The sequence below is a fragment of the Podarcis vaucheri genome, assembly GCF_965113315.1.
Source record: "Podarcis vaucheri genome assembly, chromosome: 6".
In the NCBI taxonomy this organism is placed as follows: Eukaryota; Metazoa; Chordata; class Lepidosauria; order Squamata; family Lacertidae; genus Podarcis; species Podarcis vaucheri.
This window is the reverse complement of record NC_138764.1, coordinates 104328496-104470063: the sequence shown is the minus strand read 5'-3', so window position 1 is coordinate 104470063 and position 141568 is coordinate 104328496. Positions and strand designations below refer to the sequence as shown.

At 48.5% G+C, this 141568-nt stretch overlaps 4 protein-coding genes and 1 long non-coding RNA gene across 7 annotated transcripts in view; 4 read left to right on the top strand and 1 right to left on the bottom strand.

Annotated features, from left to right (window-relative positions):
- DUSP15 (dual specificity phosphatase 15) overlaps window positions 1-20567 on the top strand; it is a 23701-nt gene extending 3134 nt beyond the window's left edge. Inside the window, exons 2-8 of the mRNA XM_082226530.1 lie at window positions 3236-3269; window positions 6409-6491; window positions 10999-11048; window positions 12883-12957; window positions 15034-15208; window positions 18020-18673; window positions 19130-20567. Coding sequence (XP_082082656.1) covers window positions 3236-3269; window positions 6409-6491; window positions 10999-11048; window positions 12883-12957; window positions 15034-15208; window positions 18020-18235 — 633 coding nt within the window. The 3' untranslated portion in view covers window positions 18236-18673; window positions 19130-20567. The remainder of the gene's footprint in view (window positions 1-3235; window positions 3270-6408; window positions 6492-10998; window positions 11049-12882; window positions 12958-15033; window positions 15209-18019; window positions 18674-19129) is intronic.
- An 8342-nt stretch (window positions 20568-28909) lies between these two features.
- Window positions 28910-53394, top strand: LOC309534101 (interferon regulatory factor 4-like). Its single transcript, XM_082226085.1, has 8 exons — window positions 28910-29786; window positions 30090-30279; window positions 33319-33410; window positions 39587-39701; window positions 42144-42260; window positions 48524-48919; window positions 50248-50366; window positions 52460-53394. Exons 1-8 carry the CDS (start codon window positions 29154-29156, stop codon window positions 52595-52597), a joined length of 1800 nt encoding a protein of 599 aa, XP_082082211.1. The 5' UTR covers window positions 28910-29153; the 3' UTR covers window positions 52598-53394.
- Window positions 53395-59495: 6101 nt separating this feature from the next.
- Window positions 59496-61818, top strand: FOXS1 (forkhead box S1). The gene has a single exon (XM_082226248.1). It carries the CDS (start codon window positions 60165-60167, stop codon window positions 61536-61538), a length of 1374 nt encoding a protein of 457 aa, XP_082082374.1. The 5' UTR covers window positions 59496-60164; the 3' UTR covers window positions 61539-61818.
- An 18957-nt stretch (window positions 61819-80775) lies between these two features.
- LOC309534435 lies at window positions 80776-82153 on the top strand. The gene is made up of 2 exons (XR_014220722.1): window positions 80776-80899; window positions 81714-82153. It is a non-coding gene; the product is annotated as an uncharacterized lncRNA (long non-coding RNA).
- An 11484-nt stretch (window positions 82154-93637) lies between these two features.
- MYLK2 (myosin light chain kinase 2) lies at window positions 93638-132193 on the bottom strand. Of its 3 annotated transcripts, none has more exons than XM_082226082.1 (12): window positions 132072-132193; window positions 123530-123920; window positions 118295-118665; window positions 111454-111559; window positions 108818-108911; window positions 107612-107721; window positions 105928-106069; window positions 104584-104654; window positions 103844-103972; window positions 101905-102057; window positions 98564-98696; window positions 93638-95016 (listed from the first exon to the last, which is right to left on the bottom strand). In XM_082226082.1, the coding sequence occupies exons 2-12, from the start codon at window positions 123823-123825 to the stop codon at window positions 94936-94938; spliced, it is 1686 nt and encodes a 561-aa protein (XP_082082208.1). In that variant the 5' UTR covers window positions 123826-123920; window positions 132072-132193; the 3' UTR covers window positions 93638-94935. The 3 variants fall into 3 exon arrangements, with proteins under 3 accessions (XP_082082208.1, XP_082082209.1, XP_082082207.1); XM_082226083.1 differs by having other exon boundaries at window positions 132068-132177; XM_082226081.1 differs by lacking the exon at window positions 132072-132193 and adding an exon at window positions 131912-132061.
- Window positions 132194-141568: the final 9375 nt, after the last annotated feature.

Genomic DNA, 141568 nt, shown 5'->3' with positions numbered 1-141568 from the left:
TAAGAACAGCTTCTTCTCCAGAGCGATCTCGGCCCTGAATGGGAAGCCCGGACTTTGAAAGTCATCTAATCTCCCTTGCTGTATTATACTGTATTGTTTAATTAGTGTTTTTATGGAGCAGTCAAGTAATTTCGTTGTCCCCGAGAGGAGGCAATGACAATAAAGATATTATTATTATTATTATTATTATTATTATTATTATTATTATTATTATCTCTGTCTTGAGAATGCGACAGAATTCTGCCTCCGTTGCAGAACTAAACTAGTTCAACGGATATGTCTTCCTGCTCTCCAGGAAGCTGACATCCCACAAGGAGCCTTAGTGGGGTGATTCCACAGTCCTTCCTCCCAGGATTCATTGAGAACGGGTATAATAATAATAATAATAATAATAATAATAATAATAATAAATTTATTATTTATACACCGCCCATCTGGCTATGTTTCCCCAGCCACTCTGGGCGGCTTCCAACAGAATATTAAAATACAATAACCTCTTAAGCATTAAAAGCTTCCCTAAGCAGGGCTGCCTTCAGATATCTTCTAAAAGTCTGGTAGTTATTCTTCTCTTTGACATCTGGTGGGAGGGCGTTCCACAGGGCGGGCGCCACCACTGAGAAGGCCCCTTGCCTGGTTCCCTGTAGCTTTGCTTCTCGCAAGGAGGGAACCGCCAGAAGGCCCTCGGCGCTGGACTCAGTGTCCGGGCAGAACAATGGGGGTGGAGACGCTCCTTCAGGTATACTGGACCGAGGCCATTTAGGGCTTTAAAGCTCAGCACCAACACTTTGAATTGTGCTCGGAAACGTACTGGGAGCCAGTGTAGGTCTTTCAAGACATGTGTTATATGGTCTCGGCGGCCACTCCCAGTTACGAGTCTATCTGCCGCATTCTGGATTTGTTGTAGTTTCTGGGTCACCTTCAAAGGTAGCCCCACGTAGAGCGCATTGCAGTGGTCCAAGCGGGAGATAACTAGAGCATGCACCACTCTGGTGAGACAGTCTGTGGGCAGGTATGAAACCAATATAGCTTTGAGGTTTCCCTATTCATTTCCCCTTAATGCCATTATTGGCCAAGAGGAATAGATGGTGTTATAGATGACTCTTTTCTTCAAAGAGGTGCTGGAGCTTACAGAATAGGGGGCACATGGTGCCTATTTTGTATGCTGTAGTGCAGGGGTGGGAAACCATTTCTGTAAGCTAGATCCTATCCTCCTGGACCTGATTTGAATGGTGGGTGAGGCTGCTCCTTTACCAACCACCTGGTGTCACAATGTCAAGCTACTTTGTGCTTTGACGTCCCAAAATTGGGACGTCGAAGGGCCGCCCACAGCTTGCAAAGGATCCTGCAGTGTGCTTCGGCGTTCGCTGCCCATCACTGGTGGTCTTGGTCTGTGGTCAGTGGTGATGGAGGTAGCAACTGTGGCAGGTTTGCAAAGGGGCATTGGCCAAACCCAGCCAACACAAGGAAATCAGAATTATTCCAGCGGAGCTGATAGGAGGCTCCTGATTTCTCAGATCTTTCATCCCCCCCCCCACCTCCTAAGAGCTTGCCAGTCCCTGCAGCTTTCCTCAAATCTCAGTTCAGCACTTTGGCAGCATAGCAAACAGAGATGCATATCTGTCAACCGTCCCTTATTTGGCGAGAAACTCCCTTATCCCCGCTGCTGTCCCTTATTGATGATGTCCCTTAAATTTCCCGGGTTTCAAAGGAAGCAGCTCCTCTCCCTCCCTCCCTGCCGGCCAGGGAGGAGGGAGGTGCCAACTGTGTTGCTTGGCTGTGTTGCTCACCCAATAAGGAGTCTAAGAACGACTGGGAGGTGGCGCTTGCATGCCTTGTGCTGATCAAATCGGCCGCGTTGCCTGGGGACTCGCCTTTGCTCAGCGCTTCCCAGTGGAGAGGTGACGGTGGTTTTCCTTGCTGTATCCCCTTTGCTGGGTTGCTGCGCTGTGGGAACCACCGCTTGAGGCTTCGTTTGGCTGCTGGCTGGGCTTTCTGCCTTTGGCTGGGAGGGGCTCAGAAGTTGAACATACCTGTGCTATGAAAATCCCTTCTTTTGGCTGCTGTTCCCTTACTTCTGAGGCTGCTGGTCCCTTATTTTCAAATCTGTAAGTTGACAGCTATGCAGAGATGTGTGAAACCAACAGCCCTGGAGAGATCAGGTTCCTTTGAACCACAGAGAAAGGAAAAGGAAGAGTCATGTGTACTTGTGTTTCAGGGCACTCACACACTGAATGAAGCCCCACAGAGCCTGAATGTTGTCAGAGTTGCCACATCCAGCGCATCCCAGGCACTGAAATTTCAGGGCTCAAATCTGAGACTTAAGGGCGGGTTCTGGCAATGTCACAGGGGTGGCCCCTGGAGACGGAAGTTAATTGGGACAGGGGAGGGGAGGAACGCAGGACACCCCCCCCCCCAGTGTCTATCCTATATTTTGCAGCCAGCTCCTGCTAGGCTAAAGCTTCAAAGTTGCATGCAAAGTTAATAAGTTTCTTTTCAAATTAAAAGCACACTTGCTGACACGGATGTTCAAGTCCTTCACCAGCCACCTGGAGAGGGCCAGGCTAACCTGAACTTCAGGTCGGACCCGAAGGTCTGGCAACCCTAGTCAGAATTCAGAGAAACCTCCAACTGCCTGGGGAAAGCCTCTGTACCATGAAAAGAAATAAAAAGAATATGAAGAAGAAGAAGTTGTTCTGTGTTTGCACCGCTTCACTTTGCCTATGGGCACTGTAATTTACCCATCACAGAGCTACAGTTCCCAGCACCCTTAACAAACTATCGCCCCAGGAGTCCATAGGGGAAGTCATGTGCTTTAAATGTTTATGGTACAAGAGATGAGTCTTCCTATGTTTTGGCTCATCTTACTCCCCCCCTTTTTCCCCTCCTTCTCCCCCCCTTTTTCCTTTTCCTTTCCTTTTGCCCCCATCCTTCTTCTTCTTTCCTTCTTCTTTTTTCCTTTCCCATAATGGCTTATGTTTTATGCCATGTACTTTGATATTTTGTGTAGTTTTTTTTAGCTTTTTTCATTATTATTATTATTACTATTAAGGAATTTTCTTTTGTCATTTTGGTTGTCTATATTTATGTGTATTTGTTTAAAGCAAAATAAAAATATTTAAATTAATAAATGTTTATGGCGCGCACTCAGAGCCCTTCCCTTGCAAGCAGAAACTCCTGCCAGAAATCCTTCAGAGCTGCTGCAACTGACAGCGACTTTCCTTTTTGTGTCCAACAGATTCTCCCTGGGCTTTTCCTCGGCAACTTCATAGGTGAGTCGTCTGAGAAATGGGCGTGCTGCAGATCCTGGGAGGAATAATAGAGGCCTGTGTTTCTTTTGGATTCTGCTGTGAACCTTGGCGGGGATCCTGTGCCTGTCTTGGCCTAATCAATGCCTGGCAGGCCCAAAGAGGCCAGCTGCGGCTTTCCCTGTGGCTGCATTTTCAGGGCGGGGAAGACTTCGCCATTTGCATCTCTGCCTGGCCTTTGAAACATGCTGGGGCAGCAGGGAGAGAAGCAAATACTTATTCTGGATTGGTGTTTTCTTTAGCGTGTCAGCAGGAAAAACTGCTGAGTAAAATGTTAGACAGATAATAGAATCATGGAATTTTAGAGTTGGGAGGGACCCTGTGGGTCATCTAGTCCAACCCCCGGCAATGTAGTCGTGTCCAACTCTTCATGACCCCCTGGACCAGAGCATGCCAGGCACTCCTGTCTTCCACTGCCTCCGGCAGTTTGGTCAGACTCATGCTGGTAGCTTCGAGAACACTGTCTAACCATCTCGTCCTCTGTTGTCCCCTTCTCCTTGCGCCCTCCATCTTTCCCAACATCAGGGTCTTTTCCAGGGAGTCTTCTCTTCTCATGAGGTGGCCAAAGTATTGGAGTCTCAGCTTCAGGATCTGTCCTTCCAGTGAGCACTCAGGGCTGATTTCCTTAAGAATGGATAGGTTTGATCTTCTTGCAGTCCATGGGACTCTCAACTGTCTCCTCCAGCACCAGAATTCAAAAGCATCAATTCTTCGGCGATCAGACTTCTTTATGGTCCAGCTTTCACTTCCATACCTCACTGCTGGGAAAACCATAGCTTTTACTATACGGACCTTTGTCGCGGCAAGGTGATGTCTCTGCTTTTTAAGATGCTGTCTAGGTTTGTCGTTGCTTTTCTCGCAAGAAGCAGGCGTCTTTTAATTTCGTGGCTGCTGTCACCATCTGCAGTGATCATGGAGCCCAAGAAAGTAAAATCTCTCACTGCCTCCATTTCCTCCCCTTCTATTTGCCAGGAGGTGATGGGACCAGTTGCCATGATCTTCATTTTGGTTCTCTTAAATAAGGCTATGTTTAAAACTTGTCGTTGAGGCTTTTATACCTTTTTTGTCAACTCAAGGAAGCGTTTCAGCCCTGCTCTTGAGTTCGTTTGATATCACTTAAAATCATTTAAGGTTTATAATTTCCTTATTTCCTTTTGAGGAAACTGATTAGTTCAGTTAAACGAGTTTTGTAGCCGGCATCTCATTAAGTCTTTGTTTAATTCTAGGTTAACTTTTCCTTAAATTTTTTGGTTTTTGTTATTTACGTAATTGAATTCTGTAGTCGATTACTTCTCGTTTCGCAATTTGTTAGTCAGTTTTGCCAGTTCTGCATAGTTCATCAATTTCTCTAGCCACTGTTCTTTTGTTGGGATTTCCTCATTCTTCCATCCTTGTGCTATCAAGACTCTTGCCGCCATTGTCGCATACATAAATAAATTCTTTATTTTCCTTGGCAGGTCTTTTCCTACAATCCCTAACAAAAATGCTTCTGTTTTTTTTTACAAATGTTAATTTAAACATTTTCTTCAACTCATTATATATCATTTCCCTTTTTTTTATTATTTCTCTACATTCCCACCACATATGGTAAAAGGTCCTGTCTTTTTCTTTACACTTCCAGCATACGTTTGATCCGGTTTTATACATTCTTGCAATCTGTACTGGTGTTATATACCATCTATACATCACTTTCATATAATTTTCTTTCAGAAGAGAACAGTTTGTAAATTTTAAATCTATTCTCCATATATTATGTCCTATATCTTGTGCCCATTTGATCATGATCATTTGATCATTTCACCTCCTCAACTTTTGTTTCCCATTCTAGCAGAATACTATATGCACCTTTCAGAATCTCCTTGCTTGTCCTTTGAATCCATTGCTTCAGGTCCTGCCCTTTAGAGCAGCAGAAAAACAAGCTTTCTCCATCTTCCATGCAACAGCCTTCCAGATATCTGAAGATGTCTATCATATCAGCTCTCGGTCTTCAGATGGCCAACCGTCATGGATGCTTTAGATGAGATTCCTGTGTTGCGGGGGTTAGACTACAGGATTCTTGGGGTCCCTTCCAATTCTATGATTCTGTCATTCTACTCTGCAGGCTAAACATACCCAGCTTCCTCAGCCGTTCCTGCTAAGGCTTGTCTTCCTTCATCATCTTGGTCACCCTCCGCTGCCCACCTTCCAGCTTTTCAATATCCCCATTGTCTCATGTTAGGGCTTATCCACACTTATGTCTCACTCTTTCTAGCAGATGCCTGCGCTTTTTAGTGCTCCGTGTCCAAGCTTTTGCCTGAAATTTCCCCACAAAACCCGCTCTTTAAAGCTGCATCGGAGCAAACGTCAGTTCAGGTTTTCCACGGACTTTAGTTTGCACCAATTGGGCTTTAAAGAGCAGGTTTTTGTGGGGAAAGTTCCGGAGCAAAAAAAAAAAGTGTGTTCAGACCATGCCTGGAAAGAGCGGAGGAAAGCAAAGTTTGGATAAGCCCTTAAATACAGTGCTATTTTTCTAGAAAAAGAGGTGCTGGACTTCACTGTGAATATCTCCCTTGTTCTCTTAGAATGGCAATGGTGTCCACTTGAGAGGCCTGCCTAAACATAACTGCATGTTTAATGCTCTGAGATTATTTCTGGCAAAAGCAATAGATGGCCATTGTTCAGAGGAGGTGTGGGGATATTTGGACTTCTACTTGGAAGGGACCCTGAGGGTCATCTAGTCTAACCCACTGCAATTCAGGAATCTTTTGCCCAACGTGGGGCTCAAACCCACGACCCTGAGATGAAGAATCTCATGCTCTACAGACTGTGCTATCCCTCAGGTGTTGCTGGACTGCAGCTCACATCGTCCCTGAGCATGAACGGGTTTAGAGGTTGCAATGAATGTTCTCCTTGTTTCAGGACCCAAGAATTTGTTAGACTGAGCATTTGTCCTTTTGCTGTTGTCTGGCAGTGAAGCGAGGGCACATGATTTCAGCATGCGATTCTGCATATTCTGGTTTACCAGGCGATCAGCAGTTTGTGCATTCACATCCCTAAGTTGCTTGGGTAATAAATAAGGGCGACTGAAACAATCGCACTGTGTTCCTCCTCCTCTTTCTCCTAGATGCCAAAGACTTCGACCAGCTGAGCAGGCACAATATCACCCACATCGTCTCCATCCATGAATCTGCACAGCCATATATTCCGGTATGAGTGAGTTGGGTTTTTATTGGAGGCAGGGAGGGGGTTTCAGTGCGCTACTCTGAGGCAATGCGAGGCAGTGGCCTCCGACAGTGGATTTTGGACATCACTGGGGGTGGTAAAGCAGCAGGCAGATCTAATCCTTGGGTCCTAATCCGCTGGAAATTCCGCCTCCTTTGGGAGCTATATAAAGGTAAAGGGACCCCTGACCATTAGGTCCAGTCGTGTCCGACTCTGGGGTTGCAGCGCTCATCTCGCTTTACTGGCCGAGGGAGCTGGCGTACAGCTTCCGGGTCATGTGGCCAGCAGGACTAAGCCACTTCTGGCAAAACCAGAACAGCGCACGGAAACGCCGTTTACCTTCCCGCCAGAGCGGTACCTGTTTATCTACTTGCACTTTGATGTGCTTTCAAACTGCTAGGTTGGCAGGAGCAGGGACCGAGCAACAGGAGCTCACCCCGTCGTGGGGATTCGAACCGCCGACCTTCTGATCGGCAAGTCAGTTTAACCCACAGCGCCACCCGCATCCCATGGGAGCTGTATGGGAGCACACTATTGAGATCAAACAGGGACGTTCCCTGTACTCTTTTTGGCACCTGCTAAAAACATTCTTATTTAGACAAGCCTAAAGTTTAGAATTTGGGGTGCGGGTGGTCTAAACCACAGAGCCTAGGGCTTGTGGATCAGAAGGTTGGCAGTTCAAATCCCCGCGACGGGTTCAGCTCCCGTTGTTCGGTCCCTGCTCCTGCCAACCTAGCAGTTCAAAAGCACGTCAAAGTGCAAGTAGATAAATAAGTACCGCTCTGGCGGGAAGGTAAACGGTGTTTCCGTGCACTGCTCTGGTTCGCCAGAAGCGGCTTAGTCATGCTGGCCACATGACCCAGAAGCTGTATGCCAGCTCCCTTGGCCAATAAAGCGAGATGAGCCTCAGAAGGTGATCTCAGGGTCCGGGTCGGGTCATATGGAAAGAGGCAGTCCTTGGGATATCGCGGTCCTGGGCCGTTTAAGGCTTTATAGGTCAAAACCAGCACTTTGAGTTGGGCCCAGAAAGCAACTGGAAACCTGGCTGCCGAACCCACATATAATGCACTGCAGTAATCTAACCTAAAGGTTATAGATACACTCTCTCACACACATGTAAATGTTTTTTTAAAAAAACAAGGTTAAACATATATATTAAAGGTAAAGGTAAAGGTACCCCTGCCCGAATGGGCCAGTCTTGACAGACTCTGGGGTTTGTGCGCCCATCTCACATCTATAGGCCGGGGGCCAGCGCTGTCCGAAGACACTTCCGGGTCACGTGGCCAGTGTGACAAAGCTGCATCTGGCGAGCCAGCGCAGCACACGGAACGCCGTTTACCTTCCCGCTGGTAAGCGGTACCTATTTATCTAGTTGCACCCGGGGGTGCTTTCAAACTGCTAGGTTGGCAGGCGCTGGGACCGAGCAGCGGGAGCGCACCCCGCCGCGGGGATTCGAACCGCCGACCTTTCGATCGGCAAGCCCTAGGCGCTGAGGCTTTTACCCACAGCGCCACCCGCGTCCCAAAACATATATATTAGTCCCCTTTATTTACAAATAAAGGGACCCTGTGCTTCCTAGAATATTTGAGTGTTTGGCCATGGCAAAATAAGAGGTAATCAAGTGACAATGGACATGTCTGCACATAACAATAAGTCCAGCCACAAAAATTTGCTGGCTCCTTTCTGGAGAGTAGAGCACAGTGACTTTTGCTCCTCTCTGGTCCTTTTAGCTAAGAGTGGCATGACAGCCAGGCCAAGGTTCGGCTCGGCGTGTTGTCCAAACAGGAGGTGTGCTTAAACTCCTTCCTCAGTCAGTCGGTAGTCAACCTGTGAGGATCCAGGGAGAGGCACCATCTTTCCGCCTATGTTTCGCTTCCAGAGATGAAACTTGAGACCCTGTTTGATGCTCCTACTTCAAACCCTGGAATGGAAGCAATGCGTTCATCTCCCAGAGGCCTCTTGGGCTTTTCGTGCGCGACACCAAGCCTTTCTGATCTGCTGCAGCAAAAGCGGTTGAACAGATACATAGCAAAAAAAGGAAGAGGGCATGAGATTCTTAATCTCAGGTCAGGGTTGTTGTGGGTTCAAGATCTATGTTGGGCAAAAGATTCCTGCAATGCAGGGGGTTGGACTAGATGACCCTCGGGTCCCAACTCTAGGGTTCTGTGTTTTTTTCCTTAGCACTATGCAAAAAGCCTAGAATGACATGGGCACCCCCTAGTGGGAAATTCTGTCCTCATTGGCAAATGCTCCCCTAAGGAGATCTGCATGGGAGTTTCAGCCATCACTCTCTGAGCTCTGATTTCCGGCTCATTATTATCCTGCTACTTTTGAGTAGCTGTGGGTTAAACCACAGAGCCTAGGGCTTGCCGATCAGAAGATCAGCGGTTCAAATCCCCGCAACGGGGTGAGCTCCCGTTGCTTGGTCCCTGCTCCTGCCAACCTAGCAGTTCGAAAGCACGTCAAAGTGCAAGTAGATAAATAGGTACCGCTCTGGCGGAAAGGTAAACGGCGTTTCTGTGCGCTGCTCTGGTTCGCCAGAAGCGGCTTAGTCATGCTGGCCACATGACCCAGAAGCTGTACGCCGGCTCCCTTGGCCAAGAAAGCAAAATGAGCGCTGCAACCCCAGAGTCGGTCACGACTGGACCTAATGGTAGGGGTCCCTTTACCTTTAAAGCTTAGAATTTGGGATGCGGGTGGTGCTGTGGTCTAAACCACAGAGCCTAGGGCTCAGAAGGTCGGTGGTTCGAATTGCCGCGACGGGTTGAGCTACCGTTGTTCGGTCCCAGCTTCTGCCAACCTAGCAGTTCGAAAGCGCGTCAAAGTGCAAGTAGTTAAATAGGTACCGCTCTGGCGGGAAGGTAAATGGCATTTCCGTGTGCTGCTCTGGTTCGCCAGAAGCGGCTTAGTGGCCACATGACCCAGAAGCTGTCTGTGGACAAACGCCGGCTCCCTTGGCCTATAGAGCAAGATGAGCGTGCAACCCCAGAGTCATCCGTGACTGGACCTAACGGTCAGGGGTACAATTTCCTTTTACCTTTAAAGTTTAGAAAGTTGGTGTGAGTTTTAATCTGCATTTCAAGGAAAGAGAGCCCACAACCTCCTGAGGGAGACGGTCCCAGCTTACCATCAGAAAGTTCTTCCTGCTGTTTAGCCGGAATCTCCTTTCATGTAACATGAATCCTTTGGTCTAGGTTTTAACCTCGAGAGCAGAAAACAAGCTTGTTCCCTCTTGCATGTGGCAGCCCTTCAGATATTTGCAGATGGCTATCATATCTCCTCTCAGTCTCCTCTTACCCAGGCTCAATCCAGCTGCTAGGGCTGGAGTTATAGCATGCGGTAAAGTTTCTGCCTTGAAAGCAGAAAGGTCCCAAATTCATTTCCCGGAATCTCCAGACAGATTCCCTGTCTGAAATCCTCTTAGGAATTTTAAATGATGATATTCCAAAGATAAAACTAAATTTTTCTTATACGCAACGTCTGCAGCAAGAATCCTGGTGGCTAAGTATTGGAAAGGGAATCAGCTACCCACTAGGGGAGAGTGGTTATGTAAGCTTTCAGAATATTCAGAATTAGCCAGATTGACAGATATAATAAGACAAAAACCAAAAAGTGAAATGAAAAAGGAATGGGAGTGCCTAAATGAATACCTTAAAAGCCAAGGTTCGAGGACAGAAATCTGGCTGTGTCTGGAATAACCTTGGAAAGTGAAAGGATAAGAAAGAGGGGTTTATATCTAGATGCTAGGATAGAGACGATAAGGAAAACAGGAAGACACAATGAGAGGTAAAGGAGGTGCTGTGGGATTGGTGGAAGTCAATGTTTGTTTTTCTTTTAGTGTTTATATTATTATTTTGTAAGATTTGGATATATATTTTTGTATGCTTGTTTTTGTGCATTGTTATTTTTCATGTTGCTGTTGTTGTGTGGAGAATACTAATAAAATTAATAATTAAAAGGGGGGGGAATCCTAGAGAGCTTCTGCCAGTCGGTGTAGACAATATAGAGTCAAGTGGACCAATGATCTGACTTTGTATAACTCAACTTCTGCTGATTCTGTGTTCCTCTACCATGGATCTATGGCCACTCCCAATCAGCCTTACAAGAAAAAAGAAAGAACAGTTAAATAGGGCAGAAGGAGATCTGGGGTGCAATGCAAAAGACCCAAAGTTTAACTCGCCTTAGATCACCACCTGCTCCGCACAGCGAGATATAAAGAAAATGTTTGGAATTCCTCCTGAACTCAGCCCAGATACAAGGGAACCTAGGAAACTGTCTTTTAATGAGTCAAGTCATTGGTCTATTCAGGTCAGTATTGTCTGCACGGACTGGCAGCAGCTCCCCAGACTTTCAGGGAGGGGACTTTCCCAGTCCTACCTGGAGATGCCTTGGGGGATTGAACCCGGGGCTTTATGGCAGGCGCTGCACCTGTTGAACTGCTGCCTTTCCTCCTGGGAGCCTCATCTCAGTCATTGGCTGTTTGTTTTTCCAGGGAATCATCTACCTCCGCATTGCTCTGCCAGACACACCAGAGGCCAACATGTAAGTAACGGTAATAATAATAATAATAATAATAATAATAATAATAATAATAATGTTACTATAATAATGTCACCAGCCACTCTGGGCAGCGTCCAGCACATGTAAAACATAATAGAACATCAGACATTTAAAAACTTCCCTAAACAGATCTCTTCTAAAAGTTGTATAGTTACTTATCTCCTTGACATCTGATGGGAGGGTGTTCCTCAGGGAGGGCACCACTGTTGAGAGAAGAAGGGGAGAAATAGTGTTTCAGAAAACGAATTAATAAACTGAAACTGAATCCTGATGAGACAGAAGTCAGAGATGTTGGGAATCTGGGCTGGGGTCTGCCACACGTTTTGCACAATCGCGGCCAGGCTTGTGTTCTCTCCTCCGCCACCAATTGCAAAACTGAAACTGGTGCACTGAGGAACGCGCATGTTAACACACCGCAGACCTGTCGCTCAGCCACGTGCAGAGTCCCAGTAAACACGATCACTTATATAATCCCATGGCCTGGAGGAAGATCTCGACGGTATCGCTTCACTCCAGTCCTGCAACTTTTGAGTTTGCGCAAGAAGCAAAAACCAGGTCAGGAAGTTTTGGTTCTGTTTTGACTGAAAGTGAAGCTTCAAGCTGAAACGCTTCAGCTCCAAGCCTTGAGGGAAGGAGAGGGGCAGAGAAGTTCCATGTGGGGTGATGGGGCATAGTAAGAGTTATTTTTTGAGAGCTTGTTGTTGTTTAGTTGTTTAGTTGTTTAGTTGTTTAGTCATTTAGTCGTGTCCGACTCGTCGTGACCCCATGGACAAGAGCACGCCAGGCAGTCCTATTTCCACTGCCTCCCGCAGTTTGGTCAGACTCATGTGTCCAGTTCTGGGCACCACAGTTCAAGAAGGACACTGACAAACTGGAACGTGTCCAGAGGAGGGCAACCAAAATGGTCAAAGGCCTGGAAACGATGCCTTATGGGGAACGGCTAAGGGAGCTGGGCATGTTTAGCCTGGAGAAGAGGAGCTTAAGGGGTGATATGATAGCCATGTTCAAATATAGAAAAGGATGTCGCATAGAGGAGGGAGAAAGGTTGTTTTCTGCTGCTCCAGAGAAGCGGACACGGAGCAATGGATCCAAACTACAAGAAAGAAGATTCCCCCTAAACATTAGGAAGAACTTCCTGACAGTAAGAGCTGTTCGACAGTGGAATTTGCTGCCAAGGAGTGTGGTGGAGTCTCCTACTTTGGAGGTCTTTAAGCAGAGGCTTGATAACCATATGTCAGGAGTGCTCTGATGGTGTTTCCTGCTTGGCAGGGGGTTGGACTCGATGGCCCTTGTGGTCTCTTCCAACTCTATGATTCTATGATTCTATGTTCGTAGCTTCGAGAACACTGTCCCACCATCTCGTCCTCCGTCGTCCCCTTCTCCTTGTGCCCCCAATCTTTCCCAACATCAGGGTCTTTTCCAGGGAGTCTTTTCTTCTCTTGGAGCCTCAGCTTCAGGATCTGTCCTTCCAGTGAGCACTCAGGGCTGATTTCCTTTAGAATGGATAGGTTTGCAGTCCATGGGATGCCAAGAGTTTCCTCCAGCACCATAATTCAAAAGTATCCATTCTTCGGCAATCAGCCTTCTTGATGGTCCAGCTCTCACATCACTACTGGGAAAACCATAGCTTGAACTTTTGAGAACTAGTCAGAGTTATTCCTGCACTGCAGGAAGTTGGACTAGATGATCCATGGGGACAAGTCTCTGATTCTATTCCATCCCATGGTCTTTTGGGGCTAAGGTTGTGCAGAGTCTGCTCTTGAAATCTGGCTCCCTGGCACTGAACCCTGTTTTGGCTTTGTTTTCGTCCTTCCAGCAAGAAGCACTTCAAGAAATGCATCCATTTCATCCATTCCTGTCGCCTGCATGGAGGGAACTGCCTCGTTCACTGGTATGTAGACTTTTTTTAGGGTTGTTTCACTCGGCTGTTGTGGGATTTCTGGCGGGGGGCACCTGGGGGGTCCCTGGGAGAAACAGGACGCCTGCACAGCCTACTATGATCTGCCTGATGTTGCTGGACTACAACTCCCATCATCCCTGGGCACTGGGTTATGTTGGCTGGGGCTGATGGGAGTTGGAGTCCAACTCAGCACTTTCTGCTCTTTTTGAAATGTTTGGCAAATGGGAATAATAGCCATCCTTTGAAATGGACACTTCTCCAGATTTTGCACATTTCAGCGATGTGTACTAAAATTGCACATACAGTAAATGGTGCATATAACTGCATATATTAGTGAAAAAATATAATGCAAGAATGCATATTGGGAAATTTTATTTGCAAAAAAAAAATGCATGTTGGGGAAAATTGCATTTAAAAACTGCATATAAGAAGAATTTGCATTAAAATGCTGGAGAATTTCCATGAGGATTTAAAAAAAAATTAAAGAAAGAATTACAGTCATACGTCAGGTTAGAGATGATTCAGGTTGCGTTTTTTTGGGTTACGGACCCGCCGAAACCCGGAAGTGCTGGAACGGGTTACTTCTGGGTTTCAGTGGTCGCGCATGTGCAGATGCGCTAAATTGCACTTTGCGCATGCGCTCTGAATCGCAACCTGTGGGTGCGCAGATGCAGCGCTGCAGGCTGCAAATGCTGTGGGTTGCGAACGTGCATCCCACATGGATCATATTCACAACCCGAGCGTCCACTGTACAAACCGATATGGAAATGTAACTTGTCCCAAAAGATGAGAAAGCAAAATTGATGTTTTTGCTCGCCTGGAAGGCGCCAAGAGGATGAAGGCTGCTGGGGGGGGGCAGGTAACAGAGCCATTCTGTCTTGCCCCCCCCTGCAGCACATGTACAGGTCCTTGCCCTTCTGTTTCCCTGCCCCCCCCCCTTTCTGTCCCACTGGGTCTCTTCCTATGTTCTTCAGAAAGGGTGTCCCTCACCATTTGCCTTCCTGTCACACTGAGCCATATCCCCGCCAGGGATCCTCTAGTGTTGCCTCGAGGTCCAGGGTTTTTCTAGAAGTGAGGTTCATGCTCCATGATTTTTGGTTGGCAAGGAAAAATACAGTGGTACCTCGCAAGACGAATGCCTCGCAAGACGAAAAACGCACAAGACGAAAGAGTTTTCCGTCTTTTGAGTCGTTCCGCAAGACGAATTTCCCTATGGGCTTGCTTCGCAAGACGAAACGTCTTGCGAGTTCTTGTGAGTTTGTTTCCTTTTTCTTAAAGCCGCTAAGCCGCTAATAGCCGTGCTTCGCAAGACGAAAAAAACGCAAGAAGAAGAGACTCGCAGAACGGATTAATTTCGTCTTGCGAGGCACCACTGTAGGTTTAAAAAGCCTGGACGCCAAGATCCAGGCTTTAGGGAAATACTCTTTGACCAGAGAACCCCAGCAGAGATTTAAAATCTCAAATCATGCAGCAAGTGTGGAAATCTAGGCTGTCAGACCATTAAAATATGTGACTTCCAAGACAGTCCCCTCTTCCCCCATCGTAGGAAAAGACCAGACGTTTGGTAAGTTAAAAACGGTTTACTTACAAACTCTCCAAAGGTCAGATTCATGTGCTTTCCCACACAGCAGTCAGAAAACACAGGTGAAAAAACTTGGCTTTGTTACAGTGGTGAAAGTCCCTAAATTATTGGTATAGGAACGCAAGGATGGCTTGTAAGAGACATGCGGCTGAGCTGCAGCAACCAGCTTAGCCTCTTCACACGCTGAGCTTCTCAGGTAGATGGGAAGGAGAACAACAGGCTTGATTACTTTCCTCCCAAGGAGTGGGGGAGTAACCTAGCTAAGCCTGGCAGGACACCTGACTCTATGGCTTTAACCCCTTCATGCATTGATCAGACTTAAGCATGTTGGTTCTACGAAGTTGGTTGTCCCCCAGTAACAACCCCACGAGAAGGTCCCAAGCGTGGCTTCGCGTTTGTTGGTGGGTGGGAATGCATGCAGAGGGCCTTGCGACAGGCCAGGAGGGGAGGCAGAGGTTTCTGATGGCTTCTCCGTCTGCCTCCAGCCTCGCAGGGATCTCCCGCAGCACCACCATCGTCCTTGCGTATGTCATGGCCGTGACACAGCTGAACTGGCAGGACGCCCTGGAGGCCGTCAAGGCAGCCCGGCCCGTCGCCAACCCCAACCCGGGTTTCCGTCAGCAGCTGGAGGAGTACGGCGGCAGCCGGTCTGTGAAGAAGGTGAGAGCAGGAGACACGTGTGATGTGGTGTGCCTGCGAAGGGTTTGGGCATAGCCAGAGACGGTTTAACATTTGGATACTGCGTTAATCTTTATATTTTGAGGTTTAGCACCTGTCATTTTCACATACCCTGGGATCCTATAGAATGGTGGTCCAGTCATGCCATCAATCCTTCTGATGCAGTTTGCCTGTTGCCTCGTCAAGCTCTTAATGCATCTTGCATCTGACTTGGTGCTGTCTGTGCTGATTGGCAGGTGGCGGTGATGGGAGGGGTGAGAATACAGTGGTACCTTGGTTCTCAAACTTAATCCATTCTGGATATCTGTTCCAAAACCAAAGCGTTCCAAAACCAAGAAAGTAAAGCAGAACTGATTAATCCGTTCCATACTTTTAAAAACAACCCCTAAAACAGCAATTTAACATGAATTTACTATCTAACGAGACCATTCATCCATAAAATGAAAGCAATAACCAATGTACTGTACTATAAAATAAATAAAACAATATGGTAGATGATAAAAATCAAAATTATTATTTTTTCCTTACCTGCACTGATGATAGTCATTGTTTGGATGGGGGGGGGGGCTTTTATCCATTTCTGCAGTCACTCAATCAATCAATAAGTAGCTGAACTGGGATCTACACAGTCACAAAAACAAGTTAACTGATATTGGATTTTGTATAAGTTTATATGTATATATGTATAATACCAATAAAAATTTATCAGCAAAAAAAACAAAACAAAAACAAGTTAACTGAAAAAGCCTAAAAACAAAACAACGCTAAATAAGTAGCAAAAACAAAAGCACCAAATATAAGCTCCAAATATCACCTTAGAGCACTGCAATCGGAAACGGATGGCTTGAATTAGAATGGGGCAACGCAAATTGGCAGCACAACAGGAAACGCAGGGGGATGCAAATTAGCAGCGCAACAGGAAACACAGCACACTCAGCTTCTGAAAAAATGTTCGGAAACCAGAACACCAACAGCGTTCAGGTTCCAAGTTGCTCATGAACTAACCTGTTCAGAAATCAAGGTACCACTGTACAGAGCGCAGCGAATAGGAGCCCAGCATTTGAGTCAGGCTCAAGGAGTCCAGGTCAGGGGTTTCTCCCAGGTGAACCTGGACATACTGCCAGGGATTTAACCTGGCACCTTCTGCATGCAAAGCTACCAGGTGTTCTACCTCTGCGCTGCGACCTTTCCCTTAAGACATAGGAACCTGCTTCGTACCAGGTCAGATCATAGCTCCATCCAGCCGACTGGCTCCCTGGGCACTCAAGTGGTGTCTCTGCCCTTCATGTCGGGGATTTGAACCTGGAACCTTGCGTGTGCCAAGCAGGCGCTGTGCCACCGGCCTGCATCCCGCTGAATGGGCAAGGACAGCCTTATGCTGGGGAAGGGCATGTTTGAAATAAAGGATTCTGAGCGGGAGACGGAAATAGGATGCTTGCAATCATCAGCTTTTTGTCTTGCGTGCTGGAGACAGAAAAAGACAGATGACAGGGGTGGACAGCGGTCCGGTTCACGCTTGTTTACAAAGTTTGCATGATGATGTCATATCTCTGACTTGTCATTACGCAAAGCCCTCGCCTCTCAGTCTCTGCAATGTTGGTGGCCGTTGTCGATGTTGTCGTTCTTCCAGCTTTTATTATAGAGCCATGACTGATGGGTGTGCTTATTTATTGTCAATAATAATAATAATTTTTTAATTCATATTCTGCCCATCTGACTGGGCTGCCCCAGCCGCTCTGGGCAGCTTCCATCAAAATACAAAAACATAATAAAACATCAAACCTTTAAAAATTCCTTATACAGGGCTGCCTAAAGTCAGATAGTTGTTTATTTCCTTGACATCTGAAGGGATGTCGGTTTTGGACTTAGTTGGTCTCTAAGGTGCTACTAGACAATTTTTTAAAAAAATTATATGTATTTCTACTGCATCAGATCAACTCGGCTACCAACCTGAATCTGAAGGGAGGGTGTTCCACAGGGAGGGCGCCACCACTGAGAAGGCCCTCTGCCTGGTTCTCTGTAGCTTCACTTCTTGCAATGAGGGAACCTCCAGAAGGCCCTCAGAGTTGGACTGCTTACGTTTGTAACCCACCTTTCTTTTTTCAAGGTGGCACAGATGGGGTTCCCTTGTGGTCACCTATACAATGCCAGGCGATACCCGGGGATTAACTGGCATGTGTTCCAAGATTACCTTCTGTTATGTACTGAGTTGAATAGGATCCAAATTGCAGCAGTCTGATTGGTCCTAGAACAATAGGCTCCAAAATGCAGCAGTCTGATTGGTCCTAGAACAATGCAGCAGTATGATTGGTCAGCAGGAGCCACCCAATCCAGCTCCAGATAGAAGTGAATCCACAACCTGATTGGCCTACAGAAGAATTCCGGAACTAGCCAGTCATGTGAGGCCCATTGTGTAAATAATGTATATAAAGCAGATACTTTGAGGGGACTTCCATTCCCTCACCACTATGAGCTGAATAGAGAGCATGAAATCCACTCTCGACTCTGAGTATATTTCAGCTTTGTAGTCATAAGGGCTAGTAAATTGCTGGGCTTTTTCGAAAGGCTAATTCTATGTTTGCATGGTGTAATTGTAATTGCAAGAATCCTCACTGCCCTCTTTTTTGCAAGACATGCATCTGTGGCCGGAATGGCAAAGGGAGTCTTGCAAACTGTCCTGTTTTTAAATAGGTTTTTATTTTTATTAGTATTGTTTTACTACTCTGTTGTTTGCTGGCCCCGGTTCCTTTGGGAGGAACGCTCACCACCCTTGCCCCTTTTTCTCGTTGACAGATCCACCGGAGACTTGAGCGCAAGTATGGAGCATCGCCTTTTAGTGACGAAGAGGACATCAGAGCCCTGCTCCCACCTGGGAAAAGGCACCTGGTCCCCAGGAGAGAGGGGGCTCCGCAGACCCTGGTGCCAAAGGAGAGAGGAGCCAAGCATACGGACCCCTTTCTGCTGCGGATGAAGCAGACCTTCTCCTGTTTCCCTGGGTGTTTGAAATGACCCCTCTTCCAGGCGTTTTTTTTTTGGGGGGAAAGCACAGAAGCTTAGCACATCGGACTGGTCGGAGTCAAGACCTGGCAAGGGCTGTTCCAATCTCCTTGCATCACGAAATACGCTCGGCTGAGAAACCGGCAGCACCCACGAGTAGCTACCCAGATCCATGTGGTCCACCCACCTCAGTCCCTTCCGCTCGCTGAAACGGAGGAAGCTGTTAGGAGAGCAGGCCCCAAGGGACTTCTCTGCAGGTTCAGATGGTAAAAAATGCCAGGCACAGAGGTCGCCAGCTCCAGTGTCCGGCTGAGGAGAAAGAGCCAGGGCTTCCCAGAAACAGATGATTCTTTAGGGGATGTTTTTTTCCCATTGCACGGGGTTCAACTAGATGACCCTTTAGGATCTCTTCCGACCCTACATTTCTATGATTCTATTATCCCAAGGAAGGTCCGTATAGCTAAAGCCATGGTTTTCCCAGTAGTGATGTATGGAAGTGAGAGCTGGATCATAAAGAAGGCTGATCGCCGAATTATTGATGCTTTTGAATTATGGTGCTGGAGGAGACTCTTGAGAGTCCCATGGATTGCAAGAAGATCAAACCTATCCATTCTTAAGGAAATCAGCCCTGAGTGCTCACTGGAAGGACAGATCCTGAAGCTGAGGCTCCAAGACTTTGGCCACCTCATGAGGAGAGAAGACTTCTGTTGGGGAAGATGGAGGGCACAAGGAGAAGGGGACGACAGAGGATGAGATGGTTGGACAGTGTTCTCGAAGCTACCAGCATGAGTTTGACCAAACTGCGGGAGGCAGTGGAAGACAGGAGTGCCTGGCGTGCTCTGGTCCAGGGGGTCACAAAGAGTCAGACACGACTAAATGACTAAACAACAAATTATCCCGAGGAAGAACAATTCAGGGACTTCAGCCGTTCCAGAAATCACAACCAAGTGGTTGCCTTTTTCTTTATTTTTTAGCCAAATGGAGGCGGTTCTTGCACAACAAGTGGCTTCCTGGCCCAGATGGCGCGCCAGGTCTCTCAGTTGTGAGTGTAGGTGGGTGCGATCGAGAGAAGCGAAAATAGCAGGATGGAGTGGAACAAAGCAGTCGTTCGTAGATGAGCAGAGACGCCAACAGTTGGACCGAAGGAAGGATTTTGGCCGGCGCGGTTTGTCCCGTTGCTCCCAGACGACGATGAGAGAAGCTGCGCTTTGCCAAAATTCTCTTCTGCACAACTACTATTGCAGCAGGAGCACAGAGGGCCTTTGCAAACCCTTCCTTTACCGAATGAACGTTACACCCTGTGGCCTCTTTCCCGACAGCGCAGGAAGCTGGCTGCCAGCGATAAACAGAGGTGGGTGGGTTTTCTCTCCCCCCTCCCCGCCCTTTGACCTAAGCCTGCCCTCTGCTGCGCTCTTAGACCAAACAGCTTTCCAGACTGAGGAGGAGAGTCAGAGCTGGCACAATCCCCCAGGCCAGAGAGCTGATGCGCTGTGATTATTTCCTGCCCGCCAGCTGGGGGAATGTAAGCTTTCAAAAGGCTTCTTAGCGAAGGTCCTTCCGTTTGGCAGAATGCAAAAAGGCAGGCGTCGCATCATCACCGCCATCATCATCACCGTCCCCAGCGGGACAGAAATGATGAATTTGCCAGCGACTCAGCAGTCCAAATTGCACTCCCCATGGGAGCGATCGTAAAGGATACGCCGCACTAATGATCAGGGTAAAAAATGATGCTGTTCATGCCTTGCAATGCAGCCACACACACACACACACACACACACACACACCAACCCCACCAGCCTGCTAAGCCCCATTCTCTCAGGCTGCTAAATCCCTTCCTGTGCACTGGGGGCTGGGGGACCCCCCAAAGCAGATCTCGCTGGGCAGGGGGGCTGCAAGGGGGCGCAGAGGAAGGAGAAGTCACATCAGCACGCAGGCAGAAGTTTGCTTGCTCAACATCAGATATTTGTGGCCACAACATCAAGACAGCTTTTTTCTGTGCTCACCCAGATCTCCTCCTCCGCCTCCTTTTTAACATTGCAACTTAGGAAAAGTTCTGGGAAACTTGAAGGCTTGCTTCCTATTGTGACACTTCGCTGGGTCCTAATAAAGGCAAGCCCCAGTTGTGGATGTTGGAATTTTTTCTTAAGGGCTGGCAAACTTCCTTTAATTTTTGTTTAGCGGAGAGATTGATATTGCACACACACACACACACACATGGATGAGTATGGGTAGAGTTCGGGAACAGTTTCTTCAGGCATTTGTTATCCCAGGGATAACCAAACAGTTATACCTTTCTAGTAATAATAATAAATTAAATAAAACATACATAAGTATTTAAAAACAATGTTCTGTGTTTATTTATTTGACGTGGAGGGGAACGACATTGTGTTATATGTTTGCATATATGCAAACAGAGACCTCACCCTAGAAACCCTCATGTTCTCTTCGCATGTGTGCACAAAAGCACATTATTATTATTAAAATTGATATATTGCCCTTCATTCAAAGGGTATTTTGTGTTTTACAACATAAAAACACTAAATACCTAACATAATACTATTACTAATAAAATAACCCTGACAGACACATTTAAAAGAGCATCAATTGTTTAATCAGCCAGAGGCCTGGGAGAAGAGGAATGTTTTTGCCTGGTGGAGCCTAATGATGGCGCCATGTGAGCCTCCCTGGGGAGAGCATTCCACAAACGGGGAGCTACCACTGAAAAGGCCCTGTTCCCATGTTGCCACCCTCCAGAGCTCTCGTGGAGGAGGCACACGAAGAAGGGCCTCAGAAGATGATCTCCGGGTCGGGTCATATGGAAAGAGGCAGTCCTTGGGATATTGCGGTCCTGGGCCGTTTAAGGCTTTATAGGTCAAAACCAGCACTTTGAGTTGGGCCCAGAAAGCAGCTGGAAACCTGGCTGCCGAATTCTGTACCAGCTGAAGTTTCCGAACCACTTTCAGAGGCAGCCCCACATATAATGCACTGCAGCAATCTAACCTAAAGGTTATAGATACACTCTCTCACACACATGTAAATGTTTTTAAAAAAACAAGGTTAAACATATATATTAGTCCCCTTTATTTACAAATAAAGGGACCCTGTGCTTCCTAGAATATTTGAGTGTTTGGCCATGGCAAAATAAGAGGCAATCAAGTGACAATGGACATGTCTGCACTTAACAATAAGTCCAGCCACAAAAATTTGCTGGCTCCTTTCTGGAGAGTAGAGCACAGTGACTTTTGCTTCCCTCTGGTCTTTTTAGCTAAGTGTGGCATGACAGCCAAGCCAAGGTTCGGCTCGGCGTGTTGTCCAAACTGGAGCTGTGCTTAAACTCCTTCCACAGTCAGTCGGTAGTCAGCCTGTGAGGATCCAGGGAGAGGCACCATCTTTCCGCCTATGTTTCGCTTCCAGAGATGAAACTTGAGATCCTGTTTGATGCTCCTACTTCAAACCATGGAATGGAAGCAATGTGTTCATCTCCCAGAAGCCTCTTGGGCTTTTCATGCGCAACACCAAGCCTTTCTGATCTGCTGCAGCAAAAGCGGTTGAATGGATACGTAGCAAAAAAAAGCAAGGGGGCAGATGTGTTTTATTTCAAATGCTCTGGGATAGCTCAGTCGGTAGATTATGAGACTCTTAATCTTAATCTCAGGTCAGGGTTGTTGTGGGTTCAAGATTTAAGTTGGGCAAAAGATTCCTGCAGTGCAGGGGGTTGGACTAGATGACCCTTGGGTCCCAACTCTAGGGTTCTGTGTTTTTTTTCTTAGCAGTATGCAAAAAGCCTAGAATGACATGGGCACCCCCTAGTGGGAAATTCTGTCCTCATTGGCAAATGCTCCCCTAAGGAGATCTGCATGGGAGTTTCAGCGATCACTCTCTGAGCTCTGATTTCAGGCTCATTATTATCCTGCTACCTTTGCAGGTGACGCTGTGGGTTAAACCACAGAGCCTAGGGCTTGCCGATCAGAAGGTCGGCGGTTTGAATCCCCGCGATGGGGTGAGCTCCCGTTGCTCGGTCCCTGCTCCTGCCAACCTAGCAGTTTGAAAGCACGTCAAAGTGCAAGTAGATCAATAGGCACCGCTCCGGCGGGAAGGTAAACGGCGTTTCCGTGCGCTGCTCTGGTTCGCCAGAAGTGGCTTAGTCATGCTGGCCACATGACCTGGAAGCTGTACGCCGGCTCCCTCGGCCAATAAAGCAAGATGAGGTTTTTAGTGGGAAACTGGGTTGGGTCCCTGGTCCAGATTGAAGCCCCACTGTCTCCCTTAAAAAAAAGGAGGGGGAGGTAAGGAGATGCTGCAAAATTAAATACTTGTGTGTAATCAAAATAAAATTGTGCTTTGCTCAGGGGCCCACAACTTCGATGAGAACCAGCCCTCCGTATGAATTTATTTGCCATGACTTGTACACCACCTATCTACAAACTGCGGTCAAGGCATCTTAAGAAAGAGCACAATGCCATGGTGTAAAATACAAAAGTGCGTCGGTTATTTGTTTGTTTGCAAATTTTTCAATACTGCTCCATGAAATGCTCTCTCTGTTGAAGAAGAGCATAGAATCAGATCATTGTAGAGTTGGAAGGGACCCATAGAGTCATCTAGTTCAACCCCCGGCAAGGCAGGAATCACAGCTCTGTGTGTGCATGTGCGCCCCCCGCTGTTTAGCAATAAATGAAGGTAAGGGATATTTAAAAAAGGTCCAGTATCAGAGACCACAGAGGGATGCGGATGGCACTGTGGGTTAAACCCCAGAGCCTAGGACTTGCCGATCAGAAGGTCGGCGGTTCGAATCCCCGCGACGGGGTGAGCTCCCGTTGCTCGGTCCCTGCTCCTGCCAACCTAGCAGTTCAAAAGCACCTCAAAGTGCAAGTAGATAAATAGGTACCGCTCTGGCGGAAAGGTAAACGGCGTTTCCATGCGCTGCTCTGGTTCACCAGAAGCGACTTTGTCATACTGGCCACATGACCCGGAAGCTGTACGCCGGCTCCCTCGGCCAGTAAAGCGAGATGAGAGCCACTACCCCAGAGTCGGCCACGACTGGACCTAATAGTCAGGAGTCCCTTTACCTTTATCAGAGGCTACATGTATCAGAGTACCAACCTGTGGGAATCACTAGAGGGAAGAGTGTTGTTGTGTCTAGATTCTACTTGCAGGATTCCTGGGGGCACTGGGCTGGCCACTGTGAGAACAGGATTTGGGGCTAGGTGGGCAATTGGCCTGTTCAAACAGGTAAAAAAGGTAAAGGTAAAGGACCCCTGGATCATTAAGTCCAGTCAAAGGCGACTATGGGGTTGCAGCGCTCATTTCACTTTCAGACCAAGGGAGCCGGCATTTGTCCACAGACAGCTTTCTGTGTCATGTGGCCAGCAGGATTCAACCACTTCTGGTGCAATGGGACACTGTGATGGAAGCCAGAGCACACAGAAATGCTGTTTCCCTTCCCACTACAGTGGTACCTATTTATCTACTTGCGCTGGTGTGCTTTCGAACTGCTAGGCTGGCAGGAGCTGGGACAGAGCAACGGGAGCTCACCCCGTCGCGGGGATTTGAACCGCCAACCTTCTGATCGGCAAGCCCAGGAGGCTCAGTAGTTTAGACCACAGTGCCACCCACGTCTTTTGGTTCAAACAGGGTCTGGGTACTGGCAACACTATTGGCTTGTCTTATATTAAAGATGTAAGCACAAATTGTGGTTCTGTAATGACGACGCTTTAGCTGTGATTCCTGCATTGCAGGGGGTTGAACTAGATGACAGTTCTATGAGTCTATGAACGTACAAATCTGTTCCTTTTAATTTTTTTCAAAAGGCAGATCAGTCAAAAGTACAGACTTATCTAATGCACAGCGTGGTTTTCACCCTCTGGCAGATGGATAACTGACAAAGTACTTTGATTGCACTGAAAGTCACAGAGCGTTCCTTATTTTGAAACACTGGAATATAATATTTGAACACACACACGCCCCCAAAATGTGGGATGAACGAACGATTGCCAGGAAGACGTGTCAATGTGCAAGCAAATCGGAATGAATGCACAGTCATGCAACCTCCTTGCAAAGCGCCGGGGCTCAAAGAAAGCCCCACACAGACCGGGCAGGATCTAGCCTCCATGTCAGATTTGTGCAAGCCAGTCAGGATGGCTGATCAATACACAGGCCGTCCCATAGCCTAAGGCAGGATTCTGACCACCAGGCCACTACGACAAGGCCCAGATCAATAGCCATGCAATCTATCCCCCCCCCCAAGCGTAGAGGAGCCTTTTTCCTCCCTGCAATCCGGGCGGGAGAATCAGAGACATTTGTATTCCAAAGTCATCATGCAAAAAGTGTTCAATTATTCATTCCGACTAATTGCCGCACGGAGCTTGAAATGCACATTAATCGCCTCATCAGCCTGAGAGCTGTTAGATGAGGTCATCCCTTTGACGAGGCTCCGCAAATTGGTTCTCCCCTCACCTGTCCTGATCTTGCAGCAGCTGAACCTCTACCTCTAACGTTAAATAAATTGGAGTTCTTGTTATTAAATATACCAAGAAAAAAGCACACCAAGAACTCAGGCCAATAACGAATTATTGTTATACATATCCTTATGAGTCTGAGTTTGTAATCTCTGTTTGAGTTCGTAATCTCTATTTGTGTTTGCAATCCTTGTCAGAATGCATACTTTGAATGCAATGGTTTTTGCTACAATTGACTATTGATTTGTGAGTAGGGACCACTCCTACTACTGAAACTTATATTGGCCTGAGTTCTTGCTGTGCTTTTTTCTTGAGCTTCTACTTCTGACACCCACACAAAAGAACCCAAGGAGGCCCCTTCACCCCGCAATAAAATATTTGGGGAGGTTGGGGCTCCCCAAAGTAGATGGGCATTGCCATTCAAATGATGTGTGTGCCTTGTGATCGATTATGTGGGGCGAGGCTTGTTATATTCCAAGTACGGTATTTCATTCAAGTTTGCACCCCGTCACCATCTCTTAGCCCAACCTACCTCACAGGATGAAATGGGGAGGAAGAGAAACGTGGGCACTACCTTGAGAAGAAAGGTGGCATATATATGTAATAAATATGAATGAGTTACAGGTAGGTAGCCGTGTTGCTCTACCGTGATCGAAACAAAATAAAAAAAAATCCTTCCAGTAGCACCTTTGTTGTTGTTGTTTAGTTGTGTCCGACTCTTCGTGACCCCATGGACCAGAGCACGCCAGGAACTCCTGTCTTCCACTGCCTCCCACAGTTTGGTCAAACTCATGCTGGTAGCTTTGAGAACACTGTCCAACCATCTCGTCCTCTGTCGTCCCCTTCTCCTTGTGCCCTCCATCTTTCCCAACATCAGGGTCTTTTCCAGGGAGTCTTCTCTTCTCAGGAGGTGGCCAAAGTCTTGGAGCCTCAGCTTCATGATCTGTCCTTCCAGTGAGCACTCAGGGCTGATTTCCTTCAGAATGGATAGGTTTGATCTTCTTGCAGTCCATGGGACTCTCAAGAGTCTCCTCCAGCACCAGAATTCAAAAGCATCCATTCTTTGGCGATCAGCCTTCTTTATGGTCCAGCTCTCACTTCCTAGCACCTTAGAGACCAACTAAGTTTGTTCTTGGTATGAGCTTTCGTGGTATCTGAAGAAGTGTGCATGCACACGAAAGCTCGTACCAAGAACAAACTTAGTTGGTCTCTAAAGTGCTACTGGAAGGAATTTTTTAAATTTTGTTTCAAATATGAATGAATAGTTGCCACTGACAGCCTTATCCTAAGAACCTGCTACCCAAATGCAACATGGAAAGCTGCCTCCCACCAAGTCAGACCTGGTCCATTTAGCCCAGTATTGTCTGCACTGACTGGCAGTAGCTCTTCATGCATTGAGATCCCTCCCTGGAAGCTGCCAAGGCGATTGCTCTGCGTGCACTTTCCTACTAAGTTCTGGATGCACCCCTGCGTGGCCACAGGGCTGATGTCTTTTTGTGGGCACTGTGCCTTTCACAGTGGATGTTCACCAGGTGCAACTTTCCTGTGCGTCTGTGCTAGGGAAGACTTTCCCATTTGGTTTCTTCCTCTTAGGCAGCTGCTGGAGACAGCAAGGGAGCCAATTCTCAGCTCACCAAGTGAGCAAGCCTGTTCATGCCGAAGGATTGCCTGTTGCTGCTGTTCAGCTTGTGCGCCGCTTGCAACATTCTGCATTTGGAGCTTGGAAGGCTCACTTCGCTTCCCTGGAAAAGGTGCGCGCGGGGGTACTTTCCTGGCACAGAGACCCCCCACGCCAACATCCCAACACCACATGCGACCTGCTCTGAGCTGCCACCAGGTGGAACAGGTAGCTTTGGAACGCTTCCAATTCCATTCTGATTTATTAGGCATTTTATACTTAAAAGTCTCAAAATGTGATTTGCAATACAGTATAACATAATAAAACACACACTGAAAAACGCAGAGTGAATACAGCAACAACTAGTGTACAGTAACAGCACATACACCCTGGAACTCCCTGCCGATTGATACCAGTTAGGAGCCTTCACCATATTCTTTTCAGCACCTGCTAAAAACATTTGTATAAAAACAATGTATTTTCATATTTTTGAAACGTTAATATTTCATTTGCTTTTTTAAATTGCATTTGCATTTTTATTGTTTGTGAGCTGCCTTGGGGTGTGTTTTTTTGGCCAAAAGGCGGTATATTAATTGTTACGGAAATTACCGGGCGGGGGGCATCTTTAAAGTTGTTAAATGTTACAAATATTATGCCTGAATGTATCCTTTCAACTTGACAGCTCAGGGAAGTTACCTAGCTTTAAAAATCATATAGAATCATCTCCTTTGCCAGTTTCCTCCATTCCAACACTATTTTGCGCTTGGAAAAGGGACTCCAGGAAGTTCCCAGAGGTGACAACTGCTGAGCTGATTGTTGGCCAAGGAAAGCCTAATCCCATGCAAAGGACGTTCTATTGTACTTTGGGTGGTGGGACTTCAGAAGGTGTTTGCTTCAGTTGCTTGAAACCACAGAAGGGGAGAGTTGCTCTTCTGCTCAGATCCTGCCTACAGGTTTTCTCCTGGGACATTTGGTTGCCCTGTGGGAACAGGATGGTGGACTGGATGGGCCTCATCCAGCCAGCTCTCTTCTTATGTTCATCAGCAAAGGAAAGTCCAGGTGCTTTTGCTGAAGCAGATGGTTATACAGTGGTGCCTCGCAAGATGAAAAGAATCCGTTCTGTGATTCTCTTCGTCTAGCGGTTTTTTCGTCTTGCGAAGCAAGCCCATTGACGGATTAGAGGATTAGCGGCTTTTAGCAGCTTTTAGTGGCTTATCAGATCAGCTGATAAGCAGCGAAGCGGCTTAGAAAAAGGGGGGGGAACCCACAGGAACTCGCAAGACATTTTCGTCTTGCAAAGCAAGCTCATAGGAAATTCGTTTTGCGAAGCACCTCCAAAACGGAAAACTCTTTCGTCTTGCCAGTGGTGTAGCATGGGGGGTGCAGGGGGGGCCGGCCGCACCGGGCTCAACATCTGGGGGGGGGCGTGCTCGCACTCGCAGCTCTCTGCCCCTACCTGGCTCACTCACTCTCTCTCACTGCAGTGCTGGCTGTGCGAATCCGATCCGAGCCGCTGGGTCGCCGCCCACTGTGGAGGGGGTGGGTGCCAGGCGTGCGGTGCGGAGAGAGAGCGAGGGACTATCTGGGGGAGGGACAGTACAGCGGCCGCCCAGCGCAGCGCTGAGCGCGGGAGAGAACCACACCAGACCAGACCAGGCAGCAGCAAGAAGAAGCTGGCAGCGGCGGCAGGTTAGGGGTTAGGGGGCGCAAATTACTTGCCTTGCCCCGGGTGCTGACAACCCACGCTACGCCGCTGCATCTTGCGAGGCATTCGTCTTGCGGGGCACCACTGTAATGCACTCCGCCTGTTTTACTTGGGGTGGGGCTGGGTGGGAGAATTGTCTGACTTGCATTGCTTTAATACGCACAAACTGAAATAAAAAAGGGTTGATTCGTTTTAAGTCCAACAGAGCTTCCAGACAGCCGCTATTTTCTCGGGTGGGATGCAATCCCAAATTAAGTTTGCATGTTTCCTGTTGATTCGGAAACAGGGCCAGATTGAGGTTTGATGAGGCCCTAAGCTACTGAAGGTAACGAGGCCCTTTATATGCCCGGCTGTCCTTTGTCAGCAACAAATTGTTGCTGTTTTTTGTGTGTTGAATATACACTATGGTAATTTATGGACCTAAAAAGTAAAGGTAAAGGGACCCCTGACCATTAGGTCCAGTCATGGCTGACTCTGGGGTTGCGGCACTCATCTCGCTTTATTGGCCGAGGGAGCCGGCGCACAGCTTCCTAGTCGTGTGGCCAGCATGACTAAGCCGCTTCTGGTGAACCAGAGCAGTGCACGGAAACGCCGTTTACCTTCCCGCCGGAGTGTTACCTATTTATCTACTTGCACTTTGACGTGCTTTCGACCTGCTAGGTTGGCAGGAGCAGGGACTGAGCAACGGGAGCTCACCCCGTCGTAGGCTCTGTGGTTTAACCCACAGCGCCACCCACATTCCTAATTTATGGACCTAAAATGTATCTAAAACCATTTGCACATAACAAATAGGAGCCTACACAACACAAAACACTGTTGCTGTATGTAGGTTTTATTTTATTTGTCTGTTATCTTATATTATGGTAATGTACATTACGGTTTTTTCCCCCTTTAATTTTTTCTGGGGGCCCCAAGAGAGTGTGGCCCTAAGCTATAGCTTGTTTAGCTTATACGTAAAACCGGCACTGATTTGGAAGCTTTATCAGGCTTGCTGTAAAGACAGCGAACGGAGAATGCGCAGGGTCCACGTTTGCTCGACGACGCAGCACCATCTAACCTTCCGGATGAGGCCGGATACTCGAGCAATAGGGGCCTCTGGAAGCGCCCCGCGTGGCTTGCCACGAATCCGAACCTATTTATGGGAGCCTGGAAATGGTTTTCCCCTGGGTGATCTGCACAGAAAAGGAATATGGGGAAGGCCACCGCTTTCGGCGCACCCAAATTCTAGGTCGACGACACCCCAACCCCCACCCCGCTTTGCCATCCTTCTCCGCCTCCCCGAGGGAGGGATCGCTCCCTTTTGGCAGCCGGGCCGGAGCGAAAGTGAAACCGACACGGCACAGTTTCGCTTTCCCGTCGCCCGCGCAGCTCGGCGTGGCGCAGCAGCCGCCCGCGCAGATCCGTCCGCGATTCTTGCACGGGGCTCTCTCTCCACCGGCCCTGGGGGAAAGGAATCGGGGAGCAGAGAGCAGGGTCGAGGGGGGGATCGGGGTGAGCAGCCCCGACGGTGCGGCGGCGGCTCTTGCCGGCTGGAGCGCACGAGCGGCGTCGCAGGAGGCGCGCATGGTGGGGAGGGCGCAGCTCCCCGAAGCCCGGGCGCAGCAGCACATGGCGGAGCCGAGGCCGCCCCCGATGCGCCTGAAGGAGTGGCTCGTCGCGCAGGTGGACAGCGGCCGCTACCCGGGGCTGCGCTGGGAGAACGGCGAGAAGACGCTGTTCCGCATCCCCTGGAAACACGCGGCCAAGCAGGACTACCGGCAGCAGGAAGACGCGGCGCTCTTCAAGGTATGGGCGCCCTCGAAGGGCAGCCTCCCGCGGGTGCGCCTTCCCAAGCATCACTTTACCCCATTCCCAAATTCTTGCGGGACTCTGGCCGGCTCCTGCCTCTTGCAGCTCTCGCTTTGCGCCCTCGCCGTCACCCCGAGTTCTTTGCGCATCGCGCCCCGTTCCAACCTCCCCGACGCGCTCCTGGCAAGCGGGCTCTGCGCCCTGCGATGCTGGGGAGTTTCTTGGGACTCGGCTCCCTTGGGAATCCCGCGCCCTCGTTAGTTTCGTGGTGACCCGTCTCCCCGCTCTTCCTCGTTGCAGGCATGGGCCGTCTACAAAGGCAAGTACCACGAAGGGCTGGACAAAGCCGACCCCTCCGCCTGGAAGACCCGCCTGCGCTGCGCCTTGAACAAAAGCGCCGACTTCAAGGAGGTCCCCGAGAGGAGCCATCTGGACATTTCGGAGCCCTACAAGGTGTACCAGATCCTTTCGGATGCGTCCCAAGAAACAGGTGTGTCTGGCGGCCTGAAGCCCCAGGAGTTGGTGGAGAGGTGGTCCTCTCTTGCTGTGAAAAACAGACCCCCTCCTCAATCCCCTTAACCCTTGTCACCAGCCCTGGACCAAATCCTACCAGCCAGAGGGCCATTACTGTCAACACTTCCATTTTTTAAGGAAAATTCCCTTATTCCAAATAGGATTCCTCGCAATAAAAGGGAAAAGTTGACAGCTATGCAGAGGGCTAGGGAAGTGTTCCCAGTGGTTCCACTGCATTTCACGAAGGCAAGTCACTTCCACTGGCCGCCCCTGATTTTAAGCCTCTCCCGATCTCTCTCTCTTCGCAAACACTCCAGGTTCGTATACAAAGCAACTTTGCACAGAATCAAACCGCTGGTCCAGAAAGCTCAGTGTTGTCTACATCAGGGTGGTCCAGCGCGCAGCCCTGCTGGGCAACATTTGACGCCTTCCTAACCTCACCGTTCTTGTGCTGCTTTCCCAAAGCCCAGCGCCTTGCTCATCAGCAGGCTTTGGGAAGGCAGCATGAGGGCTGCAGGGGGTGTGTGTTCCATTTTTGTCCTCCCCCCCTGCCCCTGTCCTGTGCGACAAGGCAATTATGGCCTGTGGGTTCCACATCAAAGTACTCTTGCGGCCCACTTGGTATGAAAAGGTAGACTGCCCTGGTCCACAGTGGATCTCCAGTGGCTCAGGCAGGGGACTCTCTCAGCCCTGCCTGGTGATGCCGGCGAAGATTGAACCTGCGACCTTCTGCATGTGACACACATGCTCTGCTCTGGAGCCACAGTTCCTTCCTTTTGGTTTCTCCTGCTGTCATCAGCTGATGGAATCATAAAATCGTAGAGATGGAAGGGACCCCAAGGGTCATTTCATCCTATAATAATAATTTATTATTTGTACCCCGCCCATCTGGCTGGGCTTCCCCAGCCACTCTGGGCGGCTTCCAACAAAGATTAAAAATACATTAAAATGTCACACATTAAAAACTTCCCTGAACAGGGCTGCCTTCAGATGTCTTCTGAATGTCATGTAGTTGTTTATCTCTTTGACATCTGATGGGAGGACGTTCCACAGGGCGGGGGCCACCACCAAGAAGGCCCTCTGCCTGTTTCCCTGTAGCTTTGCTTCTCGCAGTGAGGGAACTGCCAGAAGGCCCTCGGCACTGGACCTCAGCGTCCGGGCTGAACGATGGGGTGGAGACACTCCTTCATCCAACCCCCTGCAGTGCAGGAATCTCAACTCGTGGGGCAGGGAGAGGGCTCAGGCAGCAGCTCCCACAAGGTCTGGATGGGGCCCCTCATTCCTGTCCCTAAACCTTGCCATTGTTTTCCGTGCAGGTGGCTTTGCATTTCCCGTTCCTTTCTCCCAGCATCTGAATTTGTTTCTTGGGTCCCATTCCTTAAAGCCCAAAGAAGCAACCTAACTTTGGTCCCCTCTGTTCTCCCCAGACAAATTTGGGGGCACCCATAGGCGTAGGCAAGGGGGACAGCTGCCCCTGAAATCAAGTAAATAAATACAAATACTTAACTGCAAGTAGAAATTGTAGAAAGGGTTTGACAGGTTTTTCTGAGCTCTTGGAGTCAAAAGGAAGTAATTTAAAGCAACTGTTGTTGAGACATTTCGTTCTGAATCTGCTGGACCAGAGCCGGACAGAGGATGGTGAAAGTGGGGTGTTTGGCCCCCACTAACATCAATCCTGGCTGTGCCCATGGGGGCACCCACGCTATCTCACCCCCCAGCTGCCCAGAGGCTGATCTCTGCAAGATTCCTCCACCTGGTCAAAAGGCGATTTTCTGTGCAAGGCAACATGACCACATGCTAAACCTCTCCTGATATTCTCCTGGTGCATCTGAGCAAGGACTTTTGGGGAGAAGCGATGTGCAGAGGATTCAGGCTTGTGAGGCAATCCCCCCTTGGACTGCCACACTCCTCCGCTCCTGCCAAACTATCTGGAGGGCAAAGTAGGGAGCAGAGACCCTTGCCCTCCTAAACCTGCTGTGCCAGTGCCTCTTCACATAGCTCAATAATAGAGGCCCCGGTTAATTCGCTAGCAAAACCTTCCGGGCTCCGTCCTTTGCAAACGCATTTTAAAAGGTAGCAGGTACTGGCGTGGACTTTGCTCTCCAGAGAGCTGCTTCTGCTGCCAGCCAAGATAACACTGTTAGGCTAGATCAGGGGTCAACAACGTTTTTGGACCTGGGGCTACAGCGGCTCATGAAGAAATGGGACAGAGCGCACTCCTCAAAGGGGAGATGGTTACTCCTTTTACACTGCAAAAGTGAATGCTTTGCGCCTCCAGTTTTAATGCAAGAAAGAAAGCGTGCCTTGGCGATCAGCCATTGGGGGAAAATTGCCCTGGAGACAGACCCTAAGAACCTAAGCAGTGCTCTGCTGGATCAGGCCCATCCAGCATCCTGTTCTCCCAGTGGGAAACCTACAATCAAGATCCGTGCAAAAGAGCCTTCTTCCCTCCTGGGGTTTCCTGCAACTGGGATTCCCAAGAGAGTTTCCTTAAGAAAGGTTCTGTCCCTTTGTAGCCTCAGCTGAATACATATTGTTATTGGGTCCCCATTGGTCAATCTTTGCTGGATCTGTCTATATCTATTCACACAGATAGATCAGTGACATCTGTGTAGGTGGCACAAAAAAGGGAGAGAGACTAGATCCCTGCCCTGAGGACCTTACAATCTTAAGTAGTGACACAGCAGAGAGAAATGGAGGCCTCGTGGCGATTTGCGCAGGTATGGCACAATCTGTGCTGTAATAATTCCAGAAATATCCAGTAGACCAGGCACTGAGATCTCTTTTAGAGCTACGTCAACATTTTTTGCCTGAGCGCAGCAGGGTTATCTGAGCAGCACAGCTATTAATGGGGGGAAAGGAAAGTGAAACTGAATTAAAGCAACTGGTCAGAATTACCAACTGATCAAGGAGCAGATATAGGTGGCAGTGCTAACATGAGTAGTGCATAAGGGGCAGCTGGGACTCAAATAAATGTTATCTGGGATTAAACAGATTTTCTCTCTCTGCCTTTCAGATAAGGAAAATAGCAAAGAGCCCCTTTTGCAGGCAAGTCAGCCCCCAACGTCGGCACACCAAGAGACCAGAGAAAATGGAAAGCCAAACAAGGTATAAGGGTGTTGCTGGCACAATCCTGGGGTTTGGACACTGTCATGCATATAAAAATAAATAAACCCAGTTAATTTGATGCCATTCAGGAATCCAACTGCCTTAGCTTTCAAGCTGCATGCCGCTGTTGTTGCCAACCCAGACGGATCAAGTTTTGCAGCAGAAATGAGTTGCTGGGCTTTGCAAATGTTTCCCTTTTTCTTTCTTAAATATAATTTTCGGGTTTGTTTTCGGTTACTTTTAACATTGCAGGCTAGGCTTCCCTGAACCTGACGCCGTCCAGCTGTTTTGGCCGGGGCTGATGAGAGTTGTGGTTCAAATCAGCTGGGGGCACCAGGTTGGGAAAGCCTCTTGGCAGGCAGCGCAGCACATCTAAAGTATTCTGTGTCTCCTTACCTGTCCTCTTGCTGCTCCATTGGAAATCCATCCCAGCGATTTCCTTCATTCGTATAACCAATATATAGGCGTCTTAATGCATAGAAGCAACCCCTCTAAGCTGTTTGCAAAGTGAAAACCATAGAATCAGAATGTGAAATATGAATACAGTGGTACCTCAGGTTACATACGCTTCAGGTTACAGACGCTTCAGGTTACAGTCTCCGCTAACCTAGAAATAATACCTCGTGTTAAGAACTTTGCTTCAGGATGAGAACAGAAATCGTGCTCCGGCGGTGCGGCAGCAGCAGGAGGCCCCGTTAGCTAAAGTGGCGCTTCAGGTTAAGAACAGTTTCAGGCTAAGTACGGACCTCCGGAACGAATTAAGTACTTAACCCGAGGTACCACTGTAAAGTGAAAATGCACGCTATCAATCAAAACCCAGGCTGCAAATACTAAAATACTATTCATGTCAGGGTTTGGGCATTGGCAGTAGGAATTATAATAATTATATCTGCAATGTGCTGTGGGGTTTTTTAAAAAAAAGAAAGAAAGGGGAAGAATGGGTTTATGAAGCAGACATCATATAAGACGAGCCTGCTGGTTCACGCCAGGGCCTGTCTAGGCCAGCATTCTGTTCTCACGGGGCCAACCAGACGTCTATGGAAAGCACACAAGCAGGATTCCAGCACCAGAGCTCTCTCCCTTCCTGTGGTTTTCAGCAACTGGTACTCAGAAGCATTGCTGCCTCCAACCCTGGAATCCTAGACTTGTAGAGTTGGAAGGGGTCTCCCAAAGGCCATCTAGTCCAACCCCCTGCGATGCAGGAATCTCAGCTAAAGCACCCATGGCAGACGGCCACCCAACCTCTCCTTAGAAACCTCCAAGGAAGGAGAGTTCACCGCCTCCCGAGGGAGACTGTTCCACTGTCAAACAGCTCTGTGGAGGCAGCGCATTGCCATCATGTGGGAATGTTAAGGAAGGTAGGAGAGGATATGCAGTGGTACCTCTAGTTGTGGACACGATCCGTTTCGGGGTGCTGTTTGCACCCCGAAAAGTCAGCAACTGGAGTGCCTCTTCCACCCATGTGTGCTGCACGATCAAGCGCGCATGCGCAAAACACGCAGATTGCTTTTGCACATGTGTGAAACACGCAGATTGCTTTTGCACATGTGTGAAACACGCAGATTGCTTTTGCACATGCACAAAGTGTGCAGATCACTTGCACATGCGCACGCAGATAACTTTTGCACATGCACAAAGCGCACCGATCATTTTGGCGCATGCGCGAAGCACGCAGAACGCTTCTGCACGTGCGTGCACGGCGAAACCCGGAAGTATACACTTCCAGGTTGGGTGCGTTAGCAAGATGAAAAGACGCAACATGGACCTAACGCAACATGAGGTATGACTATTGTTTTGATATGATCTCTCCTCACTCATGCTAGAGAACAAACAGCAGAGCACGTTCCCTTTGCAACTTAATTGGAAGCAAGTTGATGATTTGTTAGAATCCTTTAATTAAGCAATCCAGAATGGCTTGTTCCTGGTGAGTTTCCCCTTTATTTCCCTCCCATAATAACATCTTTCTGCAAAGAGGAGCCATGTGCTGGCTAAGCCAGAAGAGGAGGTCCAAGAGAGAAGTCTAAAAAGGGAAGATGTCTGCGTGTCTGGCCCTTTCACAGGGTCTGCTAGGGTCCTGCTCATCTACCTGGCCACACACAAGGGGAGGAGGCTCCAGAGCAGGTGTGACAGGAAATCCTCCCTGTCTGGAGCCACATTCCCCTGTGTGTCCACTCTGGGCAACAGGAAAATGTTGTACATAGGACCCTCGTACCTATGGGGCTGCCTCTCCCGGTATGCCCCGTGGAGGACCTGAAGGTCCATAAATAGTAGCACCCTAGAGGTCCCGGGCCCTAAGGAAGTCAGATTAGCCTCAACCAGAGTCAGGGCCTTTTCAGCACTGGCCCCGGCCTGGTGGAACGCTCTGTCTCATGAGACCAGGGCCCTGCAGGATCTGATTTCTTTCGGCAGGGCCTGTAAGACAGAGTTGTTCCACTTGGCCTTTGGCTTGGAATCAACTTGATCCCCTTCCCCTCTTTCCGTTTTCCTTTCTCCTGTGATGGATCTCCTATTTGGAGGCTTCCCTGGCTTTTTTCTGGCCCATGTAGGACCAGTCTAGATAGTTGGCCTTGGTGAAGACTTGACGTTTTCATCCCAAAAAAAGTTTTTGATTTGAGTTCCTACTGAAATGAGGCTGCATTTTAATGTTATATTTTAATCTTGTTTTTAAGTTGTATTTCAATCAATTGTTTTTTTAAATAATCTTTTATTAAGTTTTATCAATAGAAAAGTTCAGAAAATTACAAAAACAGAAAAATACAAAATTACAAAATACAAAGATACAGACATTAAACACAAAATAGAAAAAGAAAAAACACATATAAAAGAAAACAAAACTCCCTCTTTTTTTTTGATTTCTCATCTTTAGTTAACTTATTTTCCTGACTTCCTCACGCCTCCCTTTTTTGTATCCCTTTTAAAAATTGGTTCAGCAAATTCATATCCAATTTAACTTATCTATTATCGATCCCATCTTACATTTTACCTTGTTGCTAGAACCCCTTCAGTTCATTTCAACATCATCAGCATTCAAAAATTTTACAATGTTTCTGTAAATAAATTTTAAATTTCCTCCAATCTTCTTCCACAAGCTCTTCTCCCTGGTCTCGGATTCTGCCAGTCATTTCCAATCAATTGTTTTTATACTGGTGTTAGCTGCCCTGAGCCCGGTCTTGGCTGGGGAGGGCGGGGTATAAATAAAATTTAATAACAATACTTGACTGCTCTAGCAATACATCCCGCACATCATGACATCACTCCAAGTGTTATAGTCCTCTCCTCTAAGAAACTTCCTAAGAACTGGTGACTCCTTGGGGCCACCCATAGCCTCTGATCAGCTGGGCTGGTTCAAGCACATACATAGAATCATAGAATCATAGAGTTGGAAGAGACCACAAGGGCCATCGAGTCCAACCCCCTGCCAAGCAGGAAACACCATCAGAGCACTCCTGACATATGGTTGTCAAGCCTCTGCTTAAAGACCTCCAAAGTAGGAGACTCCACCACACTCCTTGGCAGCAAATTCCACTGTCAAACAGCTCTTACTGTCAGGAAGTTCTTCCTAATGCTTAGGTGGAATCTTCTTTCTTGTAGTTTGGATCCATTGCTCCGTGTCCGCTTCTCTGGAGCAGCAGAAAACAACCTTTCTCCCTCCTCTATGTGACATCCTTTTCTATATTTGAACATGGCTATCATATCACCCCTTAACCTCCTCTTCTCCAGGCTAAACATGCCCAGCTCCCTTAGCCATTCCTCATAAGGCATCGTTTCCAGGCCTTTGACCATTTTGGTTGCCCTCCTCTGGACACGTTCCAGTTTGTCAGTGTCCTTCTTGAATTGTGGTGCTCAGAACTGGACACAGTACTCCAGGTGAGGTCTGACCAGAGCAGAATACAGTGGCACTATTACTTCCCTTGATCTAGATGCTCTACTCCTATTGATGCAGCCCAGAATTGCATTGGCTTTTTTAGCTGCCGCGTCACAGCATCCAACCCACCAAATTTCTTCAGTTCCAGTCACCAGCCATGTCAGTGGCAGCTTGCAACTGACCTTGCCTGCAACGTGACTGGCACCGTGGGCACATGCTCTCTGTTTGTGGTGCCAGACCCCGGTGCCACCTGGAACAGCAAACACACCCAAGTTCCTGAGCCAGCTTTCCTGGTGTTGCCGGAAGCAGACATCTTTGGAAACTCGCTTCTAGCAGTCGGAACAGCCACGCAGCTGCAAATTGCACACATACCTCTTGCATTGCTCAGATGGGAGCTTTTGAAGCGAGAGATGTCGCGGTGGAAAAGTTTTCTGCTGAGATGCACTGAGCCTACCTTTACGCTTTGAAGGTCAGGATGTGGTAAATCTGTCAACGCTTAGAAATTCCCTTCTTTTCCTCCTCCTGAGCAGTTTGACCTGGCTTCGTGCCTTGAGGCCGCTCTATCTTCTGGCTGCAATGCCTGAACTATTAATCAGTTAGAGTGATTAATTGGAAACATTTAATCGACTCAAAGGGTGCTCCTGGTTCATGGCACTTAAAAGAGGCGTTTTCCCTTTTCTCGCACCCAGGAGGAAATGCGTGCTCCTAGAACGACTCCTGCTATGACAAATCTGTGCTTCTGTCTAAAAACAAGGAACCCAAAACTAGGCTTTTTGCTTCAGGGACGCAGTTGGAGGGAATCATGTTTCTGAAAACCAGTTGCTGGAAACGACAAGAAGGGAGAGCGGGCTGTTGTGCTTGGATCCTGCTTGCAAGTTTGACATTGGGGCATCTGGTTGGCTGCTGTGAGAACAGGGTGCTTGACAAGTTGCACCATTGGCCTGATCCTGCTCTCCTTATATCTTACCTTACCTCTCTCGCCCTGACCTAGCCACTGTGATCCATGCAACGGTCACCTCCAGACTGGATTATTGTAACTCGCTCTACGTGGGGCTGCCCTTGAGACTGACCCAGAAACTCCAGCGGGTGCAGAATGCTGCAGCGAGACTCCTTACAGGGTCTTCGCTGCGAGATCATATCCATCCGGTGCTGTACCAGCTGCACTGGCTCCCGGTGGAGTACAGGGTCAGGTTTAAGGTGCTGGTTTTAACCTTTAAAGCCCTATACGGCCTAGGACCCTCGTACCTACGGGACCGCCTCTCCTGGTATGCCCCACAGAGAAACCTACGGTCTGCAAATAATAACATCCTCAAGGTCCCAGGCCTCAGAGAGGTTAGGCTGGCCTCAACTAGAGCCAGGGCCTTCTCGGCTGCGGCTCCAAACTGGTGGAATGCTCTGTCACAAGAGACTAGGGCCCTGCGGGACCTGACATCTTTCCGCAGGGCCTGCAAGACAGAGTTGTTCCACCAGGCCTTTGGTCAGGGCGCAGCCTGACTCCCTCCTCTGGCAACCTGCACAGAATTTTGCTTAATTGGTTGCCATCAATTTGATTTAATTAATTTTTATAATGAAATATTTTTAGATTGTGTGATTATTTGACTGATTATTTGATTGTTGTTAGCCGCCCTGAGCCCGGCTTCGGCTGGGGAGGGCGGGATATAAATAAAATTTATTATTATTATTATTACATTATTATTATTATCCTCTACCAGGGCCAGGGCCTTCTCAGTGATGGCTCCGACCTGGTGGAATGCTCTGTCCCATGAGACCAGGGCCCTGCAGGATTTAATCTCCTTCCGCAGGGCCCGTAAGACAGAGCTATTCTGCCTGCCTTTCAACTTGAACTTAGCCTGATCTTTTATTCCCCTTCCTTCCTTCCCTCCCCCTCCCCTTTTTATGAATCTTACCCGCTCTGGGGTCCCACAGCTAATTCTCCCCTGGTCTCTTCGCTGGCCCAAGTGGGACTAATTTAGCCAGCTAGCCCTGGTGATCATCTAATGTTTATTGGATAGATTTCCCCCCTAAATTGATTTTTGATTTTATTGTTATTTACACTTTATACCATGTTTTATGCTGGTTTTTTGTAGCATCAATTAAGTGTTTTAAATTTGTCGTTAGCTGCCCTGAGCCTGGTTTCCTGAACCGGGAAGGGCAGGGTATAAATAAGAAATTATTTATTATTTATTTATTACAAAGTTAGGGGGCACTATAAGCCCCAATGCAGCCACGCTCCAAGTCTACTTCCTGTCCTTAGCCCTGGGTGATGGTGCCTCGTTCAGAATTACACCTGCTGTGTTTTCTTTCTTCCCAGGTCAGAACACCTTCAGAGTCAGGCCAGGCCAGCAAGGATGAGCAGCTGGTGACCCTCCAGAGCGCCCCAGGGACACCCCAGGCCCCCCAGCAGCCAAGCCTTGGAGAGCGCCAGGGTAAGGAAGAAGACCAGGGCCCTTTGGCTCCTTTTGAGTTGGCCCTGCTGCTCTGGGTCCCTGCTTCCCCTTGACTATTCTGGGCTGCATCAATAGGAGTATAGCATCTAGATCAAGGGAAGTAATAGTGCCACTGTATTCTGCTCTGGTCAGACCTCACCTGGGGTACTGTGTCCAGTTCTGGGCACCACAGTTCAAGAAGGACACTGACAAACTGGAACGTGTCCAGAGGAGGGCAACCAAAATGGTCAAAGGCCTGGAAACGATGCCTTATGAGGAACGGCTAAGGGAGCTGGGCATGTTTAGCCTGGAGAAGAGGAGGTTAAGGGGTGATATGATAGCCATGTTCAAATATAGAAAAGGATGTCACATAGAGGAGGGAGAAAGGTTGTTTTCTGCTGCTCCAGAGAAGCGGACACGGAGCAATGGATCCAAACTACAAGAAAGAAGATTCCACCTAAACATTAGGAAGAACTTCCTGACAGTGAGAGCTGTTTGACAGTGGAATTTGCTGCCAAGGAGTGTGGTGGAGTCTCCTCCTTTGGAGGTCTTTAAGCAGAGGCTTGACAACCATATGTCAGGAGTGCTCTGATGGTGTTTCCTGCTTGGCAGGGGGTTGGACTCGATGGCCCTTGGGGTCTCTTCCAACTCTATGATTCTATGACTATTGGATCTATTTCATCTGCTACCTGGGAGAAATCTCTAGGGACCTGACCCGACACCCTAGGCAGCCTCTGGAAGGGAGCCTGTCTGCTGTGCCTCTGAAAGGTTCTGCAAGACAAAAAGTCTGCCACCCAGCCAAATGGGCCGGGTATAAATAATAAGATGATTATTATTATTAAAGTGCCAATGCCCATCCCCAATGCCCTGTTGGCCGTATCCTTCCAGTGGCCCACGTGGACCCAGGAAGCTGCCTTCTCTGAGTCAGAGCATTGGTCCATCAAGGGGCCACGTAATAATCATCCTGCAATTGTAAGACAGCCATCTTGCAGAATAGCAGAATCTGCCTTTGGGAATTCCCTGCCTCTTGACACCAGGCAGCCGCCTTCCACTTAACTGCTCTTGGTGTCTGATGAGAATGTTTCTGTTTAGGCAAACCTATCCAGATATAGGGACGCGGGTGGCGCTGTGGGTTAAACTACAGAGCCTAGGACTTGCCGATCAGAAGGTCGGCGGTTCAAATCCCCATGACGGGGTGAGCTCCCGTCGCTCAGTCCCAGCTCCTGCCAACCTAGCAGTTCGAAAGCACGTCAAAGTGCAAGTAGATAAATAGGTACCACTCCAGCGGGAAGGTAAACGGTGTTTGCATGCGCTGCTCTGGTTCGCCAGAAGTGGCTTAGTCATGCTGGCCACATGACCCGGAAGCTGTACACCGGCTCCCTCGGCCAATAAAGCGAGATGAGCGCCACAACCCCAGAGTCGGTCATGACTGGAGGTCAGGGGTCCCTTTACCTTTACCTTTCACCAGATATAAAGAATATATGTCAGGTTGTTAGCCTGTTGTTATCCTTCTTGGATGTTTTAAATAGTTCTAAACTGGAGTTTCACTGCTTCCTTCTTTTTGTAAGCTGCTTTGAGGTGAGAGAGAGAATGTGTGTATTACTACCTAGTGGTATCTTCTTCTTCTTCTTTGGCGACCCCTTGTAGCTGAGTAAGATTGTCTTCCACAAACACAGTTTTAACAGTGAGTCCATAAGTGACTGTGGAGGCCAATTCTGGATCCACATGTCCTTCCACAGTGGGGACATTGGTTCCCAGGCGGGAGTTGATCACGGTGTGGATTTGCCAAGCGTGCCTTCCTCTTAGCACGTTTCTCCCTTGAGTCCTGAGTTCAAGTGTCTTCAAAGCCCATGACACCTTTGGTCAAGGCTGTTCTCCAACTGGAGCGCTCACAGGCCAGTGTTTCCCAGTTGTCTGTGTTTATACTACTTTTTTTTTTTAGATTTGCCTTGAGACAGTCTTTAAACCTCTATTGTTGACCACCAGCGTTACACTTTCCATTTTTAAGTTCTGAAATAAATAAATAGATTTTATTTATTTCAGATTTTCTGAAATAAATAGACTCCTAGAATTATATGGTTGGAAGGGACCCCTAAAGTCATCTATTCCAACCCCCTGCAATAACACGTTGTCGTCCACACTGTTTGGCAGCTGCTCTCCAGAGCTTCACGCAGGCAGTCTTTCACAGCCCTACCTGGGGATGGCAGGAATCGAACCTGTGACCTTCTGCATGCAAAGCAAACGCTCTTTCCATGAGCTACGTCCCTTCCTTAAGGAGATCTGCCATATGTGTTGTCTGGGGCTCTTAAGAGTTGCAGTGTGAAGCCTCTGGAGAATCTGTACCTGGGGAAAGAGATGGCTTTGTCCAAGCTGCTGTTTCACATCTTGCAGGGACAAACGAACCAATTTTAAAGCTCTCCTGTGTTGCGCTTCCTTTTCCAGGGTACCAGGTGAAAGGTTTTTTCTACAGCTGTAACCTGGCACACTTCCACTGCCATCCGAGCCCCACCGCTGCCGGTCCCAATCCCCAGTACGCTGACAATCAAAACATCAACTCGGGTAAGGAGAGGAAGAAAGGGTCTCTGTTCAAAGACAGCCAATAGCGGTTAGAGCATCGGGACTGGGACCTGGGAGAGACCAGGGTTCGAATCCCCGCTCAACCACAAAGCTCTTGCTGGGGGTAACCTGGGGCCAGTCACTACCTCTTTGTGCCTAGCCTACCCCTCACAAGGTTGTTGTGTGTTGGGGGGTGACGTGAGGAGGCAGAGGAGACCCTTGAGGTCCTTGGAGGAAAACGCTGGGATAGAAATGCCATAAATAATTTTAAAAACAATGAGCGCTAGCTCAGATGCCTTTAAAAGGAGTGGGAGAAGACAATCAAGGACAACAAAGGCCTCTCCTGGTATCCCCCGCGGAGGACCTTAAGGTCCACAAATAACAACACTTTGGAGGTCCCGAGCCTCAAGGAGGTTAGATTGGTCTCAACTAGGGCCAGGGCCTTTTCAGCACTGGCCCCGATGTGGTGGAATGCTTTGTCACAAGCCCCTGCGGGACCTGACATCTTTCCGCAGGGCCTGCAAGACAGAGCTGTTCTGCCTGGCCTTTGGTTTGGACTCAGTCTGACCCTTATGTTTCCCTCCCCTTACGGTCTTGATTTATCAGCTACTTTTAAAATGAGGCTGCATTTTAAATTGCATTTTAACCTGTATTTTAAATTGGGTTTTCTCCCTGTCTTTTCCCCCTATTATGTTTGAGCCGAGGAGAGCGGGGTATTTATTATTATTATTATTATTAGTAGTAGTAGTAGTAGTTCTGAGGTTCCAGTTTCTTAACAGGCCAACCAGATTTCTCTTCTGGGAAGGGAAAGCCGCCTCCTGCTCTTGTGTTGATGGAACCAGAGAATTGAGGAGTTGGAAGGGATTCCGAGGGTCATGTAGTCCGACCCTCTGAAATGCAGGAGTCCTGCTCACAGCTGTCCCTAGGTGGCCTCAAGCCCCAAGCTTAGGGTTAACAGCCAGATCCACTGACCCATTGCGCCACAGCGGGAGGCTGCCTTGGATTCTGGGAGCAGAGAAGGGCTGTGTCCGTGGCTGTTAGCCAGTACAGTGGTGCCCCGCAAGACGAATGCCTCGCAAGACGGAAAACTCGCTAGACGAAAGAGTTTTCCGTTTTGGAGGTGCTTCGCAAAACGAATTTCCTATGGGCTTGCTTCGCAAGACGACAATGTCTTGCGAGTTCCTGCGGTTTTTTTTTCCTCCCCCCCTTTTTCTAAGCCGCTAAGCCGCTTATCAGCTGATCCGATCAGCAGATAAGCCACTAATAGCGCTAATCCTTCAATGGGCTTGCTTCGCAAGACGAAAAAACCGCTAGACGAAGAGAATCACAGAACGGATTCTTTTCGTCTTGCGAGGCACCACTGTACAGGGAAATGAAACCTCCATGGCCGGGGCAGTTGGAGGCTTTTAAAATCTTTTGTTTCCCCCGCCACGCTTTTCAAGAGGCAGAAAATCCCATTGCATTGTGCCCACCCAGAGCTCAATTCAGTGCAGAAAGCGAGAAGAAAATGAAAAAGAGCAAGGATTGGCCACGCTGCTCTGCGCAGGAATGCCAAAACCTGTAACTGGGCTAGAACTTGATGAACCCAAATTTCACCCTCTGCAGGCCAGAAATAACAACAACAACAACAACAATTTATTTATGCCCCACCCATCTGACTGGGTTTCCCCAGCCACTCTGGGCGGCTTCCAACAGAATAGTAAAATACAATAATCTATTAAAATAAAAAAGTTCCTTCCAGTAGCACCTTAAAGACCAACTAAGTTAGTTCTTGGTATGAGCTTTCGTGTGCATGCACACTTCTTCAGTATCTGCATGCACACGAAAGCTCATACCAAGAACTAACTTAGTTGGTCTTTAAGGTGCTACTGGAAGGAATTTTTTTATTTTGACTATGGCAGACCAACACGGCTACCTATCTGTAACAATAATCTATTAAACATTCAAAGCTTCCCTAAACAGGGCTGCCTTCAGATGTCTTTTAAAAGTCTGGTAGTTGTTGTTCTCTTTGACATCTGGTGGGAGGGTGTTCCACAGGGCGGGTGCTACTACCGAGAAGGCCCTCTGCCTGGTTCCCTGTAACTTGGCTTCTCGTAGGGAGGGAACCGCCAGAAGGCCCTCGGCGCTGGACCTCAGTGTCCGGGCAGAACGATGGAGGTGGAGAGGCTCCTTCAGGTATACTGGACCGAGGCCGTTTAGGGCTTTAAAGGTCAGCACCAACACTTTGAATTGTGCTCGGAAACATACTGGGAGCCCATGTAGGTCTTTCAAGACCATGTTATGTGGTCTCGGTGGCCGCTCCCAGTCACCTGTCTACACAAAGCAGGGAGAAGGGGATAACTTAGGTTGAAGGGCCAGTAATAATAAAAATAAAAATACATCTTATGCCAAGCTACGTTTTAATTTATATATATTTTTAACTGTTGCTATATCTGTAGTGTCCCTGTTATACCTAATTGCAAATTCAAATGTGTCCCTATTGTGTTTTATGACTTCTTTGATATTGTATGTGGGCTGTAACTGGTCTGTGACCGAAATAATAAATTCAGTCTTATGCCAAGCCTAGAGGAAGATGAAATTAAAAGCAGGCTTTGCACTGAAACGGGTTTCTCTCCCTCATTTAAGGAAGTTGTGATTAATTGGCAGGAGCCATTCCTTTTCCATTTTGCAATTCCCCTTTTCAGCTTCCTCTCTTTTAGGGCATGAATTTAAGGGCCTTTCCAAAGCGGCCATTCTGCGATTTCTATTATCCTCCTTCTCCGCCTCCATTGCATCATAGAATTGTAGTTTTGGAAGGGGCCCGAAAGGTCTTCTAGTCCAGCCCCCTGCAATGCAGAAATAAGACACAGTGACATTCCCCCCCCCAATTTTTTTATTGGTTTTCCAAAATTTTTAAACAAACATACATCTTATTTGTACTTAATCCAATCTTAGTAGCATTATTAAGTGACTTCCTCAAATCCCCCTGGCTGGATTTCAGTGTATATCATTGTAACAGTTTTCCAAAACCATTTTTCTCATAAAATTAACTTAATCACTTAACATCTTTCTTTCTTTTCATTTTAACATGTTATTCTCTAACAATACATATTTAAATCCTAAGCCTATCTGGTATTTGCAAGTTTTTCCAATTAAGTTATCTTAACATATTTAACTAAGTAGTCCTTGAATTTCCTCCATTCCTCCTGGTACTCCTCCTCCTCTTGATTGCAGACTCTTCCAGTCAGGTCAGCTAGCTCCGAAAAGTCCATCATCCTCATCTGCCATTCCTCCACTGTTGGGACTTCTTGTGTTTTCCAATTCTTAGCTGCAGTTGTGGCGTACAAAAACAGTCTAACATCTTTCTTGGGCAATTCCATACCTGTTATTCCAAGAAGAAAGGCCTCTGGTTTCTTAATAAGTGTATATTTCAACATTTTAAAAAATTCATTATAAATCTTCTCCCAGAAGTCTTTCACTTTGGGGCAGGTCCACCACATATGATAAAAAAGACACCGTGAGATTTTAATTGGATAGCTCAGTTGGTTGGAGTGTGGTGCTGATCATGCCAAGGTCACGAGTTCGATCCCCGTGTGGGACAACTGCATAGTCCAACAATGCCGAGGGCTGGACTAGATGACCCTCAGGTTCCCTTACAAAGCCTGCTCTTTGCAAACTGGGCAAGATTTAACTCCCTGCTTGTCTGCTGTCAGGTGGGGGTTAAATTTTGCTGTGTTTGCTGGGAGCAGGCACACGCAGCCGGTGCAGAATTGAACCCCGCTCAACAGCCCTCCAGCAGTGAGAGATGTTACTTTCTTGGGCTCCATGATCACTGCACATGGTGACAGCAGTCACGAAATTAAAAGATGTCTGCTTCTTGAGAGAAAAGCAATGACAAACCTAGACAGCATCTTAAGAAGCAGAGACATCACCTTGCCGACAAAGGTCCGTATAGTTAAAGCTATGGTTTTCCCAGTAGTGATGTATGGAAGTGAGAGCTGGACCATAAAGAAGGCTGATCACCGAAGAATGGATGTTTTTGAATTCTGGTGCTGGAGGAGACTCTTGAGAGTCCCATGGACTGCAAGAAGATCATCCTCTCCATTCTGAAGGAAATCAGCCCTGAGTGCTCACTGGAAGGACAGATTGTGAAGCTGAGGCTCCAATACTTTGGCCACCTCATGAGAAGAGAAGACTCCCTGGAAAAGACCCTGATGTTGGGAAAGATGGAGGGCACAAGGAGAAGGGGATGACAGAGGACGAGATGGTGGGACAGTGTTCTCGAAGCTACCAGCATGAGTTTGACCAAACTGCGGAAGGCAGTGGAAGACAGGAGCGCCTGGCGTGCTCTGGTCCATGGGGTCACGAAGAGTTGGACACGACTAAACAACAGCCCTCCAGCTGTTTCGTGACCCCTTTTGTGATTAATCTTGTTTACATCAGTTGATGCATGGTCTTTCTTGATTCCGGTCTGCGTTCAGTCATTGTTTAATGTCACTTTGCAATGCGGGGATTGTGGGTGAAACAGAGGTTGCCTTGACTCCCTTTCCTTAAGCTGTGCCAAGTTCAGGAGCAGAATTGCAGGGTTTGGCTTTGTGGAAACTCCCGGTGCAGCTCAAACCACATGATACTCGGACACAACTCCTACGGCATTCAGTCCCTTGTAAGTGGGTTAGGATTGCACTTTTAAGGTTACCTTGGTCGCTTTTGCTTTATTTGCAAACACAGTCTTTTAGAAGAAGCCTGGCTTCTAGGAGCAGCCAACAGTTTCTCAAAGAACAAGAGTTTCAGCCAGTTCCAAACTTTCTCTGCATTGGTCTTTTGGGGCTTCTCCAAGCAACCTGTTCCTTGAGCATTCGTCCTGATTTACTGACAACAACAACAACAATAACAATAATATTTTTTTATACCCCGCCCATCTGGCTGAGTTTCCCCAGCCACTCTTGGCGGCTCACAGTCGAGTGTTAAAAACAATGTTGAGTATTAAAAATACAGTGGTACCTTGGGTTACAAATGCTTCAGGTTACAGACTCTGCTAAGAAGAAGAGTTTGGCTTTCATATCCCGCTTTATCAATAACCGAAGGAGTCTCAAAGCGGCTCACATTCTCCTTTCCCTTCCTCCCCCACAACAAACACTCTGTGAGGTGAATGGGGCTGAGAGACTTCAGAGAAGTGTGACTGGCCCAAGGTCACCCAGCAGCTGCATGTGGAGGAGCGGGGAAGCGAACCCGGTTCCCCAGATTACGAGTCTATTGCTCTTAACCACTACACCACACTGGCTCTCAGTGTAACCCAGAAATAGTACCTCGGGTTAAGAACTTTGCTTCAGGATGAGAACAGAAATGGCAGTGTGGCAACGGGAGGCCCCATTAGTTAAATGGTACCTCAGGTTAAGAACAGTTTCAGGTTAAGAACGGACCTCCAGAACGAATTAAGTTCTTAAACCGAGGTACCACTGTGCAGCATTACATATTAAAAACTTCCCTAAACAGGGCTGCCTTCAGATGTCTTTTAAAAATAGGAAAAAAACGCTGTAAAATTAATGAATGCTAGAAAAATGTTGGAATGAAGTTATATGGCTTTAGTAGAAATGTTATAAGGAATTAAGTATAGATAGATTAATAGAGTATTAAAGGGAAAAATAAGGTTAGAATGTGTTAAGATAATTATAGGATAGAAAACAGAGGAAGATGGAAAGGAATTGCTGGAACAATTAATAGAAGTGGAATACAAAAAGGGAGGTGTGAGGAGGTCGTGGAAATAAGTGAATGAAAGATAAGATATTGAAATTGGATTGTGTTTTAAATGGTTTTTGTTTTGTTTTGTTAGTTGTTTGTATGTTAGTGTTTTGTAGTGATTTTTGTATTGTTTTTTGTTTTGTTTTCTGTAGTGTTGTGTTTAAACTGTTGAAAAATTAATAAATATTATTTTTAAAAAATAAAAATAGGAAAAAACGCAACCTGAAGCGTCTGTAACCCGAGGTATGACTGTACTAATTTTACCTCCTCCTCCTTGACTTCCTAGTCAAGGAGGAGTCTATACATTTTAGAGAGGGTTTTTCCTTTGGAGTTAATTGGCTCTTTTTAAAACCGGGTTTACGTGAGATCTAGACGGATCTCCAGCCAGCAATCTGGCTGCTGCATTTTGGGCCAGCTGACGTTTTCAAGTTGTCTTCAAGGGCTGCCCCATGTAGAGCGCATTGCAGTAGTCCAGTCTGGAAGATCCCAGAGCATGGAGACTTTTAACTGCGTCCAGATCCTCACCTCTGCCTCCTTTTGCCCCCCAGACTGCTGGCTCCGCGTCCGCCTCTACTACTGCGACACATTGGTAAAGGAGGTCACCACCAAAACGGCGGAGGGCTGCCGGATCACCTATCGCCCGGTTCCGGCGGACAACGTGTGCCTTTATGGTTCGAGTGGCCTGGAGCAAGTGCTGTTCCCGTCTCTGGATGCCTTGGCCGGGAGCAGCCAGTGCGGCAGATTAACCGGGGCCTTGCAGAGCCTTCTTCCCCACCTGCACCGGGGAATCCTGCTCTGGGTGGCCCCTGAAGGGGTCTTCATGAAGCGGCAGTGCCAGGGCAGGGTGTATTGGAAAGGACCGCTGGCTCCCCACGAAAACCAGCCCAACAAACTGGAGAGGGAGAAAACCTACAAGCTCCTAGACACCCAGCAGTTCCTGCAGCGTGAGTATTATTATTGTTTATTAAATTTATTTTTTCCTTTTTTCCTTTCTCCTCCTGTGATGGAGGGACGAGGGTGGCGCTGTGGGTTAAACTACAGAGCCTAGGACTTGCCAATCAGAAGGTCAGTTAAATATACAGGTTAAATCTGTAACGATACACTGGGCATAACATTCAGATGGCAGATTGGGAAAGGTTATAGAAATCGAATCTGAAACGGCATGTTGTACGCTAAGAGAGAATTGTATGAAAATGAGGTGCCAGTGGTATTTGACTCCTAGTAAGCTAGCAAAAATGTATAGGACAAGTACAAAAACCTACTGGAAATGTAAGGGAAAAGATGCAAGTTTTGTAAGGAGGACTATCTGAAATATTGCAAGAAAGACTATGAGGAAAATTATTAGTTAATGATAATTAAGAGTAATAGAGAAATTAAGAAATGCAGAATAAGTGATAAAGAACGAAAAATCTTCAGAGGTGTTGACAGAAGTCTAAAATATTGTTTAAGATAAGAAGTTATGTTATATGATTGTTGGAAATGATATGTTAAAAAAACCTAGGTATATATTTATATATGGAAATGTAAGGAAAAAGAAGTGGTCATGTAAAGTACTAAAAGCTTTTTGGGGAAATGATATATAATGAACCGAAAAAAAATGTTTAAAATAACTTTTGTTCAAAAACCAGAAGCCTTCTTATTAGGAATTGTAGGTACCAACATCCCAAAGGAAAAGAAAATACTTTTTATGTATGTGACAACAGCAGCACAGATCCTACTGACCCAGAGATGGAAAGAATTCCCTGCCGGAGAGGAATGGCAAACCAAGCTGTTAGACTATGCCAAAATGACAAAACTGATTGGAAAGCTCAGGGACCAAGAAGACAAGAAATTCAAGAAAGAATGGAGGGGAAATTATAATTTACTTAGGAGACCGCTGTAAGCAGATGAAAACATCAGCAGGATTTTAACCTCACTTGTAATGTAACAAGTACTATGGACAATATGGATAGTTTTAAAATCCAGATTATGATATAATATGCAGTTGAAAATGTGGATGTTAGGACCCATGGTGGGCATAGCTGTCAACTTTTCCCTTTTCTTGCGAGGAATCCTATTCGGAATAAGGGCATTTCCCTTTAGAAAAAGGGAAACATTGACAGCTATGATGGAGGGGATGGGGGGAAGTCTCAAGATTCAGAGAAATCTCTTTATATGGATATGTATTTGCCGTTGTTATAAATTTATATCTGTAAAATCAAATAAAAATGACTTTTTTAAAAATAAAGAGAGAGCCTCGGGTCCTAACTGCGATCTTTCGTGTGCCATTCAGAATTACGGGGCTTCCTGATCCACGGACATGCGCCGCCACAATATCAGATCTGCTTCTGCTTTGGGGAGGAATACCCTACATCTCCCGACCAGAAACCCCACAAGCTCATCATGGCGCAGGTAGGTATTGGCCAGCAGCCACAGAGTGGCAAACTCAGGATGTGGACCAAGGGAGTGGTGGGTGCCAAATAGGGATGGGTGATATATTGATGCATTGGCCATATCGTGATACTGGTTTCATAATTTTTGACCTGGCCATATATTGGCAAATCATGATGTGTGTGTTCGGGTTGGGAGATATATTGTCCAAAACCAGTTTGAAGCCCATATTGTGATACCGGTTTCATAATGTGGCAGTATATCACAATCAGGGACGCGGGTGGCGCTGTGGGTTAAACCACAGAGCCTAGGACTTGCTGATCAGAAGGTCGGCGGTTCGAATCCCCGCGATGGGGTGAGCTCCCGTTGCTCAGTCCCTGCTCCTGCCAACCTAGCAGTGCAAGTAGATAAGTAGGTACCACTCCAGCGGGAAGGTAAACGGCGTTTCCCTGCGCTGCTCTGGTTCGCCAGAAGCGGCTTAGTCCTGCTGGCCACATGACCCGGAAGCTGTACACTGTACACTGCCTCCCTCAGCCAATAAAGCGAGATGAGTACCGCAACCCCAGAGTCGGCCACGACTGGACCTAATGGTCAGGGGTCCCTTTACCTTTTTACCTTTATATCACGAATCATGAGTTGGGAGGGTGCGCCAAAATCACTATGCAGGTAAAACCGTGAAACTGGCCGGTGCCTCTACCTGGCTGCATCCTTGTTTCAGACTCTGCGATAATCAGTACAGTGGTACCTCGGGTTACAGACGCTTCAGGTTACAGACTCCACTAACCCAGAAATAGTACCTCGGGTTCAGAACTTTGCTTCAGGATGAGAACAGAAATCATGCTGCAGTGGTGTGGCGGCAGTGGAGACCCCATTAGCTAAAGTGGTACCTCAGGTTAAGAACAGTTTCAGGTTAAGAACCGACCTCCAGAACAAATTAAGTTCTTAACCCGAGGTAGCACTGTATTTCACGATCTTCAGCTGGTGATATATCGCAGTGTTGAAAACCCGATATCGCCCAGTCAAAAACGTCCTGGTCGTGAAACTAGAAGATGGATGTCAGGATGAGGACAGTGACCTGTCTCACTTCCTGTACCCAAGATAGCATTGGTTTGGGGACTGGGGAGAGGAGATGGATTAGTGGAAGGGTAGGGACTAAATATCTCGAGGTGGTGGCGGGGCAGTGGAATTTGCCCGACCTCCCATTCACAGTTTCTCCTCTGCTCACCAGGAGGGGCAGTGAGGCCAGCGTGGTGCAAATACTATGAGGGAGCCAATCCAGCACTCCCGCTGGTATGTTTGCCCCATGGCAACCTCACCACTGCCTCTTCCTCCTCCCTCGCAGTTGGCGGCAGCCCCTTGCCCAATAAAAAGCATTACAGTGGTGCCTCGCAAGACAAAAAGAATCCGTTCTGTGATTCTCTTCGTCTAGCGGTTTTTTCGTCTTGCGAAGCAAGACCATTGACAGATTAGCGGATTAGCTCTATTAGCGGCTATTAGCGGCTTATCTGCTGATCAGATCAGCTGATAAGCGGCTTAGCGGCTTAGAAGGGGGGGGGAGGAAAAAAACCAGCAGGAACTCGCAAGACATTGACGTCTTGTGAAGCAAGCCCATAGGAAATTCGTTTTGCGAAGCACCTCCAAAACGGAAAACTCTTTCGTCTAGCGAGTTTTCCGTCTTGCGAGGCATTCGTCTTGCGGGGCACCACTGTATTCAGAATAGCAGTTTGCATGACCAACTAGTAAGACAATAAAATTCTGATCAGTAACAATTAATTGCACATGTATTCAAAATGGTATAGTGGTGAGCATAGCTTCCTTCCAAAATCCAATCAAAACTGTTTACTTCAATTCAACAATAAATGATGAACTACGGTTGCTGTATCTCAAAAAGTGGGAATCTGGAGACAGGAAAATGCTGCCAAGCGCTGCTGCTGGTCTGCCCGCCACCTCCTCTCCTCCCCCTTGCAAAATGTGATCAAGGCTGGGGGGGGGCAGAAAATGCCGCTGTGGAAGTGTCTCCCACGATACAAGTGACCCACTTCCTGTTTGCGGCCAAACAGTCCACTTCCCGCCTAGTTGTGACCTTCCATTTCTCACCCCCCCCCCGCCCCCAGGTTGAGCCGGTGTTTGCTCACGACCTCTGCCTCCATGCCCAGCAGCTGGGGCCTCGGTTCCTGCAGGACTCTCACACAGGCATTCCCGACGTTCCCAAGAACATCATCCAGATCCTGAAACAGCTGTGCCCGCCTTGAATCTGCCGGAAGTGGCATCCTTGGCTTGGTGGCTGAAGGACAAAGGACTTGCGGGCCTTAGGGTTCATAGAATTGGAGAGTTGGGGGACACACCGAAGGTCATCTAGCCCAACCCTCTGCGATGTAGGAATCTGGCCAAGGAGAAAGTTTGGTGCCTCTCCTGATGACTGTCCTGGTTTAGTCACCTGGCTGATCTGCCCCTGCTATGCTATCTAGAGGGCCTGACTGGCATGCACTAAAAAGCTTGTTTGAATAGAGGAGTTTATTTTTCACAAGCCCAGATGATGTTTCTTGACTGTCCCATTTCAGAAGCTCACATCTGAAATGCACACATAACAGGGTTCTAGCTTAGTTTTCACACTGCAACACTTCTGGTTGGATTTTTTTTTTCCTGCATAGCATCTTGTGCACACAGAGCCTGAAGTGGTACAGCTCAGATGCAAATCCTCAGTTTGGAAGGACAGTTCACTGTTTTGAGGTGTCCTCTGTTTGAGGGTCGCCCAGTCCAAGTCTGGTTTAAAGGTCAGGAACCCTAAGAAGGGGGGGGGAGCCTTGCATTTGCCCACCTTGCCAGCACCCTGAGCAGGCAAGACAGAAGTTACCTGGGCAGTCGATACCCCATCATGGTGAGACGCACTGTATTTCTATTTAAATTACAGCCGTCATTTCTACATTTCATGCTATAGCCACAAAATTACCATCATAATATTTTTGTTATTTATATGCTTGACTGGGCTGCTCCCGACAAAATCTTAAAAACACAATAAAACTTATCCACCATTAAAAATTGGCCTGTACAGGGCTACCTTCAGCTGTCTCAATATGCAAACCACTGTCCTCTTTGTTTCCCCCAAGCATTCAGGCAGCACCAACGACTGGATATTTTCACTCTGGGTGTGCTTTTAATGTCTTTATGCACTCTTATTGCAGTCTTTTATTCTTGTCATAAATTGGCTAGGGAGTTTTTGTCCTGGGAAGCGATTTGCAAATTCAGTCAACCAACCCTAGCCTTCTCTAAGGCACACTCTCTCTGTGCTTTTGTCCTCTTGAAATACAGTGAGCAAATCTCAGTGTGGTTTGGTTTGGAGCGGCCTTTCAAGCAATCCAGCGAGCATTTATTTATTTGCTTTGAAGTGTGAGATTTGCTCCGTCCTTCCTTGCTTAAAGAGATGGGAAAGCAGCTGAGAATTATGTTGCTTTCTGCAGTCCTTTTTGTCTACCCAAAATGCCAGCTGTGTAGGTGGAAAAAAACAGTGGGGCTCCTACACCTTTAATAGTTGGGTAGAAGAGGAAAGTTTAGCAGATACGGCAATTAAAGATGCAAGAGCCACAGGAACATCACTTTAGAGATGGTGGAGGAAGGAAAGGCAAAAATTGGACTACTGTGCCTTTAATTATAGTTGTGTAGAAGCAACATGGCAGAAAGTGATGGTAGAAAGTGAGGAGGAATTAAAGAACCTTTTAATGAGGGTGAAAGAGGAGAGCACAAAATATGGTCTGAAGCTCAACATCAAAAAAACTAAGATCATGGCCACTGGCCCCATCACCTCCTGGCAAATAGAAGGGGAAGAAATGGAGGCAGTGAGAGATTTTACTTTCTTGGGCTCCATGATCACTGCAGATGGTGACAGCAGTCACGAAAATAAAAGACGCCTGTTTCTTGGGAGAAAAGCAATGACAAACCTAGACAGCATCTTAAAAAGCAGAGACATCACCTTGCCAACTAAGGGCCGTCTAGTTAACGCTATGGTTTTCCCAGTAGTGATGTATGTAAGTGAGAGCTGGACCATAAAGAAGGCTGATTACCGAAGAATGGATGCTTTTGAATTCTGGTGCTGGAGGAGACTCTTGAGAGTCCCATGGACTGCAAGAAGATCAAACCTATCCATTCTGAAGGAAATCAGCCCTGAGTGCTCACGGGAAGGACAGATCCGGAAGCTGAGGCTCCAAGACTTTGGCCACCTCATGAGAAGAGAAGACTCCCTGGAAAAGACCCTGATGCTGGGAAAGATGAAGGGCACAAGGAGAAGGGGATGACAGAGGACAAGATGGTTGGATAGGGTTCTCGAAGCTACCAGCATGAGTTTGACCAAACTGTGGGAGGCAGTGGAAGACAGGAGGGCCTGGCGTGCTCTGGTCCACGGGGTCACGAAGAGGCGGACACGACTAAATGACTAAACAACAAGAAGAGAGAATTTCAGCAGCTGCAGCCCAGGACTATTAAAGGCAGAGGAACCCTGTCATCTTCTGTATCTAGGCACTCTGGGATGGGAGAGGGGAATGGGCAGAAAAACCCACCTGCGATTGGTGTGTCAGTCCGGTTTCATCCCTAGTTTTTTAGAGACTGGGGCACTTCCAGACTGCCACTATTTCCGCGGGGGATTCCGTCAAATTCAGGTTGTGCAATTGCAATTGCTTTGGATGTGTTGTGCAACAATCTCACTTCCCCCAAAGGCTGGACTTTTTGCAGTTGGGAAAGCGCACTCGAAAGTGTGGGAGGACACACTTGACGCAACATTGTGTGACCTCCCACCCCCCCCCCCAAATAACAGAATGAATCTTCTTTAAATAGCTTAAGTCATCTTAACCTCTCTGCAAATAGATCAGGATGAAGCGCCCTGGACAAATCTCTGCAAGCCCCCTGCTAACCTTCGCTGAGGTCCTGAGCAAACACATTTCCTCCCCCCAGGATTGTAGGCCTGTGCAAGAGAGACAGGCAGAGACAGGGTTGTTGTAATGCGGCGAAAATTCAGACCTGTGCAGCCACAGATGAATACTTCCCAGCCTGCTCTTGGAGCTTCTGACAGCAGCTTGATACACAGCCATGCTGGCAAGGGATGATGGGAGTTGTAGTCCAAAGTGGGCTGCAACTGATAAGAGTTGTAGTACACAACAACAACTGTAGAGAAGTTTTCAATGTTTTATTGTGTTTTATAATATTTTGTTGGGAGCCGCCCAGAGTGGCTGGTGCAACCCAGACGGGTGGCATATAAATAATAAAATTATTATTATTATTATTATTATTACTACTACTACTATTACTATTACTACTACTACTACTTACAGATAGGTAGCCATGTTGGTCTGCCATAGTCAAAATAAAAAAATTCCTTCCAGTAGCACCTTAAAGACCAACTAAGTTAGTTCTTGGTATGAGCTTTCGTGTGCATGCACACTTCTTCAGATACACTGAAGTGTAAGAGTCGTCAACAGGCTCATCTCAGCTATCTGCCAATCTCCCATTCCCACCACCCTTCTGAGTAATACCCCTCCCCACCTTCTCACTATATAGAAGGATCTGGCTACTTCTGTTTCAGTGTATCTGAAGAAGTGTGCATGCACACGAAAGCTCATACCAAGAACAAACTTAGTTGGTCTTTAAGGTGCTACTGGAAGGAATTTTTTTATTTTTACTACTACTACTACTACTACTACTACTACTACTACTACTACTACTATTGCACCAGATTGTCAAGGGTCATTGTAAACAAACAGTAGACCATGGGTAGGCAAACTAAGGCCTGGGGCCCCGATCCAAGCCAATCGCCTTCTAAGTCCAGCCCGCGGACGGTCCGGGAACCAGCGTGTTTTTACATGAGTAGAATGTATCCTTTTATTTAAAATGCACCTCTGGGTTATTTGTGGGGCTTGCCTGGTGTTTTTACATAAGTAGAGTGGCTTTTATTTAAAATGCATCTCTGGGTTATTTGCAGGGCATAGGAATTTGTTCATTCCCCCCCCCCAAAATATAGTCCGCCGTCCACCCCCCACAAGGTCTAATGGACAGTGGACCGGCTCCCTGCTGAAAAAGTTTGCTGACCCCTGCAGTAGACTTTGGAGAAGATCTTTTCTTGCATTTGCCGCTAGGGGGAAGCAGGATCCCATTCATTCCCAGTGTTTACCTCGAGCTCTCAAGAGATTCCCAATTTAGTTTAAAAACAAAGTGATACACAGAAACCTCCCAGTGGGCTGAACCCCAGTTCAGAAGCAACATCCGGATATCCCTTCCACGTATGGTACATGTCAGACAAGCAGGATAGCAAGGGAATTGCATCCGAAGTTTAAATCGCTGGGTGCTTTTCTGCTAGTGGTGGTTCATGTGCAGGAGAGAGCAGAGAGGCATTTGTAACGCAGATGAGCAGCTTGGGCAAGGTCCAGGCCTTTTCGGGGATTGTCAGCTGCTGAAACTTACGCATGTGAACTTGTTGAAAACTCTTCTTTGAGGAAGCTGCCCACTGTGGATTTAATAAGAGGCTTGCTCCAAGTTACGTCTTGTGACTCTGAAAAAGCACTCAGCCAGGACTGTGAAGCTACAGGACTTCTAGTGCTCATAATATGGATTTCTTAAACTTCCCATCCCAAAAGGATCCTGAATAAGAACTCTTGAAACCAGCTACCTATCGAGCCTCTTTATCGCTTTTTTTGCTTATACTGTGCCTTCGCCAATATAGTTCTAATTGCATTTTATCTATGATCGTGAGATCTTTCTACAAAAATTGTATGCACTTATTGAAATAATTTGTACTTTGCATGTTTGCATGGTCTGCGCATGTTTCTCGCTTTGATTCGGTGAACTTCATAGTTTTGCAAAGACCTAGCAAAAGATGAGAGAAGGTAGAAAATGACGAGGCAGGCGGCCACTAGGGGGCATGTTTGCTGTGCTGGGGGGTTCAGTACAGTGGCACCTCGGGTTACATATGCTTCAGGTTACAGACTCTGCTAACCCAGAAATAGTGCTTCAGGTTAAGAATTTTGCTTCAGGATGAGAACAGAAATTGTGCAGCGGTGGCGCAGTGGCAGCAGGAGGCCCCATTAGCTAAAGTGGTGCTTCAGGTTAAGAACAGTTTCAGGTTAAGAACGGACCTCCGGAATGAATTAAGTACGTAACCAGAGGTACCACTGTACTTTAAAAGGGTATTTTTGAAAGGCTGCATCTCATGTTGATTTTTAAAAATTATTTAGGAGGAAATAATAGTAATGTTAAAATATTTTAAATAATAATAATAATAAGCTGTTCAAATGTTCCTAAAATGATGTTGGTGCAATTAATGTCACTTATTTATAAAGCACGACATTTACGCTCTGCATAATGACAGCAAGGTCCCTCTGTGAAGGCAACATGTCAATCATCACCCAGCCCTACCATTAGACAATAGCAAGGATAAAGCTCTCATTTGCTGCTAGCCAGGGTGGCTGTAACCTCACTGTTGGGGGCACTGTGCCCCTGAATACCAGTGCCTGGATGCAGGCTAAATGGCCACTGACTGTTCCAGCAGCTGGGCTCTTAACGTTCTTATGGAGCAGTAGATTCTGGGGTGCCATTGGAAAGGCCGCAAGTGGTCAGTTAATTCAAGCTGCAATCCTGTTCTTGTCGTTTAGTCATTTAGTCGTGTCCGACTCTTCGTGACCCCCTGGACCAGAGCACGCCAGGCCCTCCTGTCTTCCACTGCCTCCCGCAGTTTGGTCAAACTCATGCTAGTCACTTCAAGAACACTCTCCAACCATCTCGTCCTCTGTCGTCCCCTTCTCCTTGTGCCCTCCATCTTTCCCAACATCAGGGTCTTTTCCAGGGAGTCTTCTCATGAGGTGGCCAAAGTATTGGAGCCTCAGCTTCAGGATCTGTCCTTCCAGTGAGCACTCAGGGCTGATTTCCTTAAGAATGGATAGGTTTGATCTTCATGCAGTCCATGGGACTCTCAAGAGTCTCCTCCAGCACCATAATTCAAAAACACCAATTCTTCGGCCATCACCCTTCTTTGTGGTCCAACTCTCACTTCCATACATCACTACTGGGAAAACCATAGCTTTAACTATACGGACCTTTGTTGGCAAGGTGATGTCTCTGCTTTTTAAGATGCTGTCTAGGTTTGTTCAGGCTGCAATCCTAGAGACTTCTTATCAGGGGTGCCAACTTGAATAAAATATTTGGGGGGAACAGGTAAGCCTCACCCCGCATAATTGATCACAAGACATGGCACACACAACCCATTTAAATGGCAATGCCCATCAACTGGGGTGGGGCTCAGCACCCTCAAATATTTTGTTGGGGCCAAAGGGACCTCAACTGCTAGGAGTTGGCTCCAATGATGATTTATTACTTGTACCCCACTCATGTGACTGGGTTGCCCCACCAACTCTGAGCAGCTTCCAGCAGAATATAAAACAACGCAGTGATGGAATTGTCGAAAGGCCCTCGGAGCTGGACCTCAGAGTCCAGGCTGAACGATGGAGATGGAGAAGGAGACGGAGACGCTCCTTCGGGTATACTGGGCGGGCTGTTTAGGGCTTTCAAGGTCAGCACCAACACTTTGAATTCTGCTCAGAAATGCGCTGCGAGCCAACATAGTTCTTTCAAGACTGGTGTTATGTGGTCTCGGCGGCTGCTCCCAGTCACCAGTCCGGCTGCCACACTCTGGATTAGTTGCAGTTTCCGGGTCACCTTCAAAGGTAGCCCCACATAGAGCGCATTGCAGTAGTTCAAGCGGGCGATAACCAGAGCATGCACCACTCTGGCGAGACAGTCTGCAGGCAGGGAGGGTCTCAGTCGAGAGTAAGACCCGCTGACCTCAGTGGGACTTCTAGGCAAACCTACGTAGGAGGAATCAAGCCCAACAGCCCTCTCGCCTCCTGCAGTTTCCAGAAATTGGTTTTCAGAACCATTGCTGCCTCCCAACTGCAGGCAGAAGAAAAGAGTTTTGGATTTGATATCCCGCTTTATAACTACCCTAAGGAGTCTCAAAGCGGCTAACATTCTCCTTTTCCCTTCCTCCCCCACAACAAACACTCTGTGAGGCTGAGAGACTTCAGAGAAGTGTAACTAGCCCAAGGTCACCCAGCAGCTGCATGTGGAGGAGCAGGGAAGTGAACCCGGTTCACTGCTCTTAACCACTACACCACACTGGCAGAGCATCACCACCTTGGCTTGTAGCTATCGATAGCTTGTCTAATCTGCTTTCCAAGTTGGTGGCCATCTCTGCCTCTTGTGGCAGGGAGTTCCATAGTTTAACTATGTGCTGCGTGGAGAATAATTCCTTCCTTTCCTCTGTCTTGAATCTTCCAGCACTTAGCTTCACAGGATGCCTACAAAGTTCTCATTGTCAGGAGAGAGGAAGGGCAGCAATTATCCGTCCAGGCCCAGATGAAGCCGTTGCTGACACCAAACATTTTGGGGGTATTGCCAATCTCGCCCTGCCTCCTGGTCCTGGGCTGCTGCCTTCTATTGTATAAACTCTCCTTGGACTAACGAAACAACCCAAAATGACCTAGCTGCAGCTTCCCGGCTGCCTTCACCACCTCCATCCTGGGCTTGCCCCCGCCAGCTGCGTCTGGGAACGGCTTTGAGGTGGCATTTCCTCTTGCGCGGAGGCGATGATGCTCAGAGGCTGGCCGGCTTGCGAAGGAGCAGGAGCTGCTCTCCGCCCCTCCTCTGGGTCCCTGTGGGCAGGAGGTGGAGCCGCTCTGCTCTGCTTTTCCAGGCGGGAGAGAGGCTGGACCACAGCAGAGTTTCAAACCAAGTCAGTAGGACAGGAGTCTCCCCAGGACTCGCGGCTGCTTGGAGGAGAGAGAGATGCAGCTGGAATATCTCCATCCGGCTGCTGCTTCCCGGTCCAGCCTGCCTTCCCTATGCGAGGCTGGAGGAGGAGGAGAAGGCAGCCAGCTGGCCATGGGCTTCGGCAGGTACGCAGCCCCAGAGCCGTTCCAGGGGTCCCGTTCGCCGCTGGCCCCCGAAGGGACCAAGCCTCCGTACAGCTACATTGCCCTCATCACCATGGCCATCCAGAGCACCCCAGAGAAGAGGATCACTCTCAACGGCATCTACCGCTACATCACGGCGCGTTTCGGCTACTACCGGGAGAACAAGCAGGGCTGGCAGAACAGCATCCGCCACAACTTGTCTCTCAACGAGTGCTTCGTCAAGGTGCCGCGGGACGACAAGAAGCCCGGCAAGGGCAACTTCTGGACCCTGGACCCCGACTGCCACAACATGTTCGAGAACGGCAGCTTCCTGCGGCGGAGACGCCGCTTCACCCGCAAGAGGGGCGCCGAGGGCCACAGGAAGCCGCCGGCCAAATGCCCGCTGTTCGTGGAGAAAGCCATCAAAGTAGAAAGTGGTTCCGGTTCTTCGTCAGCTGCTGTGGGCCTGCTCCAGGGTTCCTGCCAAGAGAAAACGCTGCCCTTAGAGGTGCCCATCGTTGGAGGCCGAAGCCCCGGTGACCCGGCCCTTCCTTGCCAGGAGCACCTGGGCTCCGGAGGCCTGGCCTGCGCCAAGAGCTACCCACCAGGGCAGCAGTGCCTTGCTCCGCCGCAGCTGGCGCCCAAACTTCACCCGTACGACCGACAGGCCTGCTACCAAGCCCTGCTGGACTGCTCCCAGGCGAAGGAGCCAGCCCTGGAGGGCATGCAAGCCAGCCCTCTTAGCCAAGCGGGCGACAGGATGGTGCAGGCACCCGCAGAGGCTAAGGAGCCCCTTCAGGGCAGCCCCAAACCACCTCTGGGGCCTCCCAAGAGCGGGCAGGATGGGAAGGTTTTTGGGCAGCTGGCCCCAACTTTCCTGGGCCCTAGCAAGGGTGCCCAGGCCTGCAGCCGCCAGCCATCGCCTTTGGAAGGCGAGGCCTATGCCAAGCCTGCTGTCTTGCCCGTCTTCGGCTCCCTGGGCTACTCGGGAGCCGATTCCCTGAGCGGGAACTACCAGTGCCGCCTGCAGGCCCTGAACTTCTGCGTCAACGAGCATGGTGGCTGCAGCACAGCCTTGGAGCACTTTTTGACAGCCACCGTGGCCCCTGGGTCCTCGGTCCCCAGCCAGCCAGCCCCCTTCATGCCACTTCAAGGAGAGCAGGAAGCCTGGGGCGGGGGGCCCTTCTCCCTCCCAGGGGGCAGCGGGTACCAGCTAGGGCTCCCCCACTGTCTCTACAGGACCCCTGGGATGTTCTTCTTTGAGTGATGGAGGGGTTCAGGGGGCGTGTTTCGGGACCAGACAGCACTCGCGTCCTCCCCGCCGGGGAACCAGGGCTTGACCCCCTATGTAAGTTATTGACTCTTGACTGGCAGAGCGAAGAAGGGACTCTAAATTAGCAGAGCCCTCCAGCTTCCGACTGGCAACGCTATCGTCCCGTCCGGATAAAAACAGCAACGGCAGCTCCCAGCCGGCGGATGGAACCTGCTTTTTTTTAAGAAGGAAAAATTGGTTAGCGGAATAAACGCACTCCCCACTTCTTGATGCAGATTCGCTTTCTCTGTCGGCCCGGGTGGGAACTGGGCAAAGGGGAGGGGCCAGGGGTCGGGACACATCTGGGCATGTGGTTTGTGGCAGGACAGGGCTGGGCTGGAAGGTTTCAGAAGTGGGTTTTTGCCAGGGCATGAATGGTGTTTGCAAAACATCCTCTGAATTTGCCTCGATTAACCACGTTGCATTCTGGTCTGCAGCTCGCTAAGGAAGCAGATGTGCTCAGTGTGGGGGTCGCCCAAGGTCTCTGCGCCCAGAGGGGTCTGCTGGGGGGTCCTTTTGACCCAGATGTGGCTGCCAGGTGGCCAGAATTTTCCCCTTGACCCAAGGAAAAAGTAAAACCAGGGCTTGTGGAAGATGTTAGGTGGTTTCATGTTGTTTTCCTCCTTTCTGTGAGTTTTATTTTAAAGATGGAACCCTTAAGAAGCCTGCCCTCTGCACATGCACATAGGTAGCCTTGCCTTGTGGCAACTTATTTAACAAGAATGTCCCATGTCACTGGGAAAAAGCCACTCTGAGCATTCTGTTTATTTATTGCAGTTAAAGGTATAGGTACCCCTGACCGTTAGGTCCAGTCGCGGACGACTCTGGGGTTGCGCGCTCATCTCGCTCTATGGGCCTAGGGAGCTGGCGTTTGTCCACAGACAGCTTTCTGGGTCATGTGGCCAGCAGGACTAAACAACTTCTGGTGCAACGGGACACCGTGACGGAAGCCAGAGTGCATGGAAATGCCGTTTCCATTCCCACTACAGTGGTACCTATTTATCTACTTGTGCTGGTGTGCTTTCAAACTGCTAGGTTGGCAGGAACAGGGACCGAGCAACCGGAGCTCACCCCGTCGCGGGGATTTGAACTGCCGACCTTCTGATCGGTAAGCCCTAGGCTCTGTGGTTTAGACCACAGCGTCACCCTACAGCTACAATTTATTGCAGTTACATCCCAGCTAATCCCTCCTTTCCTCCAAGGAGCTCAGGGTGGCAGATACGTTCCCCCCCCCATCTTTAACTCACAACAACCCTATGGGGTAGGTTAGCATAAAAAAGGCCAGCTGGTCCAAGGTCACACCTGTGTGACAAATTGAGGATTGAACCTGCGCTTTTCCACGCCTGTTCCGACAGTTTAACAATTATATGACTACACTAGCTGTCAGAAAAATTCTGGATCTCCTTATCTGCATTGGGGGGGGGGAATAGTTTTTCTTTGCAATATGCCTCATGGGGTTTTTAAAAAGCGCTTTTCTCGAAGGAAAGCACTCCGTATGTGCTCTAAATCACCAGAGGATACAGAATGCTGGAAAGACAATTCTGCAACCTTTTACACACCCTTGGCTGACTCCTTATTCCACTTTCTCTTGGGTCCACCGCTCTGTGTGTGGTGATGGCACAGCAGCCCCTTGGGATAGGTTGGTATTTGGGCCAGTGGCCAGCAACTACTGTCTGCCCCCCCAAAGGCTCCCCAGTGAGATCTCCCAACTCTCCGGACTGAAGGAGTTTTAGAGCTGTATGCTGTGTTGGTGTTTTTAAGAAGGATGTCTCTGCGAAAAAGCAACAACCCACACATCTGGATTCTGCCCCCAGTGGCGTAGCGTGGGTTGTCAGCACCCGGGGCAAGGCAAGTAATTTGCGCCCCCTAACCCGTGGATTTGCGCCCCCTACCCCCCAGATGTTGCGCCCGGTGCGGCCCCTTTTTTAAGCATTTTCGCAGGTCTATCCCTGGTCCGGTGCAAATATCTAGGGTGCTCCCAGATGACTTGTTAACAGATTTGTTTGCAGGGAGTTTAGACGATGTTGGATTCATTCCTTCTGGGGAGTTTAGACGCTTTCCCAGTCACTTCCCTTACTGCAAAGGGCATGTCCAAACCGTGCCCTTTCTATTGGGATTCTGTCCTATCCGGGCTGCACACTTAGTGGATCTGGAGCTCTTCCCTAACGAATGCGATTCCCCAAAAGATTGAGCTTTTTGCAATGAGGAGAGCGATGGGGAAATGGGAGTAAACAGTGTGAGGCTGACTTTTGCCTTGAAGCTAAGTTGTGCAGCACTCAACAGGGGGAAAGGTTTCAGGGCTGCAGCATTCTCTCCTCTAGCCCTCGCTTTCCAGACACTGACAGGACATGGCAATTTCACGGCTTATACCTGTGCCAGGGGGAAAGGTTGCCTTCTTAACGTCTGAGGTTCAAGCTCCTGTGGTGGGGCTGAAAACGGCCACCAAAAGTGCCCCAAATTGAGTGAGTGTCGCAGAAGATGCTGCATTTTCGGTCCTGTCGCCCATCTTGACTGCCAGATGTTCGGAGCAAAAGGCAGGAAGCGAAATTGGCCCCCTAATTTCCTGGGGCTGTTTGTTCAGCGGTATCAGATGGGCCTCGGCCATCCTGATCGAGAGCCCATCCATCGCCTGGGTGAAAGGAAGCCTTTGTTTGACAGGGCTCCCTGGAAGCAAAGACTCAGAATTGCAACCTTCAGGGATGCAAAAGCCCACCCAGCCTCAGAGCAGGCAGAATGGGACGCTCCGTGGTTCACTGTCTCACAATGTCCACGACAAGTGTGCATGGATGCCGCCTTGAGCCCAGGCGAGGCCTGTGTTCAAATCCTGGCTGCTAAGCTTGCAGGGGAGACATGAGCCAGCCACACTTGAGCCAGCTTCTCAAGAAGGGTGTGGTGGGAGTCAGTTTCCCAGGGATATATGCAAGGTTTCAATGTGCTGAAAGGGTTTCTGTGCGTGGAGAAGAGCCAGTCTTATTGCCCCTTTTGGGAATCCTGAAACAGAATCAGAGAGGTCGCTGTCATTCCTGCATTGCACGGGGCTAGACTAGATTGGGTCCTTCCATCTCCATAATTCTGTGCTTCTAAGGTGCTCTGGATGTCATCCCCTCCAACATCCATGACCAATGTGTGTCCAGCTTCTGCCTACCTCCAGGCCCTTCCCACCCCCTGCTTACGGTCACCTGTTCCCCAAAAGGCATATTGTGAGTTAGGAAGCTTTTCCTGCTCGTGTATATCTTTCTTCTCCTTCCATGCCATTCCCATGTGTGGTTCTAGTCCTTCCCATTTCCTGCAGGACAGAACTTCAGTTATATGGAAACTGCTGTCCTAATAGGTCTCTATCTCTATCTCTCACTTGGACTACTGCAATGCGCTCTATGTGGGGCTACCTTTGAAGGTGACCTGGAAACCCGGCAGCTAGACTGGGGACTGGGAGCGGCCCCCAGGACCACAAAACACTGGTCTTGAAAGACCTACACTGGCTCCCAGTACGTTTCCGAACACAATTCAAAGTGTTGGTGCTGACCTTGAAAGCCCTAAACGGCCTCGGTCCAATATACCTGAAGGAGCATCTCCACCCCCATCGTTCAGCCCAGACACTGAGGTCCAGTGCCGAGGGCCTTCTGGCGGTTCCCTCGCTGAGAGAAGTGAGGTTACAGGGAACCAGGTGGAGGGCCTTCTCGGTAGTGGCGCCCGCCAATTCTGGACCCACACATCCTTCCGCAGTGGGGACATAGATTTCCGGGCAGGAGTTGATCACAACGAGGGTTTGCCAAATGTTCCTTCCACTTAGCACATTTCTCCCTTTCATCCTGAGTTTGTGTGTCTTCAAAGCCCAGGACACCTTTGGTAAAGGCTGTTCTCCAACTGAAGTGCTCACAGGCCAGTGTTTCACAGTTGGTGTTTATACTACTTTTTAAAAAAAAGATTGGCCTTGAGAGAATCTTTAAACCTCCAAGCCAACCATCATTCTATTTATTTCTATCATTTCTTACTCACCTTTTCACTAAACTAGAACACCCCAAAGGCTGAAAGCTTTACCTCTAAGGGAGCTGCTCCAATCCCCTTGATCATTTGGCTGCTTTCCGTCCACGGCTACAGCATTTGGCCACAAGCAGATACCTGAACACAACTGTCTGCACCAACCAGGTTGATCTGGAATTCACCCTCCCCTCCTGTGGTTTCCAGTTCCATCAACTGGAGTTTAGGAGCATAGATACTGTGGCCAGTAGCCATCGATAGCCCTCTCTTCCCTGAATTTGTCCAGTCCTCTTCCCACAGTCATCCTGGATGGATGGCGGCTAACAGATTGAGGTTGAATCCTGACAAGACAGAAGTACTGTTTTTGGGGGACAGGGGGCGGGCGGGTGTGGGGGACTCCCTGGTCCTGAATGGGGTAACTGTGCCCCTGAAGGACCAGGTGCGCAGCCTGGGAGTCATTTTGGACTCACAGCTGTCCATGGAGGCGCAGGTTAATTCTGTGTCCAGGGCAGCTCCATCAGGTATGCAGGATGAGACCCTCCCTGCCCGCAGACTGTCTCTCCAGAGTGGTGCATGCTCTGGTTATCTCCCGCTTGGACTACTGCAATGCGCTCTACGTGGGGCTACCTTTGAAGGTGACCTGGAAACTGCAACTAATTCAGAATGCAGCAGCTAGACTGGTGACTGGGAGTGGCTGCCGAGACCACATAACACCGGTCTTGAAAGACCTACATTGGCTCCCAGTACATTTCCGAGCACAATTCAAAGTGTTGGTGCTGATCTTTAAAGCCCTAAACGGCCTCGGTCCAGTATACCTGAAGGAGCGTCTCCACCCCCATCGTTCTGCCCGGACACTGAGGTCCAGCGCCAAGGGCCTTCTGGCGGTTCCCTCATTGCGAGAAGTGAGGTTACAGTGAACCAGACAGAGGGCCTTCTTGGTGGTGGCACCAACCCTGTGGAACGCCCTCCCTTCAGATGTGAAGGAAATAAACAGCTATCTTATCTTTAAAAGACATATTTAATGCTGTATTGTTTTTAACACTCGATTGGGAGCTGCCCAGTGTGGCTGGGGAAACTCAGCCAGATAGGTGGCGTATAAATAATAAATTATTATTATATATATTATTATCCTGTTGGGCCTTGTGAGAACAGGATGCTGGACTAGGTGGGCTGTTGGCCGGATCCAGCAAACAGGCTCTTCCTTACGTGTTTGTGACTCAGAATATCCTTGCATTTTTACTTCTGTCGTTTCGATTGCATTGCGTTGCTTGACTCGCTTCATTCTTTAAAACAAAATTAAGCCCAAGCATTTCGGTTTTCTCCCTCCCTCTCCATCTCCTCTCTGCTTCCCACACACTCCCCGCTGCCTGTCCCAGCACACATTTCTGGATCTGTCCTCGGACGAGCGAGGACCCGACTGCGGTCCAAGTTCTGGTGATATCAGTCCCTCGGCACCCTCTTCCCTTCTTCTCCTCCACGCCTGAGCCGGCAGTGGAAAACAATATTTTGGGACATACATCATGCTGGCGTCTGAGAAGCCGTCTGTGCAGGGAACATTTGGCCTGGGCGCCCCTCCTTCGCACAGTCCCCAGGGGCGCTGGAGGAAGCCAGCCTGGATGAACTGTGCCCAGGGATGTCTGGTTCCCACAGACCCGGCCTGCGCCTCCACCGGCCCCGCGCCCGAGGCTCCAGAACCGGGGCTGGGAACGCAGCTGCCGGCGGCCTCTCTGCTCCCAGGGAAGGGAACTGACGCTGCGTGAGATAAAGGGAAGGAACGCAATCCAGCCCGGCTCTTTGGGGAGAAGGGCTGTGCTGGTAGGGGGGAAGGGGCAGCGGCAGAGAGGGACTCCAAGATCCAGAAGAAGGGACAAAGCCAGCTCTGAGGGAGGGCCCTGGGTCCAGAACCATGGGGGGAAGCCGGTGATGAGGGATGGACCCAAAGTTCCAGAAGGATGGGGGAAGCCAGCTCTGAGGGAGGGCCCTGGGTCCAGAAGGGTGGGAGGAAGCCTGCTCTGAGAGAGGGACCTGAGTCCAGAAGGATGGGGGGAAGCCGGTGATGAGGGATGGACCTGAGTCCAGAAGGATGGGGGGAAGCCAGTGATGAGGGAGGGATCCTGGTCCAGAAGGACGGGAGGAAGCCCAGAACTCTGGTGGGAAGCCAGTGATGAGGGAGGGACTCTGGTCCAGAAGGATGGGGGGAAGCCCAGAACCCTGGTGGGAAGCCAGCTCTGAGGGAAGGTCCCTGGTCCAGAAGGATGGGAGGAAGCCCAGAACTCTGGTGGGAAGCCAGTGATGAGGGAGGGATCCTGGTCCAGAAGGATGGGGGGAAGTTAGCTCTTTCAACAAGCGCTCCTGCACTTCCGATGTAAAGCTCTTTGAAGCTGCATAGGCGATTACTTCTCAGCCACAACAGGCATCAGAGGTGAGCAAAGGAAGAGACAGGGCCAACCCACCCATGAGGCAAGTTGAGACAACAGCCTCGGGCGGCAGGTTCCACAGGGGCAGGCGATCCTGACGGAGATCTCCCTTTTTGCTTGTTCCTGGTGGAGATCTTCACTCACCCCTTTTCCCCTGGCAAGGTGGTGGAGGGAAAGCATTTTGTGGTTCACCTGAGCTGCCGAAAGGTCTTGGGCCGGCCCTGCCAAGAGACATGAACGACCTGGGCTTCTGCTGTCCAGAGACAGCAAACCAGGCAACACTAAGTGAGGCACATGACCCATGGCCTGGGGAGTCAGGTGACACCAGGGGGCTAGTCAGGTGCCATTGACTGATTTTATATATATATATGACTGCCAAGTCAACTTCCTTTCTTGATTCCGGCCACTCATCTCCAAGGAAGACTCAGGCCGGGTCTTCTTCACGCTAAACCCCAGGACACTGGACCACCAGTCCGGGTGTCACCCAAGTCACTTCGCCACTCCCAAGTTCCCGGGTTGAACTTGTATTTTATATTGTTTTAAATATACTAGTGTTTATCAACTTTTAAACTGTTATCTTTGTATATGTTTTTAGCTTGTGTCTCTTCAATTTGCACATGCCATTTTGGGAAGAAAGTGGGATATTAATATTAATAATAATAATATATTTATACCCTGCCCAATTGCTTTGGAGTATAGAGGGAGAATGCAGTGAGAATGCTTTTTAAATACTTGCTTCCTCAAACACACACTTTGCCCCAAAATACAATTTAGTTATCTATTTAATTGCATTTATAGCCCATATTTTTCCTCCCAAGTTGTTCAAGACAGCATACATAAATCTCCTCCTCATTTATTCCCCACAACCACCCTGCAAAGTAGGCCAAGCAGAGAGGCAATGACTGGCCCAAGATCATCCCGTGAGCTTCATGACTGTGTGAGGATTCGAACCCTGGGCTCCCAAGGTCCTAGTCCTCATTAAACCCCCGCAACAACCCTGCGATGTAGGTTTAGGCTGAGAGGCAGGGATAGGCCCAGGGTCACTCAGTGCGCTTTATAGCTGAGTGGGGATTCGAACCCTGTTCTCTCCCATGTCCTAGCCTGACACTCTAACCACTGTACCACACTGTCTCTCAGGGCACAGGGGCAGGAAAGCAGCACGTGCTCCTATGAGGCTATGAGTCCGCTTTCCACTAGGAGAGGGTAAAGGAGAGAGAAATCCTTTGCTTACAGGAAGCCTGTAGACTGCCAGGGAGTCACATACCAGAGCGTTAGGTTTGTGCATTTAAAGTGGATTAAAGCATTCTGCTTCCTTAGCACAACTGTAAAAAATAAGAAAGAAAGAACCCGGATTTTTCGTGGCTTGGAAAGCGACAAGGAAATGTGTTGGAAAGTGTGGAGTGTAGGAATGACTAATGGGAGGTTGTGTAAATATCCCGCAAGCAAGTCAGGATGAATGCAGGGAGAAAGCTCATTGTTGTACAACCCGCCCACAAACAAATCACAACTAATGTTCAGTAAATGCCAGATTTAATCTGTGTAGGCTTTGCACAAGCAAATCAGGGTGAATGCTCAATAAGCAGTTTACTGGATGAGTCCTCAATTTGCTTTGCTCTCTGTCTGTTCCCAACCGCAGATTTCTCTCTCACACAAAAACCTATGATGGGTTTCTCATTCACACACAAATTCCCAGATGTTTTGCTGGTCCTAACCTTTACTCCCCCATCGGGGCTATTATCCTACCAAAAGAGCTTTGAGCACAGTGGAATAGGTTTGATTCTCAGCGGACTTCCAGCGCAGAGAAACAGGTCTCCTTTCCCAAAGGGGACTCCTCCTTGGCTTTTTCCAAAATAAGTGAACGGATGTCATTAGTTCAAATAAGGAAAAGGTTGCATGGAAGAACGGCTGCAATATAAATTCCACCCTGTCCTGACGTGGGCGTCCTGGGGTTCGTTGACAAGGATCCTACAAGGAGGTGCAGTTGTGGAGATTGTACACAAACAAATGCACCCACCCACCCACACACCCTGGCATGATGGATGGCCGCCTATCAGGGATCCTTGAGCAGTGATTCCTACATTGCAGGGGGTTAGACTATGTGACTCATGAGATTCCTTTCAGCTACACAATTCTATGATTCTGTGACCACTAGATTTTCACCAACAGTTTACCAGCTCCGTCTGGTACGCAGGCTGAGACCCTCCCTGCCTGCAGGCTGTCTTGCCAGAATGGTGCATGCTCTAGTTATCTCCCGCTTGGACTACTGCAATGCGCTCTATGTGGGGCTGCCTTTGAAGGTGACCCGGAAACTGCAACTAATCAAGAATGCGGCAGCTAGACTGTTGACTGGGAGCAGTCGCCAAGACCACATAACACTGGTCTTGAAAGACCTACACTGGCTCCCAGTACGTTTCCGAGCACGATTCAAAGTCTTGGTGCTGATCTTTAAAGCCCTAAACGGCCTCGGTCCTGTATACCCGAAGGAGCGTCTCCACCCCCATCATTCTGCCCGGACCCTGAGGTCCAGTGCTGAGGGCTTTCTGGTGGTTCCCTCACTGCGAGAAGTGAGGTTACACGGAACCAGGCAGAGGGCCTTCTCGGTAGTGGTGCGTGCCCTGTGAAACGCCCTCCCAGCAGATGTCAAGGCAATAAACAACTATTTTACTTTTAAAAGACAACTGAAGAAGTCATTCCTTCCATTGACAAGCTTAAACATGTGCAGAGGAGGGAGACCAAGATGATCAAGGGTCTGGAAACCAAATCTGATGAGGGACGGTTGAAGGAGATGGGTATGGTTAGCCTAGGAAAGAGGAGACTGAGGGCAGATATGAGTTGTTGTTGTTGTTTAGTCGTTTAGTTGTGTCCAACTCTTCGTGACCCCCTGGACCAGAGCACGCCAGGCCCTCCTGTCTTCCACTGCCTCCTGCAGTTTGGCCAAACTCATGCTGGTAGCTTCAAGAACACCGTCCCACCATTTTGTCCTCTGTCGTCCCCTTCTTCTTGTGCCCTCCATCTTTCCCAACATCAGGGTCTTTTCCAGGGAGTCTTCTCTTCTCATGAGGTGGCCAAAGTATTGGAGTCTCAGCTTCAGGATCTGTCCTTCCAGTGAGCTCTCAGGGCTGATTTCCTTCAGAATGGAGAGGTTTGGTCTTCTTGCAGTCCATGGGACTCTCCAGAGTCTCCTCCAGCACCAGAATTCAAAAGCATCAATTCTTTGGCAATCAGCCATCTTTATGGTCCAGCTCTCACTTCCATACATCACTACTGGGAAAGGCAGATATGAGAGCCACCTTCAAATATCTAAGGGCTGTCACATGGAAGATGGAGCAAGCTTGTCCATTATTTATTAATTATTATCAATTTAATTTTTATAGCACCCTATACCCTGATGTTGGGAAAGATGGAGGGCACAAGGAGAAGGGGATGACAGAGGATGAAGTGGTTGGACAGTGTTCTCAAAGCTATGAACGTGAGTTTGACCAAGCTGCGGGAGGCAGTGGAAGACAGGAGTTCCTGGTGTGCTCTGGTCCAGGGGGTCACGAAGAGGCAGATACGACTAAACAACAATAACCCGCAGGTATGTCCTCTCCGGCTCCAGATGGTAGGACTTGAACCAATGGCTTCAAGTTACAAGAAAGCAGATTCCGACCGAACATCAGGAATAACTTTCCGTTGTCAAAAATTATTTGACTGTGGAATGGAACCTCCTTCCTTGGAGGTTTCCAAGCAGAGCTTGGATGGCCATCTGCCCTGGATGCTTTAGTTGAGATTCCTGCCTTGCGGGGGGCTGGACTAGATGACCCTCGGGGTCCCTTCCAACTCCACAAATCTGTGATTCTATGAATCCTCCAACATGCAGCCTCATTGTATAGCCCTTAATTCTAGAGTTTTGAGAGAGGAAGAATAGCTCTCCTCTATTCAATTTCTCAATTTATAAAACAAACTTCATAAAAAGACCACAGAGCTACTGGCCATGATCCTGTCACCTGGCTGATGCCTGATGGCATGCTAATATTATCCCAAGTCCAGGGGAAGGAGGGAAATAAGATTTTTTGGGAACAATAACACACACACCTTATGTACAAATGCACATATTCATGATGCAATCCCCAGTATCTTTTCAACGCTCCAGAAATATTTGGCTCCTATTCCTGCCCACCCACCTCTTCCTCCTTCCTCTGGGTGGGTGGTCTGGATGAGTGCCTGCACAGAGCAGGATCCCACAGAAGTTCTCCGCGCATCTGGGCAGAGGAAGCAAGCGAGGGATGAAGACCGGCAAGGGGGTCCACTCTGGCTCCATCCTGGGGGTGCCGAAGGACTTTTGCGGCTACTCTGGAGCCAAGATCGACAGCGGCATTTAGGGTCGAAGCTCCAGCTCTCAGCCCCCACCCCATTCCCTTCCCTCCGACCCCACAAGTCCTGGTGGTGGGAGATGTGCCTGAGCAGAGAAAAGGGAGAGGAGGAAGGAATGGAACTGTGTTGTCAAGGGGAAGAACGGCCAGCGGCTTCTCCCACTTTGGGGAGGGCCCTTCTTTCCTGCGGCATTTCCCCCCTGCAGGCTGTTGTTGTTTTCGGGTGGGATTCTGTCGCACATTGGGGAAATTCAGGCTGCATGGTTACAATCGAACGGGAGGCATTCCAGGTCGCTTCCCCCAAACAACTGCGTTCTGCAGGAAGGAAAGTGATGGGGAAAAGCCCTGGGGAAGTGTGGGATGACCCCCCAGCTAGGCTATTCACAAAGGAATCAGGATGGGTGCTCCTTAAATAGCCAGCATCATTTAACCTCCCTTTCTTGGGACAAGGGATTGATTTCCTAAGGAGGAAAATGACCCATGGGTGGGACTGGGGGCTAAGCTTATATGCTCCGCTTCCAATCAAGTTTGGAGCCCGTGTCAAGAGACATCGCACTTGCTGCCTCACACATGCGCATATTCTTGGGAAGACGAACAAAGGTGGCTATGTATTGCCTCTAGGACCACAAGAACATAGGGAAGACTATAAGGCGAGCCTGCTGGATCCTGCTCTCACAGTGGCCAACCTGATGTCCAAAAGGAAACCCACAAGCAGGATTCGAACCCAAGATCTCTCTCCCTCCTGCTGTTTCCAGCAGCTGGTTCTCAGAAGCACTGCTGCCTGAAACTGTGCAGGCAGAACCACTGTGGCTAGTAGCATGGGCATAGCCAGGATTTTTTTTGGGGGGGGGAGCAGGACTTTTGTTGGGAGGGGTCAGAACCGACGTGATTGGTCAGTTAGTTAAATACTTCTGTTGCCCCCCCCCCATGGCTAGCAGCCCTCAGTAGTCCTCTCCTCCATGAAGCCTGCCTCTGAATATCAGCTAGAAGGGATCACAAGAGTGAAAGAGCTTTACCATACCCATTGAGTCAATCACCCATCTCCTACCACCCTTCTGAGAAAAACCCCAGCCTCCCACTATATGCAGTAATACCTCGGGTTACAGCTGCTTCAGGTTGTGTTTTTTCGGGTTACGGACCACCGAAACCTGGAAGTACCGGAATGAGCATGAGCAGAGGCGCCGAATCACAACCCGAGCATCCACTATACAGTGGTGCCCCGCAAGACGAATGCCTCGCAAGACGGAAAACTCGCTAGACGAAAGAGTTTTCCGTTTTGGAGGTGCTTCGCAAAACGAATCTCCTATGGGCTTGCTTCACAAGACGACAAAGTCTTGCGAGTTCCTGCTGGGTTTTTTCCCTCCCCCCCTTTTTCTAAGCCGCTAAGCCGCTTATCAGCTGATCCGATCAGCAGATAAGCCGCTAAAAGCAGCTAAAAGCCGCTAATAGCGCTAATAGCGCTAAGCAGCTTATCAGCTGATCCGATCAGCAGATAAGCCGCTAAAAGCCGCTAAAAGCCGCTAATAGCGCTAATCCGCTAATCCTTCAATGGGCTTGCTTCACAAGACGAAAAAAACCGCTAGACGAAGAGAATCACAGAACGGATTCTTTTCGTCTTGCGAGGCACCACTGTATAAGGGTCTGGTGACTTCTATTTCAGTGTATCTGAAGAAGTGTGCATGCACACGAAAGCTTACACCTAGAACAAATTTAGTTGGTCTCCAAGGTGCTATTGGACTACAGTGGTACCTCAGGTTAAGAACTTAATTCGTTCTGGATGTCCGTTCTTAACCTGAAACTGTTCTTAACCTGAAGCACCACTTTAGCTAATGGGGCTTCCCGCTGCCGCCGCACCATTTCTGTTCTTATCCTGAAGCAAATTTCTTAACCCGAGGTACTATTTCTTGGTTAGTGGAGTCTGTAACCTGAAGCATCTGTAATCTGAGGTACCACTGTATTTTTTAATTTTTTATTTCAACAGCGTCAGACCAACATGGCTACCTACCTGAATCCTGCCTGGCTTGCGAGAGGCATCTGGTTGGCTGCTGTGAGACCAGAATGCTGGAAGGACAGGAAGAAACATCGTGGACAGAATAATTGCCACACACAGGAAGAACAAGAATATAGTTTGAAGGCTTCACCTGTAGCTTTACAAATCATTTAATGCACGAATACGAATTGAAGTCGTTAATACTGCAGTTGTTGTATAAAGGTAAAGGGACCCCTGACCATTAGGTCCAGTCGTGGCCGACTCTGGGGTTGTGACGCTCATCTCGCTTTATTGGCCGAGGGAGCCGGCGTACAGCTTCCGGGTCATGTGGCCAGCATGATTAAGCCGCTTCTGGCGAACCAGAGCAGCGCATGGAAACGCCGTTTACCTTCCCGCCAAAGCGGTACCTATTTATCTACTTGCACTTTGAGGTGCTTTCGAACTGCTAGGTTGGCAGGAGCAGGGACCGAGCAACAGGAGCTCACCCCGTTGCGGGGATTCGAACCGCCGACCTTCTGATTGGCAAGTCCTAGGCTCTGTGGTTTAACCCACAGCGCCACCCGTGTCCCTACAGTTGTATAAGGGACTGTTATTTTGACTGGAGTGTAACTGAAATTAATAAGATTTTGAAATGCAGAAATAAAGTAAACCATCAATTCTAGCACATGGCGGGGAGCACCTAAATTATATAGTTTGGCATCTGAATGATTGGTATTAATAACTGTATTGTAATTTGGCATTGTTATCATGAGACTATTATGGGATTGTTGTAACTGAAAACTTATAATTATTATAAGAGTCATAAAAAAAGAGAACAGGGTGCTGGACATCTTCAGCTTTTAATTGCTCCAGCAGGACTCTGTTGTTTCTCCAGGACCCTGGAAAGAGAAGGGTACAGTGGTACCTCGGGTTACAGACGCTTCAGGTTACAGACTCCGCTAACCCAGAAATAGCAGTACCTCGGGTTAAGAACTTTGCTTCAGGATGAGAACAGAAATTGTGCTCCAGCGGCGTGGCAGCAGCAGGAGGCCCCATTAGCTAAAGTGGTGCTTCAGGTTAAGAACAGTTTCAGTTTCCTTCTCTGGCCATTGGCTAATGCAAATAAAGTTTTATCTCTCAAAGTGGTACCTCAGGTTCAGAACAGTTTCAGGTTAAGAACGGACCTCCGGAACGAATTAAGTTCTTAACCAGAGGTACCACTGTAATTTTTACTAAAGCTGTCATTGTGCTGCAAAACAAACAAAGAAAGATATGGTGTCTCCATTTTTGCTTCCTAGAGTCTTTTCCGCAGCTCGCTTCTCAACCCTCTCTGTCCTTTGCACTTTTTAGGTTTCCCCTCCGCTCTGCTTCTCTCGCTGTGCTTCAGCATCTCGTCCGAGTGCCCTGGGCCTGGCCTCTGCCTCGTCTTCCAGGGCCCCTTGGCCTCAACCGCGACCAACCCTGGAGCCATTTATAGCCTGGAGCCAGCCTGGCAGCCCAACGTTACCGCATGTCTGAGGGAATGTGAATCAATGACCAAGAGCCTCTTGTAGCCGGCCGGGAAACTCCCGTGGGGAAGTAGGCTGGGACGGAGGCGAGCGAAAGAAACCCCAATACGTGCCCAGAATAACGCAAGGAGTGGTCAGCTCTGCAAAGGGGCAGAGGGACGCCAGTCAGGGACAGCCAGCTCCATCGCTGAGGCTGTGCCTCTCCCCTCCTCTCCCCACGCCCAGCTCTGAAGGTGGGCGAATTTCGGGTAGAGCCAAACTCCTGGGAACCAGACAGGAAGGAGACGTCAGCAGCTCTTGGGGTAACTCAAACCAGATGCTGCTGCTCTGGTTCCCAGCCAGGGCCACGGGGTGGTCACTGGGAGGGACTGGTCAGGGGTTGTCGGCAGGAAACGGTCTGGGAGGAAACTCTCCCGGCTCAAGGAAAGGCGGAAGGAGCTCGCTGGCACCGCAGAGGAGGCCTCTCGCTTAGCAACCTCACGTCGCTTCCCGGAGGCTGTGGGACATTGCGACACTACCTGGGTGTCGTAAGGACAGAAGAAGGGCCTGCAGGATCAGGCCAATGGCCCATTGAGTCCAGCATCCGGTTCTCGCATCGGCCAATGCACGGTTTGGCCCAAGGCATTTTGGCTTCTGAACTGCAAAATGGGATCTGCCTTTGTCACGGTCTGGTTCATGGGTGATCGAAGTCCCGGCAGGGGACGTTGGGACCGGGGGCAACATGGCAGGGTGGGAGCAGGAAAGCGGGTCCAGAAGCCAGGAGTCAGGAGCCAAGAGTCTGAGGGTCAGAGAGCCAGGAGTCAAGAAGTCAGGGGTCCGAGGATCAGGAAGCAAGGAGTCACGAAGTCAGGGGTCCGAGGATCAGGAAGCAAGGAGTCACGAAACGATGCCTTATGAGGAACGGCTAAGGGAGCTGGGCATGTTTAGCCTGGAGAAGAGGAGGTTAAGGGGTGATATGATAGCCATGTTCAAATATAGAAAAGGATGTCACATAGAGGAGGGAGAAAGGTTGTTTTCTGCTGCTCCGGAGAAGCGGACACGGAGCAATGGATCCAAACTACAAGAAAGAAGATTCCACCTAAACATTAGGAAGAACTTCCTGACAGTAAGAGCTGTTTGACAGTGGAATTTGCTGCCAAGGAGTGTGGTGGAGTCTCCTACTTTGGAGGTCTTTAAGCAGAGGCTTGACAACCATATGTCAGGAGTGCTCTGATGGTGTTTCCTGCTTGGCAGGGGGTTGGACTCGATGGCCCTTGTGGTCTCTTCCAACTCTATGATTCTATGATTCTACGAAGTCAGGGGTCCGAGGATCAGGAAGCAAGGAGTCACGAAGTCAGGGGTCTGAGGATCAGGAAGCAAGGAGTCACGAAGTCAGGGGTCCAAGGATCAGGAAGCAAGAAGCCAAACACAGCAAGGCAGGAAGCGTGTTGCTGTGGTAAAGAGCTGAAAGGAAATACTGACCTTATATCCCTTCCCAGCTCTTGCCACCAGGTGCTGTGAGTTACCAATCGGCCTCACCTGTGTGGCAGCACCTTGCCTCTTCAGAACAAACTTAGGAAGGCCCCAGTCCTGCAAAGTCCTATTGGTCACAGGGCCTGGCTCCTGCACGCACTCCTGACAGCCTCCTTGCCAGGGAGGAAGTGGAGAGTGAACATTCAAACCGGGAACAAAGAGAGCAATAGAATTGTAGAGTTGGAAGGGACCCTGAGGGTCATCTAGTTCAGCCCTTGAAATGCAGGAATCTCAGCTAAAGCATCCATGACAGATGGCCATCCAGCCTCTGCTTAGAAACCCCCAAGGAAGGAGAGTCTACCATCACCTGTGTGACAGCTCTTGCTGTCCAAACGTTCTTCCTGATGTTTCGTGGTAATCTCCTTTCTTGCAACTTGAAGCCACTGCTTCGAGTCCTACCCTCCAGAGCAGGAGGAAACAAGCTTGTTCCCTCTTCCATGGGACAGCCCTTGAGATATTTGTAGATGGCTGTCGTATCGCCTCTCAGTCTCCGAAACATCCCCAGCTCCTTCAACCATTCCTCATAAGGCAACCTCGATCATCTTGGCCGCTCTCCTCTGCAATCAAAATCGACTTTGAGATCTGCTGCCCCTCTGGATCCTGCTGCCTGAGGCAGTTGCCTTCCCTTGCTTCATGGTTGGGCCGGCCCTGGGCTGACCAGAGGCCTATGGGAAACTTTAGCTGAGATGCTTGAGCTGAGATTGCTGCATTGCAGGGCATTGGATTAGAGGACCCTTAGAGTGCCGTAAACAAAAATGTGCCCTTTTCCCTTATGGGGTACCCAAGAGCCCATATAGAGTCCTTACGTAGGTTCCCTATTGGCAGGAGAAAATAACAGAGGCCAACCGGAGAATATTGAGAAGCAAAGCAGCTAGTAAGCCTGATCTTTATTGATCTGTTGCAACAGGGTGCTCCCCTCACACGCAGGAAAGGAGGAGGAACCCAGAACCAAGGTGTGTCTGCCCTTATATAGACATTTTAAATTTCCTGCCCTGGAGCTCAAGACCACCGCTCCATATATCATACATACATCACAGAAAGGGCGGTCTACAGCAGAAATCTGAGTGCTTTGTTTACCTCCTGTCTGCCAGGTTACCTGTTTAATGGTCACTTGATTGGATTGCCTGGGGAGCCTGGCCAGTCTTTTGTAATGATAAATACTTAGTTCCTGGGCCAGGTCACAGGCTCACACCCTATTCTGTATCTGAAGAAGTGCATGCACACGAAAGCTCATACCAAGAACTAACTTAGTTGGTCTTTAAGGTGCTACTGGAAGGAATTTTTTTATTTTGACTATGGCAGACCAACACGGCTACCTATCTGTAACCCTATTCATGTGTTAAATGTGCCCTTAAGACAGGATTTGTGAAGGAAAAGACAATGGGGAGGCTTTTCCATTTTCCTTTGACCTTGCAGAGAAAACATTTGGTCAGTTTGGGAATCAAAAATGGTTCCAGGTCGGTCTTCCTGTGCTGATCTATGTACGTGCTTGGTTGGTACATTTAACATATATCTAAGACCTCAAAATTCCTATCGCAAGAGGACTCCACAATTCTATGTTTCTCCTGAAGTCAAACCACCACCACTGCTGCTATACCACCCTGGCCAGGCCCCCCTATCTTCAAGAGTGCTCTTAACACCTCTTAATGCAGGTACCCAGACGCATCTGTCGTTGTCATTGTTTGTCCCAGGGCAGCGCCAGCATCCTCTCAGTAGCCCTTCCTTGCCACGAGGTCAACCCGAAGACTTGGCATCTGGCTGGGTCTATCCCTTGGTCAGTCTATTTTGGCTGGAAAAGGCAGCCAGCGACGCCAGGCTGGTCCCTGACTCACTTTCCTTCCTCAGTTGGAATCTGACGGTGGGGGTTGAAAAGAGACAGACAGAGGGAGGGAGGGAGGGAGTGACTTTCTTTTGGCCAGCGTCAGTGAAAGGGAGTCTGAAAGAGGTTGGATGTGACAGTCCTGGCCAGCGAGCCAAGTCTGAGTGTGCTGGCACCGTTCAGAGGAGATGTGTGACGTTGGCTGGTCTGTTTGTTTTTAGGGAAAGTGTTTTGCTCCTCTGCAAAGGCGCTGGGAAAGGGGAGGATGTGGAAAAGGGCACAGGGGTAGGTGGAGCAGGAAAACTCTCCCCCCAAATGCCGGGGACCTTTAAACTCTTGGAAGGAGACAGTTCAGGCCTTAGGCCAGCAGGACCTGCGTTCAAATCCGTGCACAGCCACAAGGATTGAAAACTGGCCATTCCCCCAGCTTCTCTCTCAGCTAAACCGCCCTCAAAGGGCTGTAAATTAAATGCTCATCAATTTACAAGGCAAACACATACATAGGTATGTAAACCACGTGTCTGAAATAGTACAGGAGAACAATCCTGAAACCATTTTGACTCTCCCAAATTGACCTCAAAAGTTTCTCTGCAAGGAGGAAGGAAATGGGAAAGCCTCTCCATTGTCTTTTGCTTAGGGCATGTTTAGGGTGAGCCTGTGACCTGGATTCAGGAATTAAATTATTTACCATCACAAAAGAATTGCCAGGCTACCCAGGTAATGCAATCAGTGACCATTATCAGGTATCCTGGCAGGCAAGATTTCTGCTGTAGACCACCTCCTACTGTAACGTATGTATGATGTTTTTTGGGGGTGGTCTTGAGCTATGGGGTGGGCAATTTCAAAAGTCTATATCTCCTCCCTCCTGCATGTGGTGAGTGGGGACCCTGTTGCAACAGTGGTGACTGGGAACGGCCACCGAGACCATATAACACCGGTCTTGAAAAACCTACATTGGCTCCCAGTACGTTTCCAAGCACAATTCAGTGTTGGTGCTGACCTTTAAAGCCCCAAACGGCCTCGGTCCAGTATACCTGAAGGAGCGTCTCCACCTCCATCGTTCTACCCGGACACTGAGGTCCAGCGCTGAGGGCCTTCTGGCGGTTCCCTCCCTGCGAGAAGCCAAGTTACAGGGAACCAGGCAGAGGGCCTTCTTGGTGGTGGCACCCGCCCTGTGGAACACCCTCCCACCAGATGTCAAAGAGAACAACAACTACCAGAGTTTTAGAAGACATCTGAAGGCAGCCCTGTTTAGGGAAGCTTTTAATGTTTGATGTATCATAGTATTTTAATATTCTTTTGGAAGCCGCCCAGAGTGGCTCGGGAAACCCAGCCAGATGGGCGGGGTATAAATAAATTATTATTATTATTATTATTATTATTATTATTATTATTATTATTATTATTATTATCAGGCTTCCTAGCTGCTTTGCTTCTCAGTATTCTCTGGTTGGCCTCTGTTATTTCCTCCTACCGCTAGGGAACCCACTTAAGGACTCTATATGGGCTCTTGGGTAAGGGAAGAGGAGCAGATTTTGTTTACATCAGTGCCAACCCCTTGCAGTAGTGATGGAGTCCTCACTTGGCCCTACAAGGACACTCCTTTTTCCCAGACAGACCTTCACCTCTTTCATGGGATTGCAGACTGTTATGGAAAAATCTATGTGCGAGGCTGCTCAGTCACCCAGATCGTCAGGCAGAGCCCTGCGGAATAAAGGAAGGAGTCCAGCCACCAACCGGAGCAAATAGCTGTAGACCAAAGTTTATTTCGCAACAGGTTCAAAGAGGAATTTTGAACCCCGAGGATGGGGAGACAAGGACTTTTAAAACTTCCCCACCATATCCCAGAATACAGTTCGTGCAGCATCATTGCTACATCATTGCTACATCACTGACATGTCACAAAAGGGGAGGGGTAGACAAGGAGAGGTTAGGGACTTAGGTGGCGCTGTGGGCTAAACCACAGAGCCTTGGACTTGCTGATCAGAAGGTCGGTGGTTCGAATCCCCGTGACGGGGTGAGCTCCTGTTGCTCTGTCCCTGCTCCTGCCAACCTAGCAGTTCAAAAGCACATCAAAGTGCAAGTAGATAAATAGGTACCACTCTGGCGGGAAGGTAAACAGCGTTTCCATGCGCTGCTCTGGTTCGCCAGAAGCGGCTTAGTCATGCTGGCCACATGACCTGGAAGCTGTACACCAGCTCCCTCAGCCAATAAAGCGAGATGAGCACCGCAACCCCAGAGTCGGTCACGACTGGACCTAATGGTCAGGGGTCCCTTTACCTTTTTAGACAGGGGTTACACTAGTTCAGTCTTGGCAAACAGGTCCAGACAAGTCCTTGGTTCAAAATTAGCATAAGCAGAGATGTCAGGGCAAGACCCAGGTATAAGCACCTCTGAAGTCCCACCACCCAAAGTACAAGAGAACTTCCTTTGCATGCCTGGCCCCTTGGCAAGTCCAGTGATGGGATTAGGCTTTCCTTGGCCAACAATCAGCTCAGCAATTGTCACCTCTGGGCACTTCCTGGAGTCCTTTTTCAAGGGGAAAATAGCTTTGGAATGGAGGAAACTGGCAAAGGGGTTGATTTTATATTATTTTTAAAGCTAGGTAACTTCCCTGAGCTGTCAAGTTGAAAGGATACATTCAGGCATAATATTTGTAACATTTAACAACTTTAAAGATGTCCCCCCCCCTCCCTGTAATTTCCGTAACAAGACTTTTCCCCCTTCCTGCCCTCTCGTACTGGATACCCCCCTTCCTTCCCTGGGACTGCTGATCTTATCTCCGATTACTCACTGAGCCTAGTGGGTGGCGGAAGGAGCAAACGGACTTTGCATGGACAAAAGGGCTGGGTCAGGGCTGCAGCTACAGCTCATCCTCCAAAAGGCGTATATGCCTAAGTACTTTTCATTTTAAAAAGCAGAGACATCACCTTGCCAACAAAGGTCCGTCTAGTTAAAGGTATGGCTTTCCCAGTACTGATGTATGGAAGTGAGAGCTGGACCATAAAGAAGGCTGATCGCCAAAGAATGGATGCTTTTGGATTCTGGTGCTGGAGGAGACTCTTGAGAGTCCCATGGACTGCAAAAAGATCAAACCTCTCCATTCTGAAGGAAATCAGCCCTGGGTGCTCACTGGAAGGACAGATCCTGAAGCTGAGGCTCCAAGACTTTGGCCACCTGGAAAAAACCCTGATGTTGGGAAAGATGGAGGGCACAAGGAGAAGGGGACGACAGAGGACGAGATGGTGGGACAGTGTTCTCGAAGCTACCAGCATGAGTTTGACCAAACTGCGGGAGGCAGTGGAAGACAGGAGTGCCTGGCGTGCTCTGGTCCAGGGGGTCACGAAGAGTCGGACACGACTAGACGACTAAACAACAACACTTTTCATTTAAATAACAAGTACTGCTTAGCATTTATGCAGCAGTTGCCTTCCTTCAAGATCCAAACAAAGACCTGGGCTACTGCAGTGCTACTTCCAAGCTATCTCCCTCCCACCCTCCCAAAAAATAATCTATCACCAAATAATGTTCCCTTTATTGCTCCAATAAAATAAATAAAATAAAATAATAACAATAACAACAATACTTTTATTATTTATAGCCTGCCCATCTGCAGAGTGAATGCAAGCTTCCAACCATCACATAGTTCTTCTTTAAAAGTAAGGCAATGTTCTTCAAATCTGAAAACTTGTGTGCTTCCCTGAAAAGATTTTGTTATGAGTTTGGGGTGGGGTGGGCAGGAAGCTGGATGCTGAGACCCTTCTAAGCCCTGAATTCCAGCAAGTGTTCAAATAATATCCAGGCTAAGTTCTGGTGAAGTCATTGTCTGGGTCATGCGTAGGCAACCTAAGGCCCAGGGGCTGGATCCGGCCCAATCGCCTTCTTAATCCGGCCCCTGGATGGTCCTGGAATCAGCTTGTTTTTACATGAGTAGAATGTGTCCTTTTATTTAAAATGCATCTCTGGGTTATTTGTGGGGCATAGGAATTTGTTTAACCCCAATATACCGTAGTCTGGCCCCCCACAAGTTCTGAGGGACAGTGGACTGGCCCCCTGCTGAAAATGTTTGCTGACCCCTGGCCTGGGTGAAGAACCATTAAGGGGGGGGGAGGGGTTCTGACTGGATCCAAAAGCTGACAGAATATGCAGAATGAGATGGTCTATTACAGGGGTCTGCAACCTTTAAGACAAAAAGAGCCACTTGGACCCGTTTCCGAAAAAACAACAACAACTGGGAGCCGCAAAAACATTGCAATATTTAAAACAAATATAACACTGCATATATTGTTTCTTGCCTTGATATACAGGATCGTGCAGTCAGCTGTCAATCCCAAGAAAAAAGGACAAATTAATAGCTAATTAAAATATTTAATTTACAACCAGGTAACCAGGTTAATGGGACTTTTGCTCCTGAACCTCAGTGCTCAGTGTCTGCACATCAGGGCTGTAAGACGTCACCTTCATTTTCACACAGGCTTGCAAGCTGTCATCTGTGAGGCGTGATCGGTGTTTGTTTTTAATATAGTTCATGTTGGAGAAGACCTGCTCACATACATATGTGGAAGAGACCACAAGGGCCATCGAGTCCAACCCCCTGCCAAGCAGGAAACACCATCAGAGCACTCCTGACATATGGTTGTCAAGCCTCTGCTTAAAGACCTCCAAAGTAGGAGACTCCACCACACTCCTTGGCAGCAAATTCCACTGTCAAACAGCTCTTACTGTCAGGAAGTTCTTCCTAATGTTTAGGTGGAATCTTCTTTCTTGTAGTTTGGATCCATTGCTCCGTGTCCGCTTCTCCGGAGCAGCAGAAAACAACCTTTCTCCCTCCTCTATGTGACATCCTTTTCTATATTTGAACATGGCTATCATATCACCCCTTAACCTCCTCTTCTCCAGGCTAAACATGCCCAGCTCCCTTAGCCGTTCCTCATAAGGCATCGTTTCCAGGCCTTTGACCATTTTGGTTGCCCTCCTCTGGACACGTTCCAGTTTGTCAGTGTCCTTGAATTGTGGTGCCCAGAACTGGACACAGTACTCCAGGTGTGGTCTGACCAGAGCAGAATACAGTGGCACTATTACTTCCCTTGATCTAGATGCTATACTCCTATTGATGCAGCCCAGAATTGCATTGGCTTTTTTAGCTGCCGCGTCACACTGTTGGCTCATGTCAGTTTGTGGTCAACCAAGACTCCTAGATCCTTTTCACATGTACTGCTCTCAAGCCAGGTGTCCCCCATCTTGTATTTGTGCCTCTCATTTTTTTTGCCCAACAGTTGAAGGAACCGGGTATGTTTTGCCTGGAAAATATTAATAATAATAATTGATAATTTTTAAAAAAAATATATTTATACCCTCCCCAGCCAAGACCAGGCTCAGGGCAGCTAACACCAGGTATAAAAACAATTGATTAAAATACAACATTAAAATGCAGCCTCATTTCAGTAGAAACTCAGGGCGGTTAACACCAATAAAATCACAGTAAAATCACATAATGGGGGGGGGGAAGGTGGAAAAAAACCCCAATTTAAAATACAGGCTAAAATGCAATATAAAATGCAGCCTCGTTTTAAAATAGCCAATAAATCAAGACCATAAGGGGAGGGCAACATAAGGGTCAGGCTGAGTCCAAACCACAGGCTAGGCGGAACAGCTCTGTCTTGCAGGCCCTGCGGAAAGATGTCAAGTCCCGCAGGGCCCTGGTCTCTTGTGACAGAGCGTTCCACCATGTCGGGGCCAGTGCTGAAAAGGCCCTGGCCCTAGTTGAGACCAATCTAACCTCCTTGAGGCTCGGGACCTCCAAAGTGTTGTCATTTGTGGACCTTCAGGTCCTCCGCGGGGCATACCAGGAGAGGCAGTCCCGTAGAAAAGAGGCTGTGAGAAGAGAAACGAAAGCCATCATCAAATATCTGTCACGTGAAAAAGGGAGCAAGCTTGTTTTCTCCAGCTCTGGAGGGTAGGATTCGAACCCATGGCTTCAAATTGCAGGAAAGGAGATGCCGATGAAACATTCAGAATTTTTTTTTTTACAGTAAGAGCCGTTTGGCAGTGGAACAGACTCCCACGAGAGAAGGTGGACTCTCCTTCCTTGGAGGTTTTTTTAAGCAGAGGTTGGATGACCATCTGTCATGGATGCTTGAGCTGAGATTCCTGCATTTCAGGGGGTTGGACTAGATGACCCCTGGGTCCCTTCCATTCTACGATTCTATAAGTGGCATTTAGTGATGCCCTATAAGCTAGATGTGTACTTTGTGATGAGATGAGATCTTTTCTCTCCATCCACCTCTCTTGGGTAGCGTTTCCTTCCAGCCTTTCCCGGTTCAAGGAAGACCATTCTTCTCCACTCAAGATTAGTTTCGTACAGAGCTTCTCATTGATGCTTTGCTTCCCTTGGGAAGAGAATCGACCTCCATCGCTTTCCAGATGTGGTTTTGCAGATTGACCAGTTCCTAATAATTGGTGTTCAGGGATGACCTTTGCAGAGCCCTCATGACTTGCAGGCAGGCAACACATACAAAGGGTCTTTGTGGGTTTTGGAAACATGCCTGTGGACAGCAAGAATTGGGGATAATATGTGCAATTCTTCTACTCTCTCTGTTCCTGGGTCATGCTGTAGCCTTATTGGAGTTCACCGATTGGTGAAGGCAAGGACTCGATGGCCCTTGTGGTCTCTTCCAACTCTAGGATTCTATGATTCTATGAACTGTTCCTCATCAGGTTTGGTTTCCAGATCATCTTGGTCACCCTCCTCTGCACACGTCCTGCCTTGCCCCCATGGGCTCCTTCAGCAGACTCAGACAGGGCCAGGCTTGTGAAACACCCTGGGCAACCTCTCCTGAATGCCATTCTGGGACGCTGCAGCCAGCTGGATGCCCTCTTGGGAAGGAGATTCTATATAGAGAACCATCCAATCCCAGGGCAGAGAGAGCTATGCAGGGGCTGGTCTGGCAAGCCTGCTGACTGGCAGCTCAGCAGAAGCCTGAGTGGAGGAGCCTGCAGGGAACTGAGGAGCTGGGCCGGTGTCATAGAACTGCAAAGTTGGAAGGGACACCAAGAGGCATCTAGTCCAACCCCCTTTCAGTGCAGGAATCTCAAATAAATCACCCCTGACAGATGGTGTGATAAGAATTTTAAGGTCTTAGATATATAATAAATGTACCAAGGACGTACATAGATCAGCACAGGAAGACGGACCTGAAACCATTTTTGATTCCCAAACTGACCAAATGTTATCTCTGCAAGGTCAAAGGAAAATGGAAAAGCCTCCCCATTCTCTTTTCCTTCACAAATCCTGTCTTTAGGGTATGTCTGTGTTTGAATAGGGTAAGCCTGTGACCTGGCCCAGAAACTAAGTATTTGTCATTACAAAAGACTGGCCAGGCTCCCCAGGGTATCCAATCAAGTAAGCATTAACAGGTAACCTGCCAGACAGGAGATAAACAACACACTCAGATTTCTGCTGTACACCGCCCTTTCCGTGATGTAGGTATGATGTGTCTGGGGTGGTGGTCTTGGGTTACACCCCTTCTGTGATGTATGTATGATGAATGGAGGGGTGGTCTTGAGCTCCAGGGCAGGGAATATAAAATGTCTATATAAGGGCAGACACACCTGGGTTCTGGGTTCCTCCTCCTTTTCTGCGTGTGAGGGGAGCACCCTGTTGCAACAGATCAATAAAGATCAGGCTTACTAGCTGCTTTGCTTCTCAATATTCTCTGGTTGGGAACCTACGTAAGGACTCTATACGGGCTCTTGGATACCCCAAAAGGGGAAAAGGGCAGATTTTGTTTACAACAATGGCCACCGAACCTCTGCTTAAAAGCCTCCAAGGAAGGAGAGCCCACCACTTCTAGTGGGAGACTGTTCCACTGTCAAACAGTCAGCAATCAAAAAGGCACATACAATATTACTGGTTCCTCTGCTCACCAGACAGGCAAGAAAAGGGAGTTCACCCACCTGGAGCACCCAGAATCAAGGGCCACGACTCTCCTCCGCTTACCTGCTGCCCCAGGGGTGCACACCTGGAACCCAGGGCATAAGAACATAATAATAGTCTGCTGGATCACGTCAGTGGCTCATCCAGCCCACCATCCTCTGCTCACAGCGGTTGACCAGATGCCTGCAGGAAACCAGCAAGCAGGATTCGAACGCAAGACCCCTCTCCCTTCTTGCAGTTTCCAGCAACTGGGAGTCAGAAGCATTGTGGTCTCCAACTGTATAGCACAGAGCATACAGAGCAGAGTCATCCCGGCTGGGCCTCTCTTCCACAGATTTGCCTAATCTTTTTTTTAAAGCCACCTTTTTAAAAAGCGGGTGGCGCTATGGGTTAAACCACAGAGCCTAGGGCTTGCCGATCGGAAGGTCGGCGGTTCGAATCCCTGTGATGGGGTGAGCTTCCGTTGCTCAGTCCCTGCTCCTGCCAACCTGGCAGTTCGAAAGCATGCCAGTGCAAGTAGATAAATAGGTACCACTCCGGCGGGAAGGTAAATGGCGTTTCCGTGCGCTGCTCTGGTTCGTCACATGACCCGGAAAATGTCTGCAGACAAAACGCCGGCTCCCTCGGCCAGTAAAGTGAGATGAGCGCCACAACCCCCCGAGTCGTCCGCAACTGGACTTAACGGTCAGGGGTCCTTTACCTTTACCTAGTGACCAAAAGTCCAGAGGTAGCATTATTATCAATTTATGATGGGGTGGGAAGTTCGCAGACTATGGAGGACTTGCTCACAAATTTATTGACAGCTGCACAAATCATGATAGCTAGGAAGTGGAAGGGGCAAGCGGAATGTAAAACGGAAGAATGGTATAAAGAGGTGTGGGATATAGCTATTAGTGATAAATTAACATGTGCCATTAACGTAAGACGGGGAATATGCAGAAGAAATTATTTTGAGGAGATATGGAAGGTGTTTGTAGAATTTGTATTGTTCAAACGGAAAGGGGTCAAACCATCGCAAGAGGTGTTGAAATTCTGGCAGGTTGGATAGTGTTACGGAAGGGGGGGGCATGTCTTCTTCACTACAATATATTTGCTCAATTTCTCTAGGACTCCATCACCCCTCCCCTGTCCTCCATAATCTCTCAAGTAATCCAGTCAAAATCACTCTGCCAAACCCTTCCTCCAGGCGATGCCAGGTGACAGACTATGCAAACATGGACCATTGCCTTCTCAGGATGTGCTTATCTGCGCATATCTCCAGCTCTCTGCATATTCACCCCTCCCTCCTCCATATGTTAATCTGTGTAACCCAACCTCTTCTTAATGTATTCATGATGTAACTGGGATGTATTTTGCACTGTATTCTGGGATATGGAGGGAAATTTCAAAAGTTCATGTCACCCCTTTCTCACTGTTCAATCTCGCCTTGAACCTGTTGCGCAATAAACTTGGACCTTCTGCAGTTTGCTCCTGTGTCCGGCTGAGCTCATTTTCTTCCGCAGGGACCCACGGACTTAGTCCGATGAGCTGGGTGGCAGAGTAACCCCGCACCCAGATTTTAGCCGTAACAGATAGTTACAATGGAATGGTCTCGGTGGGGAGGTCCACAACTTTATTCCTATTTATTTATGATTATTACTTTGTCAAAAAAAAAAAAAGCAACCACCTAGGCTGAAGGCCGCGGAGGACCTTAATAGCAACACCCTAGAGGTCCCGGGCCCTAAGGAAGTCAGATTAGCCTCAACCAGAGCCAGGGCCTTTTCAGCACTGGCCCCGGCCTGGTGGGACGCTCTGTCTCATGAGACCAGGGCCCTGCAGGATCTGATTTCTTTCCGCAGGGCCTGTAAGACAGAGTTGTTCCGCCTGGCTTTTGGCTTGGAATCAACTTGATCCACTTCCCCTCTTTCCTTTCTCCTTCTGTGATGGAACTCCTATTTGGGGACTTCCCTGGCTTTTTTCTGGCCCACGTAGGACCAGTCTGGATAGTTGGCCTTGGTGAAGTCAAAAAGTATTTGATTTGAGTTCCTACTGAAATGAGGCTGCATTTTAATGTTGTATTTTAATCTTGTTTTTAAGTTGTATTTTAATCAATTGTTTTTATACCTGGTGTTAGCCACCCTGAGCCTGGTCTTGGCTGGGGAGGGCAGGGTATAAATTTATTTATTTATTTATTTATTTATCATCATCATCAGTGCCTCCGGTGAGATAAAGTTTTGTAGTTTAACTGTGTGCTGTGCAAAGGAGTCCTTTCGTTTCTCTGCCCCGAATCTTCCAACATTCAGCTTCATTGGACGTCTGCAAGTTTTCACGTTGTGAGAGTAGGAGGAAGAAATTCTCAATGCCGTATGTTAGAATGACGTTGGTTTAGAAATTATGTGGTTTCTAGCTGTAATGATTAAGTAAAAAGAAAAGAAAGGTTAAAAAAAATTTAAATGGATAATAAGGAAGAGGATTTGCTGAATTAAAATTTGGGAATTGGAATACAGAAAGGGGAGTTACGAGGAAGTCGGGGAAGTAAGTTACAAGAAAATAAGGGATTGAAATTATACTTGTTTTTTGTGTTTTTCTTTTTTCTTCTTTTGTTGTTTGTTTGTATTAATGTTTTGTTTTGTTATTATATAATTTGTGAAACTTCAATAAAAATCTTTAAAAAAACAAAAGAAAGAAATTCTCAATGCCGTAATCTTATAAAACCCAATGCATAATTTTATAAGCTTCAATCGTGCCACTTCTTTTCAGTAATAAGAGTGTCCCCAGGGCCTTAAGACTGCACTGTCCCTTCCCCGTTGCTAGCGCAGGACGTAGCAAGCCAGAATTGTAAGGTTGGAAGGGAACCTGGGGGTCATCTAGTCCAACCCTGCAGGAATTTCCCTGCTGCACTCAGAAAAATACAGCCCCCCCTCCTTTGGAGGACGCAAGGCAAAGGACTGGTACTTGAATCTGTACATTTATTTACATTCAGCCAGGAGTGGCAAGGGGTGAGGGCGCTGGGGGCACATCAAGAGATCACTCAGCCAGACACAACGGGGGGGGCAGCAACTGCTTTTTTTCCCATGGGGAGGCACCGTGACAAACTCAAGCTGGAGACCTTCGTGGAACTGGGGGAAAGCTTAGTAAATCAGTAGACACAGGATCCGCCCTCCCGCAACTGTCAGAAAATACACGCTATCCCAACCCAGCCTCCAGCCTCAGACCAAAGTTAAAATGGGCAGAAAAACACGCCTTTCTCTCCATTGCTAAATCAGTGGTTCCCAAAGTAGGATGTAGTGCCCCTCTGGGAAGGACGCGGGTGGCACTGTGGTCTTAACCACGGAGCCTCTTGGGCTTGCCGATCGGAAGGTCGGCGGTTCGAATCCCCGTGACGGGGTGAGCTCCCATTGCTCTGTCTCAGCTCCAGCCAACCTAGCCGTTCGAAAGCATGCCAGTGCAAGTAGATAAATAGGTACCGCTGTGGCGGGAAGGGAAACGGCATTTCTGTGCGCTCTGGCTTCTGTCACGGTGTCCTGTTGCACCAGAAGCGGCTTAGTCATGCTGGCCACATGACCTGGAAAGCTGTCTGTGGACAAACGTTGGCTCCCTTGGCCTGAAAAGCGAAATGAGCGCCGCAACCCCATAGTCGCCTTTGACTGGACTTAACCATCCAGGGGTCCTTTACCTGTTTTCAGGGGGGGGGGGTGCTAAGAGGCAAAGGCAGCAGGCTGGCACTAGAGGTGTAGAAGTCCGTCAGACTTTGAGAAGAGATCAAGTTCATGAATTGTGTCGAATTAATTAGACTAATTAATGGGATTTTGAACAAATGTGCAACTATCTGCGGCTGCTTGGAATTTTATGGTGCTCCTTTGTTGTGTTGTGGGTTTGTGCAGGCTGCTATTCTGAATGGCACTTTTTGTATGGCAGAGGGATGAGTTTAGGGAACCAAGGGGAAAGTGGCCTGGAAAGGTTTGAAAACAACTGTCCCAAATGAGCTTGGAGCATCCTGCGGAGAAGAGAGGGTCAGGATCCTTTGTTATCTGGCAGAGGAGGTGTTGGACCTGATCCCAAGAGAGCTGCTCTTAACTCCCTGGTCAGCCATATGCCTCTTGGGTTGCCAGCGGTGCAGAGGCCAAAATGAGGCAGGGAGAGAGATGGATGGATCCCTTGGCTTAAGAGTAGGGAGTGTGTGACTGGGATTGCGTCATGCTCCAAGTGTATCCCTGCTCCGTCATTGGTGTGATGGCCTGGGACTTGGGCTCAGACTCAGAACCAGAGGAGTCTCAGTCTGCACCAGATCCTCTGCCTCAGGCGGCATCTGGACCAAGTCTGGGGCCTGATCCTGAAGAGTCTCAGTCTGCACAGGTTCCCCTGCAGCAGGCACCAGGGCCGAGTCAGGGACCTGAGCCTGCCCTGGCTCCAGATGCGGGGATTCCCCCGTTGCCTCCAGCTGGGCCATCGCTTACAGCTGCTCCACTACCGGTTGGGTCAGGGGAGGCTGAGGCGGCCTCTGGGTCTACTCACCCACTGACATCTCCCGAGCTGCAGAGACTCAGGTCTGAGAAAAGGAGAGACCTGAGTACTCGCAGGAGGAGTGCTCGCCTTCGGGCGAAACAGGGAGGTGAGTCACCGGAGGATTAGGACCGGCTGTTACCCCGACAGAGATAAAAGGCTGTTAGACCCTGCCCCAGGTTGTGGGAGCAACATTGCTAGCCTGGTTTCCTGCCTTGTGTCCTGCCTTGGCCCTGTTGGACTGACTCCTCACGGAATCCGTGGATTCGGGATCGGACCTGAACCGTGTTGCTCGGGTTAACCTCCAGGCCCAGCACATTTGGGGAAACTTGTCCAATCTCAGACTTTGTCTTCTACATCAGCCTTGTCTAACCTGCTGCCCTCTCGATTAATGGGTGATATGATAGCCATGTTCAAATATATAAAAGGATGTCACATAGAGGAGGGAGAAAGGTTGTTTTCTGCTCCTCCAGAGAAGCGGACACGGAGCAATGGATCCAAACTACAAGAAAGAAGATTCCACCTAAACATTAGGAAGAACTTCCTGACAGTCAGAGCTGTTCGACAGTGGAATTTGCTGCCAAGGAGTGTGGTGGAGTCTCCTACTTTGGAGGTCTTTAAGCAGAGGCTTGACAACCATATGTCAGGAGTGCTCTGATGGTGTTTCCTGCTTGGCAGGGGGTTGGACTCGATGACCCTTGTGGTCTCTTCCAACTCTATGATTCTATGATTCTAGATGCTATTGTAGAGAGAGAAGGTTTCCCTGGTGGTCATTTCGCAAGGCAGGAATCTCAACTCGAGATTCCATGGCAGATGGGCATCCAATCTCTGCTTAAAAACCTCCCAGGAAGCAGCGTCCACCCCCTTCCATCACATCGGAAAATATGATGCCGCATGATTCCAAGTCAGACTCACGGGTCCATTCAGCTGAGCATTGCTTACACTGACTTGCAGCAATCCTCCAAGGGCTTCAGGTGGGGCGTTTTCCCGGCCCTACCTGGAAATGCCAGGATTTGAACCTGGGACTGGTGTTCTGCCACTGGGCTACTGCCCTTCCAACCCCATCCCTGGCCAGCAGACATGCTGGGTGATGTTGTTGGGAGTTGTAGTCCAGAACATCTGGCAGGCGCCACGTTGGAGCAGCCTATACATGTTACCAGGAGATGGGAGAGACTCCGGGTTTCTCCTTTCGGTGGCAGTCCACACGTCCCCTTGTACCGGTTCCTTCTGGCCTCAGCTTGCCCATCAGGAAAATGGGCTCGCGAGTGACCTACGTGGCTCGGCTGCAGGAAAGACAACATGCAGCGAGGATTCCCAAAGCACACCAAGTGATGCAGGAACTAAAAACCACAATCAAACCCTTGTCAACACCCCTGCTTACCCCACACCCTTCCACGGAGCTACGTTTCACCGGGTTATTCTGGGTCATTAACCTAAGGGGGAGTTGGAGGGAAGTTTAAATAAAAGAGGTTTTGCAAAAACACGCTCGGCTTTGGCCTGCAGTTCCATTTGAGGCCGGTTTCCCGGGATCTACAGGGGGGTGACCCTGGGCTAATGGAGGAGATCTCCGATGTGCGCACGAACACTCAACAGGCACACTTGGAGCACTCCTCTCTGTTGGTGGCCGGCTCTGAAGCAGCCCTTTCAGATGGGCGAGGAGGCGGCCGTGGCGAGGCCAGCCCAGCCCAGATGGTCTTCATTAGTCCATCTCCTTCCCCTCTTCCTTTGGGGGGGGGGGATGCAAGAGCTTTGCTCTCCCCTTCCCCTTCCACTCCTCCCCGTTCCCCTTCCAGACCCTTCGGCAGCGCAGGAGGGCAAAGAGGTTAGCACAAAGTGGTTTGCACAATGCTGTCTTCTTATTCTCCTCCTCCTCCTCCTCCGGACCAGCTGCCCATCTGGGGATGTTCCTCCTGGAATGCCGGCAGTTTGCTTCCTGCCCGCCCAGAGCCTAGAGGATCTCTGAGTGCGCAGGCCGGAAAAGGCAGTTTCCTGTCCACATTATCAGCTTCCCACAGCCGTCCCTGGCGCAGTGGGGTTCAAGTCCTTGGGGTTGTTTTTGGTGTGTGGTTTTTTTGCTGGGGGGGGGGTGTCTGCAAGGCTGCCCTTGTGGGGACAAGGCATTGCTTGTGCTAGACCATCACGCAGCCTTTCTCAACCTCGGGTCCCCAGATGTTGTTGAACTGCAACTCCCATCATCCCTAGCTAGAAAGGCCAGAGCCCAGGGACGATGGGAGTTGTAGTCCAACAACATCTGGGGACCCGAGGTTGAGAAACACTGCAAACCTCAGCTAACTCCAAGACATAGCTGTCAACTTTTTCCTTTTTTAAAGGGAAAGTCCCTTATTCCAAATAGGATTCCTCGCAAGAAAAGGGAAAAGTTGACAGCTATGCTCCAAGAGCACGCAGGGGGACAAGGCCGTCCTAAGCAGGGTCGTGAGGTGCAACTTCTGTGCAAAAAGTCAGAGCAGAGACGTCTTGGGGGTGCCAGGGCAGTGAGCGATTTGTGGGTGGCGCAAGCAGATTGGAAGCCGAGAAGCCGTTCTGCAGAAGGAGATGGGCACAGGGTTGGCAGCCTGGCAAAATCCTTATCGCAAAGGTTTGGGATTTCTCAGTCAGGGGTGTGCGGGCGATCCAACACGCCCTGTATGCACAATCTTGGGGGCTTGGGAAGGTGCTCTCCCCAGCACTGTGGGGTCAAGATTTTGGCTCGCTGGGGAAGGTTACAGAACCAGTCTGGGCAGCTGGGGAGAGGACGGTCACAGCGGAGAAACTGCAGTTGAGGCAAGCCGCAGCCATCCCAGAAACCAGTTCCCTTAAAGTTTGCACGGTGGAATCGGAGGCAAAAAACAAGGCGTAGCAAAGGTAAGGAGATGCAGTTGGCTGCAGTGGTTTCGGAAGGTCCCTTGAAAGCAGCGAACGGTCAGACTTTTGTCGGGTGAGGTCCTTAGCAGCAGTCCAAGAGCAGCATGACACCCAGGAAGCTGGGTTTGTGTGGAGCGTGGAGTCCAAGAGGGAGAGGCAGCAGAATAGCCACTAAACAGGAGGACGGTGCTAAAGTCAGACAATACGGAGAGGTAGGGAAGACTGGCTTAGTGGCAACTGTGCGGGAATATGGGGATGCTATCAGAGAGAGCAAATATCCTACACATGGAGGGAGCTTCCCTGCTAAAAAGTTCCAGGCCGGCGTCCACCGGCTTCTTGCCCCCAGCTCTCCGGGAAGGAGCCAGCTCTGGGGCAGGCCCCGATCCTCTTGCCCAAGCAAGTCCCTGAGATGTGGGGCACCAGGAGCGCAACGCAGTTCAAGCTTCCCGTCGGGAGTTCCCCCTGCCCCCTTTCCGTCCACGTGTCGCTCGATTCTGCCCGCTTCCAGCCCCGCCGCTCAGACGCCCAGCGCGGTCAGGGATCCCGCGCTGGTGATCTTCTTGAACCGGTTCGCAGCACAGACGCCGATGAAGTTTTTCTGCGCGGTTGGAAAAGAAAACGCACACAAGAGTGAAAAAGGGGGGGGGGATAGCATCAAGGCTAGGAAGCTCACACCACAGGGTCAAATTATAATAAATTAAAAATTAAAATTAAATTAAAACAATGCAAATCAAGTATGCAAATCAAGGTTGTTCTTCTAACTTCTGTTGCAGAATTTCTTCTGTTCCCTATGAGGAAGGGGAAATGGTCTGTGGGAGCCCTGGGTAAGATTCTGGGTTTACTGTGGTGGACATGTAAAATAGTAATTCTGGGAAATGATATATAATGAATTGAAAAAAATGTTCAATTTAGCCTTTATCAAAAAACCAGAAGCTTTTCTATTGGGAATAATAGGGGATGAAATACCAAAGTACTTAAAAAGAATGCTTTTTGCCCAGAAGTGGAAGGAAGAAAAAGTCCCAACCAAGGGTGGATAACCAAGATGATGGACTATGTTGAAATGGCGAAGTTGACCGTGGAGATCAGAAACCAAGCTGATAATTTTTTTTAGCAAAATGTGGGAGAAATTTATAGAGTACCTTAAAGAACACCATAGATATTAAAAAAGTTAACAGGATTGTTATAACCCTTCTAATGTAATAAGACTAAAGTTTTAAAAAAGGATATAAAATGATTTTGAAAAAATGTAATTTGATGCAACAGATTAAAAAAAACAGATAAAAATTGGAAACCAGGCGAGGGTGGGGGGGAAGTCCAGGGATTCAAGTAATCTCAGATGTGCAAAAACGGAAAATGATTTAAATGTATAAGAATATTGTTTTTAAAAAGGGGGGAATTTTTTTTTAAAAAAAACGAATTCACTGAGCACCGATCAAGGTTTGTTTCCAGGGAGGTTAGATGATGTTCAAATATACGAACTATTTGAAGAGCAACTGTAATCCACAAATTACACTAGTAGGACTACAAGAGGTTTTGTAAGGAGAAATGTATGAAGCATTGTAGAGAAAGAATAGAGATATTAGTTATGAATTAAATGTAATTGTGGAAGTAAGAAATGTATATTTAGTGAATAGATTGGAAAGTTTTCAGATATGATTGATGGAAGTAAAAAAAAAAGGTGTAAGATATGAAAGCATGTTTAATTACTGTTGAAAATGATATGTTGAAAAACTAATTTTATATATATATATATATATATATATATATATATATATATGCTTTCGTAGATTTTCACGGGTATAGGAATGCAGGTTTTGGTGTCTTCGGGTGTCTTCCCGTGTAAGAGTTGGGGTGTCTGTGCGACGTTTCGACGAGGTCTCACTCGTCATCTTCAGGCTGGTGCTTTCGGCTTCTTGTTACTGGAACAGAGCAGAGTCTGGTGTTTGAGTTCCTATAAATACTGTTGAGGGGTGTGGTGTATAGCCTCCAACGTTCTGGGCAGAGAGGAAGTTCCTAGATTAGTGTGCCTTTTCTTCTTTTGTTCCTTAATTACTTGAGGGATATCTTGGGTGATTTCATGAGTGATATTCTGAATATCACTGGGTGGGTCATTAAGTGTAGATTACAAAAAAAAACCGACACCAGAACCAGAGGCACACAGAACGCCGTCACCAATCAACCACACCAGACCCAAACCCAGACCCTCTCCACAGACATATTACAGACTCCATCCAGTAACCAAACTATAGTGGCACCTCCGGATGCTGCACCCCCCTGCAATCCCTACACAGATCTGGCTGGCACAAGGCACAAAACCATAGCTCGCCCCTATACACGAAGCCAAGCCAGAGCACAACTAAATGCAGCACAGCCATCTTCTCAGAAAAACTCTTCACAAGCTCAAGAGGTCAAGACACGAAAGCTTTAGCAACTAATCTACACTTAATGACCCACCCAGTGATATTCAGAATATCACTCATGAAATCACCCAAGATATCCCTCAAGTAATTAAGGAACAAAAGAAGAAAAGGCACACTAATCTAGGAACTTCCTCTCTGCCCAGAACGTTGGAGGCTATACACCACACCCCTCAACAGTATTTATAGGAACTCAAACACCAGACTCTGCTCTGTTCCAGTAACAAGAAGCCGAAAGCACCAGCCTGAAGATGACGAGTGAGACCTCGTCGAAACGTCGCACAGACACCCCGACTCTTACACGGGAAGACACCCGAAGACACCAAAACCTGCATATATATATATATATATATATATATATATATATATATATATATGAGGTTCATCAAAGCAACTCCATTTCCCTTCCTCTTTCCTGGCTGCAAAAAGTCTTATCTTTTTTGGGGGAAGCAGGTTTGTTGTGCAAAGCCTCCCACTCAACTAGACTTGTGCAACCTGAATTCCGCTGGCGTGTGATTGAACCCCACCCCAAAACAGTGGGTGGCCCACCAGCAGCCACTGAGCGACCTCCCAGTCTGAGCCCAAAGCTTGTGGGATGACTCACAGGGGAGTGGGAAAATGGACCAAAACAGCCATCCCCCCCTTCTGGATTTGGCGAGCTCCCTCCCACGACTGGCTGCCCCTTTCCTTTGTGGGGAAGCTCAGGACAGAAATTTACCGTATTTTTCGCTCCATAAGACACACTTTTTTCCTGCTATAAAGTACAGTGGTGCCCCGCAAGACGAATGCCTCGCAAGGCGGAAAACCCGCTAGACGAAAGGGTTTTCCGTTTTTTAGCTGCTTTGCAAGACGATTTTCCCTATGGGCTTGCTTTGCAAGACGAAAACGTCTTGCGAGTGTTCCAATCTTTTTTTGCTCCCCCCCTTTTTCTAAGCCGCTAATAGCCTTTTAGCCACTAATCCGCTAATCCTTTAATAGCCGCTAAACCTTTAATAGCGCTAATCCGCTAAGCCGCTAATAGGGTTGCTTCACAAGACGAAAAAACCGCTAGACGAAGAGACTCACGGAACGGATTAATTTCGTCTTGCGAGGCACCACTGTAAGGGGAAATGTGAGTGCATCTTATGGAGTGAATGGCGCTGCACAGAGAGGTAGAGTTGTGCAGCGCCCCTTCAGCGAGGCGCCTGTCCTGCAAAGCCAGAGGAGGAACAGAAGGGTCTCCTTCTGTTCCTCCTCCCGCTTCGCTGAAGGGGCGCTGCGCAGCTCTCCCTATCTGCGCAGCACCTCTCCTTCGCAGGAGAGGCTCTGCGCAGAGAGGGAGAACTGCGCAGTGCCCCTTCAGCAATGTGCCTGTCCTGGCTTCCGCCTTAGTGGGAGCCTTCATCCTGCTACCCGAGAGAGGCTACGTGCGGCTATCCTATAAGCCAGGACAGCAAGAGGGATCACTACGCAGCGATCCCGCTTGCTGTCCTGGCTTCCGCCTTAGCCCCGCGCATCCTCTTCCGGGCAGGGGGAGCCTTCATCCTGCTGCCCTGAAGAGGCTTGGCGCGGTCGTCCCAGAAGCCAAAACAGCCACATGGTATCCCAGAAGCCAGATCCCTCTTGCTGTTCTGGCTTCTGGGATTCAAAATATTATTTTCCCTTGTTTTCCTCCCCCCAAAACTAGGTGTGTCTTATCATCCGGTGCGTCCTATAGCGCAAAAAATACGGTACTAAAGAAGCAAATACCTTCCATCGCCTCTTCATCACGTATTTTCGGAGCAGGACCTGGGATTTCAGCCGCCGGTTGACCCGCTTGGCTTTCTCTCCCAAGTTGTTGAGCCAGGGGTGTTGCAGGCACTGAGCGGCACTCAGGCGTCCGCTGGGGAGGGGGATGAGAGGCAAAGGTTATCGGGGGGGGTCACCACCTGCAGCTGCTGTATCCCAGACCCCTAGCCCCCCCATCCTGTAACGTACAAAACCCTGCAATAAATAGAAAGCGCATCAAACAGAGTCTGCGTTCCAACCTGCCCTGCAGAATTCGCACTCAGCTTCTGCTGCCGGTTGGGGAGGAAGTTGTCGACGGCACAGTCAGTGGCCAATTGGTGCCACACACAACCAGTTACTGCAGCTCCCCCCCATGGGGTGTTTTTTATCCTGCTGTGTTATTATTGGTTGTTGTTTTTCAACTTTTTAAACAAATACAAATAAATATAAACAACCAACATGACAAAATAAAAATCCTTAATAATAATAATAATAATGATGGAAAAGGCTAAAAAACTACAAAAAAATATCAAAGCACATGGCATAGAACAAAAGAGGGAAGGAGAAGGAAGAAAGAAAGAAAGGAAAAAGGGAAAGAAAAAAAAGAGGGGGAAAAGGAGAAATGAGCCAAAACACAAGAAGGCTCATTTATTGTACGCTTCCGTCAAGGTCACAACAGATCATTATTCTTATCGATTCTCTCTAGCTGTATTCCATAGAATCCTTCATCTTGGTATCAGGGAACATTTCTCTGTGCGGTATCATTCTAAACATAGCCAGGTCTTTATTGATGAACCCTTATCCCCTAGATAATTATTTAAACATCCCCATTCTTCTTTTTAAGTTTATCTCTTATTGCATCTGTCAGCTTCGCCAGCTCCAAGCACTCACACAATTTGACTACCCATTCATCTTTAGTGGGTGTGTTGCTATTGTTTAATGGGCATGGCCCCCTTTCAAAAAGGTGGTTTGGATATCCCACGAATCACAACTTTCTAGAGCGTGGTGATAGCAACTAGTCTGCAGGGTTGGGGTACGGTTCATAAAGGGCATGACTCGCAGCACAGCTCCTTTAACTGGACCTCCGTCCCAGAGACCCGTAAGCATCTCGACTGGCACCCAAACCCAGCCTCAAGACCTCAGGAGCAGCAAGAAATCCAATATGCAGGGAGCCTTGAGGGAAAACTCAGATATCGCCACCCTTCACCCGCATACCAGACCTCCAATTGGGGGGTTTTTAGGGTTGTTTTTTTTTAAATACAGACTTTTGGGAAGACGTTGAGAAAGCTACATTCTTCAAATTTATTTCCTTTTCTAATCAAGAATAGCTATCTTCACTATACTATTGTATTTTAATATTTTAATATTCTGTTGGAAGCCGCCCAGAGTGGCTGGAGAAACCCAGCCAGATGGGCGGGGTATAAATAAATAAATAAATAATAATAATAATAATAATAATAATTATTATTATTATTATTATTATTATTATTACTAAGGGAGTGTTTCTTCCCCCTCTCAGAACACGAGGACTCGTGAGCATCCAGGGAAGCTGAATGTCGGGGCAGATAAAAAGAAGTCCTTTTTCATGCAATGGAGTGTTAAACTGTGGAACTCCCTGCAACTGGAGACAAGGATGCCTTTAAAAGAGGATAAAGCAAATTCATGTAGGGTTGCCGATGGCTGTACTAGTCATTATGGCCTTTTCTTGCCTCCCCAGCTGGGGGAAGCAATGCTTCTGAATACCAGTTGATGGAAACCCTAGGAGGGCAGAGGGCTTGTGTTCGAATCCTGCCTTCAGATTTCCCACAGGCATCTGGTTGGACACTGTGAGAACAGGAATCTGGACTAGATGAGCCATTGGCCTGATCCTGGACTATGCAGAGTTAGATAAATTAACAGGAAGGATTCGAAACCTGCGGGACCAGAGATTCTCAGAAGACTGGAGTAAATTTACAAACTATTTGAAAAGCAATTGTGATGAACAGATTACGCTAGCAGGATTGCAAGAAGTTTCATAAGGTGAATCATCTGAAATGTTGCAAGAAAGATAATGAGGAGAATTATTAGTTAAGGATAATTAAATGTTTTAAATATTTACATGCTCTGGTTCTCTCCCACTTGGACTATTGCAATGCACTCTACGTGGGGCTACCTTTGAAGGTGACCCGGAAACTACAACTAATTCAGAATGCGGCAGCTAGACTAGTGACTGGGAGCGGCCGCCAAGACCACATAACACCGGTCTTGAAAAACCTACATTGGCTCCCAGTACGTTTCTGAGCACAATTCAAAGTGTTGGTGTTGACCTTTAAAGCCCTAAATGGCCTCAGTCCAGTATACCTGAAGGAGCATCTCCACCCCCATCGTTCTGCCTGGACACTGAGGTCCAGCGCCGAGGGCCTTCTGGCGGTTCCCTCACTGCGAGAAGCAAAGCTACAGGGAACCAGGCAGAGGGCCTTCTCGGTGGTGGCACCTGCCCTGTGGAACGCCCTCCCACCAGATGTCAAAGAGAACAGCAACTACCAGACTTTTAGAAGACATCTGAAAGCAGCCCTGTTTAGGGAAGCTTTTAATGTTTGATGTATTACTGCATTTTAATATTTGGTTGGAAACCGCCCAGAGTGGCTGGGGAAGCCCAGCCAGATGGGTGGGGTATAAATAATAAATTAAATTTTAAAAATATAGAAATTAAGAAATGCATAATAAGCGATAGAGAATGGAAAATCATCAGAGGTGTTGATGGAAGTCTAAAAATATTGTATAAGATGAGCAGTTATGTTGTATGACTGTTGGAATAGATATATTAAAAAATCAATAAAAATGTAATATTTTTTTAAAAAGCCATGGGCCTGATCCAGCAACCAGCTCTTTTTAGGTCCTTATGGATGTCCACAACTTCTAGTGTCATGTGAGCGAGAGAAAAAGTCTCTCTATCCCCTTTCTCAGCGCACTGCTTCCTTTTAGAAACCTCTATCGCCTCCCCTCTTTTCCAGAAACGTCCTCTGTCATCACAGCAGAAGCCAGATTCGCTTCTTCAACCGGGATAGCTCAGTTGGTGGAGCATGAGACTCTCAGGGTTGTGGGTTCAAGTCTCACACTGGGCGAAAAGGGGGTTGGACTAGATGACCCCTGTGGTCCCTTCCAGCTCTCTGGTTCCATGATTCTAAAGAGCCTGTGCAATTTTCTACTGGTCTCCCTCCAGCTAGAAAATGTTAAAGGGTGTGGTGACTCTCCATTTGCTCTCTGGCTGACCTGGAGGTTAATCGGTTCCCACACAGAAAAGGGCAAAGCTTCCCCCCCTTTTGCCCCAAATGGTCCCAGACCTTTTGTTCTTGATAATCAAGTTGGAGACAAAGTCCTTGGCTTCTTCGGAGATGCCCTCAAAAGCTTCCTCATCAAAATACCAGTTGGCTGCCAGGACGTTGTTGAGGGTTTCCGTGTCGTTGTCGCCCAGGAAAGGGGAGAGTCCGCTCAGCCTGAGAACAGGGTGGGGAGACGAGGAGAGAGAGCGTCAATCAAGGCTCGTTAGTGAAGGAAAACTCTCCTGGGGCTCAGAAATTTGGCAAATGCAAGCGACTCCGGGGCCAGGAGCCGGGCTGCTCCAGAACACGCCGTGGCTACGTCAGAGCACAAAAAAATCGGCTCGCTGGGCCCATTTCCCTTCCAATCTCTCCCCACCGCAATCGACGCCGTGGGTGTTCTGCTGCAGTTCTGTTTCTGCCAAATACATTGCTGCTGCTGCCCCAGAGGTCAGGACCGCAACCGACGGATTCAAATTACAGCGGCACCTCTGGTTGCGAACGGGATCCGTTCCGGAGGCCTGTTCGCAACCTGAAAAGAACGCAACCTGCGTCTCAGTGGGTCGCGATTTGCCGCTTCTGTGCACGCACGTGGCGTCATTTTGCGCGCCTGTGGCGAAACCTGGAAGGAACCTGTTCCGTTACTTCCGGGTCGCCGCGGGACGCAACCTGAAAACGCGCAACCAGAAGCAAACATAACATGAGGTATGACTGTAGAAGAAAGGAGATTTCAACTAAACATCGGGAAAAACTTTCTGACAGCAAGAGCTGTTCGGCAGAGGAGGTTGTGGAATCTCCTTGCTTGGAGGTCCGACTGTCAGGGACGCTTAGATTCCTGCATTGCTTGGGGTTGGGCTAGATGACCCTCAGGGTCCCTCCTTCTGCCTCTTGGTTTTATTATGTCTTTTTGCTTTCTCATTTGGTGCTTTTATGTTTGTGAGGCGCCCTCTGATCTGGAGATGAATGAGGGTATGCAAATTTAATAAATAAAATAAATGACAAATACGGCAGCTAGACTGGTGACTGGGAGCAGCCGCCGAGACCACATAACACTGGTCCTGAAAGACCTACATTGGCTCCCAGTATGTTTCCGAACACAATTCAAAGTGTTGCTGCTGATCTTTAAAGCCCTAAACGGCCTCGGTCCTGTATACCTGAAGGAGCGTCTCCACCCCCATCATTCTGCCCAGACACTGAGGTCCAGCCCTGAGGGCTTTCTGGCGGTTCCCTCACTGTGAGAAGCCAAGTTACAGGGAACCAGGCAGAGGGCCTTCTCGGTGGTGGCGCCCGCCCTGTGGAACGCCCTCCCATGAGGTGTCAAGGAAATAAACGACTACAGTGGTACCTCGTTTTGAGTCTGGGATCCATTACGGAGCCCCAGATGCTTGACAAAGCGCCACTCTGCGCACGTGCTTGAGCGGTTTTGCGCTTCTGCACGTGCGCGAGCAGCAAACCCGGAAGTAACCTGTTCCGGTACAGTGGTACCTCGGGTTAAGAACTTTTCGTTCTGGAGGTCCGTTCTTAACCTGAAACTGTTCTTAACCTGAAGCACCACTTTAGCTAATGGGCTTCCCACTGCCGCCACCACACGATTTCTGTTCTCATCCTGAAACAAAGTTCTTAACCTGAGGTACTATTTCTGGGTTAGCAGAGTCTGTAACCTGAAGCATATGTAACCCGAGGTACCACTGTACTTCCGGGTTTGCTGCTGACGTTCCACGAAATGGACACTAAACGGGGCCGACTCAAACGAGGTACTACTGTTACCTGACTTTTAGAAGACATCTGAAGGCAAAGTTTTTAATGTTTGATGTCTTATCATGTTTTTAATATTCTATTGTGAGCCACCCAGAGCGGCTGGAGAAATCCAGCCACATGGGCGGGGTACAAATAGCATCATCATCATCATCATCATCATTATTATTATTCCTGATTCCGAAGGCACCCCTTCCCCTCAACTCACAGCATGTAGGTGATCACCCCCATGCTCCACATATCCGTTGTGTAGGAGACTTGTTCGTAGCTCACCACCTCCGGAGACAGGAACTCGGGGGTGCCAAAGTTCACTTTCAGCTTCTCTCTGGGGTTGTATCTGGGAAGGTGAGAGAGAGAGAGAAGAATCTAGCACCAGGATCCTGCTCCCTTCGGAAAGGAATTTGTCCTGTCCCCTCCCCTCGCCCGGTGCCCAGAAGAGGCACACAGCAGGGTCAGGAGTGTGGAAAGGGGAGAGGGGGCTGGTGCAGGCTGGCGATGCTCTGGGCCAGGGGTCCCCAAACTAAGGTCCGTGGGCCGCGACGACCCCTGCTGCCCGCTGCCGCCGCCTGCTCTTACTGGCGCTGCGCTGCGCAGCTGCCCACTTCCGGGTCGGAGAAGCACCGGAAATAGCTTGTACGCATGTGCAAGCATTATTTGCGCATGCACAAGCATTATTAGCACATGTGCAAGCATTATTTATGCATGTGCAAGCATCATTTGCGCATGCACAAGCGTTATTTCCGGTGCACATCCGAGTCGGAGGAGGCCCCTGCACATGCGCACAAGCTATTTCTGGTGCTCCTCCGACCAGGAAGTGCGCCGGAAATAGCGTGTGCGCACGCGTAGTATGGGCACGCACTCCCTTGCCCTCCGGCCCACCACGCGATCGGCACTGGAGACATCGTCCCGATGCGCGGTAAGTTTGCTGACCTCTGCTCTGGGCATTACCTTCGAGCGAGTCCAAAATCAATTATCTTCACCATGTGGCCAGTCGAGGTCACGCACAGGATGTTCTCTGGCTGCGGAGGGAGAGAAAAGATAACACCCCCCACTCCCAAAACACCACCTCCGGTTAGTGACTTTGTGGGGAACCTGCAAATAATCCACTTGAAATCTGGAAAGGTTTGGGGAAGATGGCAGGAAGGTCTCTCTGCCCCTTGGAGAGCAACTAGATATCTTGTGTCTGGCGCAGCAGAGGAACTGGGCAGACCCATGGCTGTTTCATGCCCATCTCTTTTTTTGGCAGTGGTTACCAAAGTTGGTAGGGACGCAGGTGGTGCTGTGGGTTAAACCACAGAGCCTAGGGCTTGCCGATCAGAAGGTCGGCGGTTCGAATCCCTGCAACGGGGTGAGCTCCCGTTGTTTGGTCCCTGCTCCTGCCAACCTAGCAGTTCGAAAGCACGTCAAAGTGCAAGTAGATAAATAGGTACCGCTCCGGCAGGAAGGGAAACGGCGTTTTCGTGCGCCAGAAGCAGCTTAGTCCTGCTGGCCACATGACCCGGAAGCTGTACGCTGGCTCCCTCGGCCAGTAAAGTGAGATGAGCGCCGAAACCCCAGAGTCATCCACGACTGGACCTAACAGTCAGGGGTCCTTTACCTTTACCTTACTAAAGTTGGTAATAGGAGCCCCTGGGCGGCAGTGGGATTACATGGTGCGGGGGCCGCTAAGAGGCAAGGAGGCAGCAGGGAGTGTATAATTACCATATTTTTTGCTCCATAAGACTCACTTTTTCCCTCCTAAAAAGTAAGGGGAAATGTGTGTGCGTCTTAAGGAGCGAATGCAGGCTGCGCAGCTATCACAGAAGCCAGAACAGCAAGAGGGATTGCTGCTTTCACTGCGCAGCACTCCCTTTGCTGTTCTGGCTTCTGAGATTCAGAATATTTTTTTCTTGTTTTCCTCCTCCAAAAACTTGTGGTCTGGTGCGTCTTATAGAGCGAAAAATGCGGTAAATAAATAATTTATACCCCGTCTGACTCTGAAAAGTTGGTATCACTGGATCAGATATATCCATTTTGCTGAATTCAACTAAATAATTTTCATTGGCATTTGAATAAACGTGCCATTAATTGCTGCACTTCTGGATTTTATCTTCCTTAGTGGGTTATGCAAACTCCTACTGAGAGTGATGCTTTTTATAAGGTTGCGTCGGAGCTACTGCAGATGCATTGATGGAAGCAGTGTCCGGGAACCGCTGGTTTGGCCCCAAAGGTCTTGCGCCCCACAATAGCTTTGCCCTCCTCCTCCTCCTCCTCCTCCTCCTTCTTGAGGGAGGGCAGTACCCCTCCTCCTACCTTGAGGTCCAGGTGGAGAACACTCATGTGGTGCATGAAGAGGATTCCGTCACAGATCTGGCGCACAAAGACCATGCAGTCCACCTCCGTCAGCTGGTAATCCTCGTCGATGATCCGCTCAAAGAGCTCGCCGCCCTCCACGCTGCAAGGGCAGGAAAGGGGCTGCCTTAGACCATCAGGTGAACCCCAAACCCCTCAGGGCCACAGCTGTCAACTTACAGATTTGAAAATAAGGGACGAGAAGCCTCGAAAATAAGGGATCAGCAGCCAAAATAAGGGATTAACAATTACTTTGATATAATACATACAGTGGTGCCCCGCAAGACGAACGCCTCGCAAGACGAAAAACTCGCAAGATGAAAGGTTTTTTCGTTTTCGTGTTGCTTCGCAAGACGAATTTCCCTATGGGCTTGCTTCACAAAACGAAGCTTGCCCCCACACCCCGGACCCCTTTTGAACCAAGGGGCGGCAACGGGGAGAAGCGATTCTCCCCGCTGCCCCTTCCCTTGCTTTAAAACAGGTCCCCTCTGTCCCCGGACGTCTCCATAGGAACGCATTGATTGATTTTCAATGCATTCCTATGGGAAACCGTGCTTCGCAAGACGAAAAACTCACAAGAAGAAAAAACTTGCGGAACGAATTAATTTCGTCTTGCAAGGCACCACTGTATTTTGTTGCGTGCAAATGGCTTTAGATAGCTATTAGGTCCATAAATTACCATATAGCATATATTCAACACAAAAAACCAGCAACAATTTGTTGTTGACAAAGGACAGCTGGACATAGAAAGGGCCCCATTTCCTTCAGTAGCTTATTTAAGGGACATCATCAATAAGGGACAGCAGCGAGACATGGCGCTGGGATAAGGGACTGTCCCACCAAATAAGGGACGCTTGGCAGCTATGCTCAGGGCAGTGCATTGTGGGTGCTACTCATGCATGTGGGATTTTCCCAGTGTCTATGTGACATCACCAAAAGGCCATCCCATATCCTCCCACATTTAGGTTCCATTTAGGCTGGTCACCACCCCAATGAAACAAATGTCCTGACTGGAAGAATCCGCGACCAGAAAGAGGAGGAATATCAAGAAGATTGGAAGAAATTTAAGGACTATTCGAATAAATATTGTAATATAATTAGAAGTCACTTGAAAGCACCAAATAGGCCTAGGATTAATTTAGGATTTAATTAAGTCAGTTGGATTAAGAACAATAAGAAAAAAGAAAAAGATAGTTAATTGCTGGAAATATTTTTAGTTTAAGAATGATATTGGAAAGCTGTTACATACAGACACAATGAAATTCAGAAGGGAGGGATCTGGGGAAGTCAATTAACAATGTAAATAAAATTGGGTTTTTAAGGGATATGGCACTAAATTGTTGTTGTTTTGCTTTTGCTTTTTCAGTACTGTATATTTTTTGTATGTTTTTTTCCTTCTTTTTATGTTATATTTGTTATAATTGTGGAAAATTTAATTTAAAAAATTTGGAAAAAATAAAGAAAGAAACAAATGTCCTCATTTGAATGAATCAATGCTTTTTCTGCTAAACTTGTGCCAGAGCTTGCTTTTCTCCTCCTCCCTCCGCATTCGTTTTTCCTCGTGTGTCGTGTCTTTTCAAACTGCAGGCCTGAGTGCGGCGACTGCCCGAGGACTGAGAGCCTGCCTCGCAACTCCATGACTCACAACTCCATGAAGAGCATGATGTCCTTCGGAGTCTCGATGGCGTCATATAGCTGGATCAAGTTCCTGTGGTTCAGCTGATTCATCACGTCAATTTCCACCTCGGCCGCTTCCTAGAAGGGCAAAAGCTGGTCAGTGTGGAACGGAGGCTGGCTAGGGGAGCCTTTGCCAGGCTGGTACCCTCCAGACATTTTGAACCACAACTCCCATCAGCCCCCACCAATGTCACAGTTTTGCACCACAGCTTCCACTACCTGAGACCGACAGGAGTTGCAGTCAACCTATGCGCAGACCATGGGTGCTATCCAACTAACATGCCCTGTCAGTGCAAGGATTTATTCTTGCACAACAAAGTTTCCCCTCTCTTCCCCCCAAACCTTTTCTAGGGGTTCCCCCAACCCTCCCGATGTGATGGCCTGGGACTCGGACTCTGAATCAGAGGAGTCTCAGTCCGCACTGGATCCTCTGCCTCAGGCAAGTCTGGGGCCTGATCCTGAAGAGCCCCAGTTTGCACAGGTTCCCCTGCAACACGCACCAGCTGGGCCAAGTCAGGGGCCTGATCCTGCCCTGGCTCCAGATGTGGGGATGACCTCGTTGCCTCCAGCTGGGCCATCACTTACAGCTGCTCCACTACCGGTTGGGTCAGGGGAGGCTGAGGCGGCTCCTGGGTCTAGTAACCCACCGACGTCTCCCGAGCTGCAGAGACTGAGGTCTGAGAGAAGGAGAGACCAGAGTACTCGCAGAAGGAGTGCTCGCCTTTGGGTGAGACAGGGAGGTGAGACCCTGCGCCTGAGACCCTGTGCCTGACCTAGCCTGGTTTCCTGCCTTGACCCTGTCGGACGGATGCCTCGTGGAATCCCTGGATTTGGGACCGGACCTGGACCGCGTTACTCGTGTTAACCCCTGGGCCCAGCACACCGGAGCAGGTTTGGGAAATGCCCAGGGGCGTGAGGAGGAGTAAGGGAGGCTCTGTTGCACAAGCGCTGACAAAAACACCTTTTAGTAAATTTGCACTGTTCTTACGTTATTTTGCACATCCATCGCTTTGGTCCTCATTTCAGCAGAACGAAATGATGAATGGGTTTCACAAACCTGAACTAAACTTAGCAGGGCAGCCGTGCAGGAAAACCCAGCACAAAGACCAGCGCAGAAAAGGTGTTACGCGCATTGCTACATGTTGCAGCACACTGCACACCAGAGGGCACCTACCCTGTCTTTCGGCCCCTGCTTCTTAATAATTTTCACGGCCAGTTTGAGGCCTGTCTCCTTCACTGCACACGTACGGACTTCTCCAAACTTCCCCCTGTGGAGGGAAAGAGAAAGGCAGGTCCTGAGAATTATGAATTCTTTCCAAAGTTCCTCCAAAGCACTAAAAAGCTCACTTTTTCCATGAAACCTCATTCCCAACAATAACAAACGTTTAAGAACGGATGACGTTTATCCCTTCCTCCTCAACTCCACTTCCCCCTTTCTGTTTCACCATCACCACCAATTATCTTTCTGGAGTGTAAACGCCTTGGGGCAAAGACCCTTTTGCCTTTCAGGCACTATGTGCAATGATGGCTTGGTAACAACAAACCTCTCATTACAGTTCTTTCTAATAATAATAATAATAATATTTTAATTTATACACCGCCCATCTCGCTGGGTTTCCCAGCCGCTCTGGGCAACTTGCAACACATATAAAAACATAACGCATCAAACATTAAGAAACAAAATATCCTGTACGAGCAACAAACAAACCAATAAATCAATAGAAACCAACAACAACAATAATAATAAACATTTACAGTTATACCCAAATTATAATAACCACCAACCCCAACTAAACATTTAATCAACATCAGCCCAACAAAAACAAAACAGAGAAATCAAATTTAGAACCGTTTAAAACATTTCAGCGAGTTGCCCCAACCCTAGAGTGCATGCATGAGAAAGTAATGGGGATTTCTAGATCTGAATGATGAATGACCGGACTTCTAGATTTGATGGTGTTGCGAATCATAGAACTGAAAGGGACCCAACCCCCTGAAATGCAGGAATATGCAGCTGCCCCATACAGGGATCGAACCTGCAACCTTGGCATTATCAACACACTGCTCTAACCAACTGAGCTAAGTGTTCCTTTAAGGCAGGGGTCAGCAACCTTTTACAGCCGTGGGCCGGTCCACCGTGCCTCAGACCATGTGGTGGGCTGGACTACATTTTGAAGAAGAAAAAAATATGAACGAATTCCTATGCCCCACAAATAACCCAGAGATGCATTTTAAATAAAAGGACACATTCTACTCATGTCAAAACACGCTGATTCCCGGGACCATCCACGGGCCGGATTAAGAAGGCGATTGGGGCGGATCCGGCCCCCGGGCCTTAGGTTTCCTACCCCTGCTTTAAGGCAATGTTTTATTGGTCTGTTGCTTACTGATTGCTGGAGAGGGTTTGGCTTGCAGTTGGGTAGATGTGTTTTCTTCAATATTCTGCACTTTATAAAACATTGCAGCATTCTTTCTTTCATTTACAAATGCCAATCTTACTGCTGTATTTTCTTTTATGTGTATTATTTAAAAAATAATATCCATATCGCAGAAAACCATCAGGAAATTGGAAACAGTCACAATTATTGTGGGATGCAATACATAAGTAGCAGTCAAGTACGACATTCCTTGTTTTCCTAGAGTGGACATGCAGGGGAATGTTTGGTCCAGCCAGTCGTAAACTTCCTGTTTCCTCCTAGGCTGGGACATCCTTCCTTTGCATGTGACTAGAGGTGGGGGTGACCTTACCTGCCCAGGTAACAAAAAGGACAAAGCACGCAGCACCACCTCTCTCTTTGGCTCCCTCCATTGTTGGAGCATCTCACAGATCCACACGTATGTACTTTGTAACTAAGTCTGCCTTCAGGGATCCAATTTTGAACTGATGATGTGAGTAAACTTATTTTATATACAGTCATACCTCGGGTTACAGCTGCTTCAGTTTGCGTTTTTCGGGTTGTGGACCGCCGAAACCTGGAAGTACCTGAACAGGTTACTTCCAGGTTTCAGCGGTTGCACATGCACAGAAGCGCTAAATTGCACTTTGTGCATGCGCAGAAGCGCCGGATTGCAACCTGCGCATGCGCAGACGTGCAGATGCAGGTTGCAAATGCTGCGGGTTGTGAACGTGCATCCCGCACAGATCATGTTCGCAACCTGAGCATCCACTGTACTTTAAACAAGATTGTGGCATGTTTATTCTTTTAAGAGGGACATAAGGAAACTTAATGGGACGCGGGTAGCACTGTGGTCTAAACCACAGAGCCTAGGGCTTGCTGCTCAGAAGGTTGGCAGTTCGAATCCCCGCGGCGGGGTGAGCTCCCGTTGCTCGGTCCCTGCTCCTGCCAACCTAGCAGTTCGAAAGCATGAAGTGCAAATAGATAAATAGGTACCGCTCTGGCGTTTCCGTGCGCTGCTCTGGTTCGCCAGAAGCGGCTTAGTCATGCTGGCCACATGACCCGGAAGCTGTACGCCAGCTCCTTTAGCCAATAAAGCGAGATGAGCGCTGCAACCCCAGAGTCGGCCACGACTGGACCTAATGGTCAGGGGTCCCTTTACCTTTAAGGGAACTTACCAGGAACTTAATATTAGTGAGAGGCTTACACAAACCTGCAACCAGCTATCTGCTGTGCGTTTAAAAAGGGAACTGTAAAACTCTGCTAAGGAATAGAACTTGCTAGCGCAAGTTAAGAAGGATATTAATAAACAAAATATCCTCTCCTGCCACCCTGAACATTCCACAATTATGTCACTGGAAGAGCGAACAATTTGGCACCCTCTCTCTCCCCCCCACCCCCGGTCAGGCCTTACCCTCCCAGCATCTCCTTGGTGTTGATGCTGTAGGTGTCTTTGAACTCCGCCGTTCTCAGCTGGACAATGCGATGGGTGAAGGGAGCAGGTGGAGGGGGAGTGTCATCTGGAAGAGAGAGGCAGGGGTTAAAACAAAAGAAAAACCATTGGGCTAATTCAGGGGTCTGCAACCCGCGGCTCCGGAGCTGCATGTGGCTCTTTTACACCTTTGCCGCAGCTCCGGGGCGGATACTAGCGAGGGGAGGAGGCACATTGTGCGCCCCGACACTCTCCACTGTGGCGGGTGCTTTACTGGCTGTGACATCGCATGGAGGCGGTGCGTGCATTAGTCACGCACCGTCCCGACGTCACCTTCCCGCCCGCTGTCAGATCGCGGCTCCGGAGATATATTTGTTTTAAATGTGGCAATGGTTTTGCGGCTCCCAGTTTTTTTTCCCTTCGGAAACGGAGCCAAGTGGCTCTTTTTGTCTTAAAGGTTGCAGACCCCTGGGCTAATTCATTCATCCACCTGGGGCTCCAGGCCTGCATTCAGCTCTCCTCCGTGGCTCCTAGAAGCCGTCTCAAAAAACACACAAGACGTAACCGGCTGTACTTTTGAATAAATAAGGTATACTATTCACTCTATCAAATTGTAGATTTCAATGGAAGTCTCATAAAGTTCGACGGAAAAAACAGAAGACCCAGTGGATCAATTCATTCTATAGTCCGTTCATGCATAAGGTCCATACATGTGTAAGTATCTATTCCACCTGTCTGTTCAAAGAGTCCAATAATCCACACAGTTCCACAGAATCCTTTCACGGAGTCTAAGACAAGGATTTCCCGGAATATTAGCCTTGTTTCGCCATCCTAGGCTTCATCAGTAGAATAGACTCATATGTAATATTACAGGATAGTGGATCTTATAGCATAGTATTTGAGCCTGTTTGAAATAACTCTTGTAATGTAGACATAGACTTTGGACACAATGGAGAACTTAAAAGCTAGAGTGATTTAGCAGCCCTGTTTAGGGAAGCTTTTAATGTTTAATAGGTTATTGTATTTTAATATTCTGTTGGAAGCCGCCTGGGGGGCTGGGGAGACACAGCCAGGTGAGCGGGGTATAAATAACAAATTATTATTATTATTATTATTATTATTATTATTATTATTATTTACAATATGCAGATGGAAAAGATAACTAAAGAACCCATGGAGGGGAGGAGGGAAGTCTAAAGATTCGGAAGAATCTTCTTGTAATTTTTTTCATTTGTGATTTTGAATGTGAATAAATTTGTAAACAACCCCCCCCAAAAAAAAATGAAAGTAAGCCCCAAGGAAAATCTGTACCCGCTGCCTTGTGGGACATTTTTGGGAGAAGGAAAGGTTAAGGAAACCCTACAAATCCACAGGCTGCTTGGCTGCTCCTTCCTGCAACTCCTGCAGCCAAACATCTTGCTCTGCTTTGCTTAGTGCAACATCGGTGGGGCTGAGTGGGGGAGCGGATCTTGTCCTCTGGGAAGCCCAGGACCTCCACACACCCTGGCCAGGTTTGTGCCCCTCCCGGGTGGGGGGAGGTCACTTCAGTGCTGCAAGCGCAGCCCAGCCGCTGGTGGAAATTGCCATGTCCAGGATTCACAGCTGATGTGACAATTCTGTATGCAGCAGTGCTTCCCCAAGGCATGTGCAGAGGGCGACCCCTACTGGCGAAATAGGGATGGTGCGTCTGGGCAGCAGCCTTGACGAGTTGCAATAATAATAATAATAATAATAATAATAATAATAATAATAATAATAAATTTTATATACCCCACCCCAGCCAAGACCAGGCTCAGGGCAGCTAACACCAGGTAAAAAACAATTGATTAAAATACAACTTAAAAACAAGATTAAAATGCAACATTAAAATGCAGCCTCATTTCAGTGGAACTGAATCAAAAGCTTTTTGGAGATGAAAACGTCAAATCTTCACCAGGCCAGAAAAAAGCCAGGGAAGTCCCCAAATTCCATCACAGAAGGAGAAAGGAAAAGGAAAGCCAGGCGGAACAACTCTGTCTTACAGGCCCTGCAGAAAGAAATCAGATCCTGCAGGGTCCTGGTCTCATGAGACAGAGCGTTCCACCAGGCCGGGGCCAGTGTTGAAAAGGCCCTGGCTCTGGTTGAGGCTAATCTGGCTTCCTTAGGGACCTCTAGGGTGTTGCTATTTATGGACCTTAAGGTCCTCCGCGGGGCGTATTGGGAGAGGCAGTCCCGTAGGTACGGGGGTCCTAGGCTGTAAAGGGCTTTAAAGGGGTTTCATCTTTGCTTCACGGTGTATCCAGGCTGGGGCCAAAACCATCTTGGACTCTCCTTCCTCAGAGTTCTTTAAGCCAGGAATAGCAAACTTGGCCCTCCAGCTGTTTTGGGACTACAATTCCCATCATCCCTAGATAACAGGACCAATGGCAGGATAGTACACACTCTTTCAGCTTCTGCCTTCTGGAAGAAGGTACAGGGTTATAAAGACTAGGACTAAAGGCCTGAGAAACAGTTTTTATCCAAATGCGATTTTGGTTTTAAATGCAGTGTAACTTAGTCTCTAGAGGGACGCGGGTGGCGCTGTGGGTTAACCACAGCGCCTAGGGCTTGCCGATCAGAAGGTCGGTGGTTTGAATCCCCGTGACAGGGTGAGCTCCCGTTGCTCGGTCCCTGCTCCTGCCAACCTAGCAGTTTGAAAGCACGTCAAAGTGCAAGTAGATCAATAGGTACTGCTCCGGCGGGAAGGTAAACGGCGCTTCCGTGCGCTGCTCTGGTTCGCCAGAAGCGGCTTAGTCATGCTGGCCACATGACCCGGAAGCTGTACACTGGCTCCCTTGGCCATTAGGTGGCCGGCTCTGGGGTTGCGGCGCTCATCTCACTCTATAGGCCAAGGGAGCTGGCGTACAACTTCCGGGTCATGTGGCCAGCATGACTAAGCCGCTTCTGGCGAACCAGAGCAGCACACGGAAACACCGTTTACCATTCCGCCGGAGCGGTACCTGTTTATCTACTTGCACTTTGATGTGCTTTTGAACTGCTAGGTGGGCAGGAGCAGGGACTGAGCAAGGGGAGCTCACCCCGTTGCGGGGATTCGAACCGCCGACCTTCTGATCGGCAAGTCCTAAGCTCTGTGGTTTAACCCACAGGGCCACCCGCGTCCCCAGTGCCGGATTTACGTATAAGCTAAACAAGCTATAGCTTAGGGCCCCACTCCCTTGGCCCCCAAAAAATTTAAAGAAAAAAAACCTGGATGTACATTTCCAAAATAAAAGATAAAAAAAACCCCTACATACAGCAACAGTGTTTTGTGTTGTGTAGGCTCCTACGATGTAAGTAATGGGCCCCCAATCATTTTATGTTAAGCTTCATAATTATTTCACCATTAATATACTTCTTCTTAATTGTATTTCAGTTCAACAGTTACTTTGATAAAATACATATTTTGTTATGTGTAAATGGCTTTAGATACCTATTAGGCCCATAAATTACCATAGAACATATATTCAACACAAAAAAACCAGCGACAATTTGTTGTTGGCAAAGCACAGCTGGACATATAAAGGGCCCCATTACCTTCAGTAGCTGAGGGCCGCATCAAACCTAAATCTTGCCCTGCCACTGGCCCACTTAGTTCAATATTATCTCCACCAGGCATGGGCAGAAGGTAGGTTGGGATTTACTGGTCAATATCTGCATCATACTAGATCTACGTTCTCCAACCTTGGGTCCTCAGACATTGTGGGACTACAACTCCCATTATCTCAAGCCAATTTGGCAAATGGCCAGGGACTATGGGACTTGTAGTCCAACAACATCTCGGGACCCCAAAGTGCAGAATGCTGTACTAACCAACCGTCAACCTTCATTTCCCAGGTTGTTAAACAACAGCAACAGCATCCCTCACAGCTGCCTGCCCTCCCCTGCCAAAGCAAAGAAACTCTGGGGGCAAATTAGGAATTAATTTTGTGTGAGAAAGGACTGAGGGTTCAGTTCTAGTGCCGCAAACTAATTCCTGGGCTGAAAATGTGCTCGGATGCACTCTGCTCCTTTATCCTAGGTGTCCGTCTGTTACCAGGTCAAGGCAATATTTTGCACTTACTGGTGGAGCTCAGAAGTTCCAGGTAAAGGTAAAGGTAAAGGTAAAGGGACCCCTGACTATTAGGTCCAGTCATGGCTGACTCTGGGGTTGCAGCGCTCATCTCGCTTTACTGGCCGAGGGAGCCAGCATGCAGCTTCCGGGTCATGTGGCCAGCATGACTAAGCCGCTTCTGGCGAACCAGAGCAGTGCATGGAAACACCATTTACCTTCCCACTGGAGTGGTACCTATTTATCTACTTGCACTTGGACGTGCTTTCGAACTGCTAGGTTGGCAGGAGCAGGGACCGAGCAACGGGAGCTCACCCCGTCGCGGGGATTCGAACCGCCAACCTTCTGATCGGATCATGCAAGCTTGACGTCAGTCCATCTCAGATCTATCCTGCCTTGCAATGGCTCTCCAGGGTCTCCAACGAGAGGTTGCCCCAGGCCTTCCTGGAGACGCCAGGGAGTGCGGCCTTCTGCGCATGTCCCATCAGTAAGTTATGACCCATCCCTGAGACACTGGCCTCCTGGTTCAGTTCCGGAGGTCTCCATGAGAAAGAAAGGAGAAGGGGACAACAGAGCACTGTCTGCCTGAACTCCCCTGCACTTTCATTGGGCCTTCGAACATTTCTTTTCATAAGGACTAGAAACTTGAGATTCAGTTGTTTCATTTGACTTGGAGATTGAAGATTCTGCAGATCCTGCCCTTGGCACAAGGAAACTGCAGGTGCCTAGCGAACGCTCAGCCCAGGACAAAGCCCACCTGGTGATCGCTCCCCAACAGACAACACACAATCGTCCTCCACTTCCATTGCTGCCCTGCCAACCCGCCTCTGCCCCTTAACCTCACCCACTTGCCACATTTTGCATTGCACACACCCCACACTCCCTCCCTCCCTCCCAACCCCACTGCAAGGTCACCCGGCCACAAGACACGCTGTCCCATCTGTCACAGCGGGGAGAGCGATCACAACAACACCTGGTGCTGCGATGCGCCCCGGTCCCTCGCCCTGCCAGCCTACTTATCTCATGGAAAGGAGCTTTTCTCCGCATGCCAGAGAGGGAGGGAGGGAGGGAGGCAGCGCATGCCAGGTGGATCAGGGCACAGGGCAAACTTTCCTCCTGCCCTGCAATCTCCAAGCTCTGGGGCTCAGCAAAAACCGCAGCCAAAGGCACCAGGAGATCCTATGAAGCCGTGGTGGTCAGCAACAGTGTAACCCTGGACCAAATGAGGGCCACATGTTGGGCAAACAAGGAGCTGAGGCATCCCACCAGTTGATGCGAGTTTTAATCCATTTTAGTATGGGTCCTAAACAGCCTCGGTCCAGTATACCTGAAGGAGCGTCTCCACCCCCATTGTTCCGCCCAGACACTGAGGTCCAGCTCCGAGGGCCTTCTGGCGGTTCCCTCGCTGTGAGAAGCCAAGTTACGGGGAACCAGGCAGAGGGCCTTCTCGGTGGTGGCGCCCGCCCTGTGGAACACCCTCCCACCAGATGTCAAAGAGAACAACAACTACCAGACTTTTAGAAGACATCTGAAGGCAGACCTGTTTAGGGAAGTTTTTAATGTTTAACAGATTACTGTATTTGAATACTTTGTTGGAAACCGCCCAGAGTGGCTGGGGTATAAATAAATTAATAATAATAATAATAATAATAATAATAATAATAATAATAATTATTATTATTATTATTATTATTATTATTATTACCTGTGCAAAGTGCTTTGTTTTCAAGCAACAGACTGCTGCTTGGAACCAGGACGGTGCTGAAAAGGCATCCCTTTGCACAACCAGGGCCGGCCCATCCATTTGGCAGACTGAAGAAGCAGCCTTGTGGGGGGGTGAAATCCCACAGGGTGCCCCCCCCCCTGCAGCACTCCACCCGCCTCTAGAGTCATGTGGTGACAGTTTCTACGAGATCTCTCCAGAAGAAGCCACCGAACGACCCCAGTAAGTGAGACTTCGGCGGGCAGAGGCGGCACCTTCCTGTTTCGCCTCAGGCGGCAAAACGGGATGGGCCGCTCCTGTCCTCCACCTTAGGGAAAGGCATCAGACATTCTCCTCCAAAGAAACGAACAGCCTCTGCAGAACGATGCGCACCATGTGCTTCAATCTCTGTCACTTTCAGCAACAACCTGTTTCCTGCAGCTGATGTCTGTTATAGCGCCAGTTGAGAAAACATGCCTGATGTTTGCATTCCTTCCCTGCTCTGTCCCACCCTCTCCCTGAGATGAAGCCAGGCACAGCCTAAAGCAGGTGTCCCCAAACTAAGGCCTGCGGGCCGGATAAGGCCTGAGGGACACGTTTATCCAGCCCGTGGCAACTCCTACCGCCCACTGCCAACACCCACTCTTACCAGCACTGCGCTGCTGCCCACTTCCAGGTCGGAGGAGCACTGGAAATAGCTTATGCGCATGCGCATGCATTATTTCTGGTGCACATCCGGGTCGGAGGAGGCCCGTGCACATGCGCACAAGCTATTTCCGGTGCTCCTCCGACCCAGAAGTGCGCTGGAAATAGTGTGTGCGCACGCGTATGGGCATGCGCTCCAATGCCCGCCGTGCGATTGGCGCTGGAGACACCGGCCTGAGACGTGGTAAGTTTGCTGACCCCTGGGCCTAAAGGATGGACAACTTATATTTCCTTCCTTCCTTTTTTTAAAAAGAGCCGTTCTGGCCCCCCTGCCCCTCACTCCTATTCCCTCTGTCTGGACCAAGCTCGTTCAGCTGGCCCCCCAAAGCCAGAGGCCTCGATAGCCTTACCCAAAATCAGGGACGGGTCCTCTTTGCCAAAGTCCGGAGTGAGGTATGGGCTGGTTGGGGTATCCGGAACCTCTGCAGGGGTTGCCGCCGTCTCGCCTCCTTCCGACGGCAGCTGCGCTGCGGAAACGCTGGGCTCACCAGCATCTTGGGTTGTGGCCCCTGGGGCTAAGGGAGCGGGTTCGGCCAAGGTCCTTTCTCCTTGATCCACTGGGCCCGCTTGCTGTGCCGCCGCGGGGGCCTGCGCCGAATCAGGGGGGCCCTCCTTGTCTTCCCCAGGGGGTGGCGGGTCCGCTTTGTGGGTGGGAGCCGCCGGTTCCTGAGGAGTCGGCTCTTTGAGATCAGCCGGAGCCTCTTCCGGAATATCTGCTAGGCTGAAATGCCAGAAGAGGAGAACATCAAAGGAGAAACTGCTACAACATCTGGCCCTATCTACTCCAGCCTCCTGTGCTCACTTTGGCCAACCTAGATGCCCGTTATGGGAAGCCCGCAAGCAGGATTCGAACACAAGACCCCTCTCCCCTTCTGTGGTTTTCAGCAACTGGGATTCAGAAACATTTGCTGCCTCCGATTGTGGATGCGGAGCACAGCCAGCATGGCTAACTGCCTTTGATAGCCTCTCCTCTTCCTCCTCCTATTATTATTATTATTATTATTATTATTATTAGTGTTACATACAATGTTAGGTTAGGAAGAAAAGGGGGAAAGAGGGAGAGGGGGAATGGTGAGTGGGGTGGGGTGGCAACGCTTCTATTATTCTACTTAGCGTATGTGACCCTATCTGCCCACAGACTGTCTCGCCAGAGTGGTGCATGCTCTGGTTATCTCCCGCTTGGACTACTGCAATGTGCTCTACGTGGGGCTACCTTTGAAGGTGACCCGGAAACTGCAATTAATCCAGAATGCGGCAGCCAGACTGGCGACTGGGAGCAGCCGCCAAGACCACATAACACCGGTCTTGAAAGACCTACATTGGCTCCCAGTACATTTCCGAGCACAATTCAAAGTGTTGGTGCTGACCTTTAAAGCCCTAAACGGCCTCGGCCCAGTCTACCTGAAGGAGCGTCTCCACCCCCATCGTTCTGCCCGGACACTGAGGTCCAGCTCCAAGGGCCTTCTGGTGGTTCCCTCCCTGCGAGAAGTGAAGTTACAGGGAACCAGGCAGAGGGCCTTCTGGGTGGTGGCACCTGCCCTGTTAAACGCCCTCCCACCAGATGTCAAAGAGAAAAACAACTACCAGACTTTTAGAAGACATCTGAAGGCAGCCCTGTTTAGGGAAGTTTTTTCTTTTATTGTGTTTTTAATATCCTGTTGGGAGCCGCCCAGAGTGGCTGGGGAAGCCTGGCCAGAGTGGCGGGGTATAAGTAATAAATTATTATTACAGTATTGTTCCATCGTGGTGAGAGAGGTTGGGGGTGGCTTAGGGTGTGGTTGGTTGTCTTTGGTTGGCTGTAGTGAAATTTGTTTTGTTTTTTTGGTGGGTGGGTGGGTGTTTTTGGATCAGGTTAGCCACATTGATTCGGACGCTGTTGGCGGGTTCTTGTTGCTGTCTTGTTGGGCTGTGTATGTGATAAAGGGGAACCAAACTGGGGTGAATGCGTCTTCTTCTATTTGCTCCCGTATCAATTTCAGTTTAGTTTTTCTAATAAGGCTGTTTCCCATACAGTGGTTCCTCGGGTTACAGACACTTCAGGTTACAGACTCCGCTAACAGAGAAATAATACCTCGGGTTCAGAACTTTGCTTCAGGATGAGAACAGAAATCATGTGGCGGCAGCGGGAGGCCCCATTAGCTAAAGTGGTACCTCAGGTTAAGAACCGTTTCAGGTTAAGAACGGACCTCCAGAATGAATTAAGTTCTTAACCCGAGGTACCACTGTACTATTTGATACCATTGGTCCATGCTTACTCCTGACAGGTCTCTCCAGTGTCTGGCTATGATGTTTCTGGCTGCTGAAAGTAGGTGGGTTCCCTCTCCTCCACCCTGAATTTGTCTAATCCTCTTTTATTGTATTGGATTATTGTAACTCGCTCTACGTGGGGCTGCCCTTGAGACTGACCCAGAAACTCCAGCGGGGGCAGAATGCTGCAGCGAGACTCCTTACGGGGTCTTCGCTGCGAGATCATATCCATCCGGTGCTATACCAGCTGCACTGGCTCCCGGTGGAGTACAGGATCAGGTTTAAGGTGCTGGTTTTAACCTTTAAAGCCCTATACGGCTTAGGACCCTCGTACCCACGGGACCCCCTCTCCTGGTATGCCCCACAGAGAAACTTACGGTCTGCAAATAAAAACATCCTGGAGGTCCCAGGCCACAGAGAGGTTAGGCTGGCCTCAACCAGAGCCAGGGCTTTTTCGGCTGTGGCCCCAATCTGGTGGAACGCTCTGTCCCAAGAGACAAGGGCCCTGCGGGATTTGACATCTTTCCGCAGGGCCTGCAAGACAGAGCTGTTCCACCTGCCCTTTGGCCAGGGCACAGCCTGACTCCCTCCCTCGGCAATCTTCACGGAGCTCTGGCCCAATGGTTGCCAGTGGCTTGATTTGAATTAATTTTATAATGAATGATTTTAGAGTGTTGTGTTGTACTGTTGTACTGTTTTATTGTTGTTAGCCGCCCTGAGCCTGGCTTTGGCTGGGGAGGACGGGATATAAATAAAAATTATTATTATTATTATTATTATTATTATTATTATTATTATTATTATTATTTTAAACTCATCCAGGTTGGTGGCCATCCCTGCCTCCTGTGGCAGTGAGTTCCACCGTTTTAACTCTGTGCTGCATGAAGAAAGACTTCCTTTCCTGTCCTGATCATTCCAGCTTTCAGCTTCATTTGATGTCTCCCCAGCTGAGATTTGCAGCACACACTTAGACCCTATAAGTGTCCCTATTTTCCAGGGACAATCCCAGAAGCCCTCCCAGTTTCTCATTCGATCCTGGAATGTCCTGCTTTCCCTTAGGATGGTTGTGTTCTGCCTCCACCATCAGAGGCATTATGTCTCTGAACACCACTTGCTGGGAATCTCAAGTACAGAGATCATTTTCAGGAGCGTCGCTCCCCGAGATGGTGAGACTCACTTGGCAACAGCAAGAAACCACGGCTTTAGTCCCATCATCACAGCCCTGTGGAACTCTCTGCCACTAGAGATTCAGCACCTGTCTTCTGTGCCAACTTCTAAACGCCTGCTGAAAACTTTTCTATTCTGCCAGGCAATTATGAATAACAACACTGCATTCCAAAGAAAGAATCAGAGTTGGAAGGGACCACCAGGGTCATCTAGTCAAACCCCTTGTAATACAAGAATTTTTTTACCAATGTGAGGCTCATCCTGGAGATTAGCAGGCTCTACCGACTGAGCTATCCCAGGTATGGTTTTATTACATATTCAACATAGATAGAACACGGTTAACGGCAACTGAGGACACGTGACAACAACAACAACAACAACAACAACAACAACAACAACATAATAATAATAATAATAATAATAATAATAATAATAATAATAATAATAATTTATTTATACCCCGCCCTCCCCAGCCAGAGCCGGGCTCAGGGCGGCTAACACCAGTAAAATTACAATAAAAACATAAGGGGGGGAGAATTTTTTTTAAAAAACCAATTTAAAATACAGGTTAAAATACAATTTAAAATGCAGCCTCATTTTAAAAGTAGCCCATAGATCAAAACCATAAGGGAGGGAAACATAAGGGTCAGCCTGAGTCCAAACCAAAGGCCAGGCGGAACAGCTCTGTCTTGCAGGCTCTGCGGAAAGATGTCAAGTCCCACAGGGCCTTAGACTCTTGTGACAGAGTGTTCCACCAAGTTGGGGCCAGTACTGAAAAGACCCTGGCTCTAGTTGAGACCAATCTAACCTCCTTGAGACTTGGGACCTCCAAAGTGTTGTCATTTGTGGACCTTAAGGACAAAGGAGGAATGTGGAATGATACCTTTGTCTTGTGGACAACCTTTGTCTTAAAAACCGAAATCACTTAAAAGTTAAACGAAATTAAATAGACCTTTGGTGCTTTTATAGCTGCTGCTGCTGGTGGTGGCCATTGCTGAATATTGATGGTTGCTTCTTGCATATAAGTGAAAACAATAAAATAAAACAATGTCTGCTTTTAACTTTTTTTCCAAAATTTTATATTCATTTTATAACACAAATAAACAGCACAAACAGGAAAACAAACAATAGAAACAGATTCTTATCCTTATTTTTTCTATGATGGACTATATGGAACTTGCCAAACTGACCAGGAGACTCCGAGACCAGAGAGAAGAGACGGTGGAAGAAGATTGGAAGAAGTTTAAGGAATATTTGAAAAAAAATGTTAATATTTAAATCTTAGAATAGCTTTGGAAGTGGATTTAGGCTGTAGGGTTAGAAGCAGAAGATAGTGTATTTTAAAATAGTATTATTTGCAAGTGAAGAGTTTTATGGCTAAAGTAAGTGTGATTTAAAAAAATGGTTAGAAATTATGATATATGCAAACTGCTAAAGATGAGGTAAAATGAAAATCAGATAGGGGGGACTTGGGGAAGCCCACCTAACAATGCTTTCAACTTTTTTATGGCTTCATTGCTGCAAACCGCTTTGATATACAGTGGTGCCCCGCAAGACGAATGCCTCGGAAGACGAAAAACTCGCTAGACGAAGGAGTTTTTCGTTTTCTTAGCTGCTTCGCAAGACGCATTTCCCTATGGGCTTGCTTCGCAAAACGAAGCTTGCCCCGCAAGCTCCGGGGATAGAGGGGAAGTGCAGCGCGTCTTCCCCTCTGTCCCCGGACCTCTTTTGAAGCAAGGGGCGGCAGGGAGAAGATCGCTTCTCCCCGTTGCCAGCCCTGCAATCTCCGGGGACAGAGGGGAAGTGCAGCACGTCTTCCCCTCTGTCCCCGGACCTCTTTTGAAGCAAGGGGCGGCAGGGAGAAGATCGCTTCTCCCCGTTGCCAGCCCTGCAATCTCCGGGGACAGAGGGGAAGGCGCACGGCGCTTCCCCTCTGTCCCTGGACCCGTTTTAAAGCAAGGGAAGGGGCAGCGGGGAGAATCGCTTCTCCCCGTTGCCGCCCCTTGGTTCCTATGGGAAACCGTGCTTCGCAAGACGAAAAACTCGCAAGAAGAAAAAACTTGCGGAACGAATTAATTTCGTCTTGCGAGGCACCACTGTATATATTTTTAGAAACAAATATTTTCGTACATCAATGCATTAATAAAGGCTGTACGAGAGAGAAGCATTACCTGGGCAGGTGTGCTGGGCAGCTGAGGCTCTGCTGAAGTTCAAGGTGCTTCTGCTGGGAGCTTGGTGGGCTTTCGTGGCTCCCTTCCCCTCCTGCCACGGCGGCTTGGCCTGGCGTGTGGCTCTCTTCCACTGCCTTGGCCGCATCCTGCCCTGCTCCCCCTTCCCCTTTCGTCACCTGGCTTGGCTCTTCAGGCCCGGCTTCCGCTGCTTCCCTCGGCTCCCCCAGGCCCACGGCAGGCGCCTCTGCTCCCCCTTCTGTGCCGGGGGGGCTGCAAGACCCTCCCTCCTTCTCCATCCTCTGCTCTCCTCCCAGGGGAGCCTCCTCGGACGCTGGGTGTTGGGCAGAGGCGTCCAGACCTGGGGTTCCCGCCTTGGCCTTCAGCTCAGCTTCTGCGCAAGACACAAAATATGGGAGAATAGTGCTTCCCCCCCCCCCCGATACAGCAAATAACAAAAATTAAAGCGACAAAAAGTGTTTTGGGGCATTGCAATAAATTGCCCTACCTGCCAAGAGGAGGCAGGGTTTATTCATTTATTACCAAGAAAGAAAGAAAGAGAGAGAGAGAGAGAGAGAGAGAGAAAGAGAGAGAAAGAGGAGGGAAAGAAGGCAGGAAGAAAGGAAGAGAGAGAGAGAGAGAGAGAGAGAGAGAGAGAGAGAGAGAGAGAAAGAGGAGGGAAAGAAGGCAGGAAGAAAGGAAGAGAGAGAGAGAGAGAGAGAGAGAGAGAGAGAGAGAGAGAAAGCAGGCAGGAAGAAAGGAAGAGAGAGAGAGAGAGAGAGAGAAAGAAAGGGAAAGAAAGAAAGAAAGAAAGAAAGAAAGAAAGAAAGAAAGAAAGAAAGAAAGACGGAAGGAAGGAAGGAAGGAAGGAAGGAAGGAAGGAAGGAAGGAAGGAGTTTACAAAAGAAAAAAACAACAAAAACTTCATTATGAAAAATTAACAACAAAAACTTCAGACATTTAAAAAGTTAAAATAATAAACTAAAACAGGTGAAAGGTCGCATTAGCTTTTGATACACCTGGCTAGGAATGCTTAAGCAAAGAATATTTTTAAGCAGGCACCAGAAAGAGTTCAGCGAAGGCTGGCGTCAATAGGCAGCGAGTTCCAAAGTTTTTCTCAGAACAAGGATCCTGTGTGAGGGAGATGGAGTGCCAGTGGCGGGCAGTGCCAGAGGCCAAAGTGGCTGGGGCAATGGATGCTAATTTCACCTTTGTGCAGCAGACTGGTTCCTACATACATTCGCAAACACTCTCTCCTGCCTCTATTCTCTGTCCAGACGAACAAGAACCATTATCAGAGTTTGAGGGTCCTTTCCAGCCAGGCAAAAACACTCACGGGCAGTTCCAAGGGCTGGATAGAGAGGCATTCGGCCCCCCGGTCTGTGGCTCCCTGCCAAATTAACAGCAAACTCGTTCCCTGAGTCCTGACCCTCATGCCCTCCCACCAGATGTCAAGGAGAAAAATAACTACCAAACTTTTAGAAGACATCTGGGAAGCTTTTAATGTTTGATGTATTATGGTATTTTAATATTTTTTTGGAAGCCGCCCAGAGTGGCTGGGGAAGCCCAGCCAGATGGGTGGGGTATAAATAAATTATTATTATTATTATTATTATTATTATTATTATTATTATTATTATGCCTCCACACTGTCATTCCGCAGGAGAGAATAAAAAAGCGCCTAGGAGAATTTAAGTTTTGCATGATTGAAGGACCCTGGCACAAGAAACCCACCTCTTCAAACTACAGTGGTACCTCGGGTTAAGTACTTAATTCGTTCCGGAGGTCCGTACTTAACCTGAAACTGTTCTTAACCTGAAGCATCACTTTAGCTAATGGGGCCTCCTGCTGCTGCCGCACTGCTGGAGCACGATTTCTGTTCTCATCCTGAAGCAAAGTTCTTAACCTGAAGCACTATTTATGGGTTAGCGGAGTCTGTAACCTGAAGTGTATGTAACCTGAGGTACCACTGTATGGACTTTTTGCAGTAGTGAAAGTGATAGGGACTACATTTTCCAGGATTCTTTGGGCAAAGTCCTGGCTGTTCAGGCAGCACAAGAGAGTTTCCTATATATTCTCTATGTGCACCATCTATATCTGCAAAGCCCAAAAAATGCCACAGGGCCTCAAGTGCTCTCCTCTGGATAGAAAAGCAAACTCCCTGCCACTTGAGGAAATGGTGAGCTGTGTGCACGAAACAGGACGCTTGTTCCCTGCTTTAAAAGCACCGCTTCTCATCCTCTTCAGGAGAAGCAAACGCGCAACAAGGGGAGCATAGGGAGGCATGTCCCTGCACCACTCAGAGCGCACGCCAAGGATGAGCATTGGGGAGTGTGCACAGGCCAAAGGAAAGCTGCTCTGGCTCAGAATCCTGTCCCCCTCAGTGGCCGCCTGCTCCAGGCGCAATTTTCATAGCATTTCTTGCTAAAAGTGACAGCAAAGACCCTCTCTCTGGCAGAGATAATGTTGGGTGAAAGTGGTGAAGGTCCTTCGTCTGGAGGCGGTTGGAGGACGGATGGTGGCTAACAGATTGAGGTTGAATCCTGACAAGACAGAAGTACTGTTTTGGGGAGACAGGAGGCGGGCAAATGTGGAGGACTCCCTGGTCCTGAATGGGGTAACTGTGCCCCTGAAGGACCAGGTGCGTAGCCTGGGAGTCATTTTGGACTCACAGCTGTCCATGGAGGTGCAGGTCAATTCTGTGTCCAGGGCAGCTGTCTACCAGCTCCACCTGATACGCAGGGTGAGACCCTACCTGCCCACAGACTGGCTGGCCAGAGTGGTGCATGCTCCAGTTATCTCTCGCTTGGACTACTGCAATGCGCTCTATGTGGGGCTACCTTTGAAGGTGACCCAGAAACTACAACTAATCCAGAATGCGGCAGCTAGACTGGTGACTGGGAGCAGCTGCCGAGACCACATAACACCGGTCCTGAGAGATCTGCATTGGCTCCCAGTACGTTTCCAAGCACAATTCAAAGTGTTGGTGCTGACCTTTAAAGCCCTAAACGGCCTCGGTCCAGTATACCTGAAGGAGCGTCTCCACCCCCATCGTTCTGCCTGGACACTGAGGTCCAGTGCCAAGGGCCTTCTGGTGGTTCCCTCGCTGCGAGAAGCCAAGTTACAGGGAACCAGGCAGAGGGCCTTCTCGGTGGTGGCGCCCGCCCTGTGGAACACCCTCCCACTAGATGTCAAAGAGAAAAATAACTACCAGGCTTTTATAATACATCTGAAGGCAGCCCTGTTTAGGGAAGTTTTTAATATTTAATGCTGTATTGTTTTTAACACTCGATTGGGAGCCGCCCAGAGTGGCTGGGGAAACTCAGCCAGATGGGCGGGGTAAAAAATAATAAATTTATTATTATTATTATTATTATTATTATTATTATTATTATTAGGTTGAATGAATTGTTGGAACAGTTGAGTGACCTGTCTTGGGCTGGCCATTGGTCCATCTTCCTCAGTACTGTCTGCACTGGCTGGCAGCAGCAGTCTAGGCTTTCCGGCAGGACTTTCTCCCAGCCCTTGTTGGAGATGCAAAGTGAGGGATGTTTTCCCATCCATTCCGCCTGGCCTTTGGTTTGGAATCAACTTGATTCCCTTCCCCTCTTTCCTTTTTCCTTTCTCCTTCTGTGATGGAACTCCTATTGGGGGACTTCCCTGGCTTTTTTCTGACCCACGTAGGACCAGTCTGGATAGTTGGGTGTTATGTACTGAGTTGAATAGGATCCAAAATGCAGCTGTCTGATTGGTCCTAGAACAATAGGATCCAAAATGCAGCAGTCTGATTGGTCCTAGAACAATGCAGCAGTATGATTGGTCTGCAGGAGCCACCCAATCCAGCTCCAGAATGAAGTGAATCCACAACCTGATTGGCCTACAGGAGAATTCCGGAATTAGCCAATCACCTGGGGCCCATTATGTAGATAATGTATATAAAGCAGACATTCTGGGGGAACTTCCATTCCTCCTCACCACTATGAGCTGAATAAAGAGCATGAAATCCACTCTCGACTCCGAGTATATTTCATTGGCCTTGGTGAAGACTTGATGTTTTCATCCCCAAAAAAGTTTTTGATTTGAGTTTCTACTGAAATGAGGCTGCATTTTAATGTTGTATTTTAATCTTGTTTTTAAGTTGTATTTTAATCAATTGTTTTTATACCTGGTGTTAGCCGCCCTGAGCCTGGTCTTGGCTGGGGAGGGTGGGGTATAAATATTATTATTATTATTATTATTATTATTATTATTATTAGTGAGCTGCAGCCCCTGGGCTCTGCCGCAACAGAGACAAGTTCATCCCCAGCTATTCTGCATTTAAGATAGCATCTTTTCCCATTTCCCCCCGCTGCTGCCTGCAACACACGTTTCCATCTGCTGCAGTCCATCCTCTGCCAAAAACTACATTCTTCGTTTTGCTGTCCGCGGTGGTAGAATTGCATTATATTGGCGTTGTTTCATTATTACACCCCATTCATTTCAATGCAAACACAGTGGAAATGGGGGGAGGAAACACAGTCACAGAATCTCAGAGTTGGAAGGGACAGCAAGTGTCATCGAGCCCAATGCGAGAATCAGTGCCAAATCAATTCCATATCGAAGGCTGGAAGTGACAACAGTGGATACCAATTATGTCCAATGGATTGAATTTGATTCCGCAAATGCATTGTCAATTTCCCCTCCCATTTCCATTGGAAATCTGACATCCTGCTGGGGATATTGGACAGCGAAATCCCAAAGAAAGACTCAACAGTATTTCTATACGTGACTAGAGTGGCGAGGATTCTCTGTGCACCGAAATGGAAGCAGGAGAACACTCTCAAAGGGAGGATGGCTGTGAAAACCTTGGAATATGCAGAGATTGCAAAACTGGGACCGCAGATGAAAGATGCAGATACAGAAGGAAACAGATTTAGAATCTTTCAAAGAATAGAAAAGTCTTTTCTAGTCTATATGAAAAGTTGTTTTCCCATATGCGAAGGCCACAGTGGAGTTTGAAGCGTTATTATTATTATTATTATTATTATTATTATTATTATTATTATGAAAACAGCAGAACGTATTAAGAAACAGGTTGGAGAGAATGAAAACCGAACCTTAAAATGTAACTGTATGTAATTTGGGCTATGAATAGTGAGTTCTCACTCAGCTGTCTCACTCACTAGTTTTGTTGAACTGGAATATAATCGTTGAGCGACAAATGTAACTTTCTATATGGAAAAAAGAACAAATTATTATTATAGGGGGGAAAGTAATCTCTGACATCCCTGCTCTTAATCAACCCATCAATCAAAATAAGATCTACTGTGTTGCCTAGAGTAGATTCAATTCCCTTATTCACACATTGGAATAGAGAGTATTTCCTTTTCAGCCTTTCCTTTTTTTCTTTTAAAAATTAATTTATTTCAGGAGTTTTACATACATTACATTATCTCCTTCCAATTTTTAAATTTCCCGTACAGTTTTTCCTTCCCCTCCCTTCCCCCCCCCCATATCCATTGGAAGGGTTCAAACAATTATCCTCAGCCACGGGCATAGCGTCTTTAGTTTCTACCGAATGTCTTTTGTTCCAGTAGTTTTTATCCATGGAAGATAGGGGTTCCATCTGTTCCTTATCGTGGTGGACTTGACCTTCCACATTGTTTCCTGTGACGTGACTGCGACAGTGTCCGACTGAATAAGTTCAAACAAATAACTATTCCATGCCTCTACTGTCCATCTTTCTCTATCTTTCCAACCTAAAGCTATCGTTGCCTTTCCTGCTAATATCATAGCTTTGAAAGTAAGCTGTTTCCCTTTCTCTATAGCCACGTTTCCAAGTATACCCATGGTCATGAAATCAAAGTCTATTGAAAGCTTCGCTTTACACAGTTCATTAATAACCTTTAGGATTTTATCCTTTATACTTGGAATAATAGGACTGGAAATGCCCCCAAAAGATGTTAGACTGTTTTTGTATGCCACTACAGCGGCAAGACTTTTATTAGCCAAAAGCTGGAAGAAATACCGACAATAGAAGAATGGCAGATGAAGATGTTGGACTTTTTGGAGCTGGCTGACCTGACTGGAAGAGGAGATACATGAGGATTGGAAGAAATTTAAAGAATATTTAGCTAAATATTGTGATATAGGATAAACAGAAAATTCTTGGAAACAGTAAATAGGCTTAGGGGTAAAATAAGAATATGTGATAGTAAATATTAAGGATTAAAATATATTAATTAGGAGAAGAGGTTGGTAAATGAAAGGAATTAATATTACTGTATTAGAAATATGAATTTGGAGAACTGTTATATAGGTGATATAATGAAATTCAGTTAGAGGGGATTCGAGGAAGTCAGTAATCAATGCAACAAGAATTAGGTATTTGAAGAAACAATTTTTCTTTGTGTTTAATTTATGTGCTTTTCTTGTGTGTTTTGTTATGTCATTTTTGTGATTAAGGTGGAAAATCAATTTTAAAAAATTGGGGGAAGATAAAATAAAATAACCTTTAGGATTTTATTCCGGAATTCCTTTACCTCTGGGCATTCCCAGTACATATGGGGAAACCACCCCTTGGCTAGTTTACAGTGCCAACAGTTAAGAGTTCAATTCTGCTACCATATTAGCTAGCTGGGCCGTTCAGCCATTCCTTATCCTGACCAGGAGAAGGCAATGAAAGCAGCCTGGAGGGAGAAGGGCTGCAGCCTGGACAGAGCCCAACCAGAACGCCCTCTGTGCCAAGGGAGGGAAGACTTGGCAGGGCTGCTAACCAGGCCGGCCGTCTGCCCTGCGGAGGCAGCTGCAAATGGGTCCCATCAAGAAAGTGGCTGGAGTCATAGCGATTGCACCCATCAAGGACACATAGCCGAGAGACATGCATCCCGCTCGAGTTCACTGGGATTAAAACAACCGCCTCGCCTGGTCCTCTGTCTTGCAGCAGACCAAGTGCATCGCTTCTCCAGTGTCCCTAGGGGTCAGGGACAATTGTTTGAACCAATTAAAGATCAGATGATTGATTGCCAGCCGGCCTTTAATACTCATCCCCTGCTGGAACGAAACATTCGTGGCATTTGCCCGCATTCATCATCCCTTGTGGCTGCACACTGAGTCTCCCTCCCTCCCCCTGCTACCTGCCTGCACTATGGAAATTATGATTGTAAGCTCCCAGGGGCAGGGGCTTTTTCCTTTTTGTTTAAGAAAGCTCAGTGTGGCGTTGCATACATTGGTAATTAAATCTCAGCCATCACCATGAGTGATGGCTTATGGTCATACAAGAAAGCCCAACAATAATTACAACCGGTCAGGAATCAATTAAAAATAGTAAATTCACATTTCACCAAAACCACATTGAAGTTATTGCGCATGACAACATTTAGGTGAAATTGATTTGTCTACTACAAAAGAAAACTCCGCCTCAGGCCTGAAAAAAGCATGAGGTGACAAAGATTCACAACTAAAGCCTATCACTTCGTTATTGGAACAAAACAACATCTTTAATATACCGGTAAGTCTTCCCCAATTCCTTCTCACAGCAACATACCAGAAGCAAAATCACATCCAAAGATAAACAAGAACGCTCTCTTTCCATCCCTACCAGTTAAAAAATTCCTGCGTCAATTAACATGTTGGCTGATTGATCCATAAATCAGATCAATTAGCACTTGCAGGCCTATTTGGAATGCCCCCGATTTTTACATTTTTTCCTCTTTGGCTTGGCCCATAGCCATGCCCATTCCACAGAGCACCTGACTGTTATTTCAAACTATACCCCCACAGGCACACACTAAAAAAAGGCCAGAGGAATAGATGCTCCGATGCCTAAAAACAAACTCAGTCCAACTTTGCAGACAATTTCCCCAGCTTTGCACAAAATTTCACAGTTCTCCGCAGACTCTGGATTCATTTTGCACACAGTCCGACATGCTCTGCTTCAAGGTGTGCTGTTTTTTTGCCACCCCAAGGCACCTCGTTGAGGTGGGCAGCAGCTCACACTAAAGCTCAAGGTTGCCCTGGAATCAAAAGCCTGAATTGTGCAAGGAAGAAGCTTGCAGCGTGAACAGCACTCCAGACGGCCGAAGGAAGTCAGCAAAAGTCTGGCCAAGATTTGCCTGATCTTACCCTAGGGAGCAGATGGAAATAGCCGCCTGCAGAGAGCCATTGCCCGGGAACCTGCCAGAGACATCAGCCTCAAGAGCAGCCACCTCAGAGCTCGATTCTCAGAGCAGGAGCCACCAAGATGGTCAAGAGGACTTCTTTGGCCCAAGGCATCTCTCGACTGCTAGTAGCGGGGCATCGAAACCATGCCAAGGCTACCCTGCAAGATGCCCGGGCAACGCTGGTGGGAAGAGCATCCCCAAACCGCTTCTCTCCATCTCCCATGAACAAAAGGTTGGAGTTTACCTGGACAGGTAGCCCTCCACATAAACCCACGGAAAGGCCAGGAGCAAAGCCGCAGGCTGGAAGACTCGAACTCTGCCCGGCCCAAGGAAGTCCCAGCGCAGAGTGAGGCCTCTCCCGCTCTCTACCCCTGGGGAAACGAGGCAAGGGACCCGTTACCTACCGTCGCCGCTGCCGACGGCCGCCAGCGCTGGATTAAAAGTGGGACAGAGCTGCCCGCCTTCTATACTCTGCGTAACTGAGCTGGATTAAGCGTGGGGAGAGAGGAGTATCTTTTACCCCAGAACTCTGGCAGTTATGAGCCTGCTGCGCTCTGCTCTGCGGGGCCACCTGTTCCCTCTGGCTTCCGTTCAAAGGACACTCCATTCTGCTGCCCGGCGCTCTCTCTCCCCTGCTCAGAGGAGATGGGAATTCAAACAAACAGAAATCAGATGACCCAGCCACCCTTGCTGAACTCCCTGCTCCTTGGGGAGCCTGCTGGAGGGGCTCTGGCCCAGAGGAGAAAGCCCTCCCTTGCCCGCCCGACCCCCAGCAAGACCCAAGCTGGGAGAGAAGGCTTTCTTAGGCAAGGTCTCCTGGGTTTGCGTGTCCAGGGAGGGCGTCCCACAGTTGCCCGGGGCTGTTTAGCGGCGATGGGGATTAGGCCAGATGCAACGGGCAGAATCTCCTATTGTTTAACCTTTGCCGAGTGCCAAAAGGCTGTTCAGACTAGCAGAGTGCCAGTGCCCTTCCCTGCTCAGGGGGGTTGCCATCTATATTAAGACCAGGAAGGAAATAGGCAGTTTGACTGGGGAAACGGAGGATCAGCTCAGGCGAGGGCAATTCCCACCCTGTGCGTCACAGGGCATACATTGAAGGCGCCAGGAAGCCCCTGTTGGAACTCTGAACGATTCACTGCTCCGGACTGCCAAGAATTCCCTGCTAGGTGGGGTTGCCCGAGCTCTGACCCGAGGCCTCCAGGTTTGCCTGGTCCCCTCCAGGTGGCAGGTGGAAGGTTGGAATCTCCAGGTGGACAAGTGCACCTTTAATAATAATCACAGTGGGAGCGCAGCTGTTCAAGGTGTTAACCAGCTGAAAGGCGGAGGAAAAGAAAGTTTTCTGAGCCCCTTTTCAGCAGTTCTGTTATGGGCAGAAGAGAGTTTCTCAAAAAATTATCTAGAAGATTGTGCGTCCATCTTGCAAGTGTTCAGCCCATTAGAAGCTGGCTGAAAATTATATGAAATATACTCGGAGTCGAGAGTGGATTTCATGCTCCTTATTCAGCTCATAGTGGTGAGGAGGAATGGAAGTTCCCCCAGAATGTCAGCTTTATATACATTATTTACACAAGGGGCCCCACGTGATTGGCTAATTCCGGGATTCACCTGTAGGCCAATCAGGTTGCGGATTCACTTCCACCTGGAGCTGGATTGGGTGGCTCCTGTGGACCAATCAGACTGCTGCATTCTGGACCCTATTGGTCTAGGACCAATCAGACTGCTGCATTCTGAAACCTATTGTTCGAGGACCAATCAGACTGCTGCCTTTTGGATCCTATTCAACTCAGTAATTACATTATAGCACAGACATTCTGGAGGGGGCAGGATCCTCTGCTCCCCTCCCAATTAACCTCTGTCTCCAGGGCCAGTGACATCACCAGGGGGTCACCTCTAGGTCTCAGGTCTGGGCCTTGAAATTTCATGGACTGGGATGCTTCTGACCTGGCATGAGACAACCAGCCCATCGTTCCAGTAGCAAAGGCATAGCTGTTGCCCTGATAATGGCAGGTACACATCACTTCTCTGTTAAGAGTCCCTCCATGGATTGGCCAATCTGGAAGCATGGTCAGAAAAGTGATTTTAATACTATTTCCCCAGACGCTGGTAGGAAACCCACAAGCAGGATTTGAACACGCTTCCTTCCTGCCTTCCTTCCTTTCCATCAACAGGCATTCACAAATGCTGTACACAAAAATTTGCCCCTTTTCCCTTATGGGGTACCCAAGAGCCCATATAGAGTCCTTACGTGGATTCCCAATGGTAGGAGCAAATAACAGAGGCCAACCAGAGAATATTGAGAAGCAAAGCAGCTAGTAAGCCTGATCTTTATTGATCTATTGCAACAGGGTGCTCCCCTCACACGCAGGAGGAGGAGGAGGAACCCAGAACCAAGGTGTGCCTGCCCTTATCTAGACATTTTAAATTCCCTGCCCTGGAGCTCAAGGCCACCCCTCCATACATCATAGATACATGACAGAAGGGGTGTAACCCAAGACCACATACATCATACCTATAACACAGAAAAGGCGGTCTACAGCAGAAATCTGAGTGCGTTGTTTATCTCATCTGACAGGTTACCTGTTAATGCTCACTTGATTGGATACCCTGGGGAGCCTGGCCAGTCTTTTGTAATGACAAATACTTAGTTCCAGAGCCAGGTCACAGGCTCACCCTATTCAAACACAGACAGACATACCCTTAAGACAGGATTTGTGAAGGGAAAGACAATGGGGAGGCTTTACCATTTTCCTACTGTGGGAGGGAGTTCCATAGCTTAGCTATGCCCCATCCTTTCTTGTTTGTTTGTCCTGAACCTACCACCCCACCCTAGGCAGCCTCTCTTTCCCCTGCAGAAGAGTGGCAGTTAGCGCCTGCCCGGGAAGGAACTCCTCCTTGTTTGCAAAATGTCAGGCATGGCATCTTTTTGCTGCTCTTGGCACAAATGCGGAGGACCAAAATAATTCTGGAAAGGACCCAGGGCCAGGGGCAGGGGAGGCTAAGAGGGTCTCTCTCTAGCAGGGTCCACTTCGGGAAAGAATCACCCTTAGTCACCGTGACGGAAAGCAGGAGGAAAGTGCTTTGCCCTTTCGGACAAGCAAGTAGCTTCTTGAGCCCAGCGCCACAATCCCCAGGCAAGGGGGCTGCTGATCAGTAGCGAATGCATCCAGAGCCTCGTCTCCTTTCCATCCTAAGTGGAGCAGACACCGGTGAGGTATATGGAGAGCAATGGATGCATCTAAGTAAAAAACCAAGTGAGCTTGCGGGGACCCAGATACGCCTGCAAATACTTGCCCATTCCCCTGAGCGCACGCATTCAGCTGGGCGAGGCAAGGGCCCAGAGATCCCATCCTGTCAGGCTGCCAGCTCCGGCCTAATTAAAACAAGTCATCCATCCGCTTCCTTTGCTCTCGTGCCGGGAGTCAGATTCTCGCAGTCAACAAGCGTGCCAAGGATCAGAGGCTGGGAAGGGCTTTGAATGAGCTGCTTAGCCAGACCCAAATGTGCAAGTGATACAAGCATCTGCCAGGGGCAGGGGGGAAGCAATGGGGGGTTTGGGCAGGGGGTGGGTGGGCATGGATAAAATCAGGGCAGGATCCAAGAAACCACGGCCCGGGATCTTCTGAATGGTGCAAAAGCTGGTGGGGCGCCGCTCCCAAAGAGAAGTGCGCAGGCAACATCCGGATGAGAAGTGGTGCTTTTAAACCGGGGGACAAGCGTACTGTTTCATGCACACAGCTCACCGTTTCGTCAAGTGGCAGGGAGTTCCAGAAGCAGCTGCTGAAGAGTTTGCTTTTCTATCCTGAGGCCCTGTGGAATTTTTTGGGCTTTGCAGATATAGATGGTACACATAGAGAAAATATAGGAACCGATGAAGATCCAATTGGATCAGGCCAATGGCCCATCTAGTCCAGTAGCCAGGACTCCCACCTGCCACCAGGTGGAACAAGATGGAAGCCCAGAACAAAAGAGCCCCCAAACTTTTATTAGCTGCTAATCCCCATGTTACATCCCCCCCAACTACATTACTCATACATCACGGTTACATCATGAAAGGGGAGGTCTGGTGGCCGTAATCTGAGCATCCTGGACCCTGCCCCATGGTTCTCCTTGCCCTCCACCAAACACCCATCAAGTGTAACAAAAGAGATATTTAAATGTTCCTGTTTGTCTTCATCTGGGTTTGTTATTTCTGGAATGGCACTCAGGTAGTAGGATGCCAGGGATTATCACTCAGGCAGAGGGGCTGCTGAGTAGCTGAGCTCACCTGTCTATATGAATTTCTGAAGTTTTCCCAGTGAGCCAGTACATAGGTACATTTATCAGTGAATTCTTACATTTGGTATCATGCAGCAGAGGCCCTTTGAATAGATAGGAAGAAACTGCGATGAAGTATTTTGTGGGGACAAGTCACAAAAGTCACAAAAGTGATTGTGCTGGTTTTGGCAGTGGGCTGCATGCGCATGATATCTGCTGGAGGGGCAAACCCCACCCCCAACCTATACATAAATTCCTGCAACAGGATTAAATAAGGAGGGAGGGGGAGAACGATGTCTGCCACTTTGAGCTCCTTGCAGAGGGGGGAAATTGGGATATAAATGCAATAAATAAATTAAATCCACAGCTGGGCAGCATGCAATTGCGTGTTGGGTTCCACGCCCCCCCCCCATCAGGATAAATCAGAATTAAATGGAGGGGGTGTGCGGACTGCCACTTCGAAGGGGACCGCATGGGATGCACTGCCTCCCCTTTTAACAGCTGTGAATCCACTGCCCCAGCCCCAGCCCCCCAACCTGCTGCATATTCAGCCTGGTGTTGCCCCAGCCACTTAAGGAAACTGGCCCCCCTCCAGGGAGCTATTCTCTCCTTAGCAGCCAGAGCTGAAGAGCTCATTGCCTGCTCTGCCTGCATCTCCCGCCCTCCCTCCAGCAAGCTAAGAAAGGAGCAGTGATTCATACATTGTTGTCCTCAGCATAGCAGCGAGTTAGCACCCCGCGACTATGCCATTCACCTCATTAGCCTTCATCAGCCTCCGCCATGGGCTGGCCAAACAATCAACGGCACAGAAGCGATTGTCTCATTAGCAATGGCTTTTGCAAGGCCTCAGAGGCCGGGCCAACGGAAGGATACAGCACTTAGAAGGCAGCCGGGCTGGTTGCTGCCGAAGGCAGAAAACGGAAAACCCACAAAGGTTTTGCTCTGCACTAAAGAAGCACATCTATTTATTAATTGCTCTCGTTAATTTGATTGCCGCTGTTCACGCAGCATCGAAACACAATGCTAAGAGCAATTTAAAGCAGCTTGCAAGCATAAGTACAAGGTGGATTGCAAAAAACGTAAGCCTCAAGTGTTGAAATTCAGCTTAAATTGGTGTGCCTTGAGCAATCTCCCGAAACTTTACAAGGAAGGTGCCAAACGCTTCTGCTGGAGGGAGTTCCAGTGGTGTAGTGTACGAGGAGGGGGGGGGCGAGAGGGGCAGTCGCCCCGGGTGCATTTTTTCTGGGAGTGGGGTGCAAATTTTCCCCGGGAAATTGATGGCCCTGCCGTTAAGGCTGGAGCAGCCAGGTGGACTTGGCTAGGACTGAACTGGGCTCACTGGTGGCCAGAGGTGAGGAAGATCCGATGGGATGTCCCTGTTAGAATTCTGTACCATGACATCTGTATGGCTGTTGCAGTTACACTGATGACTGCAATACAGATCATGAATTGGGGGAGGATGTTAGAATTCCTGCTCCATGGTTGCAGTCATGGGATTGTTGTCTATCACATGACGGTGTATGTTTTGACTCCACAGAGTGGGAAGTGACGGAGACAGGATGTTTGTGTTACTGTGTTGCCTGAAGTGGGACTATTGTCCTTTGTTCTTTTTCTCTTTGCTGTCTGATGCTAGAGAGAGAGGGAGCCAAGTTGCAGTGCTCCGTGTGTGTTTATATGTAAATAAAGTAGATCAGCCCAAATGCTGAGTTGCTGAGGTCTGTTATGCAAACTGCGAACACTCTGCGGATCCCTAAGTGTGCTGGTGCCGGTTGGCATCATTCGCTGTAATGTTCAGGCAGAAGAAAAGCTTTTGAACCTCCCAAACGAACGACCAGGCAGGAGAGAACATGCCAGTTGAGCATGTGTCTCTGCCAGAGTCCTACTCGAGTGTAGGCTGAACTCCTGACAGTCCCCTCCCCAAGCCGCACCAGGCAAGGCCAGACGGGAGGATGGGCTGGGGGCTCCTTGTGTGGCAGAGCTCCACGCCTAGGCCCAGATCCAGCAGGCAGGAGGGACAAGAGTGAGGAGAGGAGAGGAACTTCTGCACGCAAAGCTGGAGGGGTTGCTCAGAGCAGCTGGTGTGCAGAGATAATAACGCCGGGCCCCCTCTTGCCGCGCCACTCTGCTTTGAATTCTTTAAAACTCCTTAAAGTGGCACGATCCTGCTTTCAATGCATAGTGAAGATCAGGGCCTCAATCTCTTAAGAACCACGAGGGCTTGCAAAGCCCACTTTCGTTGTCCCGCCGTTAATCCCTGTACAACAATGAGTAAACAAACAAACCCCTGTGTGAGTCAGCAATATCAAAAGCAACACAATGACCAGAAACAATGACAATGTGAAAAACTTTATGGAATAATTCAAAACATCAAAATTAACAAGCTGAAGTCTCTGAAAGTCTCTAGAAGTCCATAAATGAATCATGGTGCCAGACCTTACGTGGCAGAGAGCAAGCTGTGAAGCTTTGTATAATCAGCAAATGTCCAGTTCTGATGTCCAAGTCTGAACTCTGCTGAACAGTGTTTCCGGATAGCAACTACTGTTTTGTTGAATTCTTCATCATCCAATTAGTTCAACACTCGTAAGTAGAAAGATATGTAATTTCTTCATTAACCAATCTTTTCCCCGAATAGATATACATGAGAATGAAAAATACTCTGGAACAGTGTTCATGCAATTATGTAGTGACTATATGTATATTATATCTATCCGGAAGCAGTTGCTATCCGGAAACACTGTTCAGCAGAGTTCAGTCTGGCACCGTGATTCCTTTAAGGACTTTCAGAGACTTCAGTTTATTAGTTTTTATGTTTTGAATTATTCCATAAAGTTTTTCACATTGTCATTGTTTCTGGCCATCGTGTTGCTTTAGATATTGCTGATTAATCCCTGCACGACAGAAATAGAATATAAAAATCTGCTCTTTGGGAAAAGCGGGTCTGTTGAGAAAGACCTGGCCATCAGCTCAAACTACGCGACTTGAATTTGCTGGGATGTGATTGAATATCAGCCGAAAACAGCAACGGCCTGGAAGCGCCCTGCGAGGCTTGCAGCACTCAAAAGATGTTTTGATATAGAAGACGGATCCAAAAGGCACACACACACACACACCCGGGCTGACTTTTGGAGCATGGCTGGGGTCAATGTGTGTGTGTGTGTGTGTGTTTGTTCTGTTCCAGGCTGGAGAAAACAAGCACACCCACCGGGTAGTTTTTGGCTCTGTGGACACAGCCCAGAGGCTCCAGCCAGTGCACAGTGTCCTGGGAGAGTTGGCCAGCGGTCAAGCATGCCTGTTCCCCTGGCTACAGTGCCGTCACAGCCTCAAGCAGGAGACACTTTAACCTTTCTGCTCTTTCCATGGGTCTGAGAAAGTTGGTCGGGCAGTCAGGCCCGTCCCCTTCTCAGGGAAACTCTATCCCCAGGCTAATTCGAGCCACTCAGCAGGGCAGCTGGCTTACAGGAGTTGGAACAGGATGGAGAACCCTTACCTGAATATCCCAGCCCCTGCTCCGTAACTGGAGAGCCTGGAAAATCCGGGGAGAACAAGTCTGTGATGTAGTCAACAGCTTCTCAAAGCCTTCCATCAGCACTGGGAACTTCCTGGGTGGGTGATTGGGAAACATCAGGAACACACTTTGACAACTCTTAAAGAGGTTGGGGGGGACAAGTCTATAACCCTGGGCCTGAGCAACGATGCTCATATTGCCCCTTTGAAGGGGTACCAGAGAAAATGCAGCCAACGCAATCACAGGTTACAGAATCATAGCTGGAAGGGACACCTAGGGTCATCTAGTCTGACCCCCTGCAGTGCAGGAATTGTGCCTAAAGCATCCATGATTGGGGGTCATCCGACATCTGTGCAAAAATCTCCAGTGAAGGCGAGTCCTTTCACCAGTCTTGAAAGACCTACATTAGCTTCCAGTATGTTTCTGGGCACAATTCAAAGTGTTGGTGCTGACCTTTAAAGCCCTAAACGGCCTCGGCCCAGTATACCTGAAGGAGCGTCTCCACCCCCATCGTTCAGCCCGGACACTGAGGTCCAGCACCGAGGGCCTTCTGGCGGTTCCCTGATTGCGAGAAGCCAAGTTACAGGGAACCAGGCAGAGGGCCTTCTTGGTAGTGGCGCCCGCCCTGTGGAACACCCTCCCTTCAGATGTCAAAGCGATCAACAATTACCTGACATTCAGAAGACATCTTAAGGCAGCCCTGTTTAGGGAACCTTTTAGTGTTTGACAGACTATTGTATTTTAATATTTTGCTGGAAGCCGCCCAGAGTGGGCTGGGTATAAATAAAAATTATTATTATTATTCCAAAGGAGCCTATTCCACGGTCAAACAGCTCTTAGTGCAAGTTCTTCCTAGTTGAGTTGGAATCTCCTTTGTCGTTTGAATCCATTGGTTTGGGCCTTACCCTCTGGAGAAGGAGGGTTGCTCCACCTTCCATGTGATAGCTCTTCAGAAGACAGCTGTCATATCACCTCTTGGCCTCCTCTTTTCCAGGCTGAACATACCCAGCTCCTTCAACTGTTCCTCATAAGGCTTGGTTTCCAGAGCCTTTTTCATCTTGGTCACCCTCCTCTGCACACCTCCCAGCATGTCAATATTCCTCTTAAATTGTGGTGCCCAGAACTGGATACAGGACTTCGGGGGGGGGGGGTCTGACCAAGGCTGAATAGAGCAGTACTCTTGCTTTTCTTGATCTGGACACTGGATGTAGCCTAGAAAAAATTAGGGGTTTTTTTTTGCTGTTCTGCATTTGATGTATGGGCAGAATGTAGACTGTTAGCTTAGACAGAGTCAGACCATGCTCTAATGTCTACACTACCAGCAGCTCTCCAACATGTCAGACAGCGAATCTTCCCCAGCCTTCCTGCAAAGGCTGGAGCCATTTCCATGCAAATGTGGAGCTTATTGGGTTGTTTTTATTTTGATTATGCATTTTGTGGTTTTATATTTTTATTTGGTGAACCGCCCCGAGACCTACAGGTAAAGGGCGGTATATAAATTCCATTAATAATGCAACACACCATGGTCCTTCCCCAAATATTAAGTGCGGGGAGCACCCACTTATAAGCAGACACAGGCTGGAGAAGGAACGCACCTGCCTGTTTTTCCTAATGTGGAAGCAGAATGTATGCTTCTGCGGCCTGCAGGGATCTGGGCCTGTCACAGGAGACATGAGCTTGCTTCTGTCTTAAGGAAACATCTCTCTTTAGCGTGTAACAGGATCAACACGAAGGTGGGAGGAAAAGTGAAGTATGGAATGTTTGAGGGATTTGGACCAGAAATGTTTGCATATTCCCCCCCCCCGCAAACTACAGTAGTTTCTTCTGGATTCTTATTAACCACATTGTGATAACTTTAAAAACTGTGTAGGGTGTTTTGATTACGTACAGAGGGTATCAATCAGCTGAGAAGTCTGGCTCATGAGTCTTCTGCATTGCAATTGCCTTGTCTTAATAAACAAGAGTCTTGAACAGACTTTATTCCAACCACTTTGTGAAAGCTGTTTTTCTTCCACACTGGTATCAGTGATGAAAATTACATAATTCTATTTCTTTTAACGATAGCTCCTGCCCACATGGAACAGTATTGACCCATGCAACTGTATTTAGACTATGGACAAAAAACAGGCAACTGCTTGCTTG

Excerpts from the sequence above, each read along its gene's own strand:
- LOC309534101 (XM_082226085.1), top strand. The coding sequence starts at position 29,154 with ATGGTTTTCCCCTGGGTGATCTGCACAGAAAAGGAATATGGGGAAGGC. Across the intron at positions 33,411-39,586 it reads AAAATGGAAAGCCAAACAAG|GTCAGAACACCTTCAGAGTC; the intron begins GTATAAGGGTGT and ends CTTTCTTCCCAG. Across the intron at positions 48,920-50,247 it reads CACCCAGCAGTTCCTGCAGC|AATTACGGGGCTTCCTGATC; the intron begins GTGAGTATTATT and ends TGTGCCATTCAG.
- FOXS1 (XM_082226248.1), top strand. The coding sequence starts at position 60,165 with ATGCAGCTGGAATATCTCCATCCGGCTGCTGCTTCCCGGTCCAGCCTG.
- MYLK2 (XM_082226081.1), bottom strand. The coding sequence starts at position 131,933 with ATGTGGAGGGCTACCTGTCCAG. Across the intron at positions 108,912-111,453 it reads ACCAAGGAGATGCTGGGAGG|GGGGAAGTTTGGAGAAGTCC; the intron begins GTAAGGCCTGAC and ends TTCCCTCCACAG. Across the intron at positions 104,655-105,927 it reads TTCTCCACCTGGACCTCAAG|CCAGAGAACATCCTGTGCGT; the intron begins GTAGGAGGAGGG and ends CTCCCTCCGCAG.